This window comes from Oncorhynchus clarkii, chromosome 12, assembly GCF_045791955.1.
Source record: "Oncorhynchus clarkii lewisi isolate Uvic-CL-2024 chromosome 12, UVic_Ocla_1.0, whole genome shotgun sequence".
Lineage (NCBI taxonomy): Eukaryota > Metazoa > Chordata > Actinopteri > Salmoniformes > Salmonidae > Oncorhynchus > Oncorhynchus clarkii.
The window spans coordinates 76,562,070-76,693,891 of record NC_092158.1 but is presented as its reverse complement, the minus strand read 5'-3'; the positions used below and the strand labels follow the sequence as shown (position 1 = coordinate 76,693,891).

General features: G+C 43.3%; 7 protein-coding genes and 2 pseudogenes across 8 annotated transcripts; 5 read left to right on the top strand and 4 right to left on the bottom strand.

The window, feature by feature from the left end:
* Positions 1-7,316, bottom strand: part of LOC139422545 (meiosis inhibitor protein 1-like) — a 28,572-nt pseudogene extending 21,256 nt beyond the window's left edge.
* Positions 7,317-12,734: 5,418 nt separating this feature from the next.
* LOC139422239 (ankyrin repeat and fibronectin type-III domain-containing protein 1-like) lies at positions 12,735-22,459 on the top strand. Its single transcript, XM_071173415.1, has 18 exons — positions 12,735-12,944; positions 14,860-15,234; positions 15,450-15,705; positions 16,010-16,210; positions 16,353-16,466; positions 16,567-16,664; positions 16,842-16,932; positions 17,145-17,252; positions 17,485-17,584; positions 17,834-17,963; positions 18,074-18,193; positions 18,396-18,617; positions 18,721-18,887; positions 19,134-19,299; positions 19,511-19,673; positions 20,187-20,353; positions 20,459-20,657; positions 20,861-22,459. The coding sequence occupies exons 2-18, from the start codon at positions 15,073-15,075 to the stop codon at positions 21,625-21,627; spliced, it is 3,231 nt and encodes a 1,076-aa protein (XP_071029516.1). The 5' UTR covers positions 12,735-12,944; positions 14,860-15,072; the 3' UTR covers positions 21,628-22,459.
* A 2,482-nt stretch (positions 22,460-24,941) lies between these two features.
* LOC139421341 (GTPase IMAP family member 7-like) lies at positions 24,942-26,981 on the top strand. Its single transcript, XM_071172119.1, has 3 exons — positions 24,942-25,227; positions 25,540-26,044; positions 26,259-26,981. Exons 1-3 carry the CDS (start codon positions 25,167-25,169, stop codon positions 26,791-26,793), a joined length of 1,101 nt encoding a protein of 366 aa, XP_071028220.1. The 5' UTR covers positions 24,942-25,166; the 3' UTR covers positions 26,794-26,981.
* Positions 26,982-27,361: 380 nt separating this feature from the next.
* LOC139421339 (ER lumen protein-retaining receptor 3) lies at positions 27,362-30,904 on the bottom strand. Its single transcript, XM_071172118.1, has 5 exons — positions 30,494-30,904; positions 29,703-29,803; positions 29,453-29,611; positions 28,570-28,822; positions 27,362-28,471 (listed from the first exon to the last, which is right to left on the bottom strand). The coding sequence occupies exons 1-5, from the start codon at positions 30,582-30,584 to the stop codon at positions 28,428-28,430; spliced, it is 648 nt and encodes a 215-aa protein (XP_071028219.1). The 5' UTR covers positions 30,585-30,904; the 3' UTR covers positions 27,362-28,427.
* A 22,872-nt stretch (positions 30,905-53,776) lies between these two features.
* Positions 53,777-62,816, top strand: LOC139421338 (inward rectifier potassium channel 4-like). Its single transcript, XM_071172117.1, has 3 exons — positions 53,777-53,835; positions 58,713-58,882; positions 60,874-62,816. The coding sequence occupies exons 2-3, from the start codon at positions 58,845-58,847 to the stop codon at positions 62,447-62,449; spliced, it is 1,614 nt and encodes a 537-aa protein (XP_071028218.1). The 5' UTR covers positions 53,777-53,835; positions 58,713-58,844; the 3' UTR covers positions 62,450-62,816.
* Positions 62,817-87,903: 25,087 nt separating this feature from the next.
* LOC139421336 (transcription factor Sox-10-like) lies at positions 87,904-97,825 on the top strand. Its single transcript, XM_071172114.1, has 4 exons — positions 87,904-88,058; positions 91,821-92,677; positions 94,244-94,509; positions 94,622-97,825. Exons 2-4 carry the CDS (start codon positions 92,235-92,237, stop codon positions 95,401-95,403), a joined length of 1,491 nt encoding a protein of 496 aa, XP_071028215.1. The 5' UTR covers positions 87,904-88,058; positions 91,821-92,234; the 3' UTR covers positions 95,404-97,825.
* Positions 97,826-99,898: 2,073 nt separating this feature from the next.
* LOC139421337 (DNA-directed RNA polymerases I, II, and III subunit RPABC2) lies at positions 99,899-102,441 on the bottom strand. 2 transcript variants are annotated; one of them, XM_071172115.1, is made up of 5 exons: positions 102,293-102,441; positions 101,961-102,030; positions 101,546-101,676; positions 100,707-100,778; positions 99,899-100,587 (listed from the first exon to the last, which is right to left on the bottom strand). In XM_071172115.1, exons 1-5 carry the CDS (start codon positions 102,310-102,312, stop codon positions 100,497-100,499), a joined length of 384 nt encoding a protein of 127 aa, XP_071028216.1. In that variant the 5' UTR covers positions 102,313-102,441; the 3' UTR covers positions 99,899-100,496. The 2 variants fall into 2 exon arrangements, with proteins under 2 accessions (XP_071028216.1, XP_071028217.1); XM_071172116.1 differs by having other exon boundaries at positions 101,546-101,673.
* A 647-nt stretch (positions 102,442-103,088) lies between these two features.
* LOC139422544 (MICAL-like protein 1) lies at positions 103,089-109,731 on the bottom strand (annotated as a pseudogene).
* A 539-nt stretch (positions 109,732-110,270) lies between these two features.
* Positions 110,271-119,007, top strand: LOC139421335 (ADP-ribosylation factor-binding protein GGA1-like). Its single transcript, XM_071172113.1, has 17 exons — positions 110,271-110,562; positions 111,157-111,241; positions 111,848-111,923; positions 112,060-112,158; positions 112,251-112,374; positions 112,460-112,560; positions 112,705-112,785; positions 113,130-113,267; positions 113,395-113,476; positions 113,590-113,703; positions 113,837-113,977; positions 114,054-114,130; positions 117,049-117,239; positions 117,528-117,733; positions 117,823-117,992; positions 118,084-118,194; positions 118,320-119,007. The coding sequence occupies exons 1-17, from the start codon at positions 110,397-110,399 to the stop codon at positions 118,428-118,430; spliced, it is 2,073 nt and encodes a 690-aa protein (XP_071028214.1). The 5' UTR covers positions 110,271-110,396; the 3' UTR covers positions 118,431-119,007.
* Positions 119,008-131,822: the final 12,815 nt, after the last annotated feature.

Genomic DNA, 131,822 nt, shown 5'->3' with positions numbered 1-131,822 from the left:
GGCTCCAACCAGGTCTGGCTACACCACAATACAAACGGGAGGAGAGAAAGGAGGGAGAAAACACGTCTGCCTGTGCATTTCAACACTATGCAAAGTAATGTAAAGGAAAATAATGACATCAATTCGACAGATGATTGAAAACAAGCTGGGGCCACTGTTTGTGAGTTGAGTTCTCTGTACTGAATAGTTTTCCCCCTCTACTGTACTCTCTCTCTCCCTCTCTATTCAGGGCCTCAGTGCCTGTGTATCAGCTGGGAGGCGTGAGCTCGCTGACAGGCAGGCACCGTCAATAGCGGCAGTCCACATGGACTCATGACACCGCGCTGCTTAAACAAAATAGTAAAACACTGACAATGTCCACACACACACACACACACACACACACACACACACACACACACACACACACACACACACACACACACAAAACTATTACGGAGCGGATGCGGTTCCAGATTTTCTGGAACCCGAAAGTTCCGTGGCTAAATATAAAAGAGATTTCTGCTCATTTGTAGGATTGTATTTTATGTAGCTCCTGCCCACTCTGATACCTACGTAGCTGTTGCTCAGTGCTCCGCACACTGCCGCTCCCCCCTTCTTGATTGGCTGTTGCTCAGTGCTCCGCACACTGCCGCTCCCCCCTTCTTGATTGGCTGTTGCTCAGTGCTCCGCACACTGCCGCTCCCCCCTTCTTGATTGGCTGTTGCTCAGTGCTCCGCTGCCACTTCCCCCGCCCCCTTGGTCTCCGATGAACGTTGTACACAGAAGACATGGTCGACATGTTACAACTATTGCATTCCACACCCCAGTAGGTTATTAAGCATAAGCGCGATTTCATTTTATTTTTTCAGGGTGGGAATTAGGCTACATACAGCTATTTACATGTTGCACAAAAAATACATGACCAACATGTTTGTACAAACGTGGTGTCTGTTGTCACAGTATTGCAAACATAAGCATCCGAGGCACTGGGCGATGAAAATGGGCGAGTTCATTTTCAGACTCTGGTTACCCGGTCGGGATATGAGCTCGGCTGCCTAGATCGTTCGGGTGCCCAGATGTGGAACAGCTGTAGGTAGCTTACTCATGCGGTAAGATACTAACATGATCACTGAGAGACTAAATAGCAGTTATAGGGCCTTGTGTGTAGTTAAAAAGCTAATAGTTTTTTTTGCCCCAGTGCAAAACTCAGGTGGGGAGTTATACATGCAGCTATATAGGCAGCATATCAAATACGAGCAAGACACAGACACGCAGTCCAATTAATGTTCCCTTTTCATCATTATTGCAAACATTGGCTAAAGCAGGAGGCAGACAGCAGGAGGCAGACAGCAGGAGGCAGACAGCAGGAGGAAGAGCAGGAAGCAGACAGGCAGTCAATGTAGTAGTGTTCTTTTCAGCAACTCTGGCTGGTGACTTCGATATGGCAGAAACTAAGTGGCAACACCCACGACTGCATGGCCAGACATGACTACAACACCATCATTAAGTTTGCAGACGACACAACAGTAATAGGCCTGATCACCGACAACGACGAGACACCCTATAGGGAGGAGGTCAGACACCTGGCCAGGTGGTGCCAGAATAACAACCTATCCCTCAACGTAACCAAGACTAAGGAGATGATCGTGGATTACAGGAAAAGGAGGACCCGAGCATCGACGGGGCTGTAGTGGAGCAGGTTGAGAGCTTCAAGTTCCTTGGTGTCCACATCAACAACAAACTAGAATGGTCCAAACACACCAAGACAGTCAATAAAAGGGGACAACAAAGCCTATTCCCCCTCAGGAGACTAAAAAGATTTGGCATGAGTCCTCAGATCCTCAAAAGGTTCTACAGCTGCAACATCGAGAGCATCCTGATGGGTTGCATCACTGCCTGGTATGGCAACTGCTCGGCCTCCGACCGCAAGGCACTACAGAGGGTAGTGCGTACGGCCCAGTACATCACTGGGGCCAAGCTTCCTGCCATGGGCCAGGACCTCTACACCAGTCGGTGTCAGAGGAAGGCCCTAAAAATTGTCAAAGACCCCAGCCACGCCAGTCATAGACTGTTCTCTCTACTACCGGAGGGCCAAGTCTAGGACAAAAAAGCTTCTCAACAGTTTTTACCGCCAAGCCATAAGACTCCTGAACAGGTAATCAAATGGCTACCCGGACTATTTGCACTGTGTGGCCCCCCCACCCCTCTTTTACGCTGCTGCTACTTTCTGTTTATCATATATGCATAGTCACTTTAACCATATCTACATGTACATACTACCTCAATCAGCCTGACTAACTGGTGCCTGTGTATATCCTCGCTACTGTATATATCCTCGCTACCGAATATATACTCGCAACTGTATATAGCCTCGCTACCGAATATATCCTCGCTACTGTATATAGCCTCGCTACCGAATATATCCTCGCTACTGTATATAGCCTTGCTACTGTATATAGCCTTGCTACTGTATATAGCCTCGCTACTGTATATAGCCTCGCTACTGTATATAGCCTCGCTACCGAATATATCCTCGCTACTGTATATAGCCTCGCTACTGTATATAGCCTCGCTACCGAATATATCCTTGCTACTGTATATAGCCTCGCTACTGTATATAGCCTCGCACCCGAATATATCCGCGCTACTGTATATAGCCTCGCTACTGTATATAGCCTCGCACCCGAATATATCCGCGCTACTGTATATAGCCTCGCTACTGTATATAGCCTCGCACCCGAATATATCCTCGCTACTGTATATAGCCTCGCTACTGTACATATCCTCGCTACTGTATATAGCCTCGCACCCGAATATATCCTCGCTACTGTATATATCCTCGCTACTGTATATAGCCTCGCACCCGAATATATCCTCGCTACTGTATATAGCCTCGCTACTGTACATATCCTCGCTACTGTATATAGCCTCGCACCCGAATATATCCTCGCTACTGTATATATCCTCGCTACTGTATATAGCCTCGCACCCGAATATATCCTCGCTACTGTATATAGCCTTGCTACTGTATATATCCTTGCTACTGTATATAGCCTCTCTACCGAATATATCCTCGCTACTGTATATAGCCTCGCTACTGTATATATCCTTGCTACTGTATATAGCCTCTCTACCGAATATATCCTCGCTACTGTATATAGCCTCGCTACTGTATATAGCCTCACTACCGAATATATCCTCGCTACTGTATATAGCCTCGCTACTGTATATATCCTCGCTACTGTATATAGCCTCGCTACTGTATATATCCTCGCTACTGTATATAGCCTTGCTACCGAATATATTCTCACTACTGTATATATCCTCGCTACTGTATATAGCCTCGCTACTGTATATAGCCTCGCTACTGTATATAGCCTCACTACTGGATATAGCCTTGCTACCGAATATATTCTCACTACTGTATATAGCCTTGCTACCGAATATATTCTCGCTACTGTATATAGCCTTGCTACTGTATATAGCCTCGCTACTGTATATAGCCTCACTACTGGATATAGCCTCGCTACAGTATATATCCTCACTACTGTATATAGCCTCGCTACTGTATATATCCTCGCTACTGTATATAGCCTCGCTACTGTATATAGCCTCGCTACTGTATATAGCCTCGCTACCGAATATATCCTCGCTACTGTATATAGCCTCGCTACCGAATATATCCTCGCTACTGTATATATCCTCGCTACTGTATATAGCCTTAATACCGAATATATTCTCGCTACTGTATATAGCCTTGCTACTGTATATAGCCTCGCTTCTGTATATAGCCTCGCTACTGTATATATCCTCGCTACTGTATATAGCCTCACTACTGTATATAGCCTCGCTACTGTATATAGCCTCACTACTGTATATATCCTCGCTACTGTATATAGCCTTAATACCGAATATATTCTCGCTACTGTATATAGCCTCGCTAATGTATATATCCTCGCTACTGTATACAGCCTCTCTACTGTATATATCCTCGCTACTGTATATAGCCTCGCTACTGTATATATCCTCGCTACTGTATATAGCCTTGCTACTGTATATAGCCTCGCTTCTGTATATATCCTCGCTACTGTATATAGCCTCGCTACCGAATATATCCTCGCTACTGTATATAGCCTTGCTACTGTATATAGCCTCGCTACTGTATATAGCCACGCTACTGTATATATCCTCGCTACTGTATATAGCCTCGCACCCGAATATATCCTCGCTACTGTATATAGCCTCGCTACTGTATATAGCCTCGCTACTGTATATATCCTCGCTACTGTATATAGCCTCTCTACTAAATATATCCTCGCTACTGTATATAGCCTCGCTACCAAATATATCCTCGCTACTATATATAGCCTCGCTACTGTATATATCCTCGCTACTGTATATAGCCTCGCTACTGTATATATCCTCGCTACTGTATATAGCCTTGCTACCGAATATATTCTTGCTACTGTATATAGCCTTGCTACTGTATATAGCCTCGCTTCTGTATATAGCCTCGCTACTGTATATAGCCTCGCTACTGTATATAGCATCGCTACTGTATATAGCCTCACTACTGTATATAGCCTCGCTACTGTATATATCCTCGCTACTACTGTTATTTTTCACTGTCTTTTTTACCTTTGTTTTATTTCTTTACCTATCTATTGTTCACCTAATACCTTTTTTGCACTATTGGTTAGAGCCTGTAAGTAAGCATTTCACTGTAAGGTCTACCTACACCTGTTGTATTCGGCACACGTGAAAAATAAACTTGATTTGATTTGAACTAGAAAGATGACCCTACATCACACAAAACACAGATTGCTCCAATGCGATGTGTGGGGACTGCATCCTGCTAGTGCTACTGCGTGGTTTTTATTTCAGCTATTCAAGAATATGAGGCAGCGACATCGGCTACATCTGGTTTATTAGGGTGAGTACAAAGAGAAACGTGAAGGGAGGTGGAGTGTGAGCAGCAGCTATGTAGAAAACATGTGTGTGTAAAATAACATCCTGAGCTTTGATAAAGAGGTTTCCAGGGGGCCGGTGCAGGCCGGTGCAGGCCGGTGCAGGCCGGTGCAGGCCGGTGTAGGGGGCAAAAACACAGTATTCGTAGCCACGGCCAAACTATAAAACCAGTACACGCAAATTCACAATAACACACACAGCTTACCACCAAACAGGCTAAAACCTCTCAATAATATGCCAGTCCCACCTGACCTAAGTTAAGATACAAATGACTAATGGACCAAGTACCTGGTCATTACACAGGTAATGGTGGTAAAAGAAACAAGGCAGAGAACGCATTGAGGGTGAACGAAGGTAGACACACAATAGGTAGCACAAAGGAGATGGAGATTATTTTAATGAGAGCTTAGTGAGAGATGGTGGAGGTACACTGTCCCCCCATGGCTGGAGGCCAGGCTCTGTGGCAGGGAAGGAACAGCATCTACCAGCTTCCCCAAGAAGGTGAAGGTGGGCAGGAAAGCCCTCACACTGGACTGGTCACACAGCTGGACGTGGGACAGAGAGGAGGTTCTACAATCATTTTCACACACTTTTGTGTATAAATTCATACCAACCAAATCAATCTATTCCTAGAATACAGTATGACTTCCTTCCTGTCCGTCTGTCAATGACAGCTAGTCCACAACCCTTCCGTTCCCTCCAGTAACAAAGGTGCACCAACTTCTTTATTCCATCGTTTGAATCTAATCAAGTTTCTTCCTTGTAGTGTGAAAGGACTTGTCCACACCTCAGCCCGCTGTTATCATCCCCAGTCAACCCTACAGTCAGCCCTACCACCTGCTGCTTACACTAGAGTTTCCACTGTTCCCAAGGTGACACAACAACACAGACTACAGAGCCAACATTTCAACTGTTTACCAAACAAGCTGGCTTTACCCAACTGATTTTGGATTGTGTGTGTGTGTGTGTGTGTGTGTGTGTGTGTGTGTGTGTGTGTGTGTGTGTGTGTGTGTGTGTGTGTGTGTGTGTGTGTGTGTGTGGTAGTAGACCCAGTCATCTGCTGGTGTAAAGGAGTGTTGGACTGAGAGAAACATGTTAATATTAACAGACAAAGCCAATAAAGTGATGACCAAAACAGTGGAAAATCCAAGTCTATCGACAAGCTTAGTGTACACACGATGGGTATGCTTGAGATTCTATCTGGCATTTATTCCTGTCTCTTTGTTTCTGAGTGAATTTGGAACAGAGAGACAGTGATAGACCTGTATGTGTGATATTACTCACTTGAGTGTCTATCTCATCCAGGATGTAGCACACACACTGTTCACTCTGTAACTCCAAGAGCAGCTGTACCAGCACTGAACCAAGACACAGAGAGAGAGAGAGAGAGAGAGAGAGAGAGAGAGAGAGACTTATCATAGCATTATTCATGGTGCTCAATTGGCACGGTTTTGAAAACAAATTGTGGCACAGTGCACACAGTGATTTTGTTAGCGCTCCAACACAGTGGTCCTGTGGGGTTCCATAACCAGCAACACTCTAATTAACAATTCTGCTGAGGCACTCAACAACCCATATATCTCTTCAACCCAGACTATGAGAGCCAATGAACCTGGTCATGCTAAAGAATGTGGTGACATGAGGTACAAGTTGAGACAATAGTACAAAGATATTATGAATTAGTCAGTAAAGAGTGAGCATTCTCAAGCCGCCGTGTGTCAGACCGTTTTAGCTCTCCTCTTACCCTGTATGACCTGCTCCAGAGTGGCTGGGTCCTCGACTGTGTGAAGCATCCCTGTACGGAAAAAAAGAGTCAAATAACGTCAGAGATAAAGCAAGGCTTTGCTTGATTGTGTGTGTGTGCGTGTGCGTATCTTTCTTACCCAGTAAAGATGCTGTGAAATGCTGACAGACCCTGTGGTCCTGCAGTAGAAGCTCCTTCAGAGCCCCAGGACAGCTCTTCAGGACCCCACTGATCCCTGACAGCGCCACAGACTTTCTCACAGACTATTGAAGGGCAAGAGATGTCATTATAATAATAATACATTTTATTTGCGCCTTTCAAGATACCCTGGACACTCACAGAGTAAAACAAATGATGGAACCACAGGTGTAGCCAAGTGCATATAAGGGTTGATGGCAGCTCATGTTAGCTGTTGTAGCAGAAATACCAATATGTGGTTAATAAAAACAAATCTATATTTAGATATCATACCGCAATGTTGTTGCTTTCCATCATCTCAATGACACAAGCGACGCAGATCATCAAGCCGCCCTGGTCCGGGTGACCCATGCGAACACTGAACAGACCATTTTGGATCGTGCCTGAAGTGAATCTTTTCATAAATCATGTCCACGCTCGTCATTTCACCCTGAAAATCAATGCAGACCAGAATGGTTTGTTTTATTGTGTAACTGATCATATTTCAATGTATCTAAAGTAAATGTATTGTAACCTACCTTCTTGCCTTTCCTACCGCGGTTGCTCGCTAACTTTAGCTTAGCTAGCTAGCTGACTGTCACTAGAGATAATTTGCTAGTTTTATTCAAACTGCCAGATAATGGGTCAAAATGAATAGGTTAACGAGGTCTTAAATAACTAACTGCCGCTAAATAATGTTATTACAAACAATGCGATCAAGTCTAGACAAGTAGCTAGAGAAGTCAGAGATTGAACCTTCTCTAAAGAAAGTAATGTAGCTAACATTAACTAGCTACTGATGTTCGCGGCAAAACTGTGACAGCAAGGCTAATTTCGGTCTCAACCAATGAAATCACTTCATTATATCTAACTCTAACCAGTAAGTGTCTTATGCCCTTGGCATATAGCCAACAGAAGCGCTGCATTCGATGGCCAGCCTGGTTTGAGGCGGGGGAAAAGTCTGCACATGCCACAGAAAATAGTATCTTTATTTCAAGCCGAATTTGAACCTGCGATCAAAAACAAGTGCACTGCCTGTGGCAGTCTTGAGGCCAGGAATGAAATAAGTTTTTGGCCAACACAAGCCCACTGCACTGCTGGTGGCCTGTTATAATGGCAGGCTCAGCCGCAAGTAAATCCCTGGACCAGAGCGAGTTAGTGATCTGACTCATGTCAAGGTGATCGAAGGGTGGGGGTTGGACCTACAACAAAATCATAATATCTCGTTTGCTTTGATCTGAGTGCTCTGATCTGCACAGGCCAAGGTCTTAGAAGCTGGGGTCTGCATTTCTTCAGATGTTCATATCATCATTCATCTTCATACACAAGGGCCGTGGGCTGTTGCTCTGAATCATGTCACAGTGTGTGTCTCAGTCTGTGTGATGCTCAGCTTCCTGTCAAAATGGCAAACAAGACTGACGTTGCTTAGAGACACCATAGGTCTGTGACCACCAGCCCAAAAAGACTGAGTGATTACAGTTTTTTCCAACTGCTTACACACAAAATCTTTTCATGTCACACGATTTTTGAAACCTCTCACTCAAAGTGCAAAACTACACACCAAATATCCAAAACCATAAGCTATTTCTCAGCCTTTGACTCAGTTGTCAATTGCATAAAACACTTTTTTCAAAACACTACACACAATTCTCTACCTAAAACACAAAAATCTAACAGGAAGTGACTTGCTTTCCTTTTCCAAACACAACCAATCAAAATGCTACACTTATTCACCAGGTCACACACACACTCCTCACATGTGCAAACACTAATAGCTTAACTGATCAAATCAAATCAAAATCAAATCAAATGTATTTATATAGCCCTTCGTACATCAGCTGATATCTCAAAGTGCTGTACAGAAACCCAGCCTAAAACCCCAAACAGCAAGCAATGCAGGTGTAGAAGCACGGTGGCTAGGAAAAACTCCCTAGAAAGGCCAAAACCTAGGAAGAAACCTAGAGAGGAACCAGGCTATGTGGGGTGGCCAGTCCTCTTCTGGCTGTGCCGGGTGGAGATTATAACAAAACATGGTCAAGATGTTCAAATGTTCATAAATGACCAGCATGGTCAAATAATAATAAGGCAGAATAGTTGAAACTGGAGCAGCAGCACAGTCAGGTGGACTGGGGACAGCAAGGAGTCATCATGTCAGGTATTCCTGGGGCATGGTCCTATGGCTCAGGTCCTCCGAGAGAGAGAAAGAAAGAGAGAATTAGAGAGAGCATATGTGGGATGGCCAGTCCTCTTCTGGCTGTGCCGGGTGGAGATTATAACAGAACATGGCCAAGATGTTCAAATGTTCATAAATGACCAGCATGGTCGAATAATAATAAGGCAGAACAGTTGAAACTGGAGCAGCAGCACAGCCAGGTGGACTGGGGACAGCAAGGAGTCATCATGTCAGGTAGTCCTGGGGCATGGTCCTAGGGCTCAGGTCCTCCGAGAGAGAGAAAGAGAGAAGGAGAGAATTAGAGAACGCACACTTAGATTCACACAGGACATCGAATAGGACAGGAGAAGTACTCCAGATATAACAAACTGACCCTAGCCCCCCAACACATAAACTACTGCAGCATAAATACTGGAGGCTGAGACAGGAGGGGTCAGGAGACACTGTGGCCCCATCCGAGGACACCCCCGGACAGGGCCAAACAGGAAGGATATAACCCCACCCACTTTGCCAAAGCACAGCCCCCACAACACTAGAGGGATATCTTCAACCACCAACTTACCATCCTGAGACAAGGCTGAGTATAGCCCACAAAGACCTCCGCCACGGCACAACCCAAGGGGGGGGGGGGGGGGGGGGGGGGGTGCCAACCCAGACAGGATGACCACATCAGTGACTCAACCCACTCAGGTGACGCACCCCCTCCAGGGACGGCATGAGAGAGCCCCAGTAAAGCCAGTGACTCAGCCCCTGTAATAGGGTTAGAGGCAGAGAATCCCAGTGGAAAGAGGGGAACCGGCCAGGCAGAGACAGCAAGGGCGGTTCGTTGCTCCAGAGCCTTTCCGTTCACCCTCCCACGATCACTAACCAATCACTGCTTTACTGTAGTGTAGGCCTATAAATAGGTCAAAGGTCAGATTACCTGTTTTGAAAAATGGATGCCAACAATGGACAGAGAGCAAGAGGAGTAGGAGGGAGAGAAAGAGGAAGAGGAAGAAGAGGACGAGGGCAAAGAAGAGAACGAAGGAGAGCCATCTCTGATGAGATTAGGGCAACACTTGTTGATCATGTGATCAACCACGGTTTGACCATGAGAGAGGCTGGACTGAGAGTCCAGCCCAACTTGAGTCGATTTACAGTGGCGTCCATAATTCAAACCTTCAGAAATGAGAACAGGTATGCAACTATCTAATGACTATTTTAGCATTACAGTAATGTACTGTAAAATACGTATGACTGCATAGTATTGCATAAACATTTGTAACTCTAAGCCATCCATTTACTGCACTGCATTGAATGAATGAGGTTGGTTATCATGCTGTACTAATTTTTTTTGTACATTGTTTACAGTTCCTATGCTGAACACATACTGTGTTTGAATTCTGTCCAGAGTGGAAAGGCAAAGACATCATGGAGGACGAGGACGCTTGTTTACATATGTACAAGAGACTGCAATTATAAATATGGTTTTGGCCAACAATGCAATTAGGATTCGAGAGATAAGAGAGCATATCTTGAATATTTAACAACATCAATGCTGTCAGCCTGTCGACCATACAACGCATCCTCCAACGGCACCGAGTGACGATGAAACAACTTTACAAGGTGCCATTTGAGAGAAACTCTGACAGAGTCAACAATATGCGACATGACTTTGTAGAGGTATGTATGCAACACTACTTCCAGTACTTCAGACATACCATATTTACTCATCTGTATATCCTTTTGTCTGTTACAGAGAGTACTGGAGCTGGATGCCCATGTAATTCGCCATGAATTTATTTATGTGGATAAGGTTGGCTTCAACCTCACCAAAATCAGGCGCCGTGGAAGAAATGTAATAGGACAGAGGGCAATTACCAATGTCCCTGGACAGCGTGGGGGTAATATAACTATGTGTGCTGCCATCACTCAAAACGGGGTCCTCCATCACAATGCCACACTGGGTCCGTACAACACCGGCCATATGCTCACTTTTCTGGATGCAATTTACACAATGCTTGTCCCTGATCCAGATCAGGAGCCTGCTAGATTTGTGGTTTTATGGGACAATATTAGTTTTCACCGGGCTCTTATGGTCCAAAACTGGTTTGCCACCCATCCACAATTTGTAGTTTTGTACCTACCCCCATATTCACCTTTTCTAAATCCCATAGAGGAATTCTTCTCAGCCTGGTGCTGGAAAGTGTATGATCGCCAACCCTATGCCCGCGTGCCGCTTCTCCAGGCAATGGAGGACGCATGTGGGGACATAGAGGTTGCCTCTATCCAAGGTTGGATACGCCATTCTAGGAGATACTTCCCTCCATGTGGGGACATAGAGGTTGCCTCTGTCCAGGGTTGGATACGCCATGCTAGGAGATACTTCCCTCCATGTGGGGACATAGAGGTTGCTTCTGTCCAAGGTTGGATACGCCATGCTAGGAGATACTTCCCTCCATGTGGGGACATAGAGGTTGACTCTGTCCAGGGTTGGATACGCCATGCTAGGAGATACTTCCCTCCATGTGGGGACATAGAGGTTGCCTCTGTCCAAGGTTGGATACGCCATGCTAGGAGATACTTCCCTCCATGTGGGGACATAGAGGTTGCCTCTGTCCAAGGTTGGATACGCCACGCTAGGAGATACTTCCCTCCATGTGGGGACATAGAGGTTGCCTCTGTCCAAGGTTGGATACGCCATGCTAGGAGATACTTCCCTCCATGTGGGGACATAGAGGTTGCCTCTGTCCAAGGTTGGATACGCCATGCTAGGAGATACCTCCCTCGATGTTTGGCAAGAGAAAACGTATCTTGTGATGTGGACAAAGTATTGTGGCCAGACCCAGGACGGAGAAGAGGCCGGAGAAGAGATGAAGCACTAGCTTAGCACTGGTGACTGCCGCCCCGGGACCCCACACACACAATTGTGTTCTTTACTATATTCTAAAGAATATACTTTTGGTTTACATATGTTTATGGTTTTGTTGTATGCTACTGTATACAACAGTAATGTTTGGCCTAATAAATATTTTCTGTTTCTGCATTGCATTGGTGTTTACAGTGTACTTGTTACCCCTCTCAGCAGATTACTTTCACTGTAGAACATTGTATTGAAATGTAGATATAAGCCTATGAAAGACCAAGGAGCTTTAGATTTAGAACAACAGTGTTTACATGGTATATCCACAAATGTACTATTATGAAAGCAGTGTTTGGCATTTGATGCAAATTCTTCACTCTGACATGTGTTTATGGCATTTTGAATGCAGTGTTACATTTTGAAGGAGATGTGAGGCATTTTACATTTTGTGTGTGCAGTTTTGGGAATTGTGTGTAGAGTTTTGAAAAAAAGGAGATAGTTTTGAAAACTTGTGTAAGCAGTTGGAAAAAACTAATGTGGAGGCAAAAATAAGACTTCAGAATGTAATGCATGGACAGTTCTGTAGAACAGGTGCACAATAACATTTTATCATTGAATTAGCTACTTATTTCACATTGTGTAATAGGCTTACATTTGCCAATTAGGTTATTGATGCAAAGAGACTGAAGAATCTATTAACATTAGCCTATTGATTTGGAGCCACTACTTTATCTACCATATTCCATTCAGCTGTAAAATAATGTGAATTCTGAATTGGTCCGTGAATGTAATCCTCAGCATGTGTGAATGAGAGAGAGAGAAAGAGAGAGATGGGAGGGGCGCGAGGTACCAGATTGTATGTTGAGCGTCCGGAGCAGGTTCGCTTGACCGTGAGAAGGGAAAATTCATGAAAGTGGATTAACCGGACTGAGAGGGATGAGTTAATTCCGATTGCTATCGTAACTTTAGGATTAATTTATTGACTTTTAATTGACGCCTTCGTGGTGATTGTGGTGTACTATGTGACAAGGGGAAGCAGGGGCTTACATCTACGGAAGGTATTGTCTTGTATACTTTTAATCTAACATATTTACCTGCCTAATAATTCATAATACAACACACAACCAGGTTGTTACAGGAACCATAGGATTCGAGTGGATTATTGCAATAGGGTATAAAATGTTCTTTATTTTTAAACTCATTTTTAATTTGACACTGTTTGTAAATTCGTTTGTATTCTATGTGCATGCTGAATATGATGTTGCGCATTCTATTCTAGTTGGATCATTTTCTAAACTTTCATTAACTCAAACAACTGTGTATTTATTACATTGGCATAACTGTTGCATTTGCGCTTTGGCTGCTGTCAGATGCTTGTGTAATGTTTCAGGAATGTTTTATTCATTATCTGTATGTATACAGAATCTTCCAACGTTTCCTTATTTGGTTCACGCAATTATTGCGTTTCTTTCGAGTAACAGCATCACTTCCTGGTGCCAGGTATGAGTCATAGGATATTTCTGTATAGACTTACTGTGAAACATTGCTTTGTCTGTTATCAAGCAAATGCTTAGGCCTACAAAAAAGTCACAACAGAATGGAATACATTTATAATAATTACATAATCTGCATACAAATATGTTAATGCTATTTATTTGAAGCGTCAATATCAACTCAAATTACTGAATGTCAATTGTTGTTTACATGAAGTATTTTTGTCCAGTGATTGGCATCTGTTGGCACCTCCATACAGCATAGACAAGAATCCCTTCACTAAACCAGTTTCACAGATACAGATCGACACTTTCCATAAGAGATGAAATGCGCCATGAACAAACAATAGAACTGAATCTACCAATAACAGTGAGGTATCACCCTTATCTTTTCCCTATGTGTGAACAGGCGTAAGAGGTAAGAGGAGTGAAGGATTGTTATGTCACAAGTGGGCATATAAAAGGTACAGAATGCCAGCTGGGGACACCAGGCGCCTTCGTGGCCACAGCAAAGTGCCACAGTACCAGTACAAGCTTAGGGAGTATTCATTTTCTCTAGGAGACACAACGTAGTTAGTCAGAACATGACCAGTCAGACATGAAGATTGAATGTGGCTTTCATTTCCATTAGAATGAGGGAGGAGGGGAAATGGGTGAGGGAAATGGAGTGATGACAGAGAGATGGAGTCATGGCATCTCTTGCCAGGGATGTATTTTGTGTCTGAATAACACTATGATGTAGAAAGCTGAGGAGTTGAAAAAAGGCAGGAGAGAGAGAGAGAGAGAGAGAGAGAGAGAGGAAGGATGGAAGAGAAATGTAGTGACTGAGAAGAGAAAATAAAAGTGAAACAGCATTTTGGTCAAAGCAACAAAAAGGTCTCAGGGGGCTTTCGGAAGGAAAGTGTGCAGCTGGATTATGAAGACAGTGAACTGTTCAGGATACAATGCTGCTGGTTTTTCCTGTCTGAAAAGAGGTGAAGAAGAATAGACAATTATCCATCACTAATGTAAGACACGATAAAGGCAAATGAGAGGGCAGATAAATGGTTCTATATGTATGACATGATGAGTCAGGAGAACTCAATTTAATATATTTTTACTGTGCACTCTGTAGACTTCCATTCCTCAGTCAATTAGATTGATGGTGGGATTGCTTTGTGCAGAGCCTCCATTGAGTAGGAAGAAAAGCCATAAGGCATTAGACTAGAGAGTGGGAACAAAGGGGAGAAGAGTGAGATATTCTAACTTCCGTGAGGCATTTTCCATCTGCTCTGCTCAGGCATTGTAACTTTGATCCACTTATCCACCCACACGCAGTGCTGCTCAACTCAACCCAGGCTCCCCTAAGTAGTGATACATTTCTGCAACCTTTTACCAGCTGGTAAGATGACAGTAAGACTGACTTTGTTCTGTTTTTTTGTTTTTTAAAAATCTATTTATCCCTCCCTCATCTTATTCCTACTGTATCACTCCATTCTAGTCCTCTAATGCACCTCTTCCTGTTTCACACCCCCTTCATCCTCCCTTCTTCCCCCTCTCCCTCCCCTGTGTACCGTTCCTCTTTTCACGCTGTCTCTCTGTGACCTCTCCATCATCCATCCACCTTCTTCTCTTTTGTTCCAACCTCGTCCCCTGTAACTCCCGTATCCTGCTGTGCACACTCTCTACCAATTGTGTGTGTGCCATCTATTGTATGTCTGTGTCGGTGAGAAACCCGCCACAGCGGCGGCGCTCTCTGGGTCCCGTTTTGCCTAAACGCATCTACAGAAACCTGTCGGTCAGGCTGAGGGGCGGAGAGTTCTCTTTTTCCGGAGAGACAGACATGCCGAAACATCCATGCAAGGCCCCTCACACAGTAAGACATCCTGAGAGAAAGTGAATTTTGGATCCATTTTGGGTGTTTTATCTTTGACAATTGTCTTATATTGTTGTTCCATACTATCATCTAAAGTAACATTTTCTTCCTGCATTTTTCTGCCCTGCCCATGACAATGTACCCTCTTATCCTGTATCCCTCCATGTTCCTGTTTCTCATTTCTCACTCAATCCCCCTCTCCTTCCCTGTGTTAGTATAAGAACCTGTGGGAGGCAGTGGAGAATGAGGACACCCTGGCGGTGCAGAGCCTGCTATGCAGGGACAGAGTGTGTGGCGGAGGAGGAGGACGGGATAAAGAGAAGAAAGAGAAGGACTGGGAAAGAGAGAGGGAGAAAGGTGTAAACAGAGTGAGTGAGCAGGGCCTGGTACCTCTGGACGTGGCTGCTCTAACCCAGAACTCCCCTCTGCTGCACGTGTTGACAAAGGCAGGAGCCAGACACAACCCCGTCTGTGAGTCTTGCACAGTGACGTAGATTGAATCAGTGCAATCAAGAGATGGTCAAGTAACAGTTGTACACATTTCACACAAACAATGGATCATCCAGTACATTAAGACATAATTATTTTGGGGTACTGACTACTAGTGAATGATGTTTAAATGGAATGTTTACAGATATAATTCCTGTCACCCTTTCACTCTATCTTGTTCCCACACTGTGTTAACAATGCTATATTATCCCTCCCTCCCTCCCTCCCTCCCTCCCTCCCTCCCTCCCTCCCTCCCTCCCTCCCTCCCTCCCTCCCTTTCTCTCAGTGTGTCTTCCAGCGGAGTGGTTGTGCAAGCTGGATGCCCTGGTGATGTTGGCCGACAGGCAGGTGGAGGACAGGAGGGAGGAGCTACTGGGTGGAGCAGGGGCGGGGCCACATGTGCAGGCCGACATACAGAGGCAGCTCCACCTCTGGACTCTGCGGCAGCAGCTGTACTGCAGGATGAGGGAGAGCTTCCACCACACAGGTCAGAGGCTAGGGGTCAGGGGTGATGAAGGACAAGTATGATGCACGCAAGCCAGTCTCATTGATTCGTTTATGTTATGTACTTTTGGCTCCAAGTCTGTGTTTACTGTCTGCGTGTCTCTCCATCTCTCTGTGTCCTCTAGACCTCCCTGGCCCACCCAGTAGCGTGTCACTGTTTGTGACCAGTGCCTCTTCCCTGTTTGTGTCCATTCGAGAGCCAACCGGTATCGCCACTGGATTGATCACCCGCTACAGAGGTGGGGTTCTCCTACTCCAACTCTAATCACTATTGCAATCACAACTCAGTCCTCAATATCATAGATACATCCGTGTCTCTCTTCCTGTCACCTCCTACAGTGGAATGGAGCACCTCTGCCAACTTCAAGAGTATACTTGGCTCAGCCCAGGTGATCGACACTAAGACCCCCGTCCACAGCATCACAGGACTCACCACAGTAAGACACACACGACCCCGGTCACATCTCCTGAACCAGGACACCCTGAGGCTAGGAGGCACTTAACCTCAACTCTCTCAGTTACCTGCAGAAATGAACAACTACGATGTAAAGTTATTTGGCCTGGCCTGCCTGTTCGTAGGGTTAAGTCATGATGATAATGTATTGGTCTCTTAGGGAATGCACTACTCTGTGAGAGTGACCGCCTACAATGTGAAGGGATGGGGCCCGGCTCAGAGCTCCAGCCCAGTCAGTGCTGCCCTCTCCAGTGAGTAAATGGAACTGCAGACAGACAGACAAAATAGCTTTCTGATATTCTATATTATCATCAATGCTCTGTGTAGAAGTTGCCCCTAATCACAGATCAAGAAGCAGCTCCCCAAATACCAGCCTTCGCCATTTGAAAAAAACAGCTGACCTTGGATCATATGACTCCACAATGAATACCAGTGAACGCTGGTGGCCTGTGTCCCTCTGCAGGCTGGAGGGAGTGTATGGGAGTGAAAACTCCAAGCAGGAACAAGGAGGCTCTAGCCAGGAGACTGTTGGAGCAGACCAGAGAGCCACACTACAAGGGATACTGTATAGGTAGTGTACTTCTTGAACCATAACATAGATACAGCATCTCAGTTCTGCCTCTCATACAAGGGGAATTAATGTACTATTCAAATTATTTGTGTGAGATCAACATCCCTGTACATTCAATACCTGTATAATACACGAGAATGTAAACAGTATCAGTCACTCAAAATAATACTCTGGCTCTTTCACATGGTCCTCCATGTCTGAATGTCTCATTCCTTTGTCCTGTGGCCCATAGAGAGCTGCAAGCCCCAGAGCCCCAGTAAGCGCCTGTCGATGTCTCGCAGCCTGAAGCTGCTCTTCCAGTCAGCCACCAAGTTTGTCCGTCTCCTACAGAGGTGAGATAGCAATGCTCCTCACCCAACAGCTCTGTATCTCTGCCACTAACCTCACCCATGGTTACATTTAGAGAAAGATCCCACTCTGTCGTTGTTCCCTCAGTACATCCCCTACTCTTCAAACAAGTGTCCCTTTCTGCCCTCTCTTTATTGCACCTATCTCTCTATTCATTTCTTTTCTGTCTTCCCTCGTTAGGATGAAACTAATCTTATTCTCTCCTCTGTTCTTCCTCTTTGTCTCATTGTTAGGGGTGTATACCTGGCAACTGTGTTCTACAGAAAGGAAAACATCCTGGTCACAGCAGATGACCAGCTCCCATTGGTGGAGATCCAGTGCTGCTCCACCTCCGTCTCTCAGGACTTCCTTTGGTTTGCCAAGGTCAGCTGTCAATCTAATTGAATACATTGGTAGGTATACCTGTGAAATATATGTTCCAAATTTACATAGTCTATTTTCTATCTTTCTATCCCTCTCTCTTTTTCTTATAGTTGTCCTGTGCGTGGCAACAGGTGCCCTGGCTCCAGCAGGCCCTCTCCTCTGCTCTCTCCTCCTCTTCATCACTACTTCAGAACAGGCACAATATCTTGCAGGCTGTAGCACAACTACAGGTGAAAAAAAGGATATTGTACACTGATAGGTCACTGTACATGGCCTTCTCATCAATAAAGCACCTAGCAAAGATGAAGAGAACATTTTCTGTGAGCTTTCTCTTTCACTGCCTGTTTCTTGTTGACTTTCCTTTTCACTCTTTATTTTCATTTTCATATTTCATACTTTTCTCCCTCTCTCCTTCCCTGCCTCTCTCTGCAGTCCTCTCTGGGGACAGTAGACTTGGGACAGGTGTACTATGAGCCTCTGAAGGACAGGCAGGGTAATGTCCTGCTGGTGACAGTGAAGGATTGTGCGGCCCACACAAAACCCCCGGACCTCCCTCTCCACTGGGTCCCCCTGGCCTGGCTGGAGAAGAACCGGAGCAGGACCCCTCTACTCCCAGAGCCTACTGCCATGGACACCCTCACAGAGCAGCTCAAGGTGACCCTTCCTGTCTGGGACACTGTGTGCTCGTGTTTATATACAGTAGTAAAGCTTCTTATTGTGCTAATACAACGATGCCTTTCTCTGTGTCCCTCACCAGGAGAAGCTGTCCTTCCACAGACGCAGTGTCCAGTGGGCCCAGCCGGGCCTGTACGTGGGCATCTTGAAGCTGTGCAGCACAGTGGAGCAGATCAGGGTTCTAGTGCCCCAGAGGCTGCCCAACCTGCTATGCCACGCCAGAGTGCGCCACATTCCCCATGTGTCCCGGTAACACAGCTAACATACTACCACTGAGCTTTCCACTGAGTTCAGTATGCACTACCACATACAGACTGACTTTTAAACTGTTCTGACCTGGTATAGCTGATGATGAAATAGTATACTGTATAATACTTAGAATGAAGGGTGTCCTCAATGTTTGTCTAGTGTTTTTAAGGATTACTGACTGGTCAGATGAGATCATTGCTAATGATAGTTCCTTGTGATGTGTCTTGGGCTGCATTTTTGTTTTAGCGATGAATGGGCGTGGTTACAAAGCCACAACATGTTAACAGCCAATGAGGACACAGAGGACGTGGATGAGACCTCGATGGACAGCTCTGGGCTGGGGGACTTTGTGAGGTCACTCAGGGCCGCTGTCACTCTCCTGTTGACAAAGCTCAACATCCCCCTCTACAGGGTAACCATGGTTTCACTTACTCTCCAACTCACATGATTTTAGATCTCATTTGAATGTTATACTGTTTCATGTAATACACCTACCTCTCTTACCTCCTCTTGTCTTCTCTCTCTATTATTTGCTTTTTGCTTTTTCTCTCTCTCGATATTCTTCACCTCTTGTCCTCATCCTCTGATCATCACTTCTTTCTCCCTGCTCTCCTCTCCTACAGGCGTATCAGTACGGTGTGTACACTCGGGAGCTGCTGCAGTTTGGGGATAAGATGTCCATGCTGCTCCTGCTGCCCCCCAGTGAAGACTTCAGTTCTAGCTACTGGCCCCTAGTGGGCACCAAGGAGCCAGGCCTCACAATGCCACTGCAGATCTTTGAGCTGGGTATGTATTGGTGCCAGGGTTGGGTTTAAGTTTCAAGTATTTAGTGTCACACGCACAAGTACAGTAAAATGTCTTTCTTGTTTGCTCTTTCCCATCAATGCAGTAATCAATATTAGTAGTACTATAAAAAAAACAATAAACAAGTCAATAACACAGTAGAATATTTTTTATTTAAAGAGTCTATATACATTGTGTGCAAAAGGCATGAGGAGGTAGGCAAATAATTACAATTTAGCAGATTAACACTGGAGTGATAAATGATCAGATGGTCATGTGCTGGTAGAGATACTGGTGTGCAAAAGAGTATGGGGATGAGGTAGGTAAATTGGGTGGGCTATTTACCGATGGACTATGTACAGCTGCAGCGATCGGTTAGCTGCTAATTGACTTTGAGGGAAAGGTTCATGGACAACATAGAGAATATAAGACGTGTCATGCCATTTATGTTTTTGCTCAGAGTAAACTGTCAGTGGTGGTGAGCTTAAATTTTTGTCTAATCCTCACGTCTCACAGTGCACTTCTGGACATACGAGCAAAACTTCCTGTCTCAGTACTGTCAGGTCTGGGTTCGGTTGGAGCTGGACGCTCATCTGTCCCAGCAGGCTTTGCGAGAAGCTTTGGACACGAAGGAGGTGCAGGAGGCCAGAGACCGCCTTGGTCACATCACTCAGCTCTCACAGGTAGACTACCCATAGAGAGTAATGAAATAGATATCAAAGGAGGACAGTATGTGTGTATGAGAGGGAATGAGCCCCCTTGCCTCTCTGTCCCTTTGCCCTGCTTAGAGTCTTGAGGTGGTGTGGCGTGAGGCCCGGTGGATCATGGATGTCCTGCAGTGTGTCCGCTCTAAACAGTGGGTGGGGGCGGTGCCTCTGGGCCTGGTCATGGGAGGAGACCCACCTGCCTGCCCAGACGATGAGGAGGATGACAGGCCTACCACCAGAGTCTGGCCCCAGCGCATACTCCCTCAAAAGAAAATATCAGGTGACTTGTTAATGTAGTAGATATAGTAAATGTATTTATTCACTGTCTTTGATTGGAGCATTAGAAAGGAGGCAGGGGTGAGAAGAAAATAATTTTATATTGTGATGCACTTAATTCCTCAGTTTGATATTCAGTCACTTCTTTTGTCTGTGTGATGTACCTAACTCTCCTTTCTGTTGGCCCTCTCCTCTCACTGCCTCTAGAGAGCATTACCTGTACTGTTACAGACGTTGGTGTCAGCAGTGGGATCTCTGAGCCAATACGTATCCCGGGGTTCCATGAAAAGGCTGTGAGTTTAATTGAGGGGGCTAGCAAAGGGGGGTACCCCGTGGACCTCAGTGCCCAACATCCTGTTGTGGTGTTCAACAGCCTGGATCAGTCAGGAGTTGGATTCGACATTGTGGCCCAATCAGAAGTGGTATATCATAACATTATGGCCCAATCAGAAGTGGCAGATCATGACATTGTGAACCTGCCAGCTGCCTACAGTGGAGAACTGGAGTATCCTCACAGTTTTGTCAGTGATGTGATCCCGCCTCTACCAGAGATGGACATCATCTTCCCCACACTGAGTCTGATAGATGAAGAGAGGGAGGAGGACCCTGTACCTGGGAGGATGGATATGCTTGACAGTTTAAGTCTTGGAGTCGGTGAAAGCGAGGCTTTCTTTGGACTAAACTCTGACTTGATGAGGGGACCTAAGGGTTGCTCTCTCTCTGATGTGCATCATGATACGAACTCACTGACAGCAGGCCTTAGTTTAAGAGACAGAACCTGTGCAGATACACTGTTCTCAGGTCATTTAGACGGGCTGGCCACATCTGCCCCTCTTCCCATTGTGAGGACCACACCTGCCCAGAGCTGGGATTTACCTACAGAGGACACTATGATACATGCTGGCAACAGAGGGGGCAGCATGCCAGCCAGGAGCCAGGTTGAGTGGGTGAACTCCTCTAACCAGGCCTCCTGATGTATCCAGATATTATTAGAACTGAACGTTACACCAAAATACATTGTACTTACTCATCGTGCCTCTCGAAGAATTTGACAACCAATTCTCAACAAATTCTTAATATCATTTCAGTGCCTTTAAGCGAGTTTGGCAAACGGTGGGATATTCATGGTTGTTTTCTCCTCACATTATCTGACTCTCTGTAGTTGTTCCAGTGGTGATATAAAAGGCCTGTCTCCAAGAGACCTGCTAGACATGTTCTGTGCTTCTGTATGCGAGATGTCTCCCTGTTGCAAGTTGTATTAAACTGAATTGATTTATGATTGTCTATATCCACAACTGCTATTCTCTTTTGTTCAATGTAAAATACTCTTTACCGTATTGTGCTCTATTAACCCGTTGCACTTTTGTCCTTATAACACACAACTAGCTAGTTGCAACGAACATTGTTGGAAGGATTGGACCAAGGTGCAGCGTGGAAGGCGTTCATCATGTTTATTAATGTGAACCAGCAACAAAACAAATAAAGAGTAACAAAACGAATGTGCAGCTTTGGACTGCAAAAAGGCTACATTAAAAAAACAAGAACCCAAACACAACAGGTGGAAAAAAAGGCTGCCTAAATATGATCCCCCAATCAGAGACAACGATAGACAGCTGCCTCTGATTGGGAACCATACTAGGCCAACCTAGAAACGAAAAACTAGAATGCCCACCCAAGTCACACCCTGACCTAACCAAATAGAGAAATAAAAGGATCTCTACGGTCAGGGCGTGACACTAGTCTACAGTAAAATCAGTTGAATGGTTTATCTTTATGAAATGACCAAATAAAATATTTTCAGCTGTATTTGTGTTGTTCCACATTTTATTTCTAAGACGAAAGTTAGTTATCTTTTTTTACATTTTCCTTTTCAGAAACGTGTGTGTATTTGAGAAGGTTACACAGGCCAACTGGGTATTAAGGTGAAGATATGTGTGAGGATATCAATTCAAAATGCCAATATTAAAGGTCCAATGCAGCCATTTTTATCTCAATATCAAATCATTTATGGGTAACAATTAAGTACCTTACTGTGATTATTTTTCTCCAATTAAAATAGTCAAAAAATTAACAAAAATAGCTTTTTAACGAAGGGGATTTTCTCAAGCAAGAATTTGGCTCGGACTGTCTGGGAGTGGTCTGAGTGGGAAGAGGAAAAAGGAAATAAGATGTTATTGGCAGAGATGTTTGGAACTCTCTTTCTTATTGATCTATTAACTATATTACCACACAGTAATGTCAACATGGAAGGCCAAAACTCCGCCCCACCAAAACAGGCAGAAATTTCAGGCGATCTTTTCAAGCAGCTCATACACTAAAAGGGCATCATCATAATTTTCACAGTATTATTCCAATGTCACAGTGTGGAAATATACACTCAGTTGTCAGTTTATTAGGTACACCCATCTATTACTGGGTCGGACTTCCAGAAAAGGGAATTCGTTGAGGCATGGAAACGTTGCTCAGTTGGTATCATGAGACCTAACGTTTGCCAAGAAAACATTTCCCACACCATTACAGACCCTTCGCCTGGGGTCGAGGCCCCCTTTCTTCTGTACCACCCCAGGGCTTCCGTGGTTACCATGGCCACGGCCTGGGGGGTGGTCTCTACTCGTTTTGCTACCAGCAACGTTTGGAGCTGGACGTGGTGTGTGGGGAGCAGGAAGGAGACCGGGGCTCGCAGGTCGACTGGGGTCAGGCTCAGGGTCCTGAGGTAAGATTCCAGACAGAACCGTGCGAGGGCTTGGGTCTTGTTGTTGACCGGCGAGGTGGCAAGAGTGAGATATAACACTGTTTAGTGGCTGCCCAGGAACAAGTAGAGGTCAGGCAAGCCTTTCCCCCCCTTGGACCTGGGTCTCTTGACCACCTCCCTCTTCAGCCTCTCCCACATGCTTCCCCACAGGAAGTGAAACAGCATCCGTTCCAGAGCTAAAAGTGTTGTTCGTGGGGGGATATAAACATAACTGAATAACAGCAGCACAGGTAAAATCACAGCTTTAATGATTAAAACCTTGCCCTCACAAGTCAGGTGTCGAAGTCCCCAAAAACCCAGTCTCTGTCGTACAGTCCCCAGGATCCCACTCCAGTTGCCGCTTCCTCCTCCCGGTCAAACTTTACCCCCAGTACCTGCCCATGGTTTGAGAAATTGGGCTTTTGTCTTGTCTCTGTTCAATCTTGCCCCAGAGGCACGCCCGTACCAGTCAGTCCTGTCCAGGGTCCTGTTGACAGATAAAATGTTGGGGATGGCAGGTTAGTCAACCACAGGAGGGGGGTGGCCCCTTAATTGGGGAGGGCCACTATTATCTCACATAAATTGATATGATTTCGATAATTTGATTTCTCTGCAAGTGCCTAGTAATAATAGTTTAGTAATAATAGTTTAGTAATAATAGTCTAGTAATAATAGTTTAGTAATAATAGTTTAGTAATAATAGTCTAGTAATAATAGTTTAGTAGTAATAGTCTAGTAGTAATAGTTTAGTAATAATAGTCTAGTAGTAATAGTTTAGTAATAATAGTTTAGTAGTAATAGTTTAGTAATAATAGTTTAGTAATAATAGTCTAGTAGTAATAGTTTAGTAATAATAGTTTAGTAATAATAGTTTAGTAATAATAGTCTAGTAGTAATAGTTTAGTAATAATAGTTTAGTAATAATAGTTTAGTAATAATAGTTTAGTAATAATAGTCTAGTAGTAATAGTTTAGTAATAATAGTTTAGTAATAATAGTTTAGTAATAATAGTTTAGTAATAATAGTTTAGTAATAATAGTCTAGTAATAATAGTTTAGTAATAATAGTTTAGTAATAATAGTTTAGTAATAATAGTCTAGTAGTAATAGTTTAGTAATAATAGTTTAGTAATAATAGTTTAGTAATAATAGTTTAGTAATAATAGTTTAGTAATAATAGTCTAGTAGTAATAGTTTAGTAATAATAGTTTAGTAATAATAGTTTAGTAGTAATAGTTTAGTAATAATAGTTTAGTAATAATAGTTTAGTAATAATAGTTTAGTAATAATAGTTTAGTAATAATAGTTTAGTAATAATAGCCTAGTAATAATAGTTTAGTAATAATAGTTTAGTAATAATAGTTTAGTAATAATATGACGTCCCACACTTTCCGAATTCACCCTATATGCGAAAAACAAAATGTAAGCATGAACGGCAAGTTGACAGTGTAGGATCAAGAAACTGACCACAGGTAAGCAAGCTTACAGTGTCAGTTAGTCAGCGCAGACTGGTCGCGTGTGCGGAGGAGAGGAACGGAAGCTATACTGTTACATGCGCATTATCACAATGACATCATGGTCTGACTCTGCAGAATTGCATCGTAGATACGGCATGTAAACGGGTGAAAAGAAAAAGGACATGGATACAAATATATTTAATTTCTCAATAAGAATGAGGAGGTGCTGGTAATATATGCAAGTAACGCAACCGAAGACAGGACCCTCTTATTTCAGTGCATATTAGGTTTTCCACGGATAATCCATAGTTGCAGCCGTTTTCGCCATGGCTAACTCATGTGGGACAGTGGAGATGGCGTCATTGGAATGTGCTGCCTCGAATCTGGGTGAGAGACTATTGAAACAGTAATATCCTACTGTCGTTGTTGCTAGCAGGTAGATTTTCCATTGCGCATCAAAAAATATGGCGTTTGTATAGCATTTTTTAACAGCTTCCACCGAAAATAAACAGCAGCACTCAGAAATCTGTAATGTAGGCTAAATACATCTCAGCCCCCAACCATTATAAATATAATAGACCTACATATTATATGGGTGATAATAGGACAACAGTAGGCCTATGTCAGATAGTAATTTCAAGGTAGGTTACACTTTTAGATTGGTTAGGTCAGTATAAATGACTGTAATTTGTGTCACAGCATGTGAAGCATCACCGGAGCCTGACAGTGGGGCGCTGAGGATGGTACTGGTGGGGAAGACAGGCGCAGGGAGAAGCTCTTCTGGTAACACCATCCTAGGGAGGCAGGCATTCCGGGTGGACATTTCTTCATGTTCTGTAACTGGTCAGTGTGACAGACAGAGTGGAGCTGTGGCTGGGAGGAACCTCACTGTGGTCGACACCCCAGGGTTCTTCGACACGCGCCTCTCCCCTCAGGAGGTGACAGCTGAGGCAGGCCGCTGTGTGGTGCTGTCCACCCCTGGCCCCCACTCCTTCCTGGTGACCCTTCAGCCTGGCAGGTTCACTCAGGAGGAGCAGGATGCCCTGGAGTGGGTGAAGGCCACTTTTGGACCAGGAGTCCTCAGATACACAGTAGTACTGTTCACCTGGGGTGACCATCTACAGGGAAAATGCATGGAAGACTTCCTGAAGGAGAGCCAGGAGCTCCAGGAGTTTGTGAGTAGATGTCAGGGGGGCTACCATGTCTTTTTATTTTTTTTATTTTTTATTTTACCTTTATTTAACCAGGCAAGTCAGTTAAGAACAAATTCTTATTTTCAATGACGGCCTGGGAACAGTGGGTTAACTGCCTGTTCAGGGGCAGAACGACAGATTTGTACCTTGTCAGCTCGGGGGTTTGAACTCGCAACCTTCCGGTTACTAGTCCAACGCTCTAACCACTAGGCTACCCTGCCGCCCCTTTAACAACAGCAACAAGATAACAGACTGCACTCAGGTCACAGAGCTCCTGGAGAAGATAGACAAGATGGTGACACAGAACGGAGGTGGCTTCTACACCAACGAGATGTACCAGGAGGCAGAGAGAGCCATCAGAGAAGTGCAGGAAGGAACTCTGGGAGAGAGAAGGATGACTCCATTGAAGCAGGAGGAGGATGGGGTGAAGACAGGGCCAGAACCTCAGGGACCAGAGGCAGAGAGAATGAGAAGGAGGGAAGAGGAGGAGAGGAGAAGAGAGGAAGAGGCAGCCAGAAAGAAGGCAGAGAAGTTGTTCTGGTGTGAGCTGGTGTCTGCCCTGGGGAAGGGGGCGGCAGAGGGAGCTGGAGTAACAAGCAAAGGGAAAGGGAAAGCAGTGAAAAAGGTTAAGGCGATAGAGAGGGCAGCAGCTTTGGCTACCACACCACTGTCAATCACATCAGCTGCCAAAGTGGTGGGAGGAGCTGTGAGAGAGGGAAGTAAAGTGCTTTACAAACATCGCAAAACTCTCCTACACTGACGGGGACTTTTAATATCCACTATTATTCACTGTATGGTGCTGGGTTATCAGGTAGAAGATGAGGGTCTTAAATAACCCGTATATTTTTTCTGTCTCTGAAGTGCAAATTCGTTTTTACACACTTATTTATCACTCAAATGTGTTCTCTGAAAAATCATCACAATGACTTCATAAGGCAGGCTTGCTAAAGAGCGCCGATGCACTTTCTTCCATTGACAGTCATAGTTGATGAAGCTATTAATGTACTAACACACGGAGGTAAATGATCAGAAAGTGAATAAGAGTTGATAGAAGACAAAATGCAGTGTAATACCACCATCATCCTTAGTAGAAGCCCAGCCCTGACAGTTGAGGAAGTGATTCTATTTGCCCAGGTTGTCATAGTGCCACAGGAGTAAACAGACATTCATTATTGAATACTCAATAGAAAAGTAAAGTGTGCTGTGAATTTTTTTAAATGGTGTGAATCGCTAGTGTGAGTATGCAGGAGTAAACATCCTGGTGTGATGAAACACAATTTAAAGTAATCAACACGAAGAACCAGTAAATATACCTTTTACGGACCTGATTTACAAATGATGAAGGTTCTTTGTATTAAAATGATGATCATTACAACATGGGCACCACAGCTGTAAAAGTTTGGCACACATTTAGTAGTACCAAGACACTTAGTGTAAGTACCTTTCCATTTTGTTGAAGCATTAATCTGCATTTGCCATTGTAATCCTGGTCTAAAAATGTAGTCAATAAATGTTGAGATATGAATGAACTCTAGTTAGTGAGAAATAACTGTTGATGCCTCATCGCATAGAAAATATATTTAGATTGAACTGTGACATCACACAAATGTGTATTCGTTTTGCTTAATGAAATGCATTAATATTAAAGGAATGGAAATGACTGGTAAAATCAAAGTACAGAATACAACGTATTTAAGAAGAACCTTGGTTGAGTCAAGAAGTGAACGGATATAAGAGTTACATACATGACAGTGCGTTCTGTATGGCATCTCCATGGACTTATTATCATAAAGGGAAGAACATAGCACAACTCTTGACAAGGATGGCAAATATCGCCCATAGCAGCCTAAATACAAGACTCCCAATGAACTCTGCTTGGTGAAACAATGTAAGCCTTGAAGGTTGGTCACTGTTATATGGAGAAATTGTAAAAACACAGGAAAGCGGAACAAATGTCTCACATATATACAATGTTTACACCATTTTGATGTAATAAGCCATTCAAAATATGCCATTTACTAGAAAAGGAAAAATAAGGCACAAACTCCATTGGACTAATTGAAGAGGGACAATATCTGCCTCCATGAAAAAAAGTATAATAAAAAAGAACATTCCCACAGTATTCAATTTACTCAATTCCCATTAACATTCAGTTCCACACACTCATGCACAAAAACATAGGACATCGTTCTTTGGTCATTTTAGTCTAGGGAAAAGCACACCAGGTACCAACAACACGACGGTTGCCCTCTGGGTACAGTATATACCCCCCAGGGTATACAGGGGGTACTGTGACACTCCAGACTGTAGTCCATTACTAAGTATGATTGGAGGGCAGAGGTGCTTTCAGTTACTGAACTGCTCAACTGTCGCTTAAAACAGCACTGACTCTCTTTAGATGGGCATGGGCAGGGACATCTTTCCACTTCCTCTGAGCACTGGAGAGGGACAAAGGCAAAGAGGGAAAGGTACATGGGATGAAATATGTACTAGAAATACAATACAAAGTCAACATCCCTCCCTGGCTCATACTTACCCCTGGTAACGTAAAGGTAGAAGAAGTCACAGTAGAAAATCGTCTGCACCACACCGGACACCACAGCAATCTGGTCAAAGAAGCCCTCGGTGTGGTAGCGCCACACCCAGTTGGCCAGGTACAGGGCTCGGTAGAGACCCAGGAAGAACAGGTAGTGGGTGGTGATGGACTCTGCCTCGCCGGTCTTGGTAATCATGAAGAGCTGGGGCAAGATGGCCACCGACTCCAAGTAGATGGAGAAGGTCCACAGGATCTGTGCACCAAAGATATGCAGTTGAGACTTCTAGGCCAATATTCCACAAAAGCAAATATTTGGGGTTTTAGTTGCCCCTCATTTACATTGTCTATACCATGATGTGATAAAATAGCTAATTAAATGATATAGGTTAAATGATATAGGTAACTAACAAAATAAAGGAAATGCTTGAGTAAATGAGGGATACAAAGTATATTGAAAGCCGGGGCTATTAGCCATCTCCTCATGCTCAGGGTCATGTATAAAAATGCCCAGTTGCCCATTATTTTGGCTATCATGGCTAGAAGAGCTCTCAATGACTTGAAAAGAGGGTTCCCTAAGGGGGGTTTAAAGGGTGTGTGTGTCTCAGTCACCAGATCGCAACACAATTGAACACTTATGAGAGATTCTGGAGCGGTGCCTAAAGATGCATTTTTCACCACCATCGACAAAACACCAAATGACAGAATTTCTTGTGGAAGAATGGCGTCGCATCCCTCCAGACACTTGTAGAATCTATGCCGAGGCGCATTTAACAGTTCTGGCAGCTCGTGGTGGCCCAACGCCCTGTTAAGACACTAAGTTGGTGTCTTCTCTATTTTGGCAGTTACCTGTATGTTCAGTAAGTATTGGACCTGGCACATTTACCTCCAGGGGGGCAAATGCATAGTTTTCCAGGAAGGAAAGCCCAGCCACAGGCACAAGCAGGAACTCAACACGGAATGAGTCACTCTCTGAGTCGAAGGTGCTCCTGAAGCGCATGTAGATCAGGTACACAGTGGCATATGCCAAAGCCAGGAACACCACCTGAGCACACAAGACAGAGGGAAGGAGTTTAGGTTAGAACACAAATCATTGATTGGCTGGCTTCTTTGTAGGATACTATTGTCTACCTCACCTTCATAACTGTGTTGTAGATGGAGATTACGCTCGTGAACAGGTCCAAGTATCTTGTAGTGAAGACTAATGCAAAAAGCACCTGAGACTTCCCAGAAATACCTGCAGAAACACACAACAGTCATTAATCTCACATAAGGTAGAGCAGGTAGCCTAGTGGTTAGAGTGTTGTGCCAGTAACGGAAAGGTTGCTAGATCGAATCCATGAGCTGACAGGGTAAAAAATGTGTCGTTCTGGCCGTCATTGTAAACAAGAATTTGTTCTCAACTGACTTGCCTAGTTAAGTAAAAAATATGCAACAATTTAATTTAATGACCTGGGGATGGCAAAACATCATCAATGCGGATATCTGAGGTAGAAAGCAGACCAGGGTGCGACTCCCTAAGCAAATATGGTTAGACTGAACTCTTTGCCACGTAACATTCTTGTGCGTCAAAGTAGACAAGACAAATTGATTTACTCTCTAACCAATTGTAGTCATTGTTGCAACAAAGTAACAAATGAACTGCTGAGTGCATGACATGACGTGAGTTTTTCAGACCAGTTCCCAACTGAGATGGCCAGATGCATTACTTGCCTGGCTACCACGGATGTTAGTTTCTTCTCAAAAACGAAGTAGGCCTATTTAGCGAACATAGAGCTGCGGGATAATTCAGTTTGAGTCGTCAGGCAATGTGTCCCCAAGTTTGTTAAACAGATATTAGGCCTCTGAATGAGCAAGTCAATAAATCATTAACAGCTAGACTTCCCTGTAAACAACTGCATATCAAATAATCCCACTGTCAACATACCAGCACAGGATTTGGACCTCCATATCTTCACTAATAGAATGATGATAGCAACGATATGTGACACGTCACCGGCTAGACGGAAGATATTCATAGTGCTGTTTTGGTATTCCAAAAAGAAAGAGCCGAAATATTGGTACAAGTCTAAGAATGAGGCCTCAATGTAGTCTTCAGGCGATGTCAAAACAATAACGTATGTAAAATGAGACCTCTAAAAAACAAAAAAGACCAAATAACTCCAATGTTCCCAAATGTTATGTCCTCTTGTTCTTTGGAAATCACTACAAATGCTCATTCTAGATATTCTGCATAGGGATTCCTCTGCAGCACTGTGCGCAAAGGGCTGGGAAAGTTTGTCAGACCTGTGGCGGTGACGTGGCTGCCAGTTTCTGCAAAATCCGTATTGCCTCTGGCGCTCAAATTACAGCCAGACTAGGGCGTGAAAGCATGAGCATGTCCCTGAAGTGGGCTGTCACTAAGAAATAGTCCGTATGTGACCTTCTTCAACAGAAGATGGAGACAAATAGCAGTAAGTAAACCGTTTATTTTACAGGACTATCTCTCGATATAAAACGACATTATTATGTAGTATTGGTTGTGGCCAATAACTCTATCATTAACCATCCCCGTAGACTCATGATTGTAGGCCTAAATGCTTGGGAAATTCATGTTTATATAAGGTACTGTTAGTGTTCAAATACTGGAGAGTTGAGACCAAATCACGGACGCTGGACAGAGTGGATTTCAGTTGTAACAAAAGACAGTTTTAATGAGTCAGAGATATCTTGTCCCGCAGTTTTACGTGCACGGACCTAGTTCACATAACTCGGCAAGGAGCCAGGTGAAAAAGAGGCCTATACAATGGTTACACACATTTTTATACATAGAATAAAGTAGGTGGAGTCTTGTCGTTTCGGTCTTCTTGACTGGTCGGAGGGTTGGAGGCGGGCCTTGCTCTAGCCAGAGCGGGCCCCATTGGTGCACAGCAAAAGTTCTTTGCTCTTGGGACCGGCCAGTTAGAGGGAGATGAGATGTGTGTTTATATAAGGAAGAGGGGGTCAGTCTTCTGGCTGGGTGTATGTGTTCTTACGACGGAATGTCTTTGTTTATATGAGCTATGTGTATGAATATTTATATAACAAATCCCCCTCTTCACGTCTATTAGACGTGAAAACTATAGCAGAAAGGTGGCGGTTGCAATCGTGGGTATACATAAGGTGGTGCTCCTAACCTTGTCTGATTTGCATGGTGGGTCTGTAGGTGTAGTGCTACGTTTGGGACGGGAGTGATTGGAGGGAGTGATATCAGGAAAGGAGTTAGGGACATGTGTAGGGGTTGGTGTATGTGATGTGGCAGGGTGAAATAGTTGTTCAATTAACCATGTGAAAGTCCTAGGGTTACTCCAAATATCAGTATGAATATCACAAATAAGGGACCAGATATCCCCAGCCTCACCCAGAGAGGGAGAAATTTCCCTCTAACTGGGCGAGGTTCCCTTCTCAGGGGAGGCGGAGTTTGATGCCGCATCACCTGAGGAAGGAGTGTCTTCATTTGGAATCGAATTTAGGCCGCTCAAATCAGCTCTGACTTCAGTCAGTGTTCTTGAAGGAATTGGGGCTGGGGTGCAATGTGTAAGGCGGTGTCAAGGTGTGCCTGATTTACCTTTGACCTGGACTGAGTGTGAAGTAACCTCCTTCACTTCGTACGGTCCAGTCCACCTGGGTTCCAGCCACTTTCTCTTGTGGACTGTAACCCTCACCCCGTCACCAACCTTTACCTTCAGTAGTGTCGTGTCCCCCGGCAGCTCCCCCTCCTGGACCTTGTGAACCTGGGTAGAGAGTGCTGCAGAGAGAACCGTCAGTTTTTTCACATAATTAGACATTACAATTTGTTGTACATCAAGGGCGGGCATATGACCTCCCTCCCTTGGTGGACCATGCATGACTCTACCAGTCATTATCCCATGAGGCACATACTTTAGCTATCTTAGCTTTTGCTTTTGGTTTGACGTTCCACCAGATTTTGGGATTGGGGCCTGTACACAGATCCAAATCTGTGGGTTATGCCAAATCTTTCTTCCACCTGTCTCAGGTGTTTGTTAAATGTGAGCCATTTGTCAAATTTGATTTGTCTTGGGATGCCATACCTGGGTATTAGTTTGGTTTGTAGCCACTTAAAAGACTGACCTAGCATCCTCCCCTTTTGTTAGTATTGCCTCTACCCATTTGGAGAACCTATCTACTATGACTAGGAGATAGAGTTTGCCTTTAGATACATTTTCGGGGCCCATGTCGGTGTAGTCTATCCTAATATCCTGAAAACATGCATTAGGTATTACGTATGAGCCCATTGGTGTTTGATATGGTTTCTTTGGGTTGTGTCTGTCACAACCATTGCATTCGTCACAAAATAAATCATCGTCATAAAATAAGTCAGTCATATTTTTTATGTGAGGGTGCCACCAGATGTGCGAGGCCTTTTTGGAGGGTCTTTAGTTTGCCTTCGTGTGTGGGGCCATGTGTTTCTCATAAAAGTTCTGGGTCCATCAGTGTGGCCTGCTTCATGGGCATGGGCTGAGTCTGTATAGATATTCAGTCTTTCCTTTTCCTCTGATGAGGACCTGCGTCAATCCGATGATTTCAGCTAATTTGGCCGATGCTGGTTGAGGGATGATGGCTGATTGAAGGGTGACATCACGAGGTGAGCTGTTTTTTCAATAGCTTTTGCTACTGCAGCAACGTATCTGGAGCATGTTGACTGTCCTACCTCAATGTGGTCAAGTTTGAAGAGTAGTACATCAAGACCCTTCTCTCCCCCTCTTGTTTCTGGAATAGGACGGATGAGGTGAATCCTTCCCTTTCAGAAACATCCAAATGGAACTTGTTCTTGTAGTCAGGTGCAGTCAGAGCTGCTGCCGCTGATAGATCTGTTTTCAGGAATGCTATGGCTGTTGATGCTTCAGCCGTCCAGGCCAGGGGTGCATGGAGGTTCCTTGATCGTAGGATGACCGGTGCTGCCACCCCCTCTGGGCCACACCCAATGGTACAACACCTGATAGGTGGGGTCAGGTGCATCATGTCTTCGTCCCAGTCTGCAGTGTAGAGGCAGTCATCAGTTTCTGTTGCATTGAGTGTGCAATGGATCTCAGCTTGGGGAGTCTTATATGGGTGCAGAGTGTAGATTTGAGCTTTCAGTTGGTTGAACTTAAACTGGATGTGAGGGGTGGCAGGCCCTGTGGGTAGGCATTTTAGCCAGTACACTTCTTGGGCTTCAGACAGTGTGGTCATCGGCAGGAGTGGCATCCTCATCATTCTTACTGGGTGATCAGGTGTTGAAGTGGGAGGGTTGGTTGTAATCTTGCTGCTCCTGCTGCATGTGGCTAGATTCTGGGTGGTTGTATGCTGGCTGTTGCTGATGCATGGGTGTGGGTCCTGGTTGCTGATGTTGCAGAGGTGGGTTTCCCCCACTTCCTCTTGCTCTCCATTGCTGTTGCTGCGGGGAGAGTGGTTTCATGCAATCTCTGGCAAAATGACCGGTAATTCCGCAGTTAAAACACTGGTAATTTCCCCCTCTGTGTTGTCCAGTGTAGGGACCCCGTCGAGCCCATACTGGGTGTTGTTGTTGCAGGATATACTGCTGTGGGTGAGGGTATTGGGGTGGTGGGGCTGCCTGCTGTTGGATCATCTGAGAGACAGTCTGTGCCACGATTTGGGAGATGTCTGTTTTGGTTCCCGGCTCCTTCGTTTCTTCCGCCACCATCTGTTTCTTAGGTTTTTCTCCTTGTTGTGCTTCCTTCAATTGGAGTTTCAGGAGTTGTACCTGGAGGGACTGCACCTGGCTCTCAGCACCCCCTCTTTCCTTGTTGTGCTGGGTCACATGGTGGTGCACATGCGTATTGAATTGGGTCAGAGGAAGTGCAATCAACCCTACCGTTCCTCTGAGTTTGGTTTTAACATCTCCAGGACACCCGTTGACCACCATTTCCTTCCACATGCTGAGTGTGGTATCAGTGTGATCGAATGGTTCTTCGTGGACCGATCTCCATGTGGTCTTAGCCCTGTCCAGGTATGCTGCAGGTTGCTCACCTGGGTTGATTGTAAAGGAGGATAAGGTGGCATGGTTTCTTTCTGTAGGGTATGCTCTCCGTAGAACTTCCCATAATCTGGTACGGAAGTGGTCTATGGGCAGTGTTGGGGCCCGCCATCCAAGGTCAGCTGCTGTCATGAGGGCCTCCATGGTTCCGTGGTCGGTGGCTCTTGCTAGAAGTGCTTTCATGTCTCCTAGGCAGAGTTGCAGGCCTGACGTAAGTGTCTGCAGTTGAAGTAGCCACGCTGAAGCTCCTCCATGTAGGCTAGGCATCTGTCCCATCAGTGTTGTTAAATCAGTCATTTTCCAGGGCTGGTACTCCACAGTGTGTGCATCACCTGGTGTCGGTCGCAGGGGGTACTGTCCTGCCATCTCCTGCTCTCGCTCTCTTCTATCAGCAATTCTGGAGGACCGACGGAGTGTTTCGGACCCCATTGATTCGGTAACTTTGGTTACTGTTCCTCTCATTATGCCTTCCACACGGTAGGCTCCCTCTCTGTTGTTATCTTGGTTAGCTATTAGCTCCCTGAGTTCCTTAGCTCGAGCTATTGATGATTTCAGCAGCTCCTGCATCTTAGTCACGTTTGGAGCTCCCATCGGAGCTGGGGTGAGCACCATGTCAATTTCTTCTTCGTTTTCGATATCCATGTTCTGATGACAGTCCTCCCTATCCGTCTGATAGAAGTGGTTTGAATCTAATCTTGTTTGTAGGTGTCCTCTGGTTTCAGAGGTGAGAGAGTTCACAGAGGAGCATTGCGGCCTCCGTTCCTGGGGGAGGTCTCCTGCTCCTGGAATCCCAGTTTCGAACTGTTCACATACCATATGGCCAGCCATTATCCCCAGGGTAATTTCCCCTTTTAACTCCCCTTGGTCTATTCTCAGAACTGGAGCCTGTATTGTGGGAGGTGCCCTGGGCAGGAATGGGTTGTGTGACGGGCTCCGGTGATTTTGTCCCTTTGAGTATGGCGGGGGCTGAACTGCCTCCATTGTCAATTGTGGATATAGTGAGGGAGAAACGGCCACAGGGGGAGCCGTGGGCAAGTTCTCAGGCGGAGCTTTAACATCCCCCGACGCCACAATAGCCACGCCCATCATGTCTGGTGTGTTTTTGGGCAGCACCCTCCTACTCTCCTGTATGGCCCATGTACCTATCTTGAGCTCCCCCTCTGCTCTCTCTCTCTCTCTTGTACCTACTTTTTTGAACATGTGTATGTTGTTTCTCTCCGCCTCACTCGCTTTTGCATGCTCTACTGCGTCCTCTAATTCTGTCTGCATATCTTGGAGTTTCCCCCCTGTAGGTGGTCCTCCGCTAAAATAACCTGCTTGTGTCCATCTTATCCGTAATCCTTTCCACACTTTCTCCACTTTCCCATACTGTTTTTTACCTCCCGCTCTATCAATCATACTCTGATCTAAATAATCATTGAATTTTAGTTTGGGCGTGGTAGCTGCAGACATTTTATCTAGTTCGTCTGATAATGTGTATAATGCGTTATTTAGGTATATTCAATTCTTACTATGTGGTGTTTATTTCTATCGTTGTATGCGTAGCCTGTCCCTGGTCGAGACAAAGGGGGTTATCAGTATGTGACGCCCGCCACGTGTGTATTTCACCGGTATTTTATTTGAATTTGTTCAGCGATTCGTTTAGGTATTTTCTATAAATGATTATGCGATTTCCTTTTGGAACAATATATCAGTGAATATATGCGGTTCTATAACAATTTTCAGAGTAATTCTAGCTCTTTAGGAAATATAGATAGAATGTCTAGACAACCAAGAGTTGTTCAGTGAATTATTTAAATACTTTCTGTAAACAATTCAGTAAATTCCTTTATGAACTTATATCAGTAAATTCGAGCGATTCTATAGCAATTGTCAGAATAATTATATATCTTTAGGAAATATGGATAGAATAGAAAAACCCAAAAATCAGTGTGTAGCTTTTAGCGTCTGTCAAACAAAGTCTGTACTAAGCTCGGCGGCTTATTTAAATACTTTCTAGAAACAATTCAGTAAGTTCCTTTATGAACTTATATCAGTAAATTCCAGCGATTCTATAGCAATTGTCAGAATAATTTTAAACTTTAGGCAATATCAACAGGAATGAAAAAAACGAAAATCAGTATTCCATTCGATACTAAGGTGGCTTTGTCTACCAGCACGTGTGCATAATAGCCCAGTTACGTATCCCAACCTACTCCGCGACAAACGTTTCTTTCAATTTAATTTCCCCCATCTCCAAATCATGGAATGTCAACTCTGGTTCATCTTATGTTTATTGTTTGATGTGCAATAGCCACATCATTCCCGATCTCTGTCTAGTGGAAGGCCAAACTTACATATCCTGTATCTACTCGACTACACCTCTTACAAAACCTATTAAATAATACACAGCTTTTTTAATAGGGCATTTTTCATGCAGATTCATTCAATCCAACCACACCTCCACAAGACCTATTCGATGTTATATGTATCAACAGGAGATTTTACTTGCAGATCCGGTTCATCTATCATTCAACTATAACCACACCTCCACAAGACCTTATTCGATAGTACAGAACGTATCAAAATAGGAAATTTTTACTTGCAGATTCGGTTCATCTATCATTAAACTATAACCACACCTCCACAAGACCTTACTTGCAGATTCGGTTCATCTATAACCACACCTCCACAAGACCTTACTTGCAGATTCGGTTCATCTATAACCACACCTCCACAAGACCTTACTTGCAGATTCGGTTCATCTATAACCACACCTCCACAAGACCTTACTTGCAGATTCGGTTCATCTATAATTCATTCATTCGTATGAAATTCTCATTGAATTTCCAACATCCATAATTGTGTCCATTACGTGTTAAAACACAGCCACTATTTAACGTCACCTCTATACACAACCCAATACATATATAATTAGGACAGTTTTCTATGCAGATTTCAGAACAAATAGGGTCCCTGGAGGAATTTAACACATTGGTCAATCACAATTCACACATTCCTATTAAAATAACTGAGTATAGGCCCATTAATAAGAATATATATATATATATATTTTTTTACAAAACAAGATATCTTTAATCAATGTCTTAGGTTCTTATGTAAAAAATTTGGGCACCGATTCATACTCACGCCCAGTACTTTCTGATCAAAATTTGGTTTAGGCTATAATACAATATGCAGATTTCGATATAACGGGCTCTGCTCACCTTTATATAGAGCGCTCCGATCAGATTTCCTGAGGCAAGATGAATGGCTGGGGAAGTCACTCTTCCGTCTGATTTTTTAGCCGTGATCAGTCTCGTCCTCTCACACTAACTTATAATAGATCGAATTCAAGAACAACCAAACTCTGCTACCAATTCTGTTAGTGTTCAAATACTGGAGAGTTGAGACCAAATCACGGACGCTGGACAGAGTGGATTTCAGTTGTAACAAAAGACAGTTTTAATGAGTCAGAGATATCTTGTCCCGCAGTTTTACGTGCACGGACCTAGTTCACATAACTCGGCAAGGAGCCAGGTGAAAAAGAGGCCTATACAATGGTTACACACATTTTTATACATAGAATAAAGTAGGTGGAGTCTTGTCGTTTCGGTCTTCTTGACTGGTCGGAGGGTTGGAGGCGGGCCTTGCTCTAGCCAGAGCGGGCCCCATTGGTGCACAGCAAAAGTTCTTTGCTCTTGGGACCGGCCAGTTAGAGGGAGATGAGATGTGTGTTTATATAAGGAAGAGGGGGTCAGTCTTCTGGCTGGGTGTATGTGTTCTTACGACGGAATGTCTTTGTTTATATGAGCTATGTGTATGAATATTTATATAACAGTACCCCATCTGCTTCAATTTAAGTAGTTAATTCAATGAAAGTAGTTCACACTTTAAAGTGTTGGCTGCAGTTACCATTATGTTTTTGGCTTAATAGTCTTGTTCACCAGTTAAGAAGAAGCCTGGCATATAGTTTAGCCTACTGTGTCCTAACTAGGGTTGCAAACGGTTGGAAACCTTCTGGAAAATTTTTCATGGGAAGTTAAGCCCGGGAATTTTGCTAAAATTCATCAAAAAAGTTAGCTTATAACAGTGAACCTTTTTTTGTGGGATACACATAAGGCAATTAATTATAGGTCTTGGGACATGTTTTGGTTAAACTATCCCCAATTCAATAGAATTGCAACCCTCTGCATTCTTCCATCACATGTACAGCTGATTCTCAAGATCTTGCACACGAATGGCATGCTATTGAGCCCACATTACTACACTGTCTGAGCCAAGGACTACATGCTTTCTGGTAAGTTTTCATTACAGTACTGGGTGGGGTGAATATATTTTATATGACATGCATGATTTTTAAAAAACTGGTAAATAGTAGCCTACAGCAAAGTTTTTTATTTGTTATTTTTTTATTTCACCTTTATTTAACCAGGTAGGCCAGTTGAGAACAAGTTATCATTTACAACTGCGACCTGGCCAAGATAAAGCAAAGCAGTGCCACATAAACACAGAGTTACACTGTCACGGCTGTCGTAAGAACGGGACCAAGGCGCAGCGGATGTTGAGTTCCACATATTTAATTCAAAAAGAAACTTAAATCAAAACAAAATATATTGTAGCGACCCGCACAGACAGCTGTGTATTATGTGTTAGGCTATTAGTGGGTTGTGTTGTACTTACCAGTGTTCGCGAGGTCCGACATGCCAATCAACCTGCTATCTGCCAATCACGGGAATGCCTGGAATGTTCTGATGCCGGGCATCCTGGGGGTTGGCGGAGGGGGATGGAGCATTGGCATTTAAGACCAGGTTTAGCCATTGTTCTCTCTCTTACATCTGGCCTTCACAAGAGAAGCTCACAGTTGGTTTGTGGGGTATCTTTCATTTATTTGAGGTGGGCTACGGCCAAACAGTAGCCTGTGTAAAGTTGGGTTAATAAACCGTCAATTCGTAAACTCAAGCCTCAGTCTGGACAATTATCCTTTATGATCTAGTCAGGTCATTACAATATCAATAAAATAACAACTAAACATGACTACGTGGTGCACAAACACAAAACAATATCACACAAACACAGGTGGGAAAAATAGCTACTTAAATATGATCCCCAATTAGATACAATGATTACCAGATGCCTCTAATTGGGAATCATACAAAACACCAATATAGAAAATATAAACTAGAAGACAACATAGAAATTATAAACTAGAATACCCCCTAGTCACGCCCTGATTTACTACACCATAGAGAAACAAGGGCTCTCTATGGTCAGGGCGTGACAGTACCCGGACTCCGGTCGCAAAACCTGAAACCAAATGGGGGGGTTAGGGGGGGTGACTAGTGTTGGTGGCGGCTCCGGTGCGGGTCGTAGCCCCCCCCAGACCCCGGATCCAACAATGGCGCCGGGCTGAATGCCGTGCCTGGACTGGGCACCGGCGCAGAGGAGGGCTCCGGCCCTGGAGCTGGGTTGGACGCCATGCCTGGGCTGGGCATCGGCGCAGAAGAAGGCTCCTAGCATGGAGCTGGGCTTGCCGCCGTGACTGGACTGGGCACCGGCGCAGAGGAAGGCTCCGGCCATGGAGCTGGACTGGACACCGTGCATGGACTGGGCACCGGCGCAGAGGAAGGCTCCTGCCCTGGAGCTGGACTGGACACCTTTCCTGGAAGCTCCGGACCGTGGACCGTCGCAGGAGGTTCCAGACTGTGGACCGTCGCAGGAGGTTCCGGACCGTGGACCGTCGCAGGAGGTTCCGGACCGTGGACCGTCGCCGGAGGTTCCGGACCGTGGATCGTCGCCGGAAGCTCTGGACTGGGAACCGTCGCTGGAAGCCCTGGACTGTGAATGGGCACTGGAGGCCTAGTGCGTGGAGCCGGTACAGGACATACCGGACTGGGGACACGCACTTCAGGACGAGTGTGCTGCAGCATTCTCATCACTACCACCTTTCTCCGGAGTCTTTCATCGAATTCCTCCTCCGACTCCCACACAGGCTCTGGCAGTCTCCGCTGCTCGACCGCCAGCTCCATGTGTCACCCCCCCCCCCCCCCCAAATAATCTTGTGGTTTCTTTGGCAGCGGACTGACGACACGCTCCTCATGACGAGTGTGAGGAACCGGCACAGGACATACCGGGCTGGGGAGGCGCACTGGAGATCTGATGCGTGGAGCCATCACATATGGCACCGGACTGATGACCCGCTTTCTGTGGACGCGAACCCTGGCATCGTCGCTCTCCTCCATTATTACCTTCCGTCTGCCGCCAAGGAAGGGTCTCGCATCCACCCATCACTTCTTCCCATGTCCAAAACTCCTTTATCTCGTGGATACGCTGCTTGGTCCTCTTTTGGTGGGATATTCTGTCACGGCTGTTGTAAGAACGGGACCAATGTGCAGCGGATGTTGAGTTCCACATATTTAATTAAAAGAGAAACTTAAACAAAACAAAATATATCAATAAACGAACAACTAAATGTGACTACGTGGTGCACATGCACAAACACAAGGTAGATTGGATGGGCTATTTACAGATGGGCTCTGTACAGCTGCAGCGATCGGTTAGCTGCTCAGATAGCTGATGTTTAAAGTTAGTGAGCTTCAGCGATTTTTGCAATTCGTTCCAGTCATTGGCAGCAGAGAACTGGAAGGAAAGGCAGCCAACGGTGGTCTTGGCTTTGGGGATGACCAGTGAGATATACCCGCTGGAGAGCGTGCTGCGGGTGGGTGTTGTTATGGTGACCAGTGAGCTGAGATAAGGCGGAGCTTTACCTAGCTTTACCTACTTTACCTACTTATAGATGACCTGGAGCCAGTGGGTCTGTAGCGAGGGCCAGCCGACGAGAGCATACAGGTCGCAGTGGTGGGTGGCATATGGGGCTTTGGTGACAAAACGGATGGCACTGAGATAGACTGCATCCAGTTTGCTGAGTAGAGTGTTGGAGGCTATTTTGTAAGTTACATCGCCGAAGTCGAGGATCGGTAGGATAGTCAGTTTTACAAGGGTATGTTAGGCGGCGTGAGTGAAGGTGGCTTTGTTGCAAAATAGGAAACCGATTCTAAATTACATTTTGGATTGGAGATGTTTAATATGAGTCTGGAAGGAAAGTTTACAGTCTAGCCAGACACCTAGGTATTTGTAGTTGTCCACATATTCTAAGTCAGAACCGTCCAGAGAAGTGATGCTAGGCGGGCGGATGCGGGTAGCGATTGGTTGAAAAGCATGCATTTAGTTTTACTCGCGTTTAAGAGCAGTTGGAGGACACGGAAGGAGTGTTGTATGGCATTGAAGCTCTTTTGGAGATTTGTTAATAACACAATGTCCAAAGAAGGGCCAGATTAATACAGAATGGTGTCGTCTGCGTACAGGTGGATCAGGGAGTCACTCGCAGCAAGAGCGACATCGTTCATATATACAGAGAAAAGAGTCGGCCTGAGAATTGAACCCTGTGGTACCGCCATAGAGACTACCAGAGGTCCGGACAACAGGCCATCCAATTTGACACACTGAACTCTATCTGAGAAGTAGTTGGTGAACCAGGCGAGGCAGTCATTTGAGAAACCAAGGCTGTTGAGTCTGCCGATAAGAATACGGTGATTGACAGAGTCGAAAGCCTTGGCCAGGTCGATGAAGACGGCTGCACAGTAATGTCTTTTATTGATGGCGGTTATAATATTGTTTAATACCTTGAGCGTGGCTGAGGTGCACCCATGACCAGCTCGGAAACCGGATTGCACAGCGGAAAAGGTACGGTGGGATTCAAAATGGTCAGTGATCTGTTAATTAACTTGGCTTTCGAAGACTTTAGAAAGGCAGGGCAGGATGGATATAGGTCTGTAACAGTTTGGGTCTAGAGTGTCACCCCCTTTGAAGAGGGGAATGACCGCGGCAGCTTTCCAATCTTTAGGGATCTCGGACGATATGAAAGAGAGGTTGAACAAACTGGGAATTGGGGTTGCGACAATGGCGGCGGATAATTTATTAAGAGAGAGTCCAGAGAGGGTCCAGATAAGAGAGGGTCCAGATTGTCTAGCCCAGCTGATTTGTACGGGTACAGGTTTTACAGAACATCTGCTATCTGGATTTGGGTGAAGGAGAGGCTGGGGAGGTTTGGGCAAGTAGCTGCGGGGGATACGGAGCTGTTGGCCGGGGTTGGGGTAGCCAGGAGGAAAGCATGGACAGCCATAGAGAAATGCTTACTGAAATTCTCGATTATCGTGGATTTATCGGTGGCAACAGTGTTTCCTAGTCTCAATGCAGTGGGCAGCTGGGAGGAGGTGCTCTTATTCTCCATGGACTTTACAGTGTCCCAAAACTTTTTGGAGTTAGAGCTACAGGATGCAAATTTCTGTTTGAAAAAGCTAGCCTTTGCTTTCCTGACTGACTGTGTGTATTGGTTCCTGACTTCCATGAAAAGCTGCATATCGGGGACTATTCGATGCTAGTGCAGTCCGTCACAGGATGTTTTTGTGCTGGTCGAGGGCAGTCAGGTCTGGAGTGAACCAAGAGCTATATCTGTTCTTAGGTATACATTTTTTGAAAGGGACATGCTTATTTAAGGTGGTGAGGAAATTACTTTTAAAGAACGACCAGGCATCCTTTACTGATGGGATGAGGTTAATATCCTTCCAGGATACCCGGGCCAGGGCGATTAGAAAGGCCTGCTCGCAGAAGTGTTTTAGGGAGCGTTTGACAGTGATGAGGAGTGGTCGTTTGACCGCAGACCCATAGCGAATGCAGGCAATGAGGCAGTGATTTCTGAGATCCTGATTGAAAACAGCAGAAGTGTATTTGTATGGCAAGTTGGTCAGGATAATATCTATGAGCTTGTACCTGGTGGGTTCCTTGATAATTTGTGTGAGATTGAGGGCATCTAGCTCATATTGTAGGACTGCTGGGGTGTTAAGCATATCCCAGTTTAGGTCACCTAACAGAACTAACTCTGAAGATAGATATGTGTTTAAATCATTTCTAACTTGTTAACAATTTATGCTAGTTAGTTTTTGCTACCATGTGGGGTTTAGCTTGCTTGAGCCTGCTAACTGAGAAGTGTCAATTCACCTGTTTCCATACATGACTCAGAGTCGGATGTTCAAGAGGTGGACATTGAGGATGTCCAGGGAGAAGACATGGAAGCCTGAGAGGAAGACAACCAAAGCTTTAGTTTTTAGACTATAAATGTTGAAAACGTTTTTGGGAGATGCGATGGATCATTGTGGATCATTCAATATTCCCTTTCTTTTGTTGTTCAGTGAAATCATGTGAAGAGTCAACTCATTTAATTTAAGTTCAATTCGTAACAATTGTTATTACTTTCTTCTATTGGAAGGATTTAATAATTTGCAATTATGTCTATTTATGATAAGGTAAAAGGTTTATGTTTCTGTCTCCATATGATATGGCAAATATATCCAATGCAAAAAAACATCTACATTAAATGGTATTAATATTCATTTGCAAATATTTCCATTAATTTCCATACATTCCCGTTAATTCCCATGGAAAGTTTCCACCTCTGAATATTTCCCAAAATGTGCAACCCTAGTCCTAACCCATGCCACATACACTTTAAGTATGTGGACACCACTTCAAATTAGTGGATTCAGCTATTTCAGCTACAAATCAAATCACATTTTTGGATTCAGCTATTTCAGCTACACCAGTTGCTGACAGGTGTATAAAGTCAAGCACACAACCATGCAATCTCCATTGACAAATATTGTCAGTAGAATGGCCTTCTGAATAGCTCAGTGACTTTCAACGTGGCACCATCATAGGAAGCCACCATTCCAACAAGTCAGTTTGTTACATTTCTGCCCTGCTAGAGCTGCCCCGGTCAACTGTAAGTGCTGTTATTGTGAAGTGGAAACTTCTAGGAGTAGAACGGGACCGCAGAGTGCTGAATCACGTAGTATGTAAAAATCGTCTGTCCTCGCTTGCAACACTTACTACCGAGTTCAAAACTGGGAGCTTAATAATGAAATGGGTTTCCATGGCCAAACAGCTGCACACAAGCTTAATATCATCACGTGCAATGCAGAGCGTTGGCTGGAGTGGTGTAAAGCTCAGCGCCATTGGACTCTGGAGCAATGGAAACGCGTTCTCTGGAGTGATGAATCACACTTCACTATCTGGCAGTCCGACGCACAAATCTGGGTTTGGGGGATGCCAGGAGAACGCTATCTGCCCCAATGCATAGTGACAACTGTAAGGTTTGGTGGAGGATGAATAATGGTCTGGGGCTGTTTTTCATGGTTCGGGCTAGTCCTCTTAGTTCCAGTGAAGGGAAATCTTAACGCTACAGCATACAGTGACATTCTAGATGTTTCTGTGCTTAAAACTTTGTGGCAACAGTTTGGGGAAGGACCTTTCCTGTTTCAGCACGACTAAGCCCCCGTGCCCAAAGCGAGGTCCATACAGAAATGGTTTGTCATGATCGGTGTGGAAGTTGACTGGCCTGCACAGAGCCCTGACCTCAACTAGAGGTCGACCGATGATGATTTTTCAACGCCGATACCGATACGATTATTGGGGGACCAAAATAAGCCGATACCGATTAATCGGATGATTTTTATATATATATTTGTAATAATGCCTATTACAACAATACTGAATGAACACTAATTTTAACTTAATATAATACATCAATAAAATCAATTGAGTCTGAAAGAAATAATGAAACATGTTCAATTTGGTTTAAATAATGGAAAAACAAAGTGTTAGAGAAGAAAGTAAAAGTGCAATATGTGCCATGTAAAAAAGCTAACGTTTAAATTCCTTGCTCAGAACATATGAAATCTGGTGGTTCCTTTTAACATGAGTCTTCAATATTCCCAGGTAAGGTTGTAGTTTTTAGGTTGTAGTTATTATAGGACTATTTCTCTCTATACCATTTGTATTTCATATACCTTTGACTATTGGATGTTCTCATAGGTACTTTAGTATTGCCAGCCTAATCTCGGGAGTTGATAGGCTTGAAGTCATAAACAGTGCAATGCTTGAAGCACAGAGAAGAGCTGCTGGCAATTTTTATTTTATTTTTTTATTCCACCTTTATTTAACCAGGTAGGCTAGTTGAGAACAAGTTCTCATTTACAACTGCGACCTGGCCAAGATAAAGCATAGCAGTGTGAACAGACAACAACACAAAGTTACACATGGAGTAAACAATAAGTCATAACACAGTAGAAAAATAAAAAAAAAGAGTCTATATACATTGTGTGCAAAAGGCATGAGGAGGTAGGCGAATAATTACAATTTAGCAGATTAACACTGGAGTGGTAAATGATCAAATGGTCATGTGCAGGTAGAGATACTGGTGTGCAAAAAGTCTCCAACTGTAGCGATTTTTGCAATTTGTTCCAGTCACAGGCAGCAGAGAACTGGAAGGAAAGGCGGACAAATTAGGTTTTGGCTTTAGGGATGGTCAGTGGGATACACCTGCTAGAGCGTGTGCTACGGGTGGGTGTTGCCATCGTGACCAGTGAACTGAGATAAGGCGGAGCTTTACCTAGCATGGACTTGTAGATGACCTGGAGCCAGTGGGTCTGGCGACGAATATGTAGCGAGGACCAGCCGACTAGAGCATACAGGTCGCAGTGGTGGGTGGTATAAGGTGCTTTAGTAACAAAACGGATGGCACTGTGATAAACTGCATCCAGTTTGCTGAGTAGAGTATTGGAAGCTATCGGTAGGATAGTCAGTTTTACTAGGGTAAGTTTGGCAGCGTGAGTGAAGGAGGCTTTGCGGAATAGAAAGCCGACTCTAGATTTGATTTTAGATTGGAGATGTTTGATATGAGTCTGGAAGGAGAGTTTACAGTCTAGCCAGACACCTAAGTACTTATAGATGTCCACATATTCTAGGTCGGAACCATCCAGGGTGGTGATGCTAGGCGGGCGTGCGGGTGCAGGCACGAACGGTTGAAAAGCATGCATTTGGATTTACTAGCGTTTAAGAGCAGTTGGAGGCCACGGAAGGAGTGTTGTATGCCATTGAAGCTCATTTGGAGGTTAGATAGCACAGTGACCAAGGAAGGGCCAGAAGTATACAGAATGGTGTCGTCTGCGTAGAGGTGGATCAGGGAATCGCCCGCAGCAAGAGCAACATCATTGATATATACAGAGAAAAGAGTCGGCCCGAGAATTGAACCCTGTGGCACCCCCATAGAGACTGCCAGAGGACCGGACAACATGCCCTCCGATTTGACACACTGAACTCTGTCTGCAAAGTAGTTGGTGAACCAGGCAAGGCAGTCATTAGAAAAACCGAGGCTACTGAGTCTGCCGATAAGAATATGGTGATTGACAGAGTTGAAAGCCTTGGCCAGGTCGATGAAGACGGCTGCACAGTACTGTCTTTTATCGATAGCGGTTATGATATTGTTTAGTACCTTGAGCGTGGCTGAGGTGCACCCATGACCGGCTCGGAAACCAGATTGCACAGCGGAGAAGGTACGGTGGGATTCGAGATGGTCAGTGATCTGTTTGTTGACTAGGCTTTCGAAGACCTTAGATAGGCAGGGCAGGATGGATATAGGTCTGTATCAGTTTGGGTCCAGGGTGTCCCTCCCTTTGAAGAGGGGGATGACTGCGGCAGCTTTCCAATCCTTGGGGATCTCAGACAATATGATAGAGAAGTTGAACAGGCTGGTAATAGGGGTTGCGACAATGGCGGCGGATAGTTTCAGAAATAGAGGGTCCAGATTGTCAAGACCAGCTGATTTGTACGGGTCCAGTTTTTGCAGCTCTTTCAGAACATCTGCTATCTGGATTTGGGTAAAGGAGAAGCTGGGGAGGCTTGGGCGAGTAGCTGCGGGGGGGCGGAGCTGTTGGCCGAGGTAGGAGTAGCCAGGAGGAAGGCATGAAAAAGCCGTTGAGAAATGCTTGTTGAAGTTATCGATAATCATGGATTCATCAGTGGTGACCGTGTTACCTAGCCTCACTGCAGTGGGCAGCTGGGAGGAGGTGCTCTTGTTCTCCATGGACTTTAGTGTCCCAGATCTTTTTTGAGTTGAAGCTACAGGATGCAAATTTCTGCTTGAAAAAGACTGCGTTTATTGGTTCCTAACTTCCCTGAACAGTTGCATATCGTGGGGACTATTCGACGCTATTGCAGTCCGCCACAGGATGTTTTTATGCTGGTCGAGGGCAGTCAGGGCTGGAGTGAACCAAGGGCTATATCTGTTCTTAGTTCTGCATTTTTTGAACGGAGCATGCTTATCTAAGATGGTGAGGAAGTTACTTTTAAAGAATGACCAGGCATCCTCAACTGACGGGATGAGGTCAATATCCTTCCAGGATACCCGGGCCAGGTCGATTAGAAAGACCTGCTCGCAGAAGTGTTTTAGGGAGCGTTTGACAGTGATGAGGGGTGGTCGTTTGACTGTGGACCCGTAGCGGATGCAGGCAATGAGGCAGTGATCGCTGAGATCCTGATTGAAGACAGCGGAGGTGTATTCGGAGGGCCAGTTGGTCAGGATAACATCTATGAGGGTGCCATTGTTTACAGATTTAGGGTTGTACCTGGTGGGTTCCTTGATGATTTGTGCGAGATTGAGGGCATCTAGCTTAGATTGTAGGACTGCCGGGGTGTTAAGCATATCCCAGTTTAGGTCACCTAACAGAACAAACTCTGAAGCTAGATGGGGGGCGATCAATTCACAAATGGTGTCCAGGGCACAGCTGGGAGCTGAGGGGGGTCGGTAGCAGGCGGCAACAGTGAGAGACTTATTTCTGGAGAGAGTCATTTTTAAAATTAGTAGTTCGAACTGTTTGGGTATGGACCTGGAAAGTATGATATTACTTTGCAGGCTATCTCTGCAGTAGACTGCAACTCCGCCCCCTTTGGCAGTTCTATCTTGACGGAAAATGTTATAGTTGGGTATGGAAATCTCAGAATTTTTGGTGGCCTTCCTAAGCCAGGATTCAGACACGGCAAGGACATCAGGGTTGGCAGAGTGTGCTAAAGCAGTGAGTAAAACAAATTTAGGGAGGAGGCTTCTGATGTTGACATGCATGAAACCAAGGCTTTTTCGATCACAGAAGTCAACAAATGAGGGTGCCTGGGGACATGCAGGGCCTGGGTTTACCTCCACATCACCCGCGGAACAGAGGAGGAGTAGTATGAGAGTGCGGCTAAAGGCTATCAAAACTAGTCGCCTAGAGCGTTGGGGACAAAGAATAAAAGGAGCAGATTTCTGGGCATGGTAGAATATATTTAGGACATAATGCGCAGACAGGGGTATGGTGGGGTGCGGGTACAGCGGAGGTAAGCCCAGGCACTGGGTGATGATAAGAGAGGTTGTATCTCTGGACATGCTGGTTGTAATGGGTGAGGTCACCGCGTGTGTTGGAGGTGGGACAAAGGAGGTATCAGAGGTATGAAGAGTGGAACTAGGGGGTCCATTGTAAACTAAAACAATGATAACTAACCTGAACAACAGTATACAAGGCATATTGCCATTTGAGAGAGACATACAACGAGGCATAAAGTAATCGCAGGTGTTGATTGGGAGAGCTAGCTAAAACAACAGGTGAGACAACAACAGCTAATCAGCTAACACAACAACAGCAGGTAAAATGGCGATGACTAGGCAGAGGGGGTCGGATTAACTACACACAGAGCCTGAGTTCGAGGCTGGGGCCGACAGATAAAAAATAAACAGAATGGAGTACCGTGATTAATGGACAGTCCAGCAGGCATCAGCTATGTGGCCAAGTGATCATGGTGTCCAGAGGGCAGCAGTACAGTAGATGGAACAGGGGAGCCGCCACTACATTAGCACGCGGGCGACACGGTGTTTAAAGTTAGTAGCGTCTGCTCCGACGGAGGCCGGTTGAAGGCACAGCGGATGGAGTATTCGTCGGCAGACCAGTCGTGGTGGTGCGGCGGGGCGCCGTGTCGACAGAGAATCCAAGCCAGATGGTGAAAGAGGTATTGTAGAATTTAGTTTGCTAGCCGGGAGATGCGCCTGGCTCACGGCTAACTGGTTCTAGCTTCGTGGCAGTGGCGTTAGCCACTATAGCCAATTGGTAGCAGCGGTGAACCAGTGCCAAGGTCCAGAGTTTACAGCAATGATCTGGGGCAGGGCAGTGCTGTTTGAATCATTGCTTACGAGCTTGCTGCTGGCTACCACCGCTCAGTCAGACTGCTCTATCAAATCATAGACTTAATTATAATATGATAACACACAGAAAAACAAGCCTTAGGTCATTAATATGGTCGAATCCGGAAACTATCATTTTGAAAACAAACCGTTTATTCTTTCAGTGAAATACAGAACCGTTACGTATTTTATCTAACGGGTGGCATCCCTAAGTCTAAATGTTGCTATTACATTGCACAACCTTCAATGGTATGTCATAATTCTATACAATTCTGGCAAATTAATTACGGTCTTTGTTAGGAAGAAATGGTCTTCACACAGTTCGGAACGAGCCAGGCGGCCTAAACTGCTGCATATACCCTGACTCTACTTGCACAGAACGCAAGAGAAGTGACACAATTTCCCTAGTTAAAATAAATTAATGTTAGCAGGCAATATTAACTAAATATGCAAGTTTAAAAATATATACTTGTGTCTTGATTTTAAGAAAGGCATTGATGTTTATGGTTAGGTACACATTGGCGCAACGACAGTGCTTTTGTCACGAATACGCTTGTTAAATCACCCATTTGGCAAAGTAGGTTGTGATTCAATGATAAATTAACAGGCACCGCATCGATTATATGCAACGCAGGACAATTAGATAAACTAGTAATATCATCAACCATGTGTAGTTAACTAGTGATTATGTTAAGATTGATTGTTTTTTATAAGATAAGTTTAATGCTAGCTAGCACCTTACCGTGGCTCCTTACTGCACTCGCATAACAGGTAAACTTGCCACTCAGTCTCCTCCTGGAGTGCAATGTAATCGGCCATAATCGGCGTTCAAAAATGCTGATTAAACTTGAAATTGTCCCTAATTAATCGGCCATTCTGATTAATCGGTTGACCTCTAACCTCAACCCCATCGAACACCTTTGGAATGAATTGGAGTGCCAACTGCAAGACAGGCCTAATCGTCCAACATCAGTGCCCGACCTCACTAATGCTCTTGTGGCTGAATGGAAGCAAGTCCCAGCAACAATGTTCCAACATCTAGTGGAAAGCCTTCCCATAAGAGTGGAGACTGTTACAGCAGCAAAGCGGGGAACAACTCCATATTAATGCCCATGATTTTAGAATCAAATGTTCGACGAGCAGGTGTCCACATACTTTTGGTCATGTAGTGTACTTTGTCTTGCATTTTTTTAAACTTTTTTGTTATACTTCTATACAAAACACATGTTTTTTTGGTTTGCAGAGTCCTGACAATGTTTAACCTTTTCTTTTGAGCTTTCAACTGTTTATGACACATAATGACAAGTGAGAGTTCATCATTTTGTTTCCATGTTTTGTGTAGTGCTTTGAACTACTCACTATCTCCATCTCCCTGGTTCAACTCTTCATCCCTCTATATTTATCTCCTCCACCTCCCTGCCTACCCTACAATCCTCTTAAATATCTGAATCATCGTCAAAACTAATCACCACCCTCTTCTTGCTTGGCACCCCTCACCCTCCCTTCCTGGTCCCCTGCTCCTAAATTATTGTTCCTGTGTCCAGCAGTGTGATTATAATCCACTCCCTCTGTCTCTCCGTCTGTTGCAAGTCATTGCCCTCCATCATTCCCCTGTACCGAGTGGAAAAACCTCTCCTGAGAATCTAAGTGCTAAGTCCTGAAGTAATAGCAGAGCAAAAACATTTCTGTCCGTTTCAAAGGGACAATTGTGAGTGTATAGTTAGTTGTGTGTTCTAGGGTCTATATCGTCATATAGGCAGTATTCTTCAATGACATTACTTATTTGCCAAATATGTTGCTCTGGTATTACTGAGTTATTACTTTCTTATGTTTGTTGTAAAGATAGACATTGAGCATACAGTATATGACCTGTTCATAAACATGTCCAACTGTCCTATTACAAGTATGAAGGGATCGACATTAGAGATAATATAAAGGTATATGATGGGATTAACATTAGAGATAATATAAAGGTATATGAAAGGATCAACATTAGAGATAACATAAAGTATATGAAATTATCAACATTAGAGATAATATAAAGGTATATGATGGGATTAACATTAGAGATAATATGAAGGTATATGATGGGATCAACATTAGAGATAACATGAAGGTATATAAAATTATCAACATTAGAGATAATATAAAGGTATATGATGGGATTAACATTAGAGATAATATGAAGGTATATGATGGGATCAACATTAGAGATAATATAAAGGTATATGAAAGGATCAACATTAGAGATAATGTGAAGGTGTATGAAAGGATCAACATTAGAGATAATATAAAGGTATATGATGGGATTAACATTAGAGATAATATAAAGGTATATGAATGGATCAACATTAGAGATAATATAAAGGTATATGAATGGATCAACATTAGAGATAATATGAAGGTGTATGAAAGGATCAACATTAGAGATAACATAAATCTATATATAATGCTAATCTAAAAAAAAAATAGGAAAACCACTTTAAATTGATTTAGATGTGACTTTTTTTACTATTATACAACTGTCATGGTCTCTGGCTGCCAAGAGGACAGTATAAAGGGTCAGACAGAGTGACCAGACAGGCTACAGTAGAATCTGAGTAGAAGATGACCACAAGATGACTCCTCTGTGTGTGTATTATTAGCCAGTAATCAGCCCTGGGTGTCAGATTAGTCCCCATAACGTTTTGATAGCCACACCTTCCTTCATTACAGTGTACAGGTCAGCTGAGTCAGTGGCCAGCTACATATCATGAGGAATATTTTGTATCTTAAACTCTGGATTTCATTAACACACCTCAAATGCTCATACTATAGTACCTTTTCTCCAAGCTCCTTTCGCCCCGCAACATCCATTCTCTATCTCTCCTCAGCCACTCGTCAGTCTGTTCTTGGTACCTATCTTAGTCCACCCCCTCACTACTCTTCTATGAGCCTGTCATATGGACAGATATACTCCCACCTTCCTTTTGAGGAGGAGAGCGCATTGAAAAGAAGCCCCCTCTGCTCTATAATTTAGGAGCAGAGAAAAGGGAGAGAGAAGATTGTAAAAGGAAATGGTTTCCATAGAAACAATTGTGCTCCATCCATACCCAAGATCAGGAATACTGCACTGGCATACGTTTCTGGGTTGTTTCCATTTAGGTTAATTATCTGCAATTTATTTTCAACATTACAGCAACAACATGTCAAGTTATGATGAGAGTTCAGCGCAACTTCCGATTTTCTATGGATGAAGTTCAGACAAATCCCATATACACTGTCCTCATAAATATATGTTCTCATAAATAACGTGCAAAATCAAGAGAAAAAGAGAACAACTTTACAATCCTACACTTTATAAAGTGTCCTGTTATGTGAAGGATTGAAGATTACCACACCAAGTGCACTAGGTCTGGCAGAGTGCCTTAGGGGAGTGTACGACTGTGGTTGGAGACTAACATGCATTGACAGTGAGACTGACTGCACTGGCAGAGATAGTGGGCTAGAAACCAGCCTGAGAGCCATGGTGAGTGGGTAAAGATTTCAAGGAACTGAAATGATTGTTTATTCTATACAGAGTTCAGTACGCAAAATTCAGTCCAAGTGACTTGGTAGTGTATTAACAAGGTTATAACAACTTTTATACCCATTCTTACAACTACTTCATGTTCATCTCACCACAATTATTCCAATGAGACATAGATTTGAGATGCAGTCAACCAGTAAAATGAGAAGGGGGCACATCATTTAACGCCTACACATATACATAAAGACGTGAGGGAGACATAATCAAACTGACAAGCACCCCCTGGAACCCACACACTTTGCACAGAGTAAATTGACACAGCATTTGGAGACTCCAGTGCACGAGTCTGTGGAGGAGAGCGTGCACCGACCGGATTACAGGAGACAGTTAGAAGGCGGCAGAGGACAACAAAGGATTCAAAAACAAAAGGGGAAAAAACAATAAAGATATGCAAAAATGTGTGATTAATGTTAAAGGAATTAGAGAGTGGAAACAGAACAGGATAGGACTATTGCCGAAAGGCAAGGCGTACAACAGAGACTCCTGGGGTTACACATCCTTCCTTCCAAAGAGTGTGTGGACTATTCAGAATTGAGGTTATAATTCAGAAGTGGATCGAAACAACAAGCAAGCTGCACAACAAAATAACTTGTTGTTTTTAAGGTAAGCCTGGCCTATTTATCAATTATCCTAAATCCTAACCTAAAATGCGTAAAGGTCCCCAGTGTCCAATACACATTAGAATGTCAAGACGTTTGTGGTGGGAAACAGGACTCACAGACTTCACCAAGAGAAAATGTATTACTATTCATTTTCACAGTTTTTAAAATGTATTTTCAAAAAGATAATCTACAAATAATGAAGGCTTGTTCTGAAACCAGTGAGAATCAAATGCCTCTTCTATTTCATGGTTCCTGGAACAGCTGTCCGGTCTCACCTGGGTATGCTACTATTGATAGGATGCATAACCTTGGTTTAACTCAGATTTTTTTATTTTTTATAACTAGGTTAATAATTATCAAAGATACATTTAAACTGGTCAGAGCAATATTTGAATTTATAATTGTGAACTTGGTTATTTGGATATCTCCTACTAAGTATTTGACAATAATACCTGCTCAAGACATTTGCATGAGACACTTATACACTACCATTCCCCATTAAAGTTTGTCCTTCCATCAATCTAGAGCTCAATGAGACACTGCGTCACCCAGTCCATGATCATACACTGCAAGGAAACTGCTGTGTAGGGATACAGAGCAAACAGCTACTTTATTATACAGTTCAATCTTATTTCAACTCTAGGGCATCCAGGAATCAGTCATAATCACCTGCTGTTATGACAGTAAGACCTGCTCCTCTCTAGAATCATTTAGTCTGTGTTCGAGGTCATCACAATGTTTTGTTCACAAACTGAGAGCGAATTAACCCAGGGTTTACAGACCCATTCACAATAATGGATGACATCCAAATGTCAAAGCTACAGTAAATGTGTACAGAGGAAAATGTCGATAAAGGATGGATCTGTTGAGTAGCCTACAGCACACCAGAGCAATAAACAGGAGACGGGGACAGAGAGGGATATATAAATAAACACAGGGAGCAGAAGTTCAGGAAAGTTAGAGGAAAGTTGATGTTGTAATGAAACGGATAATCCTACAGTTAACTCTGTGTGGCCAGGCGATCCTTACTGGTAAAACCCGCTTGTGATTCTGCATCTGTGTTCTAAAAACTGGGATTTAGCAACGAAGAAACAAGTTATTATATTTTTCCAAGTACAAAGCCAACACCACCTTACGTTTCCCATATAATTAGAATTTTCAGCACGTTTCTAAAACAACATTTATACAGGTTAAAATAATAGTACAATAGAAGTAGTAATAAAATGAACCAAGCAGAGAATTCACCCCATTTACCTGCAAAAAGAATGACTTTGATCTACTTGGCCCTTCATTATGTAACACTTTCCTTGTTTAAACACGCAGTCATCATTTGAAGCCATGCATGCAATGGTTGAGCTGACTGGGGTTGATCAATCACTACTTAGTAGGGGGCTGTTGTTGACTGACCCTAATTAGGGTACTCTACCCTAGCTGTAAACAGACAGAGAAGGTTCCAGATCGTTCAACATGATTGACACGCAGGGAGACAGGGATTGATCTGTTACAAATGAAGGGTGATGGGAATTCCTAGACTGTCAGATGTCATTTGGTCATGTTTCTTTGACACAGTGGCTCATGGAATAATAATTTTTTTAATTGTTCCACTTGTAAAAATGATATCAGTAGACCTTCTTAGTGAATTCTCTGAGAGCCCAGACTGGATTGATCAACTGAATTTCTGGCTTGTTCGTGGAACTGACAAGATTAAAATAGTTTATTATGATCATAATCTAATTTGACCACACAAAGTTTTGCATCTGAATGGATTCTGGAAATGTACCAAAGCCAGAGAAAATAAAGGTCAACATAAACAAACTCATTCCCTCTGTACCTGCCAACATTAAGTACTGCTGTAACAGGCTCTTATTAGCCACTTCATGTTTTATAATTCAGTTATACATCCCAAACCCTGCGTCTGGTATTAGAATAGCATGTTTTATAATTCAGTTATACATCCCAAATCCTGCGTCTGGTATTAGAATAGCATGTTTTATAATTCAGTTATACATCCCAAACCCTGCGTCTGGTATTAGAATAGCATGTTTTATAATTCAGTTATACAATCGCAAACCCTGCGTCTGGTATTAGAAAAGCATGTTTTATAATTCAGTTATACATCCCAAACCCTGCGTCTGGTATTAGAATAGCATGTTTTATAATTCAGTTATACATCCCAAACCCTGCGTCTGGTATTAGAATAGCATGTTTTATTTTCACTTAGGATGGGGTATGGGCTTTAACTGTAGCGTTTGAGAAAACAAGGAACTTGTGGTTGGGTCCACCTTTATTCTTCTCTTGTTTTATTAGTTTCCTTGTAAGCCTACATCCCATTGGTTTCTCATCAATAAATACAACAAAAAATCATAATGAAAACAAGAAACACATCGCAGCCGAACCCTACCCATTTTGAACAGCCATCGATAGGCTCATACGCATACTGTTCCCTTTTATACATCTCAGAGAGGACTGCTTGGGCCCAGCTTGTGTCTTCCTATGTGTTTGAGATATGTCTTGATGTGCAGTAAGAACCCATATGCCAAATGGTATGTAATCCTACTCCAGTGATTAACCTGGGACAAGTATGACGTGGTTTAGGAGATGTCCTGTTGGCGTCGTCATCCTTCCACAACACTGTCCGCCACCAGCACCGTCTCCCTCCTTTTCTTCTCTCTCTGTAAGGGATTAGTGGGAAATCTGAACCAGGTCACTCTATTTAGATCTGCCTTTCATATCACTTCTTTGAGACTAGAGATTAGGAGACTATTCATCTGCAATTTAAGAGATTATGGGTTAAGAATGGCCTTGCCAGACAAGTACACATAAAGATACAGTAAAGGAAGTCTCCCCTCCCCTCCCCAGCCAACACACGCACCCACCCACGCACGCACACACACACACACACACACGCGCACACACACACGCACGCACGCACACGCACACGCACACACACACCTCCTGCTCAAGGGGGATTAAGTATCTGTATCTGTGTTGTGTAACAAGGATTCGTATTCAGACGTTCTCTCCCCAAAGTTCAGTCTTCCTATGCACTCATCATCTCCCTACACTGTGATGATGAGTGACTGTTAGATGTAATTTTGTTAAACCTCTGTGAATCAGTTTAAGATGTGTTCTGTTTAATCTTGAATCTTCCCCTCTCCGTGACTCATCTTGAAGAGCTCTTACTAGCCCCCTCCACCATGTCTCTAGTGGCTTTACCGATACGCTCCATCCCCCTCGCTTCACCACACAGTCACCCTCCAAATTCCACAATAAAGGGTTCCTATGGAAACCGCTCGCTGCTAATCACCTGCAAGCACTGCATCTATACCTGTCTCATTTCAACTCCTGTAACCAAAAAGTGATCAGCGTCATGATTACTCCGACATTGATGGATGTGATCTTCAGTGTAATCATGTCCTCAGTTGATGTTGTCCTCCTGAACCAGAAGTACCTGTGGGAGAAGACACAACATAAGACCACTGGAAAGTGTGAACAACATTGATAACAATCCTAATAATGTCCCTGTATTGTACATTTAGTCACACAGAGAGAAAAATATATATATGTCAATGTTCTTGCAGACAATTCCATTGGCAACCATGTTTGGCTTTGTGGACTGTCACATACATCCTCACATCTGGCGGTTGATCTGTCAGGAAAACTGGCCCTTTCGTGCAAAGGTCTCAAATGATGTAGTTTCACAAAGACACAAAACCTTTGCATGTTTTCACAAAATAAAGCTACAACTACTACCTTGATCTTGGATTTCTAAGTGTTTTGTATCGTAGGTATTATGATGCAAGGATTATGAGAGGGATTTCTTTTACATAGATACGACAGAAACAACCCTGAGCCGTTTTCTAATATTACGTGACGTTAGGAAATTTGGAGATCATGGTGGAACCACGTTGTTTAGTTTCGTTGAAGTCTTTATTTAGCTTCGAAATGAAGTAATGACAGGTGTATTTTCAGTTGTGACATTGGCCTCTATAAAGAGACGAATAACACAATCAACCACAGAAGTGTATTGTCTCAGGACTGAACTATTACTTGAAGATATACAGACCACCCCTACCTTGTCACAACACAACTGATTGGCTCAAACACATTAAGAAGGAAAGAAATTCCACAAATGTACTTTTAACAAGGCACACCTGTTAATTGAAATGCATTTAAGGTGACTACCTCATAAAGCTGGTTGAGAGAATGCCAAGAGTGTGCAAAGCTGTCAGCAAGGCAAATGGTGGCTACTTTGAAGAATCTAAAATCTAAAATATATTTTGATTTGTTTAACACTTTTTTGCTTCCTACATGATTCCATGTGTTATTTCATTGTTTTGATGTCTACTCTATTATTCTACAATGTAGAAAATAGTAAAAATAAAGAAAAACACTTGAATGAGTAGGTATGTCCAAACTTTTGACTAGAACGGATTGTTTGTAACCCAAAAACCAGGTCACATCAAATTATAGTTCTCTCAATAAAATATGCTCACACTAAATCAGTTATGAATGTTGAGGGATAGTTATCAAAATCTGTGCAAAATTATATGGTGATGCACAGGTACAGATGTAGGATCTTAATTTTATCATTATTATTTTGGCTGAGAATTTTCCTGAGAAGCAGGAAATGTAGATGAGCTTTGTGATTTCATACATTCACTGAAAACCTGCAGTTATATTAACAGTATTTCACTTTTCATGTAGTCTCATTTTGACCAGCTAATAGCCTAACCACCGATCAAGCAACATTATGGACTAAATGTTTGAATAATTTTGCTGCAGGACTATTTTGCCCTGACTATATTGGTCAAATTAATATCCCACACCTGTACTGTGTAGGAATCTTGGCAAAATGTAAAATCTTTCTCCCTGTAGTTGTCTTCACCGGGGGATGCCGTCCGTGCACACATTGACAGTTGCCATGCCGATACCAAATATTTCGCAGTAGACTACTTGCCAGGGCGGAGTCCAGCCTCCCACCCTACTTATAGCCCTACTGACCACCTGATGATCACTGGTGCCATGGGAACAGCACGGGCCAACAGGTGAGGATGCCATGAATGGATTCTGTCATACCTGTGTCATACCCAGTGGTGTAAAAATGAAAGTACTACTTAAGTAATTTTGGGGATATTACTATTTATATTTTTACTTACATTTTTACTTTTACTTCACTACATTCCTAATGAAAATAATGTACTTTTTACCCTACACATGTTCCTTGGCACCCCAAAGTACTCGTAACATTTTGAATGCTTAGCAGGACAGGATTTCAGACACTTATCAAGAGAACATCACTGGTCATCCCTACTGTCTCTGATCTTGCAGACTCACTAAACACACATGCTTTAATTGTAAATGATGTCTGAGTGTTGGAGTGTGCCCCTGGCGATACGTAAATAAATAAAAACAAGAAAATGGTGCTGTCTGGTTTGCTTAATATAAGGAATTTGAAATTATTTATACTTTTACTTTTGATACTTATGTATATTTTAGCAATTACATTTACTTTTGATAGCTAAGTATATTTAAAACCAAATACTTTTAGACCTTTTCTCAAGTAGTATTTTACTGGGTGACTTTCACTTTTACTTGAGTAATTTTCTATTAAGTTATCTTGACTTTTACTCAAGTATGACAATTGGGTACTTTTTCAATAACTGGTCATACTTTATGTCCCCATAGCTGACAATGCTTCTCCTTATTTGTGTTATCACAGGGAAATGGACAACCTTAGCTCGCCAATGTACAGTTGAAGTTGGAAGTTTACATACAGTTAAATTTCTTGTTAACAAACTATAGTTTGGAAAGTCAGTTAGAACATCTACTTTGTGCATGACACAAGTCATTTTTCCAACAATTGTTTACAGACAGATTATTTCACTTATAATTCACTGTATCACAATTCCAGTGGGTCAGAAGTTTACATACACTAAGTTGACTGTGCCTTTAAACAGCTTGGAAAATTCCAGAAAATTATGTCATGGCTTTAGAAGCTTCTGATAGGCTAATTGACATAATTTGAGTCAATTTGAGGTGTACCTGTGGATGTATTTCAAGTGGGAAGCTTGTGGAAGGCTACTCGAAACGTTTGACCCAAGTTAAACAATTTAAAGGCATTGCTACCAAATACAAATTGAGTGTATGTAAAGTTCTAACCCACTGGGAATGCGATGAAAGAAATAAAAGCTGAAATAAATTGTTCTCTCTACTATTATTCTGACATTTCACATTCTTTAAATAAAGTGGTGATCCTAACTGACCTAAAACAGGGAATTGTTACTGGGATTAAATGTCAGGAATTGTGAAAAACTGAGTTTAAAGGTATTTGGCTAATGTGTATGTGAACTTCCGACTTCAAATGTACATAACTTCAATATCAAATGAATGGAACCAAAATAGTGCAAACATTAAAAATTCAATAAGTATATGGTTGAATATAGTTTCCTGATCAATGGAGCACTATAAATTGGTCAATATAATGTCTGTATGTCCCAGTCAACATAGGCTGTCAAGAGACTTGGCTCATGTATAATCCCTAAACCCGTGATGACCGCAATCCCTCTCACATAGCTAAACACAACTCACCTTCCCAGGTTATCCTCTCCAGAGGAGAGAGACAGGTCAGTCTGATCAATATTAAGAGGTTACCAGAGGTAGGTCAAATGGTCTTGAGGAAAGTGAGAAAGCAACATTTCATGCTACCTTTGTATTCAAGAAGGATACCCTTATAGGACTGTAATACATTTCTCATTCACAGCATATCCTTCCTAAGCGCGGTCTTAATGCATGAGAGAATGTGAGTCATACATTATGTCTCTCACACTGTGCAGAGTTGGCAAGCTATTCATAGTCACTCTGTCCTGTAGGGCACACTGGTAAGAACAGATAGCCAGCCCTATGAGACCACGGACACAGTTTTATAACCTCAACTCTTCCTGTTCTACACCCTCTCTCAAACCACTCTCACATCTCTTGCATCACTCTGGTCAATTTTCTTATTTATCCATACTTTCCCCTTTTGTTAACCCAACAGGTACAACTTCGCAGCGCCAGATGAGGAGGGCCTGAAAATCTCCACACTTGGGCTCCACAACGGCCACAGCTCGCCAAATAGCCGGTTCCTCTCCCCTAGTGGCACATCCGGAGGAGATAGGATATCAGGAGCCACAGGTCGTAGGATGAACAATTACAACGGAAAGATCTCTACTACAGGATCGAGCCAACTAAGAAGTCGCTTCGTCAAGAAAAATGGGCATTGCAACGTGGTGTTCTCTAACATGGAGGAGAAATCACAACGTTACCTGGCCGACATCTTTACCACCTGCGTGGACATCCGCTGGAGATACTTACTACTCCTCTTCTGCTCGACCTTCCTGTCCTCCTGGATGTTTTTTGGAATAATCTTCTATTCAGTTTCCAGAGCCCATGGGGATTTTGAAGAGCACCCTGGAATGAGTTCCTCTTCGGGGTTGGAAGAGAATGGGCTTGGGGTTGGTGAAGTTGAAGGGGTGCAGAAAACGTGGCAGCCATGCCTCCTTCATGTAGAGGGCTTCGTCGGAGCCTTCCTATTCTCCGTCGAGACCCAGACCACCATTGGTTATGGGTGGCGCTGTGTCACTGAGGAGTGCCCTGTGGCAGTGATCACAGTGGTGGTCCAGTCCATAGTGGGATGCATCATTGACTCCTTCATGCTTGGCACAATCATGGTCAAAATGGCACGCCCTAAGAAGAGGAACCAGACCCTGCTGTTCTCGAAAAACGCTGTGATTTCCCTGCGCGATGGCAAGCTGTGCCTCATGTGGCGGGTGGGTAACCTGCGCAAGAGCCACATCGTGGAGGCCCATGTGCGGGCACAGCTCATTCGACCCTACGTCACGGCAGAGGGAGAGTTTATCCCTCTAGAGCAGAGGGATCTCAACGTAGGCTACGACGAAGGCATAGACAGACTCTTTCTGGTTTCTCCTCTGGTTATCGTCCATGAGATCGACGAGGACAGCCCCCTGTATACTGTGAGCCGGGCTGATCTGGAGTCTGATGACTTTGAGATCGTAGTGATCTTGGAGGGCATGGTGGAGGCCACCGCCATGACCACCCAGGCTCGCAGCTCCTATCTGGCCAAGGAGATCCTATGGGGGCATAGGTTTGAGCCTGTGATCTTTGAGGACCGAACCAAGTATCAGGTGGACTATGCTCGCTTCCACAAGACCTACGAGGTGCCCTCCACACCCCACTGCAGCGCCAAGGAGCTCAGTGAGACGGCCAGCCGGCCTGCCTCATCCGCCTCCTCCCACTCACTATTCCCAACCAGCCCCAGAATCACCCAGCACCTCGTAACCCCCCACTCCCCCAGCGCCTTCTGCTATGAGAATGAGGTAGCACTGAGCTGTGGAGAGGACGAGGATGAACTGGATAGGCAAAAAGGAAAAGACAGGGAGGAGGAAAGGAGGAATTCAGTTTCTGTAGACTTTCATAATTTGTTTCAGGACACAGCCACAATGACATCTAGCAGCAACATGCTGTGTGTTTTGGACAATCAGATGGATTTTGACATCCTACAGACGACCATTACTCGTGATCCACTGACATATAAAAGTGAGTCAGGAATCTGAGGCAAAGGGATGGCCCCCTCAGACCCTTCCCAACCCCTCCATTCATTTAGTTGAAGTCGGAAGTTTACACACACTTAGAGTCATTAAAACTAGTTTTTCAACCACTCCACAAATTTCTTGCTAACAAACTATAGTTTTGGCAAGTCGGTTAGGACATCTTCTTTGTGCATGATACAAGTCATTTTTTTGTTTACAGACAGACTATTTCACTTATAATTCACTGTATCACAATTCCAGTGGGTCAGAAGTTTACATACATTAAGTTGACTGTGCCTTTAAACAGCTTTAAAAATTCCAGAAAATGATATCATGGCTTTAAAAGCTTCTGATGGGCTAATTGACATAATTTTAGTCAATTGGAGGTGTACCTGTGGATGTATTTCAAGGCCTACCTTCAAACTCAGTGCCTCTTTGCTTGACATGATGGGAAATCTAAAGAAATCAGCCTCAGAATTTTTGGTTCATTCAAGTCTTGTTCATCCTTGGGAGCAATTTCCAAATGCCTGAAGGTACCACGTTCATCTGTACAAACAATAGTACGCAAGTATAAACACCATGGGACCACGCAGCCGTCATACCGCTCAGGAAGGAGATGAGTTCTGTCTCCTAGAAATGAACGTACTTTGGTGCGAAAAGTGCATATCAATCCCAGAACAACAGTAAAGAACCTTCTGAAGATGCTGGAGGAAACAGGTACAAATGTCTCTATCTCCACAGTAAAAAAAATATATATATCGACATAACCTGAAAGGCCACTCAGCAAGGAAGAAGCCACTGTTCCAAAACCGCCATAAAAAAGCCAGACTACAGTTTGCAACTGCACATGGGGACAAAGATCGTACTTTTTGGAGAAATGTCCTCTGGTCTGATGAAACAAAAATAGAACTCTTTTCCCATAATAACCATCGTTATGTTTGGAGGAAAAAGGGGGATGCTTGCAAGCCGAAGAACACCATCCTAACTGTGAAGCACGGGGGTGGCAGCATCATGTTGTGGGGGTGCTTTGCTGCAGGAGGGACTGGTGCACTTCACAAAATAGATGGCTTCATGAGGATGGAAAATTAGGGGGATAAATTGAAGAAACATCTCTAGACATCAGTCAGGAAGTTAAAGCTTGGTCGCAAATGGGTCTTCCAAATGGACAATGACCCCAGGCATACTTCCAAAGTTGTGGCAAAATGGCTTAAGGACAACAAAGTCAAGGTATTGGAGTGGCCATCACAAAGCCCTGACCTAAATCCTATAGAAAATGTGTGGGCAGAACTGAAAATGCATGTGTGAGCAAGGAGGTCTACAAACCTGACTCAGTTACACCAGCTCTGTCAGGAGGAATGGGCTAAAAGTCCCCCAACTTATTGTGGGAAGCTTGTGGAAGGCTACTCGAAACGTTTGACCCAAGTTAAACAATTTAAAGGCAATGCTACCAAATACTAATTGAGTGTATGCAAACTTCTGACTCACTGGGAATGTGATGAAATAAATAAAAGCTGAAAGAAATAATTATATCTGCTATTATTCTGACATTTCACATTCTTAAAATAAAGTGGTGTACCTAACTGACCTAAGACAGGGAATTTTTATTAGGATTAAATGTCAGAAATGTAAATGTTTAAATGTATTTGGCTAATGTGTATGTAAACCTCCGACTTCAACTGTATATACCTACCTGTAGGTCTTGAAGTGAGGTCTTCCATTTGTTTTTTGCACGTTTTGCGCTGGATTTAGTACTAGATCTACACCCCTTTCGCCTTGCCAGCATTATTTTGTACTTTAACCTGAGCCCATGTTTTTGTTTGTGTAGAGAACCAAATGGGAGGCTGAGGTAGTGGTTCTACTCTGCACACCTCACCCATACGTGTACCTCAGTTGGGCTGTGGTACAGTCACCTAGAGATATAATTACACATGAGATTGTATGAACGTGTGACTTTTTTAACGAGGTAATAGGAAAGGAACACCAAGAGATGGACAGTTCCAGCAGAGAGCTGAGGATGAGACAAATAATGACTTGTTGAGACGTGTGTAATGAAGGATAAACAGACATTTGACCAAAGGAGCACTTCTGCTACAGAAACTGTCTCAGGAGGAAATGTGCAGGGAAGATACCCAGAATATTTGAGTGACATTCAAGTAGGTAGGTATGATGTTTATCTACACAGTCGTATTACGCCGTTTGTTTAATTTGGACATGATACATGATATTATGATGTGGAATCAACCTCCAGTGTTCTGTAATGATAAAATGATTGGTGATATGACATGTAATATGAATCATACGTGGGTTCAAACACTATATCAACTCTCAGTTCAGCTGTGCAATATAACAGACAGGATAGTTTGCTGCTTTCTACTATTTGCACTATTGTTCTTCAGTCAAGTTTTCCTCTGAGCCTCTTTTCTCCCTAATTTACTAATTTACACACATTGTTTTCATAGTGTCTTTAGCATAGATCAATGAATCATTTATCGGTTGTTACTGTGCGTAATAACAACAATACAATGACCAACGCAATCCTTAAATAATCATAGCTAAGGGTCTTATTGTCTGAAATCCAGTTCGTCATTTGCTGGAGAAAAGAACTAGGTGTTTTCATTCTCCAGAATCAGGTAGCTTTTTCTCACCTTTTTATTAAAGCCTGGTTTTTGTGTTGCAAAAGGAGCACGAATGTGACATAATGGAAAGTCCCTCTCTTCAGTGTATATCAGTAGAGAACTTATCATGTGTTACTTATCTGGTCTCTCCTGTCACTTTAAAGGCGTTTCCCGATAGACACCTTTAGGGGAATCATCTGAAAGCTGTCGTCTTTAGAACGTGAGATCTCATAAAGGTTGATTCTAGAGAGACTGAATAGAGAGAAACATCTTTGTGTATTCCAAAGTGTCTATATTTCATCTCTTTCCCACTAAGTCAAATATAAACAACGTTGTCTTGTTTGTTGGCATATGGTTTGTGTATGAAATTATTCATGAATCTCCTGCACTGTAGCTCCTATTGTGTGTAGTTGTCTGAATGATGCACATGTCCCTTGTCTGTCTCCTGCACTACACTGCACCTGTTATTCTCTTCATCTTCATCCAACAACATTTTGTTCTTGAGTAACTTTCGCCATTTTTACATCTGCAAAATTGTTTGTGAGGATTATATCAACTTGAATGTGTGTGTGTGTGTGTGTGTGTGAGAGAGAGAGAGAGAGAGAGAGAGAGAGAGAGAGAGAGAGAGAGAGAGAGAGAGAGAGAGAGAGAGAGAGAGAGAGAGAGAGAGAGAGAGAGAGAGAGAGAGCACTGGGCATTCAGTATGACAGTAGGCTTTTCAAGTCAAAACTTGCACTTTTTCAAATAACCAGACCTTTGTGACAGTTGAGGCACACGGGAAACGTTGTCACCACAATGCAACTGCTACTTTATATTTTTACAATGAACGTACTGTATTTGAGGGGTTGTGTGTACATGTCGATATGCTAGCAGCAGCATGGAGTAAATGCTGAGCGATGACGGTGAGGAATCTTTATTATGCTACTATATCTGGTTTACAACTTGTGTTTGTAAAACAACTGTGTAATATTATTTCCTGAAATAATTGTGTTGATTTATCTCTGCCGCTCAGTCTCCCGGCTCGCACGTCTCTATTAACATGCCGTGCGTGGAGAAACAGAACAGACAAATTCCCTGACCAACACAAGCTTGAACAGCGAGTAAATCATAGAACGCACTTCATTCCTTGTGTGTACCTTCTGATGTTGAAAATAAATATGCGTAATGTATGTTTTTGACTGTCTCTGTACATGTAGAATATGAACAATATTTGTGCACTGACTAACAAACAGTTGAATGCAGAGGAGGAAATCCAGGAAGTGAGGAGAGAATAAAGGGATGGATGGATGGAGTTGTTGTTCCCGTGCTGCGCCACTAGGTGACTCTGAACACGATTCCATCAGCGAGGTCTCCAGCAGAGAATACTGAGGCAAGCGTTCCCTCTAGTGGTGGATTTGTTCCAGTGTGTTCACCCTCCCAGCTCCCTGGATCAACTATCAGACTGAGGCAGTTACAGTGGGGCAAAAAAGTATTTAGTCAGCCACTAATTGTGCAAGTTCTCCCACTTAAAAAGACGAGAGAGGCCTGTAATTTTCATCATAGGTACACTTCAACTATGACAGACAAAATGAGAAAAGAAAATCCAGAAAATCACTTTGTAGCATTTTTTATGAATTTATTTGCAAATTATGGTGGAAAATAAGTATTTGGTCAATAACAAAAGTTTATCAATACTTTGTTATATACCCTTTGTTGGCAATGACAGAGATCAAACGTTTTCTGTAAGTCTTCACAAGGTTTTCACACACTGTTCCTGGTATTTTGGCCCATTCCTCCATGCAGATCTCCTCTAGAGCAGTGATGTTTTGGGGCTGTTGCTGGGCAACACGGACTTTCAACTCCCTCCAAAGATTTTCTATGGGGTTGAGATCTGGAGACTGGCTGGGCCACTCCAGGACCTTGAAATGCTTCTTACGAAGTCACTCCTTCGTTGCCCGGGCGGTGTGTTTGGGATCATTGTCATGCTGAAAGACCCAGCCACATTTCATCTTCAATGCCCTTGCTGATGGAAGGAGGTTTTCACTCAAAATCTCACGATACATGGCCCCATTCATTCTTTCCTTTAAAAGGATCAGTCGTCCTGGTCCCTTTGCAGAAAAACAGCCCCAAAGCATGATGTTTCCACCACCATGCTTCACAGTAGGTATGGTGTTCTTTGGATGCAACTCAGCATTCTTTGTCCTCCAAATACGACGAGTTGAATTTTTACCAAAAAGTTATATTTTGGTTTCATCTGACCATATGACATTCTCCCAAGCTTCTTCTGGATCATCCAAATGCTCTCTAGCAAACTTCAGACGGGCCTGGACATGTACTGGCTTAAGCAGGGGGACACGTCTGGCACTGCAGGATTTGAGTCCCTGGCGGCGTAGTGTGTTACTGATGGTAGGCTTTGTTACTTTGGTCCCAACTCTCTGCAGGTCATTCACTAGGTCCCCCCGTGTGTTTCTGGGATTTTTGCTCACCGTTCTTGTGATCATTTTGACCCCACGGGGTGAGATCTTGGGCCCCAGATCGAGGGAGATTATCAGTGGTCTTGTATGTCTTCCATTTCCTAATAATTGCTCCCACAGTTGATTTTTTCAAACCAAGCTGCTTACCTATTGCAGATTCAGTCTTCCCAGCCTGGTGCAGGTCTACAATTTTGTTTCTGGTGTCCTTTGACAGCTCTTTGGTCTTGGCCATAGTGGAGTTTGGAGTGTGACTGTTTGAGGTTATGGAAAGGTGTCTGTTATACTGGTAACAAGTTCAAACAGGTGCCATTAATACAGGTAACGAGTGGAGGACAGAGGAGCCTCTTAAAAACCTTTTCTGACTAGGGGGCAGTATTTTAATTTTTGGAAAAATAACGTTCACGTAGTAAACGGGATATTTTGTCAGGACAAAATGCTAGAATATGCATATAATTAACAGCTTAGGATAGAAAACACTCTAAAGTTTTCAAAACTGTAAAAATATTGTCTGTGAGTATAACAGAACTGATATTGCAGGCGAAAGCCTGAGAAAAATCCAACCCGGAAGTGACTCATCTTTTGAAAGCTCTGCGTTCCAATGCGTCCCTATTGAGCAGTGAATGGGCTATCAACCAGATTACTTTTTCTCCGTATTCCCCAAGGTGTCTACAGCATTGTGACGTAGTTTTACGCATTTATGTTGAAGAATACCCGTAAGCGGCTACATTGCGCAACTGGTCACCTGATGGCTCCCAGAGTGATTCTCGCGTAAAATACAGAGGTAGCCATTATTCCAATCGGTTCTACTGAAAAACCAATTGTCCCGGTGGATATATTATCAAATAGATATTTGAAAAACACCTTGAGGATTGATTATAAACAACGTTTGCCATGTTTCTGTCGATATTATGGAGCTAATTTGGAATCTTTTTTGGAGTTTTCGTGACTGCAATTTCCGGGTGATTTCTCAGCCAAACATGAAGAACAAACGGATTTTCATGAATAGGAATATTTTCTAGGAATATTTATGTCCGTTACATTATGCTAATTAGTGTCAGTCGATGATTACGCTCCCGCACGCGGGATGGAGAGTCACTAGAAGTTACAGGTCTGTGAGAGCCAGAAATCTTGCTTGTTTGTAGGTGACCAAATATTTATTTTCCACCACAATTTGCAAATTAATTAATTAAAAATCCTACCATGTGATTTTCTGGATTTTTTTTCTTTCATTTTGTCTGTCATAGTTGAAGTGTACCTATGATGAAAATGACAGGCATCTCTCATCTTTTTAAGTGGGAGAACTTGCACAATTGGTGGCTGACTAAATACTTTTTTGCCCCACTGTATGTCTGATCACTCATGATCCGCTAAGCGACTTACGGGACTCTACAAAACAAGAATATCTAAATGTAAAATGAAAAGCATCAAATCGTAAAATACGTAGTCTATCAAGGGGATCTGAGGCCATTACTGGTTACAAGGATTCTCTGGAGCAGGAAATCAAGGACAGGACAGAGTCGTCTCTGGTAGTCATGGCCTGATAGTACGGTGGGAAATGAAGTCCAGAAACAGTTGCAGCCTCAACACAAGACAGAAGAAAAACTGACTCAATCGTCCAAAAGAAAAATGTGGTTTCTGCACCAGAGTCTGGCAATAAGGTCACAGAGAGCTGTTACGGAAACTTCAGAGATACGCTCAGGTACTACCCATCTGGTCTTGGTAGAACAGAGAGGGGATCTGAATAGGGGTCACAGAGGCCAAATAGTGGTGCAGACAAACCCAGGGACGTTGCCAGGTTCTTTGAACCCTGCCTCACTGAACACACTGCATATCTGTTATGACCTCCAAGTTATACATGTCTTAGCCAGAGCAGGTGTGCAGAGGTACTTAATATAATTATAATAATACATGACATTTAGCAGACACTTTTATCCTAAGCGACTTAAAATCATGCGTGCATACATTTTCTGTATGTGCAACTACATTTTACTTCTCTTATCCCTTATCCAGAGTCGCTTATCCAGAGTCGCTTATCCAGAGTCCCTTATCCAGAGTCCCTTATCCAAAGTCCCTTATCCATAGTCCCTTATCTAGAGTCCCTTATCCAGAGTCCCCTATCCAAAGTCCCTTATCCAGAGTCCCTTATCCAGAGTCCCTTATCCAGAGTCCCCTATCTAAAGTCCCTTATCCAGAGTCCCGTATCGAGTCCCTTATCCAAAGTCCCTTATCCAGAGTACCCTTATCCAGAGTCCCTTATCCAGAGTCCCGTATCGAGTCCCTTATCCAGAGTCCCCTATCCAAAGTCCCTTATCCAGAGTCCCTTATCCAGAGTCCCCTATCCAAAGTCCCTTATCCAGAGTCCCTTATCCAGAGTCCCTTATCCAGAGTCAATTATCCAGAATCCCCTATCCAAAGTCCCTTATCCAGAGTCCCCTACACAAAGTCCCTTATCCAGAGTCCCTTATCCAAAGTCCCTTATCCAGAGTCCCTTATCCAAAGTTGCTCTATCCTCTTCTCTTTCCTCTTCTCTATCCTCTTCTCTGTCCCCTGCTCTATCCTCTTCTCAATCCTCTGCTCTTCTCAGAATACACAGTATATTTACAGTATCTATACAAATGGTCATAGTTTGGATCTCTTAACCTTGATGAAAAGGTTCAGAGTGGGGAGGACTGGTTTGTAGCTTCAAGCCCTGAGGCAATACCACTTTATTAGTTAGAGAGTGTGTTCTCTGGGGTGGTAAAATAGAGGGGGGTGGGCTACATGCTGGCTATTAGAGTGGTTTGGGGCTCATACCAACTCTATTGTGCATTGTCTCCAAATGGAAAAACTTGGACTCAACACTGACCCATTGTGTGGCCTTTAACTCTCCTATTACTATGCTAATTATGGGATGTATCTGCCTCCATCATCCCCTTCCCCTCCTTTCTCATTCTCCATTTCTCCTTCCTGACCGTCCTCATCTCTCCTTGCTGACCGTCCTCATCTCTCCTTCCTGACCGTCCTCATCTCTCCTTCCTGTCCGTCCTCATCTCTCCTTCCTGACCGTCCTCATCTCTCCTTCCTGACCGCCCTCATCTCTCCTTCCTGACCGCCCTCATCTCTCCTTCCTGACCGTCCTCATCTCTCCTTCCTGACCTCTTCTTCCTCTAACCTCCTTCATCCCTCACCCATCACCATGTGCCGTATTTTCATGACCCTATTCAAGCGCTTCCTGTTGTTCCTCTCTGTCTTTACTTCGTTCTGTCTTCTCTCTCTCTGTAAGAGTATTTTTGCCTCTCTTCAGTCAGTATTTACATTGAATTTTCAAACACAATTTAATCCGTCCATTTATCTCAGTCTTGCATCATTTACTTTTCACATTCCCTCCTCCTCTCTCCCATATGTTGTCTTAAAATGTCAAACTTGATAAAATGTATGTCCAGGCATGCCTTTCACTAACAACTATTTCGGCACATTTCCCATCTGTCTCAATCTTGCGATCCTCTTTCACTTGCCTCGTCCTTTCAGCTGAGGTGCTCGGTTAGAGGTGTAAGGTTACAGATTCCCCAAAGAATTCCTCCCCGGGGGGAACTAGCTTCTTCCCCGATGAAAAACGACAACTCTAAAGCTTCTCTTTTTCTTATTACCGAGTCACTAATACACTGCTACTGAAGCTGCTGTTACAAAACATATTTAAAATAAAAAGCATGAGCTGGCGCGCACCCAGAGAAAATGATTTAGTGTAGAGGTGCTGACTAACGGAGAATAAACTGGAAGCTACAAAAACAGAGAGAGACGCACACTCCATATATATAACCTCCCAGTAATATATTAGGTAAAAAAACATCACTGATAGCGAAACGTTGGTGGTTTCTTACACAGCGAATTCCTGGGAGGTACATAAGATATTTCCACCAACAGATGTGACTTGGTGTGAAATCTAACCTATCCCCACTGTGTTTCCTGCTCTAACACAATGTCACAGCCAGCTGGCAACCAATACATCCCTCATCTGTTTTCTCCATGACTCAACAAGCGCGTCCAGATGATCCAAGAGATGGAGCAGAATAACAACCCCTCTCTGGTACATAATGACCAGGATGCACTGCATTAAATGGGCTTCGTACAAACTGGGCTTTCATTACAATGGGATTTCAATGTCATAACACATTTGTTGCCGTTACATAGAGGCGTTACATGTTTCTGTCCCCAGTCTGCATACAGAACGCCGTCACATGTGAAGACAGCCTGAGGTGTAGACGTTACTTCCCCAACGGAATCCATCTAATACTGATTGATAATGAACACATACAACCTGCTGAGGCAGCACATTTCTCCCTTTCCCTTCATTCTGGTGTCCAGCATGCGTTCATCAAAGTGGATTCACACTGATGTTAATTTGACTCCGGCTCCTGTCTGTTTACATGCAATGGGATTACATCCAGCGTGTCAGTCACGGCAGTTAAACTGACGAGACCTCAATCACACAGGACTTCATTAATTAACACAACTAATCACCTGGGAAACTGAGTGCTGCTGTAGCAGTAGATCATCTGAATCTAGGTTACATCTTATGGACACACGGTTTGGAGGGAGTCTAAGACTACGTCTGTCTGTGTCTGTGAGTATGTAGCTCTGCTGTGTGTGTGTGTGTGTGTGTGTGTGTGTGTGTGTGTGGTTTTCATGTTTGAACCCTAGCTCACATGGGCAGAGTGAGGGAGGGCCGCAGGGTAAGGAGGCGATGGGAGAGGGGGCTGCTCCCCATCTCCCTCTCCTCTTTCATCTCTCTCTCCCGGCCTCCAACAACGAAGTCTTTCATTCGGGCATCTCTATGGCCGCCCTCAGACCCCCCCCCGAGGCCCCCACCCTTTCACGCTGCTTAATTCAATGTTCCGAGAAAAACTCATGATTGGAAAGTGACTCTCTTTTTTCTGTATCCACCCCACCACCCTCATCTCCCTGCTCTTCTACTGTCTGTGTTTTCCCCATCAAAACAACATCTGCCCTGATGCACAGGAAGGAATGGGACACATCATCACCGGTGGCAACAGGATTGTGATATGGTCAGAGAGTGTGAGAGCATGGAGTCAATGACACAAGGGTTAAGAATAGGCAGCCAAAACACAGGTCAGATGTGTGCCTAAGGAGGGAGGGGGGGGAGGGCAGAATGGGAGGGTGAGGGAGAGAGGGCAGAAGGGGAGGGGGATAGGGCAGAATGGGAGGGTGAGGGAGAGAGGGCAGAAGGGGAGGGAGAGAGGGCAGAAGGGGAGGGGGAGGGAGAGAGGGCAGAAGGGGAGGGGGAGGGGGGAGAGGACAGAAGGGGAGGGTGAGGGAGAGAGGGCAGAAGGGGAGGGTGAGGGAGAGAGGGCAGAAGGGGAGGGTGAGGGAGAGAGGACAGAAGGGGAGGGTGAGGGAGAGAGGACAGAAGGGGAGGGGGAGGGAGAGAGGGCAGAAGGGGAGGGGGAGGGAGAGAGGGCAGAAGGGGAGGGGGAGGGGGGAGAGGACAGAAGGGGAGGGTGAGGGAGAGAGGGCAGAAGGGGAGGGTGAGGGAGAGAGGACAGAAGGGGAGGGTGAGGGAGAGAGGGCAGAAGGGGAGGGTGAGGGGGCGGTAGAGTGACATGATGGGTGATTGATCAAAGGGATGGATAAAGACGACTCAAAACGAAAGATGAAGAGGAAAGACCCGAGGGAGGACTTGGCATCTTGCCCTCACTACCTGAGTCTTCCAACAAATCACGCAGTAGACCCAAGACCACTGCTGCTGGCACCACAGGCGATGCATGATCACATGAGCAAACAACCTGGCTTCTGTCTGTGGGTTCTACACGGGATACACATCAACACTCTTTGCAATTATTTTTATAATAACATATAACTTAGGACTGAATAACACCGATGATTAGGTGTGTGGGGGGGGGGGGGGGGGTCTTTCCTCGTCCACCTCATGCACTATGCTCTGGGTTTCTTTCAGCGATGAAGCCCAAATAGATTTCTAACTCCACATGTAGTACGACCAAATAAGAGCAAAACAAGAACTTCAAGAGAAAACTGACCAAGCCAATCGCTCCGGCTGACCAAGATGAACCTGCAGTCACGGTGCCTGGGTGAAAACACTGGGGAAGGACTAAGCTAAATATCATGTGGCTGTCCATGGTACTGATTGCTGTGTGTGCACGTAGGGACAAAAAAAAACATGTTGACTAACCCTACTTGTTGAGATACGCCAATCCTCCTCTCTTTCATTTTGCCGAAACAATCAATGACTGTCATACAGTACACGCTTTCATTTTTTGTTGTCCTAGACTACCTGGCTAAAACGCTTGCTCACTAGCCCAACCTCTTTTCATGGCCAATGCTAACTAGTTAACATTAGCCTTCTACATCTAGCTACATATTGACCTTCCATCCTCTCAATGTATGAATTTATGGTTGGATCAGAATCTCCATTATAATCCTTGGCCAATAAGGAGAATGAAGTAAAACCACAAGTCCAAATCACTATCCTTGTCCATGGCTAATTTAGGAAAGGGACAATTTTAGCTAGCTAGCCACCGCAGGACAACAGCACAAGAAGATGCAACAATAAAAAACGTTATATGTCAATGACGTTTGACTTGATGTGATGTGATTGTTGTGAAGCCAAATCCAAACTGGCTTCCCTTGACACTGTTTTTGGTGCGCCAGGACCATACCCAGTTGAGCTCACTCAGTTTAACTCAACGCTGATTGGCTATTATTGTGTATTTTTTTAATCATGGGAGGTCAAATGCTCGCTGGCTTCTCTGGCATCCAATGCTGTGGGGGTGGCAACAATCTCATACCCTTTTTGACCAGACAGCATCAGATAGATGGGCTACACATACAGAGACAGAGGGGCGCTGTTTTGCTCTCTCAAATGCCTTCTCTCCAGTGAGATACATTCAGCCTCTTGCGAATTGAAGGAAAATTATGAAACACAGAGATGAAAGATAAATTATTTTAACTTTTTTTATTTTTTTATTAGTACATTTTTGGGGAGGCCTGGCTTCCCTTGGTAACCATGAATACACACCACTATGAACATGAGCACATCTTAGGCCATGAAAGATGTTGCTTTTCTCCTGCCATGATTGACCGACTATTAACTGCATGAACTTCAACTAATTGGGAATAAACGACTGCTTGAATGTCCTATTGTCAGAGCCTTCCTCTTAATTATCGTGTTAGAGGCTTCATTGAAAGAGGTGGTTTCATCCCCACAATGTCAGAACAGTAGTCGTTCAGGGCAGAGACAGATGCAACCCCTGCTACTTGGGCATGGGCCACGGCAATCAAAGTTTCATTCCCTGCTCGAGGCGTGTTAATTACGCGAGGTCGCGAGGATCACAGCGGGCGGGTAATTACCCAAATGGATGTGAAGCTTGTAGTCTAGGCAGAGGATGAGTCAAACACAGACTCCTTCTCGCACAGTTTACACTGTTATTAAGCGTCCCCTCCAGACCCTATCTGTTCACCTATGTCTCTCGCCCCTCTTTGTCTCACAGGAGTCACAGTCACTTCAAAGCTGTCGTCGTGCTTGATTACTTTTGATTGACTTTTGACTTTGACTTTTGAGAATGGGGATCATGGGGCTGAGCAGCCTTACTAACCGCTGCCGTACAGCATGAGAATATGATCAGAGTTGTATTGTCATTAGTTCAACATTAGTCTTAAAATCAAGTGTCAACTTCCTCCACCCAGGACATACAGCAAATCAAACATACCTTTAAAGGCACAATCCAGGACATACAGCAAATCAAACACACCTTTAAAAGCACAATCCAGGACATACAGCAAATCAAACACACCTTTAAAAGCACAATCCAGGACATACAGCAAATCAAACACACCTTTAAAAGCACAATCCACAAATCCACCATCTGCTATTGATTAAATAGAGGCCTCATTACCTACAAAAGTGATTGCTCATTAACAGCAATAACTTCTGCCACAATATGACAGCTCATATATGAGCAATTGCAGATTGATAATCACTTGTCTGTACACCAGCTTGTGAAACACATAGCAGGTTTTTACACGTGTAAATATGTTGTGTATGGTTTCTTATTTGCAGGCACACGCAACAATTCAGCAAAACTACAAACATTTCCCCTGATACAGTCCTAGTTGGCTGGAAGACATGTGGTAGGAATATTGATCTTGTATAGGGACCAAATGGCCATGCCTGAGAGGGAAGCCAAGACCATACACAACTGAATATTTTCAGTGATGCAAATGACACTGACCACGTTCCAGCCAGCAACATGGCGACAAAGGACACTTTTGTTCTCTTCCAAATTCTTGTGCATCATTTTCTGCAAATGCCTGAATCTCCTCGTCCCTCGCCTCTCATTCCACTCAATTAGCATGTTTGTGTCTTACGCCCCTCACTCAGGGACGGGTAAAACTTTCCAAATGTTATCACATAATACACACACACTATGTTATGTGGCACTGGGAAGGTGACGCAGAGAGATGGAGATAGTGGTGACAGGAGGTAAAGAATAGGTGATTGGTTTTGCTCTAGGAGACAGGGGGAATGGTTGGGAGGGACACAAGGCTCCATTGAATGTTTTCTCACTTACTCCTCATGCGTCTCCCCCAGTTCTCTTCCATCTCCTCCTTTCTCCCACAGCTGCAGCAGTGCTCATGCTTTTGCATTAGAGGAGGAGAGGAGGAGCATACTGACAGAGAGGCGGAGTGAGGCTGAAAAGAAAGAGCGAGGGAGAGATGTGGAACGGGACAGCGGCCGTGGAGTGAACTGAAATTCAAGGAATAAAGAAAGTAACAGTTAACCTCAAGTCTGTTGTTTGTAGAGATGTGTATAAAGATGGCAGAATTGAGATACGATGTCATGTTTTAGCACTACCCACTGAGTTTGTAAACTATGGCGCGTGACATGGTTCAATGTGCCAATAAATCAGCACAATCTACCTTTTCGGTTTTTCAAATTGCCGGCATCTTGAAGCTAAAATTGGGATTATGTATACGGTGGTAATTACCAAAAATTGTAGTGGAGAGCAATGAACAATACGTTGAACAATGTACGGCGAACTTAGCAAAACAAGGAATTTGTGGTAAGTGCATGTGGACCACCATCTTTATGCACCTCTGCTGTTGTTCAATCTTTGCCCAATTACACCTGTTTCATGGTAAATACTGGGAATTTCAAAGGGTGCCTGGTTTTTGGAGGAAGTCAGTGTGGTGGAAAACAATGGCTCCATTCAAACTGATATATGTAAAGTCTTTATTGATAACAAATCATCTCAGCATGATTGTACTTGGGTCATTCTGAATCCATTGTCACTTCATGGTCATTATTGCCTACAATTGACCCTTGGTCTGGCAAGACTGACTTTACATCAATATATAGATAATAAAATACTGACTTTACATCAATATATAGATAATAAAATACTGACTTTACATCAATATATGGATAATAAAAGACTGACTTTACATCAATATATAGATAATAAAAGACTGACTTTACATCAATATATGGATAATAAAAGACTGACTTTACATCAATATATGGATAATAAAAGACTGACTTTACATCAATATATGCATAATAAAAGACTGACTTTACATCAATATATAGATAATAAAATACTGACTTTACATCAATATATGGATAATAAAAGACTGACTTTACATCAATATATAGTTAATAAAAGACTGACTTTACATCAATATATAGTTAATAAATAAATGGAGCGGCGATGGCTAGAAAGCCGGTGACGTCGATCGCCGACTTCCGCCGAAGTCGGCTCCTCTCCTTGTTCGGGCGGCGATCGACGTCACCGGCTTTCTAGCCATCTCCGCTCCATTTATTTATTAACTATATATTGATGTAAAGTCAGTCTTTTATTATCTATATATTGAGCGGCCCATGGATCAGACTCCCATACTCCCGGCCTCCTGCTTGGTAGCGCCGGTCGTGTGGGATCTGAATGCGGACATTGATCAGGTGCTGCGTACGGAGCCCGCTCCCCTCCAGAATCCCGTTGGGCGTAAGTACGTTCCGTCTGCTGTCCATGACCAGTTGATCTCTTGGGTCCACACGTCTCCCTCCTCTGGTCATCCGGGGATCGGTCAGATGGTGCGCTGTCTGGCTGGGAAGTACTGATGGCCCACTTTGGACGTGAGGGTTTATGTTTCCTCCTGCTCGGTGTGTGCCCTGTGTAAGGCTCCGAGACACCTGCCCATAGGTAAGTTACATCCCTTACCCGTTCCACAACGACCTTGGTCACATCTGTCAGTGGATTTCTTAACAGATCTTCCTCTCTCACAGGGCAACACCACGATCCTGGTCGTTGTGGATCGTTTTTCTAAGTCCTGTCGTCTCCTCCCTCTGTCTGGTCTCCCTACGACCCTACAGACTGTGGAGGCCCTGTTTACACATGTCTTCCGGCACTACGGGGTGGCCGAGGATATAGTGTCGGATCGGGGTCCCCAATTCAAGTCGAGAGTTTGGAGGGCGTTCATGGAACGTCTGGGGGTCTTAATCAGCCTTACCTCAGGTTTTCACCCCGAGAGTAACGGGCAGGTAGAGAGAGAGTCAACCAGGATGTGTAGGAGCGAACCATTAAGGAGAGCTCAGCATTAAATATAGATAGGTTTAGTTGCTAGGCTGAAGTAGCAAGGACATGCACATTAAGATAAGATGACACCCAGGCCATATGACACCCAGGCTATACTCTATTTTTGAAAGAGTACATTAACCAAGACCATACGTACATTTATGACAGCTGGACGTACTATGGTCAGAAGGACAAAGGAAGAAGGATGGAAGCAAGATAACTGATGACTGACACGTGAAACATAAGCATGCAATGCATACATTATTTTTAGGACGTGAAAGGAGTTCTACCATCATTATAACCTAACCAAAAGCAGATATGAGCGTTAATGGGCGTGGACAAGCAAGCTCTGAGATTAAAAGAAAATAATGGAGAAAGGTCAAGGGAAGCTATTTTCATATAAAGGGAGGGGACTCTATATGTTATGCAAAGACAGAATCTTATAAAGGCAGGACTCTGTAATATGAGAGTTTAGTCTCTTTCCATGGAGGGGCTCGGCTCTGTTACGTTAGTGATAAGGTTCTTCCATGGAAGGGCTCAGTTTTGCTACTTTGTATTAAAGTGTATATTGAATTCACAAGTTCTTGTAAGAGTATTATATTTCTGAGACAATTCTCCACGACAGATGTGGGCAGGTTTCTGCGGTCCTATTGCCAGGACCGTCCAGGGGAGTGGGTAGCGTTTGTGCCCTGGGCCGAGATGGCACAGAACTCGCTTCGCCACTCCTCCACTAACCTCTCCCCCTTTCAGTGTGTATTGGGGTACCAGCCAGTTCTGGCACCATGGCATCAGGGTCAGACCGATACTCCTGCGGTGGACGACTGGTTTAGACGCGCGGAGGAGACATGGGAGGCCGCTCGTGTCCATCTCCAGCGAGCCGCGCGTCGTCAGAAAACCAGTGCGGACCGTCACCGCAGTGAGACCCCTGTGTTCGCACCGGGGGACCGGGTCTGGCTCTCGACCCGTAACCTGCCCTTCCGGAAGCTGGGTCCGCAGTTTGTGGGGCCATTTAAAGTCCTGAGGAGGGTGAACGAGGTATGTTACAGATTACAACTTCCCTCTTATTATCGTATTAACCCCTCGTTCCATGTGTCTCTCCTCAGGCCGGTGGTGGCTGGTCCGCTCCAGGAATCTGAGGTGCGGGAGGTCCCTCCCCCTTTGGACATCGAGGGGGCCCCGACGTACATCGTTCGTTCCATCTTGGATTCGAGGCGTCGGGCCTTCAATACCTCATGGAGTGGGAGGGGTACGGACCGGAGGAGAGGTGCTGGGATCCGGTTGCAGATATTTTGGATCCTGAACTACTGCGGGAGTTTCACCATCGCCGGCCGGATCGCCCTGCGCCTCGTCCTCGAGGCCGGTGTCGGTGCGCCGCTGGAGCCACGCGTCGGGGGGGGGGGGGGGGGGGGGGGGGGGGTACTGTCACGACTTCCGCCGAAGTCGGCTCCTCTCCTTGTTCGGGCGGCGTTCGGCGGTCGACCTCACCGGCTTTCTAGCCATCACCGCTCCATTTTCCATAATTCCATGTCTTGTTTTCATACACACCTGGTTTTCATTTCCCCAATCAATCTACTTGTATTTAACCCTCTGTTTCCCATCATGTTTTGTGTGTAATTGTTTTCATGTCTAGTGATGTTCGTTTAGCGCTTTACTGTTTATTGTTCTGTTTTTTGAGCGCGTTTGTTTTGTTGTGCTCCCGGTTTGGAACTATAATAAAGTGCGCTTTATTTATCATACTCTGCTCTCCGGCACCTGTTTGAACTTGTTATCAGTGTAAAAGACACCTGTCCACAACCTCAAACAGTCACACTCCAAACTCCACTATGGCCAAGACCAAAGAGCTGTCAAAGGACACCAGAAACAAAATTGTAGACCTGCACCAGGCTGGGAAGACTGAATCTGCAATAGGTAAGCAGCTTGGTTTGAAGAAATCAACTGTGGGAGAAATTATTAGGAAATGGAAGACACACAAGACCACTGATAATCTCCCTCGATCTGGGGATCCACGCAAGATCTCACCCCGTGGGGTCAAAATGATCACAAGAATGGTGAGCAAAAATCCCAGAACCACACGGGGGTACCTAGTGAATGACCTGCAGAGAGCTGGGACCAAAGTAACAAAGCCTACCATCAGTAACACACTACGCCGCCAGGGACTCAAATCCTGCAGTGCCAGACATGTCCCCCTGCTTAAGCCAGTACATGTCCAGGCCCGTCTGAAGTTTGCTAGAGAGCATTTGGATGATCCAGAAGAAGCTTGGGAGAATGTCATATGGTCAGATGAAACCAAAATATAACGTTTTGGTAAAAACTCAACTCGTCGTGTTTGGAGGATAAAGAATGCTGAGTTGCATCCAAAGAACACCATACCTACTGTGAAGTATGGGGGTGGAAACATCATGCTTTGGGGCTGTTTTTCTGCAAAGGGACCAGGACGACTGATCCGTGTAAAGGAAAGAATGAATGGGGCCATGTATCGTGAGATTTTGAGTGAAAACCTACTTCCATCAGCAAGGGCATTGAAGATGAAACGTGACTGGGTCTTTCAGCATGACAATGATCCCAAACACACCGCCCAGGCAACGAAGGAGTGGCTTCGTAAGAAACATTTCAAGGTCCTGGAGTGGCCTAGCCAGTCTCCAGATCTCAACCCCATAGAAAATCTTTGGAGGGAGTTGAAAGTCTGTGTTGCCCAGCAACAGCCCCAAAACATCACTGCTCTAGCATGGAGGAATGGGCCAAAATACCAGAAACAGTGTGTGAAAACCTTGTGAAGACTTACAGAAAACGTTTGACCTCTGTCATTGCCAACAAAGGGTATATAACAAAGTATTGAGATAAACTTTTGTTATTGACCAAATACTTATTTTCCACCATAATTTGCAAATAAATTCATTAAAAATCCTACAATGTGATTTTCTGGATTTTTTTTCTAATTTTGTCTGTCATAGTTGAAGTGTACCTATGATGAAAATTACAGGCCTTTCTCATCTTTTTTTAAGTGGGAGAACTTGCAGAATTGGTGGCTGACTAAATACTTTTTTGCCCCACTGTAAATTATTTATTTCCGTTTTTTCTTTTTTCTAAATTAGCAAACAAATGAGCAAAAATTAGCCCCACTGTAGATAATAAAATACTGACTTTACATCAATATATAGATAATTAAAATACTGACTTGACATCAATATATAGATAATAAAAGACTGACTTTACATCAATATATAGATAATAAAGGCACACCTGTGCGTTACAGTTTACTTAGTTGCCTGGAAATCTTAGCCACAGGAAAAACAAGGATAGCAAAACATAGATGCATGCACATTATCATCAAAACTTTACAAGCAATCTGCAGAATATTATAAAGTATTTGTTTATGGTTGAAATGCTATTGATAAGGGCAGGATTCACAAAATGGCATGCAATGGCAAATGAATGATTATAGAATGCCACCAAAGATCCGGCAGGTAACTAAACTCCGCTATTTTTACCTCAGACTCTAACTCCACAACCCCCTATCAATTTCCTTTAGATGTCCCCTCACACAATTGAAGTAACTAGATTCTTCCCTTTGGCTAGCTAGTGTAGATATGAACCAGGACATACAAAGGGCCATTCATGGTGCTTGCAATACATCGACCCACACCCCTTCCCAGCACCACCACACCCCATCCCCTATTGCCTCCTCGCCCCATCTCTCTCTAGCATTTTCTCCTGCTAACCCCCCGCCCCACCCCACCCCACCCTGCTCCCCAGCTGCATTGAAAGCCAGTCCAAGTTCTATCCCCCCTCCACTATTACCACCCAACCAACCTAACCCCCCCCCATCACCACCAGCAACATCGGAAAAAAGAACACAAAAGAATAGGAAATTCAGTGGTAGGAACACAAAGACAGGATTCATGGCAAGCCACAGACACTCAAGAGGGGGACCTATTTAAGCGCCGCGCAGCTGCATCGATTTATTAAAAAGATGGTTGAAAAGAAAGGTCAGAAGGTCTCATGGAATGCTGAATTATTTTTATTAACCCTTTGAAGATTGCCTGACATTTTAATGAGCTTTAATCATTATTTATCACAATCAGTGAGGCATTTCTGTGAAGGATTCCATTCAGTCATTGTGATATGGTAAATGTAAGGAATCTTAAAGAGTTCAACTCTAGGAGTGCTGAGTGTCTGTGAACTTTGGTTCTAAGTGTTAATGTGAAGTAGTGGACAACAGATACACTGGGAGTCTACGTTCGAAAGGAAGAGGGACTGTGTGATATCCTTGTGCTAACCTGTCAATGTCTACATCCAAGAATGGCGGTTCCAAAATTGACTTGGGGGGGGGGGGGGGGGGAGAGAGAGAGATGATTGCAGCAGCTTTGACTGACCTGCTGCAATGGGAAATATTTTGTGCACCTGTTTGATTTTGTAACAGCTTAGAGCAGATCCCATATTTAAGAGTGGGTAAGCTGAATGTCTGGTCTGTGGGCCATATCAGAAATGAAAAGCAAACCCCAAGAAAAGTATGGTAAAGTTTGCAGTCTGTAACTTTTCTAGTGGATTCCAAAATATCCATAACAAAGTCCATCTTATCCACTGCAATCCATCTCAGCTGCCATTGCTCAGTGCCAAAAATAGGATTATGAGGAGGAAGAGTTTGGGTGTTTACTGGGCACCTTATTCAAGTGATGGATGACAGCGGAATTCTCCCCATCCCACCAGAAAATATGAGATCATTACACTAAGTCCAGTCATTTTTTTTGACCACTGACCTCTCTCTCCCTCTCCAGCTCTTTCTCTCCCCCCTATCAGATTCTCTCCTTTTGTGAGAATGCAGGAATTCCCCCAGGAATTTTCTCTGCCAGCACACAGACAAAAGGTCAACCCTTCCCTCACAGACACAAAATTATAAATACATTTGCTCTAGAAGATTCTGGTCTTTCTCTCTTCTTCTTGTTGTTCTTCTTCTATCCCTTAAGTGTTCTTGAAAGAAATTTGATCCAGTCTAGTGCCACAGGATGTTGTTGATATCTGTCCCTGTTGTGACCAGGTTAATGGAAGAGCCCCCTCAGGTAGTGTCACAGTCACAGAACCATGAGGCCCACATTAGCAGTCTGCTTTGAGGGTGACCCCCTTACTCCCCTGGTCACAGACCTGAGTTCCAACTGTTTACCGTCACAACTGTCTACGGCTGCACAACAAACGGCATCATCAGTGTCACATGTCAGGTTCCTGGCACCACAGCGGATTTATGGGAAACTCAGAAACTAAAGAGACGGTTTCAACATGAACCACATTTCTATGTTGAAGGAAACATTTAGCAACATAAGTCACAGTAAAAAGCACTAAGTTCAATGTTTGTAGTGTCCATTTGTTTCTACTTTCAGATAGTGATTTAAAATGATATGAAGGAGGTTTGTGAGTAGAAAATGTCCCAATACTGCGACATATTCCATTCTAAATTAACAAAGCTAAATAAACAAATAGCAAATAAATCCTCATTATGAATCAACATATAATAAATTAATATTCAATAAGTAAGAGAAGTCTCATTCTGGCAACTGTTCTTATTCCATTGCCTCTTATTTTTTTTATTTCAATCAATAGCATCATGTTAACGATTTGTTCTATTGCTAATTATATAATTTGACCCTATTTTTTACTTCTCTACATCTGTAAACATCAATACATTACATACAGTTTAGCACAATATTCAAATACTGGTTCTAAAGACACAACAACAAAACAGGGCAAATATATTCACCATTTTACATTTTTAAAAGGTTTACCACAAAGTTGGACGCTGTTTTATCATATAGAAAAAGCATATTTATTCATTAACAAGCGAAGTCAGAGGGGGAGGAGTTAGGCTTCTGTTATGAAATATATATTTTAAAAACGTGTCTGACATTAAGTTTTGTTATTTTGACAAAACATTTTCCAGAATATTTTATTTCATAATGATCTGATACTAATTTAGGATTTCGACATAAATGACCTGTTAGTCGTTGTATGCAACCAAAATTGAAAAGCCACATTTGCACGACTTTATATATATTTTCGTTACATCAATGCTTCCTCTAATATTCTGATAAATTAGTCCTAATGTAAAATTGAGGAAAATGTATTTCTCGTCTTATTCTGTCACGTTTGCTGCCATTAACAAAAACAATAGTCTGACCATTTTGTCCTACAACAAGCTCAGTAAATGTAGGCTACAATTAGAAAGTATAACATACCATATCCTTGAACATATTTAAAGCAAGATTCCTTAGTCGATATATACATTTGTGGATGTAAATTAATTATATATATCCATTGATTGTTGAAGAATATAACTTATAAGCTTGTTTTAACCCAATGTTTGTAATAATAATAATAATAAGTGATTGGATTCATATAGTGCTTTTCTACCAACTGAAGTACTCAACGTGCTTTACGTAGTAAGGGGAAAACTCACCCCATCCACCACCAATGTGCGGCACCAACCTGGGTGATGCACTGCGACCATTTTTGTTCCAAAACGCTCACCACACATCAGCGTTCAGGTGGAGAGGTTAGGAGTGATGTATGCCAATTAGGAATGAGGTTGATAATTCGGTGGCCATGATGTAATGGGGTCAGGTTGGTAGATGGATTAGACGCGGAGTTTTCATAAGAGTTTAACTAATGGTGAAATGACTTATTGTTAGGCCTTAGTTAACCTGATGTTATAAGAGAATCAATTATAACGATATAACCATGTCTAACTATTCCGAGTTATTTTGAACAACGACCTTCTATTAACCTACACCAATCATCTAGGCTACTAAATGTTTACACAATTCATTAAGAAACCAGCTAAATTAAACTTTAACATTGGGCTAATCAACCAAATTGCATGGAAGCATATTCTTTGTTAAATACATAATTTAATAAATGTTTTCTTTCGATAAAAGATTATACTTTGCCTAGAGGAGAACATAAAATGTAATGTCATGACGGTGCAGTTAAAATAAATATTTAAACAACAACGATTCGACACATGCGACCACAGATATGTTCATCTGACTTTTCTCTCCCTCTTAATTCACTTAAATAAATCACAACACAATCACACACAAATACTGGGTCCTTACGGGATATTGATTTCGATAAAGAAACACTAACCACGTACATGAAGTGTATCTTTCTGAACTTTTTGCATTACAACATCCTTAGCTTATAACAAAAAACGTATAATACATAATATACATACCAAACACTGAGGCTCAGAAATGATACGAATCACACTTATTTCTCAAATATTCGCGCCTTACAATAATAGGCTAGTCTTTTCAGCCCCAAACACCATTAATTCCTGATGCTCTCCCAATCTTTACTGCACACTCACAAAAACTCACTTCAATGTTGCGGCCAGGCCACAAATCCTGAAGGACCAGCCAGTCCACCGGAGTTGCATTTTAAATTTCCCCCTCTCAAGAGCTGGACAGTGCGACAGAGATCCATAAGCAAAGTAGAGGTCTTGGAGCATTTTCCCCTATATGTGAGCGTTTGCTGAGACCCAGACAAAGAGACGAACTAAACGGAGACATGTCTTTTTCTCTTTTTCTTTTTCATATACACAGAACTGTTTTTTGTTCCTCATTTTTTCATTTTAAGGGGATAATGGAAGGGGGTGTTCGTTTGATCACATGATTACAATTCACCTGAGATAAAACAAAGGGCGCAAAGAGAAGAGGAGAGAGGGAATGAAAGGGCGAGAGAGGGAGAGAGAACCAGACAGAGAGATTCACTCATGGTTAGGATTCCCTTATCACAGTCAACATTCATGGATAATGAACAAATAAGTGATTTTTTGGGATGAGGGGGTAGTGTCGGGAGAAGGAAATACAAGGGGTCATTGTTGAAAAGAACAGCGCATGTATTTGTGTGCGTTCGACACATAATACCCCCCATCGCTACTTTCTATATTTTCTCCAAATGCTGTTTGGTTTTAAATGTGTGCTCTGTGTATCTAAGTGACTGCGTACTGATGCAATTATAAAACTCACACATAGGATGAAGTAGCGCAGTGTTCGCCTTGGAATTATATTTAATTCCGACAGTCAGTGGCCTGCACTGGATAGTCTACTGTAGGCCTACGTTGATGCTCTATCCAACAAACCAGTGTCAGTGAAATTTAAGTTAATCTAACACAAAATATCAAAAGATAAATGCCAATAGGCCAACTGTTCACTTAGCCTAGTTTGTGTGCGTAAAACGTGCGTAAAATCAGAATTAGATCAATATTTAAAAATAAATATATAACACATGTAATAAACTTGGACTGTATTGAAAGAGACAATAACGATTGCTCATAGGTGCAGCAATATACCCAAGAACATAGGGGAAATCTAAGAATGTGGAGTTGTGTGCGTGCAGTGCAGTGCACCCCCCCCCCCCCCCCCCCCCCCCCCACACACACCCCCACCACACACCCCCACACCCCCACACCTCTCGTCTCCAAGTGACAGGGAGGGACTCTGATATGAGCGTGCAAAAACAAAGCATCAGTGTGTTCTCCTGAGACCCCGCTGCTAATTTAGATGATGTCCCCGGACATCACTTCAAACAGGATAAGAAGAGACACATCAAAGTCAGTTGTTGACGCGTGTATCCAGTGATGTGAGTGACAGGGTGCTGGACAAGCTCCTGTGGGGCACACTACATCATGTAGCCTATCATTCAAATCAAATGCAAATTCACACCACCAACAGGAAATGCAGAAACAGGAAAATAAATTACATTTGATAACATCAGAGAATAGGCCTACGCTCTTTCTACAAAAAAAATATGGCTTATAATAATAATAACAATAAGACGAAAACATTTCTCCATGGGAACGCGTTCAAGGTGATTGTGGAGTTAATTGTGGACATTAAATATCAATGTACCTCATGCGTAAATGCACATAAGGCTAGCCGGTAGTCCTATTTATAATACAGGCCTTATGAATTATTCAGAAACCCAAATAATTTTTTATTTGAAATTGAGTGATGACTTTTTTTAAGGTCTCTTTTTGGTGTGGCCCTATAAGCTTCTGCAAATGAAAATCTCTCAGTAAAGGATTGCGCATGCCGCTAATATCCCTCTCCAATACATTTAACATGACAAATATCATAGTCAACATTGCTCTTTTATGATTTGAGCATTATATAGATATTTAGGCTATGCCTACATTTAGAGATGGAATCCCTAATTCCAAATCAATAATATAAAACATCCAGCACATTAAATCATTAAATCAAAATCTGCTACCCAATCTGTAATGGCTATAATGACGTATGAGAATAACATGGATCTAAAAAATCACAATGTAGAAAACATATATTTCTTACTGAATTATAGTTTTTAATCTTAACAAATGTTCATAGAAAACGGATATTTTTGTGTTCCACTCTTTTTGTTGCCCTACTCTGATCACCACAAGAGGGTCAAAAAGTAGCACACCCCAAATATGGATGATATCACATACATTTTCCCAACAGAAGGGATTTTCCATTAGCTAGATATTGCTTTTGAGAAGTCTGAAATACCCAAACCCAAATGCAGCATCTCATTCCACAGAATCTGATGGCACTGCAGCATAGAAATAGATAAGTAGCCTACCTAACCAAAACAATCGAGGCGTCTCCACATTATTCAGGTAGGCGTAATATTGGCATAATATTGATGCTAATTTTGACAGTGAGATCCTACCCTGCAGGAAACTGAGCAAAAATAATAATCGACCAATCACATTGATTGCGGGTTTTGCATGCGTGTAAGTTTGCTGCTCCTTTAAGACTTTTTCCCCCACTTTTTTCTTTTTCCTCACACAACGGAGCTCTTTAAGCCCCGGCGCGACACAGAGCAGGCATTCATAGAAGGGCAGCGCGAGCGAGGGGGCTAGGGAGTGAGCGCGAGCGTCACTTTGGCAACTCGGGAACACACGGACTCTCGTGCTAAGCGGGCGACCTCATTTTTCATTACTGAAGTAAGGCGCTTAGCTTTTGAAATACTTTCCTGTCTCTGCTGTTCTCTCTCTCTCTCTTTCTTTCATTTGTCAAATTATCAAGCCATAAAGTTCATCTAAATTGTGCAGTTAGAAATTATGTATTACACCTGCATCTTTTCTAAATCATTGTTTTATTTAAATTATTAGACTATTATTATTAGGCTATTATCATTATAACTATTACCATATTATTATTGTTACATTTAAAAAAATGTATCTTAGGATAATCCTGCTGTGTAAAGTGGGCATCGCCTGCTCTGTTATAGCAGGATATGATTATCGTGACTGGCAGGAGAAATACATGTTTAATACGCATCCCAGCAATATATTATATATATTTTTTGCAAATGTATGTTACAGACTATGTAGGTTAATACAAATAGGCCTACTGACATACAATTTCAATTATGAACCAGCTTCAAAGTTATGTATTCCGTTTAGGTTTGCCTTGTCGCAAACGGTCCTTTCGAAGATACAATTATTTATAGACCAGTGAAAAATATAGTTTTAGATATAACGTCAGATCGATCGAGTTCAAGTTGAAATCAACGAAACTTTTCCCATTAACAGCAACATTTGACTCCTTAATTACATCTACTGACTATCCCAACATTCATGACGCATGGGACTATTTTCAACGATATGAGGCATTTGACAAGTATTATGCCTATTTATTCGTGAGTATTTACAGGTTGACTAATATACTCATTTTACTCCATGTGTAACTCTGTGTCGTTGTATCTGTCGAACTGCTTTGCTTTATCTTGGCCAGGTCGCAGTTGTAAATGAGAACTTGTTCTCAACTTGCCTACCTGGTTAAATAAAGGTAAAAAAAATATATAAAAAAATAAATAAAACAAATTCATTGAGAGAAAGTTAGTCAACAAGATCATCCATTTCATAATGCGTTAAAAGCTGGACGTGTTCTCGTCATCTCTGATCAGTGGTTCGTGCCAACAACCTGTTCAATACATACAATATTCTAGACCTGCATCAGAACACAAACTCGAAGGCCAAATTCACGATAAAACTCAAATAGGTCATAGAATTGTCACGTTTTATTCAATTGTTTAGAGACAATTGTTTTGGAATTTTAAAAAATCGCAGTTTCAGATAGGCTATTCCACATTTCTGGATATGTTAACGTTTCTTATTTTATTATAATAAATGAACACGTTACAACTAACTAAGGGAAAGAGACTACAGCATCAATCATGGGAAAATATTTTCGTAAATCAAGGGAAATGTATTGTTAGGTCAAGCGATAAGAAGGGCTTTGGAGTCCACTTCTTTCATGTAAATTAATGACGGTTGCTATAGAAAAAGTCTAATTGATGGAAAGTTAGACATCATAAACACCAATTTAAGAGGAATGTAGAGAACAATCAATATACTGTAGGCTTCATAATATATATATACAGTAGAGCCTATATTGACAATAAATTAGATACGAGTTTTCAATGTGGACGAGCAAAAATTGGCATTTAACTCCTGCTTTAATAATCACAGGACAGACAACCCGTGTGTCTTTCATAGTTCTGAACTAATCTGAAGGACAACCTGGTGAAAATACTTTCTTTGTAAAAAAATGTGATAATTGAAAGAAATTGTCAATATTGAATCACATAGGAACTCTGTTCTGGCTGCAACCAACTCGAATGGGCGAGCACACCAAGACCGGAGTTGTCATCAATTATTGTCGCCTTATATGTCCATTACAAACCCGTTATTAGCCTATACATACACTACATGAGCAAAAGTATGTGGACACCCGCTCTTCGAACATCTAATTTCAAAACCATGGGCATTAATATGGAGTTGGTCCCCCCTTTACTGCAATAACAGCATCCATTCTTCTGGGAAGGCTTGCCACTAGATGTTTGAACATTGCTGTGGGGACTTGCTTCCATTCAGCCTGGCTCGCAGTCGTAGTTCCAATTCATCCCAAAGGTGTTCGATGGGGTTGAGGTCAGGGCTCTGTGCAGGTCAATCAAGTTCTTCCACACTGATCTCGACAAACCATTTCTGTATGGACCTCGCTTTGTGCACCAGGGCATTGTCATACTGAAACAGGAAAGGGACTTCCCCAAACTGTTGCCACAAAGTTGGAAGCATAGAATCATCTAGAATGTCATTGTATGCTGTAGCGTTAAGATGTCCCTTCACTGTAATTAAGGAGCCCGAATCATGAAAAACAGCCCCAGACCATTATTCCTCCTCCACTAAACTTAACAGTTGTCACTATGCATTCAGGCATCTTCCAAACCCAGTCCATTGGGCTGCCAAATGGTGAAGCGTGATTCATCACTCCAGAGAACACCATTCCACTGCTCCAGAGTCCAATGGCGGCGATCTTTAAACCACTCCAGCCTATGCTTGGCATTGTGCATGGTGATCTTAGGCTTGTGTGTGGCTACTCGGACATGGAAACCCATTTCATGAAGCTCCCAACAAACAGTCCTTGTGCTGACATTGCTTCATGAGGCAGTTTAGAACCCTGTAGTGAGTGTTGCAACTAAGGACAAACAATTTTTACCCATTCTGAGCATTTGTGTGGCCTACTACTACTTCACGAATGAGCCGTTGTTGCTCCTATATGATTCAATTTCACAATAACAGCACTTACAGTTGATCGAGCTGGCAGAGCAGACATTTGAGGAACTGACTTGTTGGAAAGGTGGCATCTGACGATGGTGCCACGTTGAAAGTCACTGAGATCTTCAGTAAGGCCATTCTACTGCCAGTGTTTGTCTATGGAGATTGCATGGCTGTGTGCTCGATTGTATACACTTGTCAGCAACAGGTGTGGCTAAAATAGCGAATCCACTAAATTTATGGGTGGTTGAGGTACAAGATGAGATGGCACAGTCCCGCCAATGCTCTGATAATTCACCACCAGTATGTCAGTATGTCAGTGGCATCCACATGTTACAAAGGATCAATTGGGCACAAGAGAGACAAGTATTATGAATTTAACTTCTACAATATGACTGATTCAACGATTAAATCAATTCCAAAACAAACAGCCTATAGTTTGTTATTACAGTTCACAAGTTCGCTTAATCAAAACGTTAAGGTCGTGTTGGCCTACACAGGCAGGCGTTGATTCTATCGACAAAACTACACATTTGACCCCAATAGGTCGCATACAGACACATAGCCTATACTTTTTCAAACAGACAGTGTCCAATTCACACACGCGCATACACACGAACCCACGCCAATTTATATTTCCAGCGCCAGCCCTTGTTTATCTAAGAGCTCCGAGGTATAAATCGAAGCCCTGTGCTGGTGCGGGCTCATATTATTCCAACACTTTCTCTCTGGGGAGCTTGCAATAAGTGCCAAACCTTAAACAGTAGCTTGTTAGCAGGAGTCGAGGCCTGGGCTAGAATAACAGACCGTCTGCACTAACTGTATGGGCTTCAGATTCACTTCTATATCCTAATTCCGAATAATTTTTATTACATCCTTTATATGCTAATTAAATGAAAGTATTCTGAGCAAACAATGTACCACAAACCCAGAGGTACCTTATTGCTATTATAAACTGGTTACAATGTAATTAGAGCAGTACACATACATGTTTTGTCATACCTGTGGTGGTATATGGTCTGATATATCAAGGCTGTCAGCCAATCAGCATTCAGGGCTCGAACCACCCAGTTTAATAATATGTTATATATTTCACTCACTAGGGTATTGTTTTCTAATACATACTCTACTTTATGTCCTTTGCAGTATTTAGCTAAAGGACTACAATTTCAAAGACTGCAGGGAGAGGACACTGTTCTACTGGAGCAAGAGGTGGGAATCAACAGGTAAACTGGGATCCACAATACGCGCTCAGCGTAAGATACCAGCAACACGGATGGAAAGAACTTTGATGAGGAATCCTAACAGAATTTTAGAACGTAGACTGAGAGTTGAGACTGACTGGGAGTTTATATAAAGGAGACCTCGAGTGACAGAAGCAATCCTTTCGTTTTAAACAGGCATAGTTTATATTCCTGAGAAAGGGTAAACTTCTTCATTAGTTCAGACATAGGGATAGGTCTAGGATTAGTAGTTGAACACCCATAGGCCAAGAAACTATACCCTGTGCACGTTCTGTTACTCACTTGAGGGAGGAAGCTTTCTTGGAAGAGGGGAAAGATGTCGGGAGAGGAGCAGAGTTTATCTGAGTTAGAAATGAGTCCAGGGGTCTCGGACGACGGTCACTCCTTGTCACCGGGTCACTCCTCCAGTGCAGCAGGCGGAGGAGACTCCCCCCTGTCCGGTCCGCAGCCCCAGCTAACAGGGGTCGGCGACGACGCCCTATCCGATGTAGCTGGCGGGATTTCCATCAAGTCCGATGAAGACGACGATCGCTTTCCTATTGGTATCCGCGAGGCAGTGAGCCAGGTGCTGAACGGCTACGACTGGACTCTCGTGCCAATGCCTGTGCGTGTAAACTCCAGCAGCAAAAGCAAGCCGCACGTGAAAAGGCCTATGAACGCCTTCATGGTGTGGGCACAGGCCGCACGGAGAAAACTGGCAGACCAGTATCCCCACCTCCACAACGCGGAGCTCAGCAAAACCCTCGGGAAACTATGGAGGTAAGGGAAAGCGTTTATTACAGCGTCGGTCCGCTTTGATAAACAACAATAAACATCCAGGGTTACACAAGTTCAAATGCGTTCTTAGTCACAACATTCTGGGTCAAAAGTTCAAAGGACACCTCATGCTACAGTAGACTTGAATTATGGACCCATAAAACATAAAAACAATTTAAAAAGTCATAGATTTTAGATTTTTCAAGGCAGGTTCCCTTCTTTACAGCAATGAGTTTCTCAATCAAATTAGCTGAGATATGTTAAAATAATATTCTACCAGCTCAGAATAAAGCTTGTAAAAGCCCACAACCTAATTAAAAAATAATAATAATTATGTTGATTATGTAGCCTACAGAAAACAAAAAACATGTAGTTCTGTGTTTTTTTGTAATCACATTATAGTGACTGGATATGCCCAATTTCATAACCCACTTAATTCATGGTGGTTTAGGAGGGAGATGGCTGCAGTGGGAATCACTGAGGTTCTTGTAATCCCCTCATCTATATATTTTAAAGCACAGACCATTATGGCAGATATACACTTTTACAGCCCTGTCATTTGTAATTGAGAGTGACATATTAAAGAACCTACTATGTAAAAAGATATCCAAGATTTTACTGGTCAACGGGTTGAATGGCTAGTTCGGTCAGCCTTTAAAACACAGATATGGAGGACTGTTGCTAGGTCAGACAAGTGCGTGCTGATGGGAAGGCCCAGAGAGGCTAATTCATTAACCTTATAAGGAGGCAACATTAATTAGATAAAGACTTGACCTTGAGCCTGCGCTTGATTGTATAATTGGCCAAGAAACATGCTGAACTGGGAGTCTCAAAGGTTAGTGTTTTCTCATGCCAGTCCCCCTGACTCCACCATCAGTAATATGGATTTATGTTACGTGCACAGGATGCATCTTTAGCCTGTGTCTTAATTTCATTAGAGTCCCGCCGAAAATCCCCTGGTGTGGGCAGGTTTTCTGATGCAGCTGTGCAGATGGTGGATCCGATTTAGAACGAGATGAAAATCAAATGAATGTTTCAGAGGCAAAACTGACGGTAGAAATAATCTCCACAGTAGAAATATTGTCGATTGTTGTTTTCTAAAAATGTTGTAATGCTAATCAAGGAGAATAGCAGCATTTCCTATGAGTGTGTTGCTATTACACCAGTTAGACGTAAAAAAAAGAGTAAAATACTAGAATACTTAGTAGATTGAATATAAAAGGTGATGTGTCCTAGTTGACACAGACCACCTGGTAAATAAAATGTCATTATTCTTCTATTGGAGTTGGCCAGGGTTATTGACCTCTGGGATGTGGAGGTGTCAAAGGAACCAGCACTGTGTCACTGTTATCTTAGCACACACATAACGGTCATCATGTTATCAAAATACATGCTGTTAAATGTTCTCAGACTACTGTAATTTCCTCATTCAAACAGAATGGCTGACTGCATTAGAGTTTGACACATGCATCAAATCAGCAGCACAAAACACCTCTACTTTAAGTTCCTCCTGACTGAAATTAAAATGTTCTATCATTGTTATTTCAAAAACGATTTTCTCCCTCATAGGCTCTTGAATGAGAGTGATAAGAAGCCTTTCATCGAGGAGGCGGAGAGGCTGAGGAAGCAGCACAAGAAGGACTACCCGGAGTACAAGTACCAGCCACGCCGCCGCAAGAATGGCAAACCCGGCTCCGGCTCTGAAGCTGACGGCCACTCTGAGGGTGAAGTCAGCCACAGCCAATCGCACTACAAGAGCCTCCACCTGGACGTGGCTGCCCACGTCGGGGGGGCGGGGTCTCCTCTGGCTGATGGACACCACCCACATACTGCAGGTATGCCACAGAGTCTGACCAGCCCTATCGATGCAGTTTGTCACACATCCCCATTCTAAATAATATACCACAAGCCAGGCTGACAATAACTCTGCTTTGTGTCTCCCCACAGGCCAGAGCCACAGCCCTCCTACACCACCCACCACCCCCAAGACGGAGCTCCAGTCTGGGAAGTCGGGCGATGGGAAGCGGGAGGGCGGTGGAGCAGGGAGCTCCCGTGGGGGAATGGGGGTAGGAGCGGAGGGTGGCTCTGGATCAGGGTCAGGCAAACCACACATTGATTTCGGAAACGTGGACATCGGTGAGATCAGCCACGAGGTGATGGCCAACATGGAGCCCTTTGATGTGAACGAGTTTGACCAGTACCTGCCACCCAATGGGCACCCGGGGATTGGACAGAGTGCTGGGTCTGCGGCAGCAGCAGGGTCCTCTGCATCTCCCTATGCCTACGGTATCTCCTCTGCCCTGGCCGCGGCCAGTGGACACTCTGCAGCGTGGCTATCCAAGCAGCACCAGCAGCATCATGCCTCACCTCTGGGCTCCGACCCCTCCAAGGCCCAGATTAAGAGTGAGGCCGGCTCGGGGGGACACTTTGCTGAAGCATCCTCAGGGGGTTCCCATGTCACCTACACTCCCCTCAGCCTGCCCCACTACAGCTCTGCTTTCCCCTCGCTGGCCTCCAGGGCCCAGTTTGCAGAATATGCTGACCACCAGGCCTCGGGATCCTACTACGCCCACTCCAGCCAGGCCTCAGGGCTGTACTCTGCCTTCTCCTACATGGGGCCCACGCAGAGGCCCCTGTACACAGCCATCACTGACCCGTCCAGCGTGCCACAGTCACACAGCCCCACGCACTGGGAGCAGCCGGTCTACACCACCCTGTCGCGGCCCTGACAAAGACCGGGAGCAGAGGGCTCTGGTGCAGATTTGGCCCCAACGGCAGACCCACAGAGCGGAGGAGACCTGGGTTGGAGGCAGTGGGGAGATGGAATCCCCTCCTGGTCTGGCCCAGATGCAGGAAGGCCTGTAGGGTCCAAGGAGGAATGGAAATCAGATGATTTTATGGGGTAACGTGTGGTGTATAACTTCAATGTTGAGTACTCGGAGGGTTGGATAAGAGAATAAATCAAATCCGTATTCAAATCTAGAGGCTTATCGTTGAAATGGTTTTATGATGTAAAGATGTCAACAGTACAGAGTGCCAGTGCTAGCCCATCCATCTACATCTCAGGCATGTTTAAAACAGATGAATTACATGATGTAACACAATATCCAATATATAATCAATGACATATTCTGTGATTGGCCTAGAGGCATATTTCCTACAATTTCTTGTATCGACTGAACCGCATACGTAAAATGTATACTCACATGACTGTAAGTCTCTTTGGATACATTTGTCTGCTAAATGACATACAGAATGCGCGTGCGTATAAGTTGCCTATGTTGTAATTGGAATATACTGTAAAACTATAACAAAGGGCATACAGTCCAGAAAATCTGTTTCTACAAATGTTTTATAAATTAAAATGACCAAAGTTTTGAAACCAAAACTAAAGAAAGATAAAAAATATTATTTAAGTTGTTTCTCTCTGTATGACACTGTATTACAGTACTACATTGATGTTGAATTAAGTACAACACATTTTTTTCTGACCTGATTACAGCTCTTTGGTGACATACCCTCAACACTACATTGATTTATCAACCTCAATATTTTTTTCCCATGGCACTGACTATTATATTGATTCAGCATTGTCTCTTTAACACAGAACATTTCAAAACTGAATAGCGAATAAGACAATACTACATAATGATTTGATATAATCATCTTCTATTAACCAAAATTGAGGTCATTAAGTATGTATCTTCAGTAGACATAATACATTATTTTCATTGTTATAAACTTTACTATTAATGTCATTATATTGCCAATGTTTTGCCATTACTACACTGAAAGTCTGCACCACTGCCCTCACATTTTAATTAATGGTTTGACATTCAAAATGTGTCTATACACTGAGTGTACAAAACATTAGGAACACCTGCTCTTTCCATGACATAGACTGACCAGGTGAATCCAGGTGAGAGCTATGATCCCTTATTGATGTCACCTGTTAAATACACTTCAATCAGTGTAGATGAAGGGAAGGAGACAGGTTTAAGAAATATTTTTAAGCCTTGAGACAATTGAGACATGGGCTGTGTACCATTCAGAGGGTGAATGGGCAAGACAAAATATTAAAGTGCCTTTGAACGGGGTATGGTACTAGGTGCCAGGCGTCCTGGTTTGAATGTGTGAAGAACTGCAACGCTGCTGGGTTTTTCATGCTCAACAGTTTCAGTTTCCCGTGTGTATCATGAATGGTCCACCATCCAATGGACAACCAGCCAACTTGACACAACTGTGGGAATCATTGGAGTCATCATGGGCCAGCATCCCTGTGGAATGGTCTCGACACCTTGTAGTCCATGCCCCAGCAAATTGAGGCTGTTCTGAGGGCAAAAGGGGCTGCAACTTAATATTAGGAAGGTGTTCCTAATGTTTTGTACACTCGGTGTACCGTATTCAGTGTAAAATGTTAGATTTGTAGATAGTTGTTGTAACATTTTTGCTACCTGTTTATGGCTTTTCTGAAATGCCATCACAGAAACACAGTTGCTTGAGATTGAGTGATTAACAGCATGCATGAATGAGTTCTCGAGTCTACAGAGGGTAAGATCTCAAACTGGCCTTTATGTCATGAAATACTAACCCCTTGTTTGCAGCAGAATAGCAACAATCCAAAGGGTTATTTTCTAAAGAGAGGTAACGAGAGACAACTCCAAAACAACAGTACCTGTAGTTAAAGTTGGATGCCCCTTCATGTTGTAATGTGAAATAATACCTTGTATGTTTATTTTATTCTAATATATGTGATTTCAATTATATTATTTTAAATAATGGTAGTGCTTCCTTTTGGCCCAGAACTACTTTTGGGCCATTTTTGTACATTATGTCTTGAGTGTAAGAAGCACATGACATTTCATTTTAAATCCTACGTCTTGCTTTAGGAATTGCTTGTTCTTATGAATATTACAATTATTATTTATATTTGCTGGTATTATGTTTTTACGCTCTGTTAACAGGTTTTCTTCACCATGTTGAAAACTCTTGACTGTTATTGTTGTTTTGGTGTTTTGTGTTTTCTCAGTAAGTGTTGCCAGCAGAACAAAACAACCTGTAAATACTAGCGGAAACAAGACCTTAGCGACGTGATGACTAATGAATTCCTCTCACACTAAATAAAACTGTATTCTTTCTGCTTTTGTAAAAGTCTGTCTCCACTAATATTTTTATACCGGCTGCCTTAAGAAAGGTAAGATGACATTGGACAACAAACAGTGAATTCCAATATACCATAAATGCTACTTGCCAAAGTGAATTATTTTCTTATTTTCCTCACATTGCAGAATTAGGCTAGGGTTAGGGCTTGGGCTAGGCGATGCAACAACAGCAGTTATGCACAGCTTGGAGTAACTCAATCATTGTTTTATACACTTAACAAAAGCAATTTCAGCGAATGGATCATGGCTAATTCAGTTAGGCTGAGTATGATTACAGAATATTGAAAACCATGGCAGCCCTCATCCATGAGCTCTAGGCACAGAACCCTTTTGCTGGATATTGCTGTTCTTTGCACAGGCTACACAGCACCATACAGACAACACTGAACCCCACTATGGTCCACTGCTCTGACCGGTCCCACTACACGCACTTCAGCAGTTTAAATCATGTGTGTGTATGCCTATGTCCATGCTTGTGTGTGATTGTGTGTTGTGGGTTAAGCCTGACTCTAATTCCCTCTATTTAATCGGCCGTGTGATACTTTGGTAAGACAAAGAGAGCCATTGAGAGGAAGCAGTGAGTGGAGGGAAACGGGGCAATGAGGGAGCCATACCCATAACTGCCTGGCCTGTAGCTCGCTGGGATACAAAGGGACTCTCATACTGGCTGCACAGTCTCTGCACCCCCACACTCCCCTCCCTGCTCAGGTTGGGACTGTAATGGGATTAAAACATTCCAAAACTGGAGAGAGAGAGATAGAGATGTGGGCAAAATGCTTGTATGATGGAGGAAAAGAGGGAGGCTGCAAGATATTCAAATGTTGTCGTTTCATGGAATGGGTATAAAAATGGACAGACGTTTCCAAGCAGAGGTGAATGGGGGGGGGGACAAGAGAACACAGGAGGGTGTTAGGTAAGTGTAGGCCCAGGCCAGACATTATGCACGTACGCCATCATCAGAGTGGATCTACCCTAGCGATGCCCCCTTTTCTGTGGTTGAGGAAATGGTCATGTGAAGATCTTGGGTCCCATATGCCGTGCCATCCTCAGGCAGGAAGTCTTCCAAATTCATTGAGACCCAAAAAGAAAAGCAAAAAAAAAAAGATCTAAAAAAAGACTCAAATGAAATGGTTTCCTATAAAAAAGCGTGACAGGCCAGAAACTGCACAGCCCTGGTTGACCAAGGCAAAGATCTATTTTCTTCCTGCTTGACGTGGGAATATCCCTCTTCTTTCCAACAGCTTTCTTTCTACTCCTTCGGCCTGTAGGAGAATGTCAGCCCACTGTAAGGACTAGAGTAAAACTAGACTGGGGTGTCATGGCCCCTTACACCAAATCTGCTAATTGGGCAAGGGTCCCTCTCCCAAACTTGGGTAGGGGTCGTTACCTCAGTAACACCCCATTTCCACTAAGACAAAGCACTGACTGTGCTTGTGTGTTTGAGTGTGTGCAGATAGAACAAGTAAGAGGGTGAGAGCTATGTCAGTTTCAGTATCTGTCCATCATTGGGAGGTATGGGTACAACTTTCTCAATAATATAAAAGAGTTGTTTGACTGTGGAACTCAAACTGGAGAAAGAACACTGACTGTTGTGAAAACATATCCATGCGATTTGGGGTGTTGGGTTGGATAGGTGTTTTATCTGTACTAAGTGTACAATTCAGAAGATCTAGGTGCAAGAGCTTTGTACAGTACAGAGTAAAAGACAACTGATACAGTAAAACCCAGCACAACACACAATCCTTCAGTCTATAATTGTGTTTGGGTCATGTCAGTGTGACTCAGTACTTCAGCCAGCCTCCAAGAAAAACATATGATGTTGATATCTCAGAAATATGACACAGATCTCTTAGAAATCTCAGTTCTTGGGAGGATTATTTAAAGACATTTTGCTCAGAGCATAGTTGAAATTGTTTCAGCAAGTTATTCACTCAAATTAATTTGTGAGTTGCACCATCTGTAGCAGATATTTAATTACAGATGTTTTGCAATTAACACTGCATGAAAAAATTCCAAATACTTTTTTTGCTTTAAACCTTATAAAAACAGTCAGAGACCTGCATGCAATAAGTCAATTGTGTTGGTAAGAAAAATACAAAAAGTACTTTCTTACAAAACAATTTAATCACAACAATAAAACAAAGAGCTCTTTCACAACAACTGCTCTTCCCGTCATAAAACTATTCATATTCACAATTAAATTTTTTCCTAACACAATGTAAATGTAGACATGAGTTACAATTCTCCCTTATGAATAACAGCTGTAATAACAGCACATAGCTTTTAGAAGCCCTACTTTCACTTCATAGAGTGTACATGCTTCAATACTTTCAAAATAAATGGAGATACAGTGGGAGGGGTCACAGGCCTAAAATGTAAAAAGTCTTATTAATTGAGGACTTCACTCTGCAGGTTGCCTGTAGAGCTGGTTGGCCCAGTGCAGGTGAGGTTATAGAAAAGGACCAGTATGTATGTAGGCATTTGTTCCAGCCAAGCAGTAACACACAAGATTTGACTAATCAATGAATCATAGTCTTAAATAGACCCTGACTAGTTAAATAAGGTGTGTTAATGCTTTCTGGAACAAAAGTTCACTCACACCAGCCTAGTGGGTTGCGAGGTGGTCTGGCCCTGCCTCTGCCAGTCCTGTTTGGTCTGGCTCAGTCTGTGATGATGAGCTCGTCGCAGCCCCAATCTTCATAACTGCCATCAGGAAGGTACCGCCGGATGATGATGGGGATCTTCCTGCACCTGTAACGGTCACACACTCAATCATATACTGAAGAGTAACATGCACTCTCCAAGTATCAAACTGTATAGACTCCTTCCATCATAAACTAGAAAAAAAAACGAGATTAATCATAGCTTACTTTAGCTCTTTCATGGCAATTTGCAGAGGGTCTGTCTCTCCCTCCAGCTCCACCATGACTGGGGCACACATCCTATATCACAGAGAAAGTTATGAATAGTGACAACATGACAGAGATAGACTATACATTCCTCCACATACTCAGCAGATTACCAGTCACCAACTAAACCTGCAGTTGACACCCGAGGTAGAGAATATGGCAAGAGCACAAGGTGAGTGGTACCTGTAGTAGTGGCAAAAATAAACATCTGTTGTAATATGCTGGGAACATGGCATCCACGTGGGAGATTTATCTTCCGTGTCCACTGCTGTCATTTTTTCCCTTTGTTGTACATCTTGTCAGCCATGCTGTAGGCATCAAGCTCCTTCAAACATTACGGTGTAAGCTTGTGATTCACGTTGGTTTTGGAAAGTTTTGTTGTAATTCTGTACCAAAACAGCTAGCTTTATGTTCGCTTTTGATCATTTAGAAGGCAGTCAGTTGTCATGTGTATTATGGTAGTTTTTTTAGCTAGTTGAGTCCTAGTTTCTCTGTTTCAATATTGATATTCACCTTTAGACAAATGACTGTCTTGAGTAAAGGCAAGACATGGGTGGATTCATACATATGCATTACAGCCATGTAAGAGATAAAGGTAATCTCCATATCGTATTTTAATTAACTTCCAAAATGTTAATTTGAGAAACCCATAGATGGTTACTAGCTAAAGCTAAGAGGCTTGACACAGGCTCTTTTTAATAGACCGTATTCACAGGGAGTCAAGGGCAGAAAGACATTTCAGGAAAGAAGCGGAGGTTTCACTTTCCTAGCGTATTGCAACACTGCTGAGGTGTACTCACGCTATCTGGAGGGCGCGTGTCCCCAGCACTCTGGCCCTTTCATATTTGGTCATGTATTGGGTTGTGATCCTCTTCTGGTTAGCCTGCGACCCCTCCCCTGCAGGCAGGATCTTCACATTCTCTTGGTCCTCCTCGTAACAGGTCAGGACAACAAGAAACAGACAGAGAGCGCAAAGAGGAAGAGGTTGGGAGAATTTTTATAAATTGAGTTTGAATTTATGAAATTGTTGAAAATTGAATAGGTGACAGACAGTAATGGATTGATTGTAGTGAAATAAAAAGCATCTGAGGAATATGACAGATGACAAGAGATTACTAAAACACTTTAAATCTGTCCAGATACAATGACACTTACTATTAACTTTAAGAGTTAATACCTTGCTAACTAGGGAGAACAAATAGGTAGCAAACTCACATCTTCAACGTTTTCCAGGTCATCTAATCCCTCATCCTCTTCAGCGTCATCAAAGTCTCCATCATCAAAACTGCAGAGGTAATAAGAGGAGTAAAGAATAATACACGAAAACGTGAACAGTGGAGAGTTGAGGCAACGTGAGCGAATTTAACAAGATAGATTTAACCAGATAGATTGGTTAACATGATTCATGTCCTCACTGGGAGAAAAATGAAAAGGTCACCACGTTGACATAAAATCAGAGAACATGGAAGGTTCCTACGTTGAGTCTAAAAAGACATGCGTTGTACTTAAAAAAATAAAATGTAGATAACAATATTCTATATACTTACTCTCCTTCGTTGTCGGACATGTTCCCTTACTTTATTTTTTTTAAACGAGTATTTAAAGCGAATTTATAGCGAATTTCAAGACGCTGTTGTTAACATCTAGACATAAACCGTTTAACCAACTTCCGGTCGCGTAGTGCGTCGACTTAATTGGTAGACTATCAACTGCACCATATTATATAGTTCCGCAGAGCGACTTAACACATGAACGAGATATGTAAAAAAAAAAAAAAAAATGTATATATATATATATATATATATATATATAGTTAAACATATATATTTAGGTTTATTTTTCCAAATGTATTATACTAACTAAACGTGTCTTTTTTTTTAGATCGTATAATGTAGTTTTGAGCATGATAAAATACCTATCATCAAGAAGTGGTTAATTCCCACATTGGGAGACATAAATAACAAAGATCTGAATACAGTGTGAATCTAAATCTCACAAAGATCTTGCCCAATAAATCAGACTGTACAGGCAATGGAAAGCATCGCCACAATCTGGAGTAGCAAATACTTTTTTCTTGAAATATACATTAGGCAAGGTGTATGAGGTACATTTGAAAAAAAAAACACACATTAAAATGACATTTAAAACATTATCAAAAGATTATGATCATACAAATATATTCTGTTCATACAAAGTACAATGTTTTATTAAATATAATTTAACAAAGTTGAACTGCAAAAATAAATCCCATTCGTGAATGATTCTATGCTGCAACTCATCATAGGCTGACTACGGCTTTACGGAATGCAGGAACAATCACATCTTGTGCAAAAAGTGCAGTGTAATGGGGAGGTGTAATGGGGATAGTTTTTTTCACTTGGGAAGAAAATTAATATCCTCTTCATCAGAGGCTTCTCTTAATTCTTAACCACTCTCATCCACAGTCCAAGAGTCGTCTCCATCTCTTACCCGTAATCTTCATTCATTATTATGAGACATTATTATGATTATGAGACATTACATTGTGGCTCAATGTGTATTTGTTAACAAATATAGACCTATTTGTTCCTTCCTTATAGGGTGAGCCCGAGTCCAACTCAACTTCAGCATCTTCGTGGGCTTGAACGTTGCTCTTAACGTCTTCAGGTCTTTCCCAGATTATTTTTTTTAATCTGAGGAGGGAGAAATAATGATACCATGATCAAATTCTGAGAAATTAAGGAGTCTGAGGTGTAGTATTGAGGGAATAGGAATGAAAGAGAGTGTGAACAGACATGAGAAAACAGGAAAGACAACAACAAAATAAACACTCTAGGAAAATACTTTCCCCTCGCCTTTCTTCTTGATAATGGAAAACAGAACATCTTCTTCTTTTTCCCTGAAAAAGACAAACCATTGGTAGGTATGAGCAAGAGAATCAATTATCTGCTTAATGAAATTTGTCTGAATCAATGGCCGTCGGTATTCATCTATGAGTCTTTCATGCACCTTTGCCTGTCCTGATCCAAGCTGTTGATGATGTGGTTCCTCTGTTCAATGATGGTGACAAGCTCCTCCATCAACTGCTGGTCCCAATAACGGTCATCCTTACTCCACTCACACTCTGGGGGGATGATGATTGAGGAGGAGATGAGGAGAGACAAACAATTAGATTAGTCAAATAACAACACATAACACATAATTAATAATAGCAGACTGATAATTGCTGAGGAGTAGTAGATACTGGAGGGAGGGTTGTGTGAAGACTGGCCACTCACCTGGTTTGTTGAGGAGACATCTCAGTTCATATTCCACGTCTGCCTGTCTCTCCTCTAAATTCTGTTGCTTGACCCTTGGAGTGCACATACATCAGGTCCATAAATATTTAATTTACAACACCGTCCATATGTTGGGAATGATAAAAGAAGCAGAGATAATAAAGGTGTTATGAAGGCGCTGTCTTGCTTTGACATCATTTCAGGTCAGTGCACTTACATGTATACCAGCTCTGCGTCCCTGCGCACAAGCATGTGTTTCTCATGTATTAGAGTGAACCAGTCCACCAACATGTCCTCCTCTTCCTGGTCTGAAACAAACAGGTGGACGACACGAGTCTTCTCAATAACAATTCATCTGTAACAACACTTTATATGATAACTGGAATAATTACTTGGATGTTAATAATAAGCACACTACAGACACGTACAACTACAGACACTCACCATTCTGGCAGTCTCTCAAGCTTCTCTCCATCTCCACCCCTCTCAGCTCCAGCCTGTCCATTCGTTTTTCCAGCTCCCCCAGCTCCACCTGCAGCTCCTCCACTGGGACATAGTTGTCTGTCTGCACCTCAGGAGACATGCATGTGTACTAGGGAACTGTTCTGATTGGGAGAAAACACTGGATAATGGGTTAATTTCATTAGACTGAGATATCCTCTCACCTTCCTCTTGATGAGGGGGAAGCCATGTCCAGGGGCAGGCTTGGATTTGGGGAACTCAGAGGGGGAGACTTTACGATTGAAATGGTTCTCCTTACATACCTGCTAAATTGGAGATTGATGACATTTCTGTGAAATCCACAATTGTAATATTCAAGCACACACAGTCCAAGCAGCTATCTCGAGTAGGCTATAACCTACAGTATAGGGACGATGTTGTTATGCAGGAATCTTAGAAAAACATGTTGTCTTTTATGTTAACATGTTGGAAAATAGTTTCAGTCTGAAACTCACTTAACCTGATATCTTTGCATATATGTGTTGTGTAATACAAGCTTATATGTTCTGTATTTTGGGCAGGTTGAGCTGTGACATAGATATCAGTGGAGACTAAAGAGCAGCATTTTACCTTACTGTGAGAGGGGGTGGGCACCTGGCCAGAGTCCCTCACTTCAGACACACTAGGGAGCGATGGGGGTCTGAGCAGGGAGGGACTGGCTGCTGCTCCATTGGTTGACAAGGTTGGTGGGGGGTGGCTTCGAGTACAGGCTGAACTAGTGGAGATTGCAGGCTGAACTCTGGGCTACATCTGATTTGCCATGAGCACTTGGTGCTCCAGTTACACTGCATATGCTATCAGCTCCAGCTAAATTAGACACACTAAGTGAACCGGCAGAAGCTTCAGAAACACCATATGAACTAGCTTCTTCAGTTAAATTAGATATGTTAGGTGCACTAATTGCTCCAACTAAACCTCCTAACCCACTAGTTCCAGCTAGACCAGATACACCAAGTGATCTGGCTACTTCAGCTAGATTAGATACATCAAGGGAACTAGCAGCCTCAGCCAAGTAAGATGAACTTGTGGTTTTAGCTTCAGTCAAATTAGACAAACCAAGTGAACTAGCTGCTTTGGACAAGTTGGTTGATTCTCCAACTCCAACATCTGCTAAATGACATACATCAAGTGCGCCAGCTGCTTCAGCCATGTTAGCTATCACACCAACATCAGCTGACTCAGATATATCAATTGAACAAGGTTCTTCAGCTAAATTAGATACAGGAAGTGAGCATCCTGCTTCAGCTAAACTTTCTACATTTGGTGCATTAGCAATTTCAGGTAAATTCACTGCGTCATCCGCTCCAGCAATACTAGACTTGTCAACTTCTCTGGATGTGTCCTCTAAATGAGCTTGGCAATGTGAGCTGGCTGCTTCAGCTAACTGACTGGTACCACACCATGTCTGGCTGGTTACCATTGAGGGCTGTGCTTGGCCTTCAGCACCACTCATTGTGTTCTCTTCCCCAGTGTAATCATCATCAGCCTCCTCATCCTCAAACTCCCCAAAGGGGTTAGGAGGGGGTTCTCTCGCTCTGTACCAACTGCCTCTGAGGGAGGGCATAGAGCCTGAGTGTGGGGGCTTGGGCATACTAGGGGGCGGGCAGGGGGAATATTTGGCCAGGGCCCTGGCAGGACAAGCTCCAGCCACGGTGGGTCTTTGGGTTTACAAGGCCCACTGGGTTGGCCAAACCTGATGTCAAAAGTTAAAGAAATAAATAGCCATTAATTGGACAATTCTACTCAAAGTTACATAATGTGTTATGTCTGATACATAATGTCAAACTTACCTGCGAGAAGGATTGGGTAAAGTTTTATTATCAACTGTGTAACCTGCAGAGAGAGGGAGATGGACAGAGAAACATTTAGTGGATATGTTTGAAATGAGGAGAAGATGGGGAGTCTACACAGAATTGAGTGTACTGAAATATTCTGATAACATGACATACTCTTCATACAGTCGTAAAGTGAGGTCAGAATTGAGAAGCTGCAGTGAGTGGCTTTGTCTTACTCACCAGAAACAAGGGGGCTGTCCATGGCTTTAGGTGGACGGGTTCTGGGTGCAGGATGAGGAGGAACTGAGTCTAACACCCGTCTGGGTGCAGGAACTGGCCGTCCAGGGCTTGCAGAAGCCGAACCGCTGTTTGGTGTTACAGTGACAGTTTATGTTGTCTGAATGGGCCATGTCCCTGCTTCTTCAAGCTTTCCCTCTTCTACAGTGGGCTTTGGAGGACAGGGTGGCCTTGGCTTCTTAAGTGTGTCATGCCTTGTCTTTCTCTCACCTGTCTCTGTCTCTCCTCTTCCAAAAATAACTGTCTCACCTGAGTCTGTTTTTCTAATAAAATCAGAGAGATTGGGGTTGTCTGTAAATCCACCTTGAGATAGTGTCACCTCCTGCTCATCTAATTTGGGCAGATTCTCTAATGGTCCAGTTTGTTTACTGTAGTCGGGGAGGGCATTTTGACTGGCTGTCAAGTGGTGGGTGCAGACCAAGAAGCCAACTTCCCTCCCCTCTTTGTAAGACCCTGGTAAGAGAGTGCTGCTGCACACACTGCATCTGAAAGAAACACAGGATGACATGAGAGGGACACAAATCACAGATTATATTTCACTGTCTGCAGATAAGCTAGCGTTGCCTTCTGAGCAGTGGTGTTACCTGAAGCAGCTGGGGTGGTAGAGTTTCCCCTCAGTGAGATGTCTCTGCACCAGGTGGACGTGCTTCATGCAGGAGGCACAAACGCTGCATGGCCTGCCACTGTTGGATCGCTCCTCTGTCCTTGACTGTTGAGCAGGGGAGGTCAGCCAATGGCAACAGTGAAGAGGAAGAAATGTGAGAATTTGGGATGAAAGAGGAGATTGAGATAAATAACTTTGAGTTGAGATTAAGTAATAAATAAATTATACAAAATTCAAATAAAAATGGCTTCATAACAACTTTATTACTTTACCTTGGCGGGCTGCAAACCTCAAAGAGAGTCAGATTGTGTCTGGGAGTGACTGGAGCACTCTGCGACATATGGCGTCTTCAAACTGGCTGTACTGGCTGCTTAGTAAAAATGAACACTTTGAATACACACACATTTGACAAACAAAGACAGGTGGAACCAACCATGTGCTGTTTTCCCAATTTGACTATGACACAATTTAGCCACACACCATGAGACTTCTTGTTGAAGCAGTGGTGGTAATGGGAGAGGTAAGTGATGACACTTAGCCGGTCTGGCACCTCTGTGGACACCATGTCCTTAGCATCCAGCAATGCAGGGATTCCCAGCTTTGACTGTGCGACCTCAAATGCCTGGTAGGAGACAGGGATCAATAATGAAATGCCAGACAGATAGGACAATATAAACAGATGTAGTGCAATGTATGAACATAAACGTGCATTGAGACAGTTATGCATGCATGCATGTAAAACATAATTATGTAAAACTCACCAGATGGTTGTTTTCATAAACATTATCTTTGGAGAGGGAGTTGAAGTCTCTGGAGCAAAATCAGAATAGTACTATGTGATACAAATGATGGGCCATCACAGACCCCTTAATAATAATTTGACCAACAACATTGGGATGTAATGAAGAGGGGATTGGGTATTTTATTAGGATCCCCATTAGCTGCTGCTATCTTCCTGGGGTCCACACAAAACATGAAATATTATACAATACAGAACATTAATAGACAAGAACAGCTCAAGGACAGAACTACATAAATGTAAAACGTCACACAAGCCTACATAACAATACATACACAACATCTAAGTCAAATAGAGGAGAGGCGTTGTGTCGTGAGGTGTTGCTTTATCTGTTTGTTGTTTTTTTAAAACAGGTTTGCTGTTCACTTGAACAATCTGTGATGGAAGGGAGATCCATGCAATCGTGGCACTATATAATACTGTACATATTCTTGAATTTGTTATGGATTTGGGGACTGTGAAAAGACCCCTGGTGGCATGTCTGGTGGGGTAAGTGTGTGTGTCAGTGCTGTGTGTTAGTCAACTATGTAAACTATTTGTAATTTTCAACACAATGCTTCTTATGAATACAAGAAAGTGTCTCTCCTCTTCTTTTAGCCAAGAGAGACTGCCAGTCTACAGTTTAGAGCAAGATGTGCTGCTCTGTTCTGGGCCAGCTGCAGTTTTTCTAGGTCCTTCTTTGCAGAACCTGACCATATGACTGGGCAATAATCAAGATAAGATAAAACTAGAGCCTGCAGGACTTGCTATGTGGAGTGTGGTGTAAAAAAGAAGAACATCTCTTTATTGCGGACAGACCTCTCCCCACCTTCTCAACCATTGAATCAATATGTTTTGACCATGACAGTTTACAATCCAAGGTAACTCCAAGTAATTGAGTCCCTTCAACTTGCTCAACAACCACATTATTCATTATCAGATTCCGCTGAGGTCTAGAATTTATGGAGTGATTTGTACCAGATACAATGCTCTTAGTTTTAGAGATGTTCCGGACTAGTTTATTACTGGCCAACCATTCTAAAACTGACTGCAAATCTCTGTTCAGGGTTCCAGTGATTTCACTAGCTGCGGTTGCTGACGCATGAAGGGTTCAATTATCCGTGTACATAGACACACAGGCTTTGTTTAATGCCAGTGACAGATCATTAGTAAAAATAGAAAAAAGTACAGGGCCAAGAGAGCTGCCCTGCGGCACACCACACTTTACATGTTTAACATTAGAGACATTTCCATTAAAGAATGGAGGGGGAGAGGAAAAGATAGAGAGGAAGATTAAGAAGAGTTAACTTGGAGTTTAGGCCATGATGTGGTTCCATGTATCAGGGCAGACAAACCCACTGTGACAGGATTCAGGTCCCTGCTACAGCTACAGATTAGAGTTTGCCAGCCGCTCTGGATCAGCCTAAGGACAGGCAGGAACTGAGTCCGTCTGTGCGTCCGTCCTCTAGGCCTACTATCAACAATGTACTCACATACAACACACTGACTGGGGCAGAGCTACAGAGGTAGGATTATGTGGGAGACTGGGTGCCAGTGATGGCCCACAGTAGTAGAGAGGATGGGGAAGCTCACAGGAGAGTTCACATTCCTATTCTAATTTATATACCTACATCAAATCAGGTGGGTGTTTGTGGATAAGAGCACAACACGCCAATCCATCTCTGAATGAAGAAGACATGTTCCTTATCTCCACATTGGGGTAATTTTCGCATTTTATGCCACACCATTCTTGTAAAGCGTTCAATGTCCCCAAAATAGAATTTCATTCTCCCATGTTAAATTGAGAAAGTCAACAACCACTTCAACCTCAACCTGTCAGATCCTGGACATTCAAAACTGTTTAGCACACCCACTAGCTACGTTAGCTTGTTGGTTATATTTTGTCGACCAAGTCAAACTAAGTTCAACATTGTTTTTACTGAGAAAACCTATGTGACTTCACTGTAACTTGCTTCCAATGTGTTGTTCCCCAAATTTCTATAATCTCAGCGAAGCAGATCCTTGAAGTAGAAAATAGCGAGCAACGTCCACTTTCGCGGGTTGATTTGCTGTAAAATGTTGACACAATAATAAATCTCTTCACTCAAGTATTTTTTTCGTACGAATCACTTTTGGGTTACATTTTAATAAATGTGTTACGTTGTTTAGCGATCGTGGCTTTCCGAGATAATGTACTATCCCGAAGAGTTGATCACACAGAATAAACACCAAAACAAACCCGTTACTGTACTACACCGTAACTGCACTGTCTACACACATGTACAGCAGTACACCGTTGTGCCGCTAGAGGGTAGAGAAAACCGGTAGAAATCTGAAACTGCTTGCACTGTCTGCACAGGTTTGCAATAAACAACTACAGTATGATCGAGAAGGTTCATTAGAAAGTATGATAACCTTTTTTCTGTGTTATATATTCTTATGCTCCAGTGCCAGCTGCCATCGTGTCCATCATCTACCCATCACTGTCGGGGAGGTGAGAAAGGGTGCTCTCAAAGTTGTTCCTCGCGAGACACGTTCATGGTAAAGAGAATTCCCGTAGTGATGGCGGCGCCGCCTGACACGGGCAGTTTGGAGGCACGTATCAGTAAGTCTTTTTTAAAGTTATTTAGGTTGTATAGAGAGCTATTGGAGCATGCATCTTTGGAAAAATAACCGTGTTGCAGTCGACCGAGATGACAGTTTAAGCTAAATCAAGGTGCAAATTGAGAGGGACTGTAACGTTAGACCTCTCATAAACGGCAAGCTAGCCAGCTGTAAAGCTAACGTGAGCTAACTAGCTATCCAGATGGTTCTGGGAATATATCTAGACTAGAGAGAATCATCAAACTCTTGCTAGATACCGGAACCAGCAAGCCACCTATCGTGAATTCATATCATGCCAGTGACGTTACGCTTAACTATGTGACAGTGTTCTGTCAAATGCAGGAAGCCTAGCTAAACTCGGTCAGTGGGAGAACTGGAGTTGGAGTTCCTTACAAAGTCGTGTCCAAAGTACTGTTGGAAGGCTAAAGTACTTGCTATTATCTGTTTTCAAAACAGTTCTGCAACAGAATTGATTGATGTTCATCTCCATTTTTGACAGTTCCCTGAATTAAAAACGGATATGTGTCACTATCGAAAAAATATTCAGATGAACCTTTACTTCCCCTTTTCTCAATTTCCTTCATTCTCCCATTAGACAAGGCCACAAACCCACTAAACAGAGATACAGATTGGGACAGCATCCAGGCCTTCTGTGACCAGCTCAACAATGATTTGGAGGGGTATGTCAGTGTCTCATGACATGTACACGTCTTAGCACTATGTTTTCACCTCTCAGGAGTAGCTGTACTCAGTACATGCTTGTTACTTAAAGCTGCAATATGGAACTTTTTGGGCTATGTTCAAATTCACATAGGAATGTGAGTTCTAGATCAGTCATTCTCATTGAAAACAAGTCTAAGAAGCGATAGATTTGTTCTTTGTGTGTTATTTCTATGCGTCCCATTCCTAATTTTCATTTTTGCGTCTTACTTTTGGTTTTGCACACCAGCTTCATACAGCTGAAAATACTGTATTTGTAGTTATTTATACTATATTTAAGAGGTTTAGATGGTACAATGATTCTCTACACTATACATTGCTTGTTTTGCCACACAAACTGAAATTAGGTAAACTATTAGAATTTTTGCAACCAGGAAATGGGGGAGCGATTTCTTCATATTCCACATTTTAAGATTTCTGACACTGACCCTGTGCTGACATCTGTGTCATTCAATAAAAAAACATGGGGTAGAGGGAGAGGTAAAATTGCATGTCATACAATAGTCAATGGTAGATAGATTTGCTGCCAAATTCAGCCACATCAAACTCTTTATGTTCCATTTCAGACCCCAGCTGGCCACCAGGCTACTGGCTCACAAGATCCAATCCCCTCAGGAGTGGGAGGCCATGCAGGCACTCGTGGTGAGTTAAGTGATGGCAGTGTGTTGTAATAGGAATCATAGCCAATACAATTGACAGCCTTCTGTCTAGTGTGTGTGCCTACATTCATATTGAATAACTTAATTGTTTGACTCACTTGTGATGTGTGTACAACCAGGTGCTGGAGACGTGCATGAGGAGCTGTGGGGAAAGGTTCCACAGTGAGGTGGGCAAGTTTCGCTTCCTCAACGAGCTCATCAAAGTGGTCTCTCCAAAGGTAATGATTGTCTCTGTCTGTGCCTTTCACTGAGCAAGTATGTTAGAATTGGATAAGCTCTCACTCAGCATGCTCCTGGCTCTCTCCCTCAGTACCTCGGCAGCCGGGCTCCAGAGCCAGTGAAGAAGAAGGTGTTGGAGCTCATCTATAGTTGGACACTGGGGCTGCCTGACGAGGCAAAGATCGCTGATGCCTACCAGATGCTTAAAAAACAGGGTGAGCTGTTCTACACTTGGTGACTTCAGTGTATCTATGATAGTGATGGACGCACAGTTGTTGTTAATGTTTTTTTTTAAACCAGGCATTGTCAAACAGGACCCAGTTCTTCCAGCTGACAAACTCCTCCTGCTTCCACCTCCCAGACCAAAAAATGCCATATTTGAGGATGAGGAGAAGTCAAAGGTAAGGCATTGTTAAACAAAAGAAACATACTATTTTGTTTCTTCAAATTTTGCATTACAAATGTGATTCACCATGCATTCTCCACTCCATTTACCAGCCCTCTCCCTAACTTTAAATTCTTCCTCCTCCCTGGTGTCTTGGTAGACACTGACTCGCCTGTTGAACAGCACTCAACCTGAGGACCTGAAAGCAGCCAACAAACTGATCCAGGAAATGGTGCAGGAGGTACAGTCTCTTTTCTCAAGCTTGCCTAAATGTATGAATAATGTAGATCTATAGGCTGTTTCATTACAGTAATACAGAGATGTACATCACATCGCACAGTGTGAACTGTATTATCTGGTCTGTGTGTGTGTGTTAGTATGGGAAAGTGAATGCCTAAGTGCTTTAGTACTATACTGTCATGTACGGGGACTGAGTGAGAAAGTGGGCACTCTGCCCTGAGGGGTGGTCTCCTTGTCAGAATCATTCAGTGCTTTCATGACTCCTTTAGTTTAGGGACAACGGATACATTTCTTCCCCCTCCTCCCTCCCTGGTTTCTTCTTCCTGACCTGTGTGTGTGTCTCAGGACCAGAAGCGGGCGGAGAAGTTGTCCAAGCGTGTGAACGCCATCCAGGATGTGAATGAGAGTGTCAGCCTACTGACTCAGCTGCTGGAGGACTATGACCGGACCACCAACCCACAGAGCAATGCAGAGCTCATCCAGGTCTGTGGCACCTTTACACAAGCCAGAGACCCCTCCCACAGTGCCATAACAGCATCACCTATATATGATGTATACAAAGCACTGCATGCAGATACAGACATTTGATAGTGTGTATTTGTGTGTTTAGGACTTGTACCAGCGCTGTGAGAAGATGAGACCCACATTGTTCAGACTGGCCAGTGATACAGAGGACAATGATGAGGCTCTGGGTGAGGTTTCAGACACTCCTCAATGTGTTTAAGTGTATGGTACACAGAGAGAGAAGAATATGTGGGTGACAATATACAGTATATTACAATTGTGTGTGTGTGTGGGCGGGCAGCGGAGATCCTCCAAGCCAACGACAGCCTGACTCAGGTCATCAACCTGTACAGGCAGCAGGTGAAGGGAGAGGTGGTGAACGGGAACAACTCAGCTAATACACAAAGGCTCACAGGTGAGCAACAATGGGTCAATGACACATGCATGGATAGGGTCACTTGACACAAGCTTGGTAGGAGGGGACTAGAATATATGATTACATGCATGGGCTAAAGATTTCCTCTCACTGTAATACTTATCTCCTCCAGGAAGTAGTGTGGCGCTACTTGATCTATCGGGATTGGACATGTCACCTCCGTCACCAGAATTCCCCACTCCAACAGACAGCCTAAATGCTCCCTCCCAGGAGATGGGCATCAGTCTCCTTGATGATGAGCTAATGTCACTGGGTAAGTCTTCCAAGACCTCTGCTACTTCCATGTTGTGTATGTTAATTGTGGGTAACTTTGTGGCTATCTTTCCCAGGTTTGAGTGAGGGGACCCCCCACACCTCCAACCCGGCCCCCCAGCCTGAGGACTCTACCACCTGGGACTCTTTCCAGGTGAGGGGAGAACTGAGCACTTCACACAGGGAGACATGATGCGAGACAATGCATAATATTAAAAGGTAACACCAAATCCATTGAGTCCCTTTTTAGCTTCTCTACTAAGAGAATTCTCTTCGACTATAATCACACTCGTGTACAACAACCCCCCCCCCCCCCCCCCCCCCCCCAACAACCCCCCCCCCCAAGCAGACACCTCGACGGCCCTGAAAGAACTTCATTGGACTCTATGTAAACTGGAAACCACATATCCTTAGGCTGCATTTATTTTAGCTGGGGATTTTAACAAGGCTAATCTGAAAACGAGACTCGTCAGATGTTGAATGCGTGACCTGGGCTGGAAAAATTCTGGATCATTGTTACTCTAACTTTCTCAACACATACAAAGCCATCCTTCGCCCTCCTTTCGGCAAATCTGACCACGACTCCATTTTGTTTCTCCCAGCCTATAGACAGAAACTAAAACAAGAAACGCCCGTGCTCAGGTCTGTTCAACGCTGGTCCGACCAATCTGATTCCACGCTTCAAGATTGCTTCGATCACGTGGACTGGGATATGTTCCGGATAGCGTCGAACAACAACATTGATGTATACGCTGATTCGGTGAGTGAGTTTATTAGCAAGTGCATCAGTGGTGTTGTACCCACGGCGACAATTAAAACCTTCCCCAACCAGAAACCGTGGATTGATGGCAGCATTCCCGCAAAACTGAAAGCGCGAACCACTGCTTTTAATCAGGGCAAGGCGACCGGAAACATGACCCGAATACAAACAGTGTAGCTATTCCCTCCGCAAGGCAATCAAACAAGATAAGCATCAGTATAGAGACAAAGTAGAGTCGCAATTCCAACGGCTCAGACACGAGCAGTATGTGGCAGGGTCTACAATCAATCACAGACTACAAAAAGAAAACCAGCCCTGTCGCGGACCCCGATGTCTTGCTCCCAGACAAACTAAACAACTTCTTTGCTCGCTTTGAGGACAATACAGTGCCACTGACACGGCTCGCTACCAAAGCCTGTGGTCTCTGCTTTTCTGTGGCCAATGTGAGTAAAACATTTAAACGTGTTAACCCTTGCAGGGCTGCCGGCCCAGACGGCATCCCTGGCCGCGTCCTCAAGCATGCGCATACCAGCTAGCTGGTGTGTTTACGGACATATTCAATCAATCCCTATCCCAGTCTGCTGTTCCCACATGCTTCAAGAGGGCCACCATTGTTTCTGTTCCCAAGAAAGCTAAGGTAACTGCGCTAAATGACTGTCGCGCCGTAGCACTCACTTCCGTCATCATGATGTGCTTTGAGAGTCAAGGATCATATCACCTCCACCCTACCTGACACCCTAGACCCACTCCAGAACCACTCCACTCCCTTTGCTTACTGCCCCAATAGGTCCACAGGCGATACAATCACACTGCACACGGCCCTAACCCATCTGGACAAGAGGAATACCTATGTAAGAATGCTGTTCATCGACTACAGCTCAGCATTTAATGCAATAGTACCCTCCAAACTCGTCATTAAGCTCGAGACCCTGGGTCTCGACCCCACCCTGTGCAACTGGGTAATGGACTTTCTAACGGGCCGCCCCCAGGTGGTGAGGATAGAAAACAACATCTCCACCCCGCTGATCCTCAACATTGGGACCCCACAAGGGTGCGTTCTCAGCCCTCTCCTGTGCTCCCTGTTCACCCATGACTGCGTGGCCATGCACACCTCCAACTCAATTATCAAGTGTGCAAATGACATTACAGTGGTAGGCTTGATTACCAACAACGACAAGACAGCCTACAGGGAGGAAGTGAGGGCCCTCAGAGTGGTGTCAGGAAAATAACCTCTCACTCAATGTCAACAAAACAAAGGAGATGATCGTGGACTTCAGGAAACAGCAGAGGGAACAGCCCCCTATCCACATCGCCGAGACAGTAGTGGAGAAGGTGGAACGTTTTTTAAAGTTCCTCGGCGTACACATCACGGACAAACTGATATGGTCCACCCACACAGACAGCGTGGTGAAGAAGGCGCAAGAGCGCCTCTTTAACCTCAGGAGGCTGAAGAAATTTGGCTTGTCACCAAAAACACTCACAAACTTTTACAGATGCACAATTGAGAGCATACTGTTGGGCTGTATCACCACTTGGTACGGAAACTGCTCCGCCCACAACCGCAAGGCTCTCCAGAGGGTAGTGAGGTCTGCACAACGCATCACTGGAGACAAACTACTTGCCCTCCAGGACACCTACACCACCCGATGTCACAGGAAGGCCAAAAAGATCATCAAGGACAACAACCACCCGAGCCACTGCCTGTTTACCCCGCTATCATCCAGAAGGCGAGGTCAGTACAGGTGCATCAAAGCTGGAACCGAGAGACTGAAAAACAGCTTCTATCTCAAGGCCATCAGACTGTTAAACAGCCATCACTAACATTGAGTGGCTGCTGCCAACATACTGACTCAAATCTCTAGCCACTTTAATCATTAAAAATTGGATGTAATAAATGTATCACTATTCACTTTAAACAATGCCACTTTATATAATGTTTACAAACCCTACATTACTCATCTCATATGTACATACTGTACTCTATACCATCTACTGCATCTTGCCTATGCTGTTCGGCCATCACTCATTCATATATTTTTATGTACATATTCTTATTCATTCCGTTACACTTGTGTGTGTGTGTGTATATGGTAGTTGTTGTGAAATTGTTAGGTTAGATTACTTGTTAGATATTACTGCATGGTCGGAACTAGAAGCACAAGCATTTTGCTACACTTGCATTAACATCTGCCAGCCATGTGTATGTGACCAATACGATTTGATTGCCATTACTTAGGCAGGTTCATGATTTATACCTTAACAACAAGTGTCACGTCTGTGTCTTACACATGGTGTCACTTTCTTTGCTACAGTCTTCCGACAGTGTGGATATTCCTGATATCCCAGCTGCGCCTAGTGTACTACTGAGTCCAGATCGGCTCCCCTACACCCAGCCTCTTTCTACTGGAGCCACGTCTGGAAGCTCAGCCTTAGATGAGTTGGATCTGCTGGGGAAGACGCTGCTGCAGCAGTCCCTACCTCCAGAGGGCCTGCAGGTCAAATGGTAACTAACCCTTCACTATGGGAGGGTTTTACACCACAGCAGATGTTTGTGTCAAGTATCCGTGTTAGTCTGCCAGTTATGTTGCTGCTTAGTACAGTATTGATGGACCACTGTGTTCATTACGATTTGAAGTCACTCTAAGTGCTGTAGAAGCAAAACAATATATGAAGAAGCGAAACCATATATGAAGGATCATGAGGTGCTGACCATGCCAACTTGTTATAACAACATGACAGACACTCAGCAACCTTGTTCAACCTTTTATGTAGTACCTTTATCTATTTTCAGGGACAAGCCTCCGTTCAAACCTACTCTACGAGATCTCCAGAACAAATCTGGAACTAATCCAAGTCTTATCCCGGCCTTCTCCCCTGACCACCCGGTGGCTCTCCAAGGTGATAGGTTGTTGGACACCTCTCCGGTTCACACAGTCATTCCCCCTATAGAAAGGACCCTGACAGATGTTTTTGTGCCGCTTGAGTCCATTAAGCCCAGTAAGTATCTATAATATTTGTATTATCTACTTGCTATGCTAATAGTGCATCACATTTGAACAGTGTTTTAAACTCTTTGTTGTAACCAGGCAGCCTGTTGCCTGTGACGGTGTTTGATAGACACAGTTTGCGGGTGCTCTTCCACTTTGCACGTGACTCTCTGCCCTCTCTTGCTGATGTGCTGGTGGTGATCATCTCCATGCTCTCCTCCGCCCCGGTTCCAGTCAGCAACATCCTCTTTCAGCCCTCTGTCCCTGACGTAAGACCTCTTCTCTCTTAATCTGCCTTTTTCACCTTCAGTTCCATTGTCAGTGTAGGGTTGACATCATGACCTCTGTCCTCTGTTGTAGACAATGAGAGTGAAGCTACAGCCCCCATCAGGAACAGAGCTTCCAGCCTTCAACCCAATCCTCCCACCTGCTGCCATCACACAGGTCCTGCTGCTGGCCAACCCTCACAAGGTACTAGACTGTGTAGACATTCATTTAAGGCCTGTTATGTACCTCTGTGGCATTCCCAACATTTTCTTGTAATTATAAACTATGAAGCCAAATAGATTTCTGCAACCCTCATTTCTCTTTTCCAGGAGAAGGTGCAGTTGCAATACAAGCTAACCTTCACACTAGGAGAGGAAGACCATGATGAAAGAGGAGTTGTAGCACAGTTTCCACCTTCAGACACATGGGGCAATCTTTAACATTCAACAGATTGACAAGATTTGGCATCTCACTCAGACACGGCATAAACCTTTATAAAAATGCTTCTATTTCTATTGATTACCTTGCTTAGCCAATCACAACGGTGTGTTTGCTTTATGCTTTGGAGGAATGTCCTCCAGAACTTTATTTGTCTGCTTTCAAACATATACTGTCTGCTGTGCAATAGTACTGTCACAGCCATGTCTTGTTTTTTAACAAATAAGTTGTCCTTCATTCATCGAATGCAATGGGCCTTTTGGGAGGTTTTGGGGAAGGCTCATCTTTGAGTCTTTTTTTTAAAATATAGCTACTGAATTGCCCTGCTGAATTACGGTTGACCCTACCATGCGCCCAGGTTTGCTTACTGTGATAATGAAGGATCATTCTTCCTCTCCTTCTGCACAGAGAATGGTTTGCCTGATATCCTTGTCATGTAGAATTAGACATTCTAACACTGAAGTCCTATTTAATCTGCCATTTGTGCCTATTTAAGGATTGTTTTCACTATCAAGTCCCTCGAGGGTTTGTTGGTTTTACCCGTTACTCGTTTGATCCATAAATCTTTTCAGACATTGAGTTTGGGTATGAGTCTTTTACTCCTTGCTGCTTCATAGATTATCTGTTTTAAAGATGAAGGATTCAGCAAGACAACTTGTCAAACACTCTTTTCTCAAAGCCTTGAGTCACCCAAGCACATTCCACCAGGCATCTCCAATACAACTCATGTACATTTGCAAAGTTATTTTTCTTGAGGTTTAAACTGTTCTTGTCATTAAGATGTAGGAGTCGGACAATCTTAACCAAGCTCATTCACACAATGGTAGTTTTAAGGGCACTAGTTGGAGTACAGAAACAACATGTTAAGACACACATTCAAAAGCTTTACTGAAACCTTGAAAAACAAAACCAGACAGTAAAAATGTGATTTTACAGGTCGGTCTTGTCTACATACTAGAATGATTCAACTACAGGTGGAAAGGACAGAGCAGCAGCCAAGCACAAACCGATACACCCCTACACTAGGAAGAAACAAGCGTGTGTGACTGGTTTACAGAGTTCAATAGAGAAACAATATCCCAAGATCATGAAACAAAAATGAAATATGGTTCAGCTACCGAGGGGTTGGAATGATCCCACAAAATAAACAATTAAAATGTAACCTACATAAGAAGTCGAATAACTACCTCATGACAGGAAATGTCTATCCATATTTCAAAATACTGTCCTGGAACTGAATTACTGACTACCTTTAACAGAGAAATTCTAAATGGGAAAATAATCACTTACGTACAAACTAATTAAAGCTGAAAAACCAAAAGCGCAATATCTGAATGAGCTGAGAAGAAAAGTTATAGAGAAACTGTAGCACCTGCCTCGTACACCGAAAGGCAAAAATAGCACATTAGTTCACTATACTAAGATTGCCGGTTTGTACAATGAAATAACCTTTACGTTTGACAATATGCTGAAAAAGTTACTTAACTGTTGACAGCACTGGATATGCATTTTGTGGGAAAAGCAACATGAAACAAAGATAGCACTTCAATGAAAATGCTTTCATCACCTACAAATGTATTAGTATTACATTTCAGCACAAGTGTATTCCACTTCAATTGTGGTCTAACTACTCAAAGGACAATCTGCATTTGTACAGCTATTTTGATGCTTAAAAAATCCTTTCAAAGCACTGACGTCAAACTACTTGTTAGTCAAGCAAGTTCATTATTTGAATGTCCACAACAAATCGGCGGACTATTTTTAATGCTCACCAATCTAACAAACACCTCTGGATTCATGTCAGCAAAGGCCAAGATTTCAAGCACAGTACTCCAGAATATCAATCCTAACACAACTGACTTTTCTGGTTGATGTTGGGGATTATATGCATGTGTGGTGAGGGCTAGCCCCAGCTTTACTTCCTCTGTGAAGTTGGTGGGGGAGCAAACTGGAAGGGCGAGTGCCCCATTAATCCCATCATGGGGTGGACCGGGGTAAACTTCTGGGCCATGAGGGGGGTGGAGGGGGCTGACTGGACCTGCTGACCGAACCAAACTGCCCCGCTGACTGATCTTGCCCCTGGACTGCTCCTGGACTTGTACTGGTTGTAGGAGGAGCTGGAGCCATAGCTGTGGCTGTCCCTCCTGTCCCTGTAGGAAGAGGACGACCTGTCCCCGGCGCGGCTGCTCCCTCCACCTCGGCTGCCGCGGCTGATGCTGCTGCCTATGGTGCGCATGCGCTGGTTGCACTCATCCTGATACATCAGGGTGGGGTTGCTGGCGTTGGAGCCGTTGCCACGGAAACGTGACCTGCCTCCTGCATTCCAAAGAGAGAAGAGAGAAGATTAAGTCTGTTATAAAATTCTACAAATACCTGGACACACACTGTAAAAAAACTAGCTTGTTCAACGTACAATGAAGAAACCTCAAGTCAACAGCCCACTGTCGATCACAAAAAATCTAGAGGGGCAACTCTTTCCGGTGGATGTAGTCTTCAGAGGAGTTTGGATAGCCATAACTGATGACAAATTTGACATCCTCCACATCTTGGGTTAGGAGTTGGGTAGGGAGGGTTAGTCAATGGGGAGGGAAAAGAGACAAGGAAAAGCAGCATTGATTGACAGAAACATTTCACAACAATATGCCACCTGTGGAAAGGTCAGGGAGAGGAATGGAGAGGTCATTTATTCCTATTTTAAGATGTTTGCTTTGTGCACCAAGCAAAACTATACATGTACTTGGTACAGACAATACCCATAGACACAGATCTAACTCTGAAACCTCACTTACCTGTCTAGTGAACAATGTAATCGGTACACAATGCAGAAACACAAATCCTACTTACCCCAACATAACTACAATACTGTCAATATTATTTGCTAACCAATACACTATGTTCCTTGAAAAATACAATGGGGTCCTCAGTATTCCAGCCACTATATATTTCAAATGCTTTTTGTCAAGCACTGAATATACCGCTTCTTTATGACCAAAACGTTACAATAACAGCCAACCAATACCAGATAGACTAAATCATTTACAAATAGGGTTTGAACATCCCCATTTTGAGTGGGGCTGAAACTCCAAATAAATAAATGGGGTACATCTGTATCCACTGACAAAACTGGCAACGGGTAAGATTTCTTTAAAGGGTGGAATCTGTTTCTCATTACAGTTGACATAGGGCTCTGAAAACACTGCTGTGGGTTAAAAATGTCTCTTTCTTACGGACCGATGAGGTGGATGGGAACAGGGAAGTGGGGTGAGGTACTTACCCCGTATTAGAGATGACTTACAAGGTTAGTGCCCTCTGTCCCCCCCCCGACCAGTCCTGGGAGGTCTGTAGGGGTAGGAGAGTGAGGAGGACAACATGGGTCCTCCCCCCTCCCATCACTCCTCCACACATCCCTCCTAACTGGAGTGGCAGAGCCAGAACCCAGGCTGGACTGGGTCTGACACCACACCCTTGTTCTGCCTCTTCACGTCATCAGGGGCATGAATAGGGGAAATTGGGCTACTGTTTCTGTACTGTTGGGTACTTCAATGTGACTTCAGGGGTCTAAATATGGACTTCCTGTAACTACAGTGGGGCAAAAAAGTATTTAGTCAGCCACCAATTGTGCAAGTTCTCCCACTTAAAAAGATGAGAGAGGCCTGTAATTTTCATCATAGGTACACTTCACCTATGACAGACAAAATGAGAAGAAAAAAAACACAGAAAATCACATTGTATGATTTTTAATGAATGTATTTGCAAATTATGGTGGAAAATAAATATTTGGTCAATAACAAAAGTTTATCTCAATACTTTGTTATATACCCTTTGTTGGCAATGACAGAGGTCAAACGTTTTCTGTAAGTCTTCACAAGGTTTTCACACACTGTTGCTGGTATTTTGGCCCATTCCTCCATGCAAATCTCAAGAGCAGTGATGTTTTGGGCTGTTGCTGGGCAACACAGACTTTCAACTCCCTCCAAAGATTTTCTATGGGGTTTGAGATCTGGAGACTGGCTAGGCCACTCCAGGACCTTGAAATGCTTCTTACGAAGCCACTCCTTCGTTGCCCGGGCGGTGTGTTTGGGATCATTGTCATGCTGAAAGACCCAGCCACGTTTCATATTCAATGCCCTTGCTGATGGTAGGCTTTGTTACTTTGGTCCCAGCTCTCTGCAGGTCATTCACTAGGTCCCCCCCGTGTGGTTCTGGGATTTTTGCTCACCGTTCTTGTGATCATTTTGACCCCACGGGGTGAGATCTTGCGTGGAGCCCCAGATCGAGGGAGATTATCAGTGGTCTTGTATGTCTTCCATTTCCTAATAATTGCTCCCACAGTTGATTTCTTCAAACCAAGCTGCTTACCTATTGCAGATTCAGTCTTCCCAGCCTGGTGCAGGTCTACAATTTTGTTTCTGGTGTCCTTTGAGAGCTCTTTGGTCTTGGCCATAGTGGAGTTTGGAGTGTGACTGTTTGAGGTTGTGGACAGGTGTCTTTTATACTGATAACAAGTTCAAACAGGTGCCATTAATACAGGTAACGAGTGGAGGACAGAGGAGCCTCTTAAAGAAGAAGTTACAGGTTTGTGAGAGCCAGAAATCTTGCTTGTTTGTAGGTGACCAAATACTTATTTCCACCATAATTTGCAAATAAATTCATTAAAAATCCTACAATGTGATTTTCTGTGTTTTTTTTCTTCTCATTTTGTCTGTCATAGGTGAAGTGTACCTATGATGAATAGGCCTCTCTCATCTTTTTAAGTGGGAGAACTTGCACAATTGGTGGCTAACTAAATACGTTTTTTTGCCCCACTGTACCTGTATGGTAAGCATCCTCTCCTGTTTCTAGCGAATACCTGTGTTTAATAATAGTTTGGGGGATATTTTCTGGGGTTGTTGTTGAGATTATCCAAGTTCATTAGTAGAAATTTGTTCAGAGACAAATGGAAGAGACCAAGGGAAGTCCCTCCGGGTTTTCCCAGACTGACAGCGTGTCCAGGAGCCCAGGGGTTCAAGTGCAGTAACAAGAAACAAGAAACAGACACTGGGGTGGCGATGTGGAGGTTTTGGGGAGCTAAAATACTCGACAGTAAGGGACTTTGCCAGGGAACATGAGCATTTGTAGAGGGGTGAATATACAGATGTTGTCAGGACATGATTCTGACTGGGGTTTGCTGAGCGCAGGTAGAACGTTTCCATTTTTTCTGAATCTACAGGCCTGGGTTGTCTTTGCAAGATGCACACAAAGAGTAATTTGATATTTGAAGTAAAGAGATGAAAGCATGAAAGATTTGGGAAGAAGGCCAAGGGATCACATGACCAAGGTCAGAATAAGCATAGGGTGAGGTGGAAAGAGAATGCATCTCTAAACAGTGGACTGTAAACGGGTAAATGGACAGTGTAAAGTGTGAGAGATTAAGGGGTGGGCAGAGAGAAGGATTGATAGACAGAGACAGGGGGGATATATAGAGAGGCTCCTTCAGGCCAGGACTCCTGCCAGCCAGGACCAGACATGACGCCCGCAGAGGGAGAGGCCGGCACAGCCAGTGGTGGGGGTGTCGGGCTGCAGGGGCAGTTTAGAGGCGAGCCTCCAGCAAAGTGACAAATACTTGGCCTGCCGCCTTTTCCTGTCTTCTTGTAACGCACCACTGTATCTATTAACCTCTGGGGAAAGGATTTGTCTACATTTAAGACTAGCTATACTGTATGGTAGAATTACTTGAAGAATGTTTCTGGCAAACTACTTATCAATCAATTGATCTCCAATGATGCCAAACCTCATTTAGTATCTTCAAAGATGTCTAACTAGGGCTTTTTGAAAACGCTCCATATTAGCAAAGGGAATGGGGGAATCCTCTGAAAACATTAAAGCTGTTTAGTGAAACAAACCTGCTTAGCATTGTGTATCTATATTAGTCTCATTTATGAAAGGAACTACATATGGCGCATTACTGTTGCAGGCTGGTGACATAGCTTGTGGGAGGCCGCCCCCCTCTTGGCCCACTGAGCTGATCGCCCCGCCCCAGTTTAAAATTTGGAATCCCAGCAGAACCCCCCCCCCCTGTCGTCCAGGCAGTCAGTTTGCTGGAAGGCGGAAAGTTTTTTTGAGGGGTCTGTTCTGGGTTTTCTGAGAGATGTCTGTGTCTAGGATTGATAAATCAGGCCTCCTCTCCCCTGTGTTTCTCTCCGCAACTCAGGCTCGATTAGTCATGCCTAGGTCCGGCTGCAGGCTCCAGTGGGCCTGTGCGCTTCTCGTGCCGGAAGAGACTTGGAAACAAAAACAAAATGAAAGAAAATAAATGAACACAGAAAAAAAACAAAATTTGGTTATAAAAATTGATTGCCATAAGGGGGTGCATCACTCTCCATACCTGTTATTTTAAGTTAATACTTCACACACTGACAAAAGGTATCTCAAATTACTATATGTTTTTAGATCTACTCAATGGTTGGATTTTTCCATTAGTCAAGGGACCTGGCATTTCACAAAGGAAAATGAGTTCCAGAAATAAGGCATACTTATTAAATACATACTCTGTATCTAAGAAGTACTATTGACAAGAAAGCCACACTTCATATTAAACAAAGTGGCAACAGTACTCACAGAAATCTGCTTCTATGTGTTTTGTGGAGGTCATTTCATGAATTCAATAAATCTATACATTTCTTGGGTTTCTTACATGAAATGAGGCTAGTATACTGTACATCTAAGCACAATTAGGTGTCCTACTCATAGCCCATTGAGGGAATATGCCTGTGTTTGTATTCATGCCGAGGGACTGTGCTTTTATTCTGAGCACACAGTACATACCCAAACCACGTGAGGCCACATCAGTAGCAATAAGAATAGGAGCCTTGCCACTACGGAACTCTATAGGAGAGAGGAAATGCCAAGAGATCAGCTGAGGGACACAAAGGATGGCGTCACGACAACAACCAATACCAATTAGCCCTATACTAGCCCATATAATACACCTAATAAACCACGTCTTACCTGTCAGCACCCAGTCTCTCTCTGGCTGAGTCTTGTCACCATGGATACGCATCGCTGGCCACCTGAGGAGCAAAAACTTGTCAGCTTGATAATCAGAGAACTGGGAATTGTTATGAAGTAGTACAACCCCATGACCAGAAGTATTTTATATTCAATAAAATAAATTAATTACTCCCAGTGTGTGTGTTCCTTTCCCTCCCTCCCTCACCCATCACGTCTCATTCTGCGGGTCAGATCGTCGCATAAATATTAAGGTTTTTGTTCTCCTTCTCAGCCATGATCTCCTCCATCAGCTGGTGCATCCTGGGGAGAAGGAGAGCGGACATGTTAGCCGATGAAAGCTCTTTGGAGAGTTAGTTACATCGGTCTACGACTAAGCCTCATCAGTCTACATCAACACAGTCCCATTCACACAGTCCCATTCTGAAGAGGACTATAGACTACAACATTTTACGGTTTCATACTGGGTTTTTGTTCAACAACCTTCCTTGCTGGTGATCATACTTGACCAGCTCCATTTCTGCTTGATCTGCTGGGCAAGAAGGACCTTGGCCAGGGAGGTGACCAAGAACCCAATGACCATTCTGACAGAAGTAGTTCCTGGGCTGAGATAGGTGAACCTGTCAGAAGGACAACTGTCTCTACAGCACTTCACCAATCTGGACTTTATGGCTTTATGGGAGAGTGGCCAGATGGAAGCCACTCCTGAGAAAAAGGATAATGACAGCACACCTGGTGTTTGCAAAAAGGTACGTGAAAGACTGACAGCATAAGGAAAAAGATGCTGTGGTCTGACGATACAAAACATTTACTTTTTGGTCTGAATGCAAAGCGGGGAGCCCAGCCAACAGAGAATTGCAGTAGTCTAGATGGGAGATTCCAAGATTCCTGTATTAGGACCTGCGCCGCTTCCTGTGTGAGGATAGGTCATACTCTACAGATGTTGTAGAGCATGAACCTGCAGGAGCGAGTCAATGTTTGCAGAGAATGACAGGGTGTTGTCCAGGGTCACACCAATGTTCTTTGCACTCTGGGACAGGGACACTGTGGAGTTGTCAATGTGATGGAGAGGTCTTGGAGTGGGCAGGCCTTCCCTGGGAGAAAGAGCAGCTCAGTTTTGTTGAGGTTGAAATCAACTGTAAAGTTGATTTAGATTAATTTAGCTATTTTTAAAAGATTGGCTTGCATGTTCTTGTTTGCTTGTACAAACACTCAAATACAGTGTTACAAGATGGTCTATTCTCAACCCCAAGGGCCTTGGACTGTACAAAATGCAATAGCCCTCTGATATCTCTGCCATTCCTCATGCCCTGCCTTATTCCCCTCTTCATACATTTCCCTTTACCCTCATTAATGACTCCAATCACAGCAGATTCTGCAAAATATGTACTCTTTTGCATCTCTACCCAACTCAACTGCTCTATGTCCCATTAGTTTGGATATTGCATCTTTTTTCCTTCATCATATCCCTCCTGTTCCCCTTCCTATAGCCTACTTTAACATCCTTCTTAAATCCCTCTAGTTTAACTTCCTCCTCTACTTTTTGATACTCTTCCTATATCCCTCCATTTTACCCTCCTCTCCCTTCATAAACCCTTCCTTCTCCCCATCTTAATTCCCTACCCTGCCTCGTCCCATCCTTTCCTCCCTTATACACCTCCCCCATCTCTTCTCTAGCTTTTGCAATCTCTTTCTCCAGTGGAGCACATAATTATTTTTTTGCTTTCTTTCTTGCTGCTCTCTCACTCTCCATATTCAGGTCTTTTATCTATTTTTCATGCATTTATTTCACAGGCAAGACTTTTCTCTTTCTCCTCGTTTTCTTAGTTTTTCTCATCAAACATCCCTTCTTTGAGCTCCTCTTCCAACTTTATTTTCTTCTCCTTCTCAGCATCTCTTACCTTCAGTATCTTCGGCTCTCTCTTTTTGAATCCAGCTCCCCTTTTCTCTCGCTCTCTGATTTCTCTCACTTTACCTCCTTCTGAATGGTTTCTTTCAACTTAGCAATTTCTGCCTCTTGTTTTTGTCTCAACTCCTTCTCTCTTTTTATCTTTTCCTTCCTCTCCTTCAGTATTCTTGTTTGCTCCTCCCTTAGGGCCTGTACTTTATGGAACATCTTAATGGTGTAGCAACTCCCTCCATTCACTTTCACCATGATGTTTATCTTACCCAGGAGCTCCGTGACCTGAGTGTGGCGTCTATCATAGCTGTTAAGTAAATGGTACACTACATGACCAAAAGTATGTAGACACCTGCTCGTCGAAAATCTCATTCCAAAATCATGGGCATTAATATGGAGTTGGTCCCCCCCTGCTATAACATCCTCCACTCTTCTGTGAAGGCTTTCCACTAGATGTTGGAACATTGTTGTAGGGACTTACTTCCATTCAGCCACAAGATAATTAGTGAGGTCGGGCACTGATGTTGGGCGTTAGGCCTGGCTCACAGTCAGCATTCCAATTCCTCCCAAAAGTGTTCGATGGGGTTGAGGTGAGAGCTCTGTGCAGGCCAGGCAAGTTCTTCCACACCGAATTCGACAAAGCATTTTTGTATGGAACTTGCTTTGTGCGCAGGGACATTGTCATGCTGAAACAGAAAAGGGCCTTCCCCAAACTGTTGCCTACAAAGTTGGAAGAACAGAATTGTCTAGAATGTCATTGTATGCTGTAGCGTTAAGATTTCCCTTCACTGGAACTAAAGGGCCTAGCTCAAACAATGAAAAACAGCCCAAGACCATTATTCCTCCACCAAATTTTACAGTTGGCACTATGCATTCGGGCAGGTATCGTTCTCCTGGCATCTGCCAAAACCAGATGTGTCCGTCGGACTGCCAGATGGTGAAGCGTGATTCATCACTCCAGAGAACGCGTTTCCACTGCTCCAGTGTCCAATGGCAGCAAGCTTTAAACCACTCCAGCCGAGGCTTGGCATTGTGCATGGTGATGTTAGGCTTGTGTGCGGCTGCTCGGCCATGGAAACCCATTTCATGAAGCTCCCGGCGAACAGTTCTTGTGCTGCCGTTGCATCCAGGAGCAGTTTGGAACTCAGTAGTGAGTGTTGCAACGAGGGACAGACAATTTTTATGCGCTTCAGCACTCGGCGGTCCAGTTCTGTGAGCTTTGTGTGGCTTACCACTTTGAGGCTGAGCCGCTGTTGCTCCTAGACGTTTCCACTTCACAATAACAGCACTTACAGTTGACCAGGGCAACTCTAGCAGGGAAGAAATTTGACAAACTGACTTGTTGGAAAGGTGGAATCCTATGAATGTGCCACGTTGAAAGTCACTAAGGTCTTCAGTAAAGCCATTCTACTGCCAATGTTGGTCTATGAAGATTGCATGGCTGTGTGCTCGATTTTAATACACCTGTCTGCAAAAGGTATGGCTGATGTAGCCGAATCCACAAATTTGAAGGGGTGTCCATAAATGTTTGTGTATGTATGAATGTGTGTGTGTGTGTGTGTGTGTGTGTGTGTGTGTGTGTGTGTGTGTGTGTGTGTGTGTGTGTGTGTGTGTGTGTGTGTGTGTGTGTGTGTGTGTGTGTGTGTGTGTGTGTGTGTGTGTGTGTGTGTGTGTGTATATATATATAGGAATTAATGCCCATGATATATATATAATGTATATATATAATGTATGAGTCCCTGCACTTCTGAATTGTGTGGTGTATGTCGTTCCTCGCTGTTTCAACAAACTCTCCAATGATCTTTCCTTTTGAGGTCATCTCCTCTAGTGAACAGTACAATGGTGTACATGGACGTGTTGTATTCAAACATCTTCTGGATCATCTTCCCTGTTTCTATCTCCTCTTGAGTGAAGCGTCCCACAGTTAGGACCAGGAGAGAGACGTTGGGCCAAGGAGCAGCCATAGAGATGCATTTACCAATTTCTCATGATCTCATGATCTCCACATTATCCACTGTTGGGCAAAACACCCCTGGAGTGTCAATCACTGTTACAATGTATCCCATTGATGTCAGCCATCTCCTTCTGACACTCAAAGGTGACTGATCCAGCATAAACATCTTCCTTGAACACGTCTCTTCCCAGGATGGTGTTTCTAGTTGCACTCTTCCTAATGTCTTCCCCAGCAGCACTCTCCTGAGACTGGTGGAGTGTGGACAATCTCCCTAGTGACAGAACAAGATACAATGTTTACTACACATGCAGTTCATACTAGCTGAAGATTAAGAGATAGCTGTGGCAGAAATATTGGTCATGTTATGTCTCTTTAAGTAGCAAATTGTCAACTGAATTATAATGAGATGAGACATTATTAGGGGGTCATGCAAGCTTATGACAAGTCTTACAGTCCATTTAAACCACATCATAAGGATACAATATGGTTAATGAAATGTTTGCCTCTTATACAGTATATACACAGCAATATATTTTTGACAAACTGTAAGTTGATAATGATGCTGATCAATATTATAAATCAATGCATTGCCATCTATTGATATCCTTCTTCCATAGACCCGAGAGGTGCGCGACTTTTGGCCGCAGTAAGAAATCCATCGCTATCTGCGCCCATTCAACAAAGCCTAGATTTACATGTTTATTACTTCTAAACAAAATACCTTTTTGGGGGGTCTCATACGCTTAAAATTTGGTTGTGATATTTGAAAAATAACTATTTTGGTTGCAGCAGTTGCTATCTAGAATAGTAACGCTCATTTACATAATAGGCTGTAGCAAAAGCTAGCCAAAAATACATTTTACTGTTTGAAGTTGGTGTTTTTGAAGTATAATGCAGTTGATTTGCGATGATGACGCACACAATCTATTAAGCAGGACATTCATACAAGCCTTAAAATCCAATTATAATCCAAAAGTAGTGTGAAATGCACTCATAAGCAACATGTAAAAAGAGGCGTTTTTTCTGGCGTTCTATAAGAACTTCCCCGTCTTTCGATACCAACTTGCACGCATCGCCCTCGTGCGGCAATGTTTGCAAACACATGAAGCGGTCTATTGTATCAGTATGATCAAAATGTATCAGCGCTCGAAGCCCCGTATTTTGTGCTTGCCAATCCTTAATAGACATTAAAATACTTAAATTAATTTGAATCTATTATATATTTTCGTACATTTTAACATCTATTTGTCTCTTCATACACACTGAGCAGGAGGTTCACTCTGGGCTAAACTTTGTCTGAACCAGTTGGTTGTGTAGAAGTCTTCCAAGCTCCTCTTTTCCCACACAGCACCAAGTTCACTATTGCAGACATTGGGAAGAGAAGATAATCAGATCATATTTCTAATTTAAACAATTAATTTGGATTACTTTACAAGCTACTGAAACATAACTAAGGGTACAATCTTTGTTAAGTTCTACACTCTTTGGTGAGACAGTGCTTCACAAAGTAGGTGGGGCCATAGTATCCTTTTATCTCTCTATTGGTGTTTTTTTTTAAATAAAATGACACTTGTTGCTTTTTGGAGACTTACTGACGATGCCCCCTCTTGTGGGGTGTATATGACACATTTAAAAGGTTTGGTTAGTGTTTTTCCAACAAGGATGTAATAGTCTACACAAACTCATCGCTATGAAGAACAGTTTCATAGCAGCCCTACTCTAGTCCAGGGGGTATGTGGACCAGGTACTGCAAGCCAGATCAAAACGATTTAAAAAAAATTACAATTTAAATAAATATTACTAGCAAAAACAGATGAAACTAATTTGGCCAAGGTTCTGTGGAACAAGTTCAGAGGATACAATACAATATTATTCATCTACAATATAGGCTACCCTGAGATGCACAACGTGACCTGTGAGGCTCACCAGGATCCACAGTACTCCATCAATGATAGTGTTCAACTCAATACTTCTTGTATTCCTTAAAAATGCATTTTTTTAAAATTGTAATTTAAAGCTTTAAAACTGTTCAAATGTTTCTCTGCCCCATGGGAAAATGTGTAGAGTTGCAGGAAGTTAGTTTTAAACTTGCAAAATGTTCAGATTTTTGAGGGGGTCCCTAATGAATTTGCTTTCGCAAAGGGGTTCCCCAGCTCCAAAAGGTTTGGGAATCCCTGCTCTAGTCTACTCAATATATTTCTTCTGCATCGATTAGTCAAAACAAAACTGAAATACAATATCTCAACGACACATTAAAGCATTGGCATGGTTGACTGAATAAGACCTGTATGAAAAAATACACTCACCGGGTAAAGGGCTTCGGGATGCCATATCTTAATGTCCCCAAACTGCTATTCAACTTCTTTGCTAAAACTGAACTTGAACCTCAGTTCTTATTCCCTCGTTCTCAGTTGTTTTTTTTGATAAATCAAACCTTCATTTCATGATAGCCAACTATAAGTGCTAACTGTTACACAGACAAGTTTCTTGTCAAATCAAAGTTACCAGGACCATAAGGAGAATATTTATTTCTAGCTTGCTACAGCCTTTTCT

Bases quoted from the DNA above. Each gene is read 5' to 3' on its own strand.
- LOC139422239 (XM_071173415.1), top strand. From the start codon at position 15,073: ATGTCTGTGTCGGTGAGAAACCCGCCACAGCGGCGGCGCTCTCTGGGT. The intron at 15,235-15,449 runs GTAAGACATCCT...TCCCTGTGTTAG, and splicing joins CATGCAAGGCCCCTCACACA to TATAAGAACCTGTGGGAGGC. The intron at 16,665-16,841 runs GTAAGACACACA...TTGGTCTCTTAG, and splicing joins GCATCACAGGACTCACCACA to GGAATGCACTACTCTGTGAG.
- LOC139421339 (XM_071172118.1), bottom strand. From the start codon at position 30,584: ATGAATATCTTCCGTCTAGCCGGTGACGTGTCACATATCGTTGCTATC. The intron at 29,612-29,702 runs GTGAGGTAGACA...TTGTGTGCTCAG, and splicing joins TCTACAACACAGTTATGAAG to GTGGTGTTCCTGGCTTTGGC. The intron at 28,823-29,452 runs GTAAATGTGCCA...TTTGGTGCACAG, and splicing joins ATGCATTTGCCCCCCTGGAG to ATCCTGTGGACCTTCTCCAT.
- LOC139421338 (XM_071172117.1), top strand. From the start codon at position 58,845: ATGATCACTGGTGCCATGGGAACAGCACGGGCCAACAG. The intron at 58,883-60,873 runs GTGAGGATGCCA...TTAACCCAACAG, and splicing joins GGAACAGCACGGGCCAACAG to GTACAACTTCGCAGCGCCAG.
- LOC139421337 (XM_071172115.1), bottom strand. From the start codon at position 102,312: ATGTCCGACAACGAAGGAGA. The intron at 101,677-101,960 runs GTGAGTTTGCTA...ACCTGTTACGAG, and splicing joins ACCTGGAAAACGTTGAAGAT to GAGGACCAAGAGAATGTGAA. The intron at 100,588-100,706 runs GTAAGCTATGAT...TGACCGTTACAG, and splicing joins ATTGCCATGAAAGAGCTAAA to GTGCAGGAAGATCCCCATCA.
- LOC139421335 (XM_071172113.1), top strand. From the start codon at position 110,397: ATGCTCCAGTGCCAGCTGCCATCGTGTCCATCATCTACCCATCACTGT. The intron at 113,704-113,836 runs GTGAGCAACAAT...TATCTCCTCCAG, and splicing joins TAATACACAAAGGCTCACAG to GAAGTAGTGTGGCGCTACTT. The intron at 113,978-114,053 runs GTAAGTCTTCCA...TATCTTTCCCAG, and splicing joins TGATGAGCTAATGTCACTGG to GTTTGAGTGAGGGGACCCCC.
- LOC139421341 (XM_071172119.1), top strand. From the start codon at position 25,167: ATGGCTAACTCATGTGGGACAGTGGAGATGGCGTCATTGGAATGTGCT. The intron at 25,228-25,539 runs GTGAGAGACTAT...TTTGTGTCACAG, and splicing joins ATGTGCTGCCTCGAATCTGG to CATGTGAAGCATCACCGGAG. The intron at 26,045-26,258 runs CTTTTTATTTTT...ACCCTGCCGCCC, and splicing joins TGTCAGGGGGGCTACCATGT to CTTTAACAACAGCAACAAGA.
- LOC139421336 (XM_071172114.1), top strand. From the start codon at position 92,235: ATGTCGGGAGAGGAGCAGAGTTTATCTGAGTTAGAAATGAGTCCAGGG. The intron at 92,678-94,243 runs GTAAGGGAAAGC...TCTCCCTCATAG, and splicing joins ACCCTCGGGAAACTATGGAG to GCTCTTGAATGAGAGTGATA. The intron at 94,510-94,621 runs GTATGCCACAGA...GTCTCCCCACAG, and splicing joins ACACCACCCACATACTGCAG to GCCAGAGCCACAGCCCTCCT.